The following is a 123963-nucleotide window of genomic DNA, read 5'->3' on the forward strand; positions in this document are numbered from 1 at the left end:
CTGACGGACCCTCTTATAAGGTAATGGGGTCCATTGGGTTTCGGCATGATTGTTCTAGATTACCTGATTTTTTTTTTTTCTTTTTTTTTTTCTTCTTCTTTCTGGTACTGAATTGAATTCAATATAAAAAAAGAGGAGCCACAAAAGAGCCTGAATGGCTCAGTGACTAAGTGATGGCTCCAGTGCTAATAAAAATGGCTGCTACAAATGCTATGATGCTTGTAAGTGTGAATGGGCCGTGTGTGGTGCATAAGAGCACTTGGGCCCCTTTCTGGTGAATACACGTGCACTCGGGCCCCTGCGTTGTGCATATAAGAGCACTCGGGCCCCTCTGATATAATAGTGTCCATTATTCCTCTGCTCTTCAGTCTCTACACAAGCCCCTTCCCATGTCGGTCTGGTCCCTGTGGCGCCGTCTGGATATGTGGTGTGCCGCCAGACCACATCTATAAATAATACCGTGTAGTATTGATCCCTACTGTTTCCAGCATCGACTCCACCACCACTGTTATCAGTGTAGACAGAGGCAGCTGTTCAGCTCATCCACAGCCTCGTCGTGTCTCCTGCATGGAAGATATTACACAGATTGATGGCTTGTCGGACATAGGGGGTGAGATAACTTTTATCTGATGAGAAATGTCACTTTTCTTCTGCTCGGACAAAACTGAGGAAGCTGCACCTTATTAGCAGCCACTGATTGGCTGCAGCAGTCACGTGACTTTGCTTCTGTCCAGAGGCCGGCGGGGGACACTGGAGAGTGGCGAGGAGCGGCGCTGGATTGGAAGGTAAGTATGGAGGTTTTTTTTTGTTATTTTATCCACCACTTCAGGGCCATTGATAAGGAGTTGTCAAAAATGGGCAACCTCTTTAATGTAGGCTGCTGACGGACGGGCTGGTCACACGCACAGCACTCACCGGTGATGGGCCGGACTGCCCGCCGCACGGCACTTTTAAAATGATGTCGTAGATCAGTCACTGGATTAAATAGGCGTTTCTTGGTCATTTTTGCTGAGGGACCCCTGGAGAGAGGAGGCCCAGTCCTGGATGACCCTGTCCCTTTTCCTATGAGAACACGTGAGATCCTCCTCCCCAAAACTAAAGGGATTAACGGTGGTGTAAAGGGTATGGAGGGGGGAGACAAACAAAAGCAAAAACTAAGACTTGGTTTAAGCTTTGCAAAATGGAATTTAAAACTAAAAAGGACTAACAAAAAAAAATTACTGTGTGGTGTAGAAATTTGTTTTCTCCCCATCCCGAGCCTTGTACCCTTGGCGCACGCTGGCTCGATATGGCACGGCCCCTAGATTTAGCACCAGGTAGGATATCGCGGCTCCTCCTGGCGCTTCTCCCATTAGGTTTGATGTGGACCGTTGAGCGATCTTGTGGTGCGTTCTCCGGACATCCTGACGCACATTATCGCCCCGCTGCACGTGGTAACGCACTCCCAGCTCTGTCACCGCCGCTCAGCGCAGCCCCGGCCAATGAAGACATGAGCGCGATCTGACAGGTCCCCTCTCTCCTGTGATCGGGATAAATGATAGCACCAAGCTGGGGGGGATGAAGGGACGCGGCTGCTTGAGTCTGACACAACCAATCCATCCAGCCAGAGGAAAGGGGCGAGAGAAAGCAGGAGAGAGAGGGGCGAAGGGAGCGCGAGAGGAGAAAGCAAGACCTCCTCCTAAGTGTGCCCATCACACAATAGGGATTATTATAGGGATCGGCCCTCATTATAATCGTCCTGATCAATCTTCCCAGCTTGGAAAATGTAGACGTAAAAGTTCTGGAACGTTATAAATTTAGGACAAGGTAAAAGTGACAGGAGGAGTTACTGCTTATCCTCCATTTATTCGGATGAAATTGTGACTTTTTGCTGTTAGGTTTTTTTTTTTTTTGTGGGCTAAAAATTGTTATATCCTTGGGCCAAATTTCATTTCTTTTACGTCACATGGGGGATTTTTTTTTTAAGGCCAAGTGTGCGCGGTCCTAGCACTACACAGACGGGTTTATTGACTGCAAACTTTAAAGAAGTCAGGTATTTTAGTTGGGGTTTAATAGCTTAAAAAGCAGACGAAAAAATTCTAAAAAAAAAAAGTAAAAATGCACCAAATTTTTATTATTATTTTTTAAACGCGGGGCCTTGTTAATTTGGCACAAAACCCGATGACTTGTTGATCCAAAAAATGATGTTAAAATGCTTGACCCACATCGACTGTCGAACCTCATCTATATATTTTGTCTATAAGTCTCTTCATATATCATCTATCAATTTCTTGTTTTCAATCTGTTTATCTATCTCATCGAAGACAACCCCCTTAAAATGAGAGCTACAGTTCGTTCAGATTCTCCATATTCCTGGGAAACATTTTGATTTTGCAAAATGAAGTTATAATTGGCTGCTCATTTTTCCTACAGCTCCTCCGCAGGTGAAGTGTGGTATTACATGTGGTCATTCAAAAACGAATGCAATATATGGATAATCCAGGCCCGTATGATCGAGTATTACCACCTGCCATGATGTCAATATCCCTATCAAGACATTCCCTTAAAGAACCTGTTGGCTTTATTTTACTGGGACAGAGCTGAAGGCGGTGGTGTGTGCCGCGGCAGCTGGTGCAGCAACAATCGTATGGCATAAAAGATAATGGTTGTTTCAAGTTGTCTTCTTGCACAATATCCTGCGTTCTCAGATCCAGCTGCTGTGGACCTTTTGGCATGAGAGGGGTTAAGAGTGTAGGACCTGCTGTAAATGAGTGCTGGTAGCCATGCTCTCGTGTTTAAGGGTAACCCTCAGTCTGAGCCAATTACATGAGCCCGGAGCTGTGTTTAATGGGGCAGCAGTGAGGTCCAGTGACAGTGACGCTGATCTGCGGTGACAGTGTCCTATGGCTGTCCCCAGGGTTATGTGAACTCTGCCGGCTTACTTATTTACTCATCTGCATGGGCTGGCAGCGGTGCCCGCTGGTGTGAGGCTCTGCCTCGGCGCGCACTGTAAGCACACATCCTACTGGGAGGCAGGATCTCTCTCTAGATGGTGGTCCGGAGGGGGGTGATCAGAACAGACGATAAGAGGGTGTTTTGACTTCGCACAATATTATCGATTTTAGAAATGCCAGGGCTTATTTGCTTCTAATGATCGGACCCCTTTAAAAAACAATTTTTAAAAACAGCGCCACAATTGTTTTCAGGTTGTGTCTGGTATTGCAGCTCATTGTTACATCAATTAAAGATGAGCTGCAATACCAGACATCAATCCATGGAGGCTCTGTTTTTAGATTTTTCTAATTAATATAACCCCTTTAAATATATGTTGGAACAGGAGACCCCCCCCCCCCAAAAAAAAAAAAAAAATTGGCGTAGAAAGTCATTATGAGATGCAAAACATCATGTAGCGTTATTTCACCGGATATAAAGGCATAGCCGACTGCCGGACGTTTCTTCTTTAATTAGAAAAACTTGTTTGGACTCTTTCAAAAACAGCGCCACCCCTGTCCACAGTTTGCAAGTGGTATTGCAGATTGACTTTAATGAAGCTGAGCTGCCATACCAGTTACAACCATTGGATAGGGGTGGCGCTGTTTCTGGAAGAAGCAGCAAAGTTTTTGTAATTTTGTGCAAACCCTCTAGGAGATGGTCAGACCTACCGTAAGGACTTTACTACAACAAATAACTGAAAAAGTTAATTTTCAGCAACTTTTTTTTATGTGTATTGACCAGTTAGCTCTAGGGTCTTGGGTCAACCGCGACTGTAGCATTTATGAATTTGTAAATGGGGGAGGGCGACTTAGCTCCCAACTAAAATAATTGATGGGAACCGATGGCAGCTGGGGGGGGTGATTGGGGACCCCTATACCCTGCCATGTTTGCACACCTATCATATGACTCCGTGGTCTATAGGGCTTACATAAACCGGACGCCCACCTTAGTATCTGCCAATATTTATTGGTTTAGACAACTTGTCGACATTAGGAAACTCTGCCATATCTCAGCCGTACGCTTCGCCAGCACCACCTAGGATAGTCTATCAATATCCGTTCTCTATCCTGACCAGCGCCGTACATTTGGTAGTGGCCGTGCCTGGTATTGCAGCTAAGACCCACTCACATGAATAGAACGAAGTTGCAGTACCAGATACAGCCACTATCAAATGTATGGTGCTGTGCTCTTTAAACAATGATGGGTAACACCCCTTTAAATGATTTTTTTTTTTTAAATCTTTTTCCATTTTTCCCGTCTGTAATAAATAACACATCTTCACAGTCACTGCTTTAATAGATCAGATCACTAACAAATATTAAATATAAGTATTAAAGTATTTTTAGTTGTGAGCAACATATAAATATTTTTTTTTCACAGCTGTGACTTTAAAGTGGACTGGTCACCAGGTGAAAGTGAACAGTTTATGGTGTTATTTTATTCCCGCTGCTCCCCTGTGTATTTTAGTTTTTTATTTCTTTAAAATACACCAAACGGTTCCAGAGGTATGGGCCTTTATGTTTAGTGATAAGTTTTATGAAGAAGGCGTGGCTCACAGCCTAGTGACACGCCCACAGAGACTCCTGTGAGCCACGCCCCATTTGTTAAAACCATATAAAGTAGCACTAAATAAAAAGGCCGATATCTCTGGAACAGTATGGCGGATTTTAAACATAAATAAATAAAAACAAAGGAGGAGGTGGAATAAAATAAGATAAAAAACTGCCTTTATTTGACCTGATGACAGGTCCCCTTTAAGACCTCGATAATATCATGTCACATATCTCACCTTTGTCTATGGAGCTGTTCATGGACCTGTGTTTTTTGAGGAAGTTTCTGGTATAAAAATTTACATAAATATCTGAGGAGGCCTCAAAAAGATTGTAAAGATCTCGAAATAGGGTTGTACTCTGAGAAAAGGACCCCCCCCATAGATAAAAATATAAATAGGGCCCCTTCCTGAAACCGTGTCTTGCCCCCCACATCTCCCAGAAGAACCCTTGTAAGAAAGTATGGCAGCTTAACCGTTGGACAAGTGGGAAATCCTTGCATAAGTTCACTTTGCCCATGGGAATAGCAGGACATTGCTAACCTGAGCTTGAACTTTCATCTCAGCAGGCCCATAGAAGCCACAAGGGCTACCACTGGTGTGACGTGCACTCTTGCCTCTGGTACTATCACTAAAATACTGTCTGGATCTCTTGCCAAATAATCTGACACAGTGTTCTGCAAATCTGTCACAGTGAGGTGGCTGAATGTTTTATTCATGCAGACCTGGTAGCCCGGCTCTTGCATTTAATGTCTTTCGAGCCTACAGGTGGAAAGCTTCATGGGGTTTGTGTGTGAAAATGACCATGGAATAGTTGTGGACTTCAGATATTCTCAATTTGCAGTCGGCTTCTTCCAAATCCAACACTTCCCACCTCTTCCTGGTGAGCTGTGTGTGTCTGGGCAATCCCAGTGCTCCCCACTCTTCCATCGGGGCAGAGTAACACGCTTGAGTCCGCTTCACACTTGGTGGGACGGGCATAGCAAGTCACCAATTCTGGAGATAATAGTTCCACTTTCACCACCTGTTTGGGTGGGCATTCGAGGGGTGGAGGTGTTTGGGAATCTTCGCTCATTGGAAACTTTTCTGGATATTCTTTATCCATATCATCTGCCCTCTTTAGAGAGAGGTCTAATGGCCCATCAGGTGAGCACGAAGCCTTCTCTAGAGCCTGGTGGATATGAAGGAGTTCCATTCGTATCTTACCAAGTTGCTCTCCAAGAGTTTTCTGACGACCACTGTCATCGGACGTCAGGTTTGCCAACTTCTTCTCCACTTTTCCATATTCCTCCAAAGTTCTTGAAAGGTCCCCAATGAGCAGAGATGCATTGACGACCACCGGCTCTGACTTTTCATTGAAGGTTTCAGATGATCGTCTTCTCTTGCAAGTAGTCACCTCTGAAATGGGGCTCTTCTCATTCCAGAGATCAGGAGAAGTAATGGGAGAACGAGTGCTTTGGGAACAAAAAAAAATAAAATTATAATGAGAAAAATAAAATTGAGAGGACCTGTCACTTGTCATAAATCTATATTTTCTTTTTAACATGGTGTAAATGTTGCTGTTTTCCTGAATTCGGCATGTTTTTTTGTTTTGTTCCTGTTCTCCCAGGTATATAAATCTAGTCTTTACATCCATCTGGGAGTGGCTGTCAAGCTGATGCCCATAGGAAAGAGTTGATAACCATACCCACTCTGTAAAAAGACTAGATTTATATACCAGGAAGAAGGAGCAATATTTCATGAATGGAGATCCTCAGGAACAAGAGGTGGCTACTTGACCTTGTACTGATTCTAAAGATGTTTGTATTATTATATGTAAAAAAGTCTTACCTGTTATGGAAACCCCGTTCGCCTTCCACCAAAGATGTCTGTTCACTCGCTACATTGGTTCCATCTCTGTCCAACCAAGACTTTCTCTTCACACATCCTAAAGGACTCGTTTTTTCCCAGGGAGACACCTCGACATTACATTTCAGCATAGGAACTTCATTACTTCTGGAGGTTTGCACTCCGTAAGTACCTAAAATCTCCTTCTGATGTTGAATGATGTCTCTTACCATCTGGGGAGCCCATTTTCCTTCAACTTCTGGTTTATTATGAGCTGGGGTTTGACTCTGTATCTTATCTCCAGGCACCCAAGAGATGGTGGTGTTCCCTTCTTCTGATTTGAGCGAGCAGGTCTTTAGAGGGTCCACAGGCATCTTTGGCTTTGAAATACCAATAAACGTGTTTGTTGGTTGACTTTGGTTCATTGGCTTCACTTTGGCATCCGTGTTAAAAGCATGCTCAAACAGCAAAGGATAGTAGAAACGAGGAAGAAATGATCTTTCTGTGTTTTGTAAAGTCTGGAAGTGAGAGGAATGTGGGGTGTGCATCAGTTGAGCTGTGGAAGTAAGAAAAGGGAGCTGGGCTGTACCGCTTGTCATGGTGGGGTTCAAATAGGAGAACAGGTTGGTGTTCAGTGGATAATTAAGACCTAAAAGTGAAAGACCTTGATGTTCTTGGTAATCAGAGTATGTTGGTGGTGGGTAACAAGGAATGATGTTGGTTCCATTGCACCCAACTGACGTATCTGCTCCAGCTTTCTTAAGCGTGCTGGTCAATAGTTTCCACTGATCCACCCGAGATCCTCCAAGATTGCTTGAAGTTTTCCGAGAAGCCTTGACAAATCTTTGTTCCTCTCTTTCCTTCTCACATTGTCCATCTAACGAGAACACATCAGTAATGATGAACTCAGGTTCTCCATCTTTGTTAACTGTCTCCCTTTTGCCCTTCAGCCCAGTATCATTCTTGCTGGAGCTTGTATGTGAAGATGGGATGTTCTTGCTTTTCTCCTTCCGACTTTGGCCAACCACTTCCTCTTCTTCTTCGTCTTCTGGTCTTTCATCATCCTCTTCTAGGAATCTCTGAATTTCAGAAGAGGTCTTCTCACTAACCTGCCGAGCCTTGGTGGATACTCCAGTGGAATCGCAAGCCTCTTGTTTTTCTAAGTTTCCTTCTGCATGTGTTTTGTGAAGATTTGTCTCTGAGACAAGGAAACTGTTCTTTTTGTACGGCCAGTCGGACTCTATGAGAAGTGACAATGAGTTCTTGCAAAGACTGTATTTCATGTGGTTGTACAGGTGTGACTTCTCCATACAAGTAAAGGGGCACTGAAAACACTTGTAGTTATATGGCTTCCCCCATGGCCTGGGGATATAATGTGGTTTTTTGGGCTTCCGTTCTTTATGTTTACACGTAGAGTTCAACTTGCATCCAGCTTCTTCGTCTTTTGACATTTTCTTCAGATGGGATAACCTACCTTTTAAGAATTACAAGATCCTTTCCCAAAATTGCTAGATTCCTTTTTCTATTGTTTCTGGAAGAACCAACCTGCAGTGAGAAAGTAAATTCATTTAGAAAATATTTCTGAAAACTGTGCGCACATTTTGGTCAATGTATCTGCTGGAAGGAAAATGTGACTTTGGCCATGTAGAAGCCAAAGAAGTGACCATTTTTGTTAGATGGAGACATATTGTAGATCTGAAAAAAAGGCAAAATGAGGAAGATGGAGATACGAGAGTTAAAGATTAAAAAAAAAAATTGGGATAAAAAGTAAAAATGAAGCAAGGAAAGAGATCACAGAAGAAAAATAACACGTTAAAGCATTTTACTCCCTACCTATTAGAAAGCTAAGTGCTCCCTCTCTCTGATGTGACTTCCAAAGATTAGCTGTAATCTGAGGAGACTTGGCAGTAGGTGTTCAGTTTTCCTATAGCACCACTACAGGAGAAAATAAGCATTACACTGAGTCCTCCAAACCCAGAGTTACTCTTTGTAATTGCTCTCTACTTTGGCCAAGAGATGACCACTCTGAATAGAGGACTCCTATATGTGGGGTATATGAAAAAACTCATAGTTGAGCCATAGAACATGTCTCCTCCATAGTTTTTCTACAACAGAAGTTAATTTCATGGAACTACTCAATCACTTAAGCAAGAATTTAGGTCATGAATGTCACCGATGGCACAATGTATCTACAGTCTTACAACAACTCCGGAGTTCTTCAAGACCCCCAAACTTCTTTTTGACTCCACTGCTCTGAATTTGGAGTGAAACGAAAAATGACGAAGGGGGAAGAGACAGGTGTTTGGGCTGCGGTTTCTGAAAACACTTCTTAACATATCTTCTTGGTCTGTTGGGTTCCTCTACCTGCCACAAGACATTACTTCCACTGGTCTGTCAGGCAAGGCACGGGGGGACGTGCCTCAGGGTAACACAGCATCAGGGACCCTGCACCTGTGCATGGGAATTACTGTATCACTGCACAGTCTCACACTGAGGGCAGCCTCTAACCAGCCGGGGGGAGAGACAGGCGGGAGGAGAAATGGACTGATGAGAAAGAGGGAGAGACCGAAAAGACTAGAACATGCGGTAGAAGATGGAGAAGCAAAAAGTTGCAAAGATGGAAAGAGGTAAAACGATGTGTAACGCAATCGTAGCGGAAATGTTAAGGTGGCCTACATATCAACGGCAATTTCTCCGGCCACCTTATACACATGCATGATCGACTTGTCTGAGTGTGCATGCATCCTGAATGGGCAGAAGGGGAAAAAAAGGTTTGGCATATCGAAAACCCAACATAACATGCTCGATCCTTCTTTTTCCTGACATCTACTGTTGGGTAAGAGTCAGGACAGTCTCAAACACATGAAATAGTCTGTGGATCCTGGTGAAATTAGTAAGGTCAGGCAATGTCCCTTAACCCCTTCCAGTCATGGCTATTTTTGTGCATTCATCCCCCCTTAACCCCCAGAAAATATGCTGAAAAACATGAAAAAAAAAATCCAAGTCTGTGGAACTGGGGGGAAAAAAACCGCAATTTCGCAATTGTTTCCTGGGTTTCTTTTCATCATGCGGTGAAATTTACCTGATCACTTTATTCTTCAGGTCAGTATGATTACGGCATTGCCAAACGTGTAGAGTTTGTTTTGTTTTACTAAAAACAGAAAATTCAGTTTGTCGCCATTTTCTGAGGCATGCAAGTTTTTTCCGTCGACTAAAAAATGTTAATAGCTTGTGTATTGCGTGACGGGCTGTAGATTTTATTGCCACCATTTTGTGGTACATATCATATTTTCATGGCTTTTTGTTGCATTTTTTGGAGGGGCAAACACTGAAAAATCATCATTTTGTCATTTAGATTTTTTTTTTTCTGTTTTACAGCATTTTCCATATGGGTCTATTTTTCATTCAAAATTTTACAGACGCAATAGGTACCAAATATATTTATAGAAAAATGATTGGGGTGATTGAGATATTATACATTTTTTATTTAAAAATGTACTTTAACATTTTAGTTCACGTAAGACACTTGACTCTGCAATCGATTGGTTGATTGTTCTATATACCGCAATACCATTATCTATCTATCTAGTTATCTATGTATCTATTTATCTATCTGACTATTATCTCTCCGTAGATCCCGCCATCATCTATCTATCCCTCATTACTATTTATCTGAAAAGATTTCAACTTCTTTCTAGCTATCCCTCGTTGTAGATAAAGTAATAAACCCCACATGGACCTCCTGCCCTCAGATGTCTTCTGCACCCACCCCATTAGTAGCGCTCTACTCCCTCAGTCTTGTAGACAGTGAATGACGCAGTATTGCACATGCTTGACAGCTGCACTATTCAGTTGAGGACCACCTCCGGTGGGGGTCTCAGCGATCATGCATTTATCACCTATCCTGTATTCAGTGGTCACCCATATGAGCCGACCATAGACAGCAGATATTTATCAGGAGACCACTGGCAGATCCGGCCTCACATGATGAGATCTGCTGACAATCTGATCGTTATGGTGGTCATACACTTTAGATGTAAGGGGCGTGTCGGGTGTCCGCTCAGCTCCGTGGGATTATCCTTGTCAGCATATGGGTTAATTATAAATTATAAGGACAAACCAACAGCAAGATGACTATAAGCTCAGAGGATTGGGCTGAGAGTGCTGGGAGTCTCGGAGCAGCCGGGTTGGAGGGTTGTGTTGGTGCACACAGATTGCACCCCAGGGGATGGCACGGATGTTGGTGGGGGAGGACATGCCCATTTCCCGCAGCAGCTGCTGGTGAGAGAGCCTGGTACAGACCCATTTTTCATATTCCACAGTTTAATGCTACAGGCTGCTCCCAACCACAACCAAATGGTGCAGCCTCCTGTGTATGGGACCCCCGAGGGCCAGATGAAGACCCCGGGGGAGCACAGACTGCTGGTTACATCTTGAGCACCAACAGAGAACATTGCTAACCCTCTCCCTGCCGGTAATTACTAATCATCGTATCCAGGGCGCAGGAACCTTCTGTGCGGGGATCTATCCAGTATACTGCACCCCCCAATGAGCCCTGGAAACTATCGATTGCACACAACCCCATGGTAGATAAATCTCACACAGAATAACTATAAGGCTATGTACCCACGTATGCAGAAAAAAACGGACTTCTTCCCATGAAAAACGCGTGTTTTTTTGTGCAGTTTTTTACAGGAGCATCCTTCTACTCATAGAATATAATTAGAAATGCAGATTTTTTTCAGCGAAATTAATGAGCATGCTGCGTTTTTTACCGCGATGCGTTTTTTTCGCGAAAAAAAACGCATCAATATGCACAAAGTGCGGAATTCATTAAAATGAATGAGATGCTTCTTGTAAGCGTTTTTTTAAGCGTTTTTGCCGGTAAAAACACAAAAAAAAGCTTACGTGGGTACACAGCCTAAATATAGGAATCAGAAATCGCCACATACAAGGTGGAGCCTCCGATAATCTACAGATCCAGGCTCAACCATAAAATTCGTCCACCGGCCCCACAGACACTTCTATGAGAGATAAATGAACTTCCGGCACTCTAATTTATCTATTATCTATGTACATATCTATGAATTATTATATATCTGTCTATTATCTATTATCTATCCATCTTCTATCTATCTAATAGCTATCTATATACAGTGGGTGCGGAAAGTAATCAGACCCCTTTAAATTTTTCACTCTTTCATTGCATCCGTTTGGTAAATTAAAAAAAAAAAGTTCACTTTTTCCTCATTACTCTGCACCCCATCTTGACTGAAAAAAAAACAGAAATGTAGACATTTTTGCAAATTTATTAAAAAAAGAAAAACTGAAATCTCACATGGTCATAAGTATTCAGACCCTTTGCTTAGTATTGAGTAGACGCACCTTTTGAGCTAGTACAGCCATGAATCTTCGTGGGAATGATGGAGCAAGTTTTCCCCCCCCTGGATTTTGGGATCCTCTGCCATTCTTCCTTGCAGATCCTCTTCAGTTCCGTCAGGTTGGATGGTGAACGTTGGTGGACAGCCATTTTCAGGTCTCTCCAGAGATGCTCAATTTGGTTTAGGTCAGGGCTCGGGCTGGGCCAGTCAAGAATGGTCACAGAGTTGTTCTGAAGCCACTCCTTTGTTATTTTAGCTATGTGCTTAGGGTCACTGTCTTGTTGGAAGGTGAACCTTCGGCCAAGTCTGAGGTCCACAGCACTCTGGAAGAGGTTTTCATCCAGGACGTCTCTGTACTTGGCCGCATTCATGTTTCCTTCAATGGCAACCAGTCGTCCTGTCCCTGAAGCTGAAAAACACCCCCATAACATGATGCTGCCACCACCATGTTTCACTGTTGGGATTGTATTGGGCAGGTGATGAGCAGTGCCTGGTTTTCTCCACATATATCGCTTAGAATTATCACCAAAAAGTTCTATCTTCGTCTCATGAGACCAGCAAATCTTATTTCTCATAGTCTGGGAGTCCTTCATGTGTTTTTTTTAGCAAACTCTATGTGGGCTTTCATATGTCTGGCACTGAGGAGAGGCTTCCGTCGGGCCACGCTGCCATAAAGGCCCGACAGGTGGAGGGCTGCAGTGATAGTTGACTTTGTGGAACTTTCTCCCATCTCTCTACTGCATCTGTGGAGCTCAGCCACAGTGATCTTGGGGTTCCTCTTTACCTCTCTCACCAAGGCTCTTCTCCCACGATTGCTCAGTTTGGCTGGACGGCCAGGTCTAGGAAGACTTCTGGTGGTGCCAAACTTCTTCCATGTAAGGATTATGGAGGCCACTGTGCTCTTAGGAACCTTGATTACTGCATAAATTCTTTTGTAACCTTGGCCAGATCTGTGCCTTGCCACAATTCTGTCTCTGAGCTCCTTGGCCAGTTCCTTTGACCTCATGATTCTCATTTGGTCTGACATGCACTGTGAGCTGTGAGCTCTTATATAGACAGGTGTGCGCCTTTACAAATCAAGTCCTATCAGTTTAGTTAAACACAGCTGGACTCCAATTAAGGAGTAGAGCCATCTCAAGGAGGATCATAAGGAAATGGACAGCGTGCGACTTAAATATGAGTGTCTGAGCAAAGGGTCTGAATACTTATGACCATGTGATATTTCAGTTTTTCTTTTTTAATAAATTTGCAAAAATTTCTACATTTCTGTTTTTTTTCCGTCAAGATAGGATGCAGAGTGTACATTGAGAAAAAATGAACTTTTTTCAATTTACCAAATGGCTGCAATGAAACAGAGTGAAAAATTTAAAGGGGTCTGAATACTTTCCTTACCCACTGAATTATCTATCTATCACAAATAATAACAGCACTCCAGATATGAGATGGTGGGGAAAAAACTTATTCACCCGTGTTTGCACATACATGGGTGAATCCAGACCACAGTTTTTTCACTATGTCACGTCTGGGGGCTGCCATTTTTTGCTGTATATATATGGAGGATACTGGATCGGCCCCCTGAGTCTTGCACCCGTTTTCTATATCCGTTTTGTATAATGCTTCTTTTTTTTTTTTTCTTTCTCTCTATTATATCAAAACACTTTCTTACAAAGAAAAATTAAATTATGTGGATTACAATCTCGGCCACGGTCTGGTTTGTCGGGATTGTCCTGATCTTTGGAGTGGGGGACTTTGAAGGTGAAAACAGTGAATGAAGAATTCATTCAGTCAAATTGGGGGGATTTGACTAAATCCCATCAGAGGTCTCACATTTGGCCAGAATAATGCCATCTCCATGTACAGATCCATCCTCGTCTGTCTATGACCCATTCACCACCAACAGTAGACGAGGTTGGGTCTTCCTCACCCTGCGTACCACCGGCACGGCAGATGCTCTGGGGCCGTGCAGCTTAGTCTTTGAGGTCTGCTGACAGATATTTCCACCAACATCTGACGATGGGAGAGGCAAGCTGTAAGAACTTGTACCCTCATCCTACAAAATAAGTCTCTTTGCAACGCAGTTGTAATAAGACCCCAATTACCGACCTCCTCATGTGTATGGCGTCTGCCTGACTGTCCCCCACATCTGATACAGAGGGGAAAAAAAGATTGTGTTGGGTATCACCACACCGGACCCTCATGTGTTGTCTGCGGGGTCTGGCAGACTCATATGCCTCTATCGTTAATATATATGGCCGGTCAGGGGCCCAGTTACACTGGGAAAAAATCAGAACAACCGTAATGATGATTACCCTGTGTGAACAAGCAGCAAAACCTGTGCAGTCACAGAAATATCTATGGACAGAACAATGTTATCATCAGGTCTTTATTGTGCAAAACCATCCAACCGAGGAAAAAATAACTAGAAATTTTCCAGAATTGTTATTGCGTCATACCTAGGATAGAAGAATAACCATATTATACGGATAGAAGATGCCTGGTATCACAGGGAATAATTATTACCATATAATATCGGATTGCGTGATAATAGTGCACCCAGATATGAGAGCATTATAATCTATCAGCTATCTACTATATATCTATTATCTATCTATCATCGATTGTCTATTATCTATCTATCATCTATCATCTATTAGTTATCTATTCTCTATCCATCTATCATCTATTATTTATCCATCTATCTAGGTCCTAAATTGATTAATTGTTTATGCAATAAAATATCTCCTATCAGAACTGGCTACATTTTTAATTATTTTATTGTTCTCCGCTATATTCCTCATTTCAGTATTTCCATGAATCCCTTCCTTGAATGTTGGGACATATGCAGATTGTGACAATGTCTAATAAATGTACTGTTTGTCCTACATTAGACAATACCTTGTCCCATAGAAGCCTAATACCCCTCCCGTCTGCACATCCTCCATGTACAATGAGGTTGTCCAATCTGATTTTGATGTGTGTGGCCCATAAGTGCCAATGAATACAAAACAACAGAAATTTTACGAGCAATAAATGATCCATCAGCTTCAGAAATGATAATCACTCGTCTACATGTAACACCTTTGAATGCTAAATCGCTCCCTCGTGTCATAATCTGATGACAATCTTACTGCTCTTCTATCCAAACCGGCATCCAGCACAGACCACCGACACTTCCACTGTACCCCATACATTCATGTGACAAAAAGAGCCTGACACATTCAACTAATTTATTATGTTTTATACTTTGCAGTAAGAGATAGATTGACGGAAATATTTGTTTGATCTTTCATAAATATAAATTAATAAAAAAGGTTCCACCTTCTATCTACTGTACCTTAGTTATTTAGCTTTTTTCTGTAATTTTTTTTTCTTTACGCTATCTTATCTATCTATCTATGTATTATCTATATATCTATTATCTATCTGTCTATTATCGATCTATTCATCTATCTATTATCTAACTATTATCTATCTATGTATTATCTATATATCTATTATCTATCTGTCTATTATCTGTTATCTATCTATGTATTATCTATATATCTGTTATCTATCTATTATCTAACTATTATCTATCTTCTATCTATCTATTATCTATCTACCGTATTATCTATCATTTATCTCTCTATATCTATATATACTTGGCTTCCTTACCTTGTTCTTTCTTTCTTGTTTTAGATCTCATTGTTTTACATTATCTATTAAACTATCTACATCTATATAATATTTCTTCTTTATTTAATTTCTTTCTTGTTCAACATTTCTTTATTTTAGCTATCGATTCATCTATGTACATACCGTAAGAATCTATTTTTTAAGTTTTCTTTCTTATCTCTGCTTTATCTGATTTCTTTAATTCATTCTTCATTTTCTCTTTTTTTCTTGTGTTTTAGATTATTTATCTCTTTTCTTTATATCTGTTTGTAGATTTAGATTTTCTCTGTTTTATATTATTTATCTTTTGGTCTGTCTATTTTCTTAGTTTTATTCTTTCACGCTTCATATAACTTTATCTATCACCTATCTATTATCCGCTGTCACGGATGATAATACATTTATACAGATCATTTTGAGAACTGTAATAAGATGTATCCGTTTTTATTTTAGTTTCTGGTATGAGCGTACAGAACCTATGCTATACATATATGTTATCCATGATACTTCCGGAATAATGCAGACTTTATTGTTACATATTCTATTAATATTCCAGACTTTTTCTCAGAATAACATTTTAGAGATTGAAAAGTGATATTCTAAGTACTTACAGTGCTGGAAGAGTCCACAGTCCTTCCCTGGCTCCTCTCCCTGTGCTCTTTTTTTCAGTATAGAAAGATGCTGCGGAGAAGTGCGGACCTCCCTCTGTGCTGCTGGTTGGCCGAATCCAATCCCACTCACTACCTATAAGAGGAGACTCCTGTTTCCCCCTATATACTACAGCACTGACAATAGGAACTAGAAATCTATCTAATTTCCACGATATGTGCTGTAGGATACAATGCATTGTTCTCTGTTATCTGCCATTTCAAGAAAGTCTGACTGCAATGTTGTTTATGAAATATCCCTCCCTCATTGACCACCACTTTACCACCTAAAGTTTTAGGCAGGTGTGGAAAAAGTTCTGCACAGTAAGAATGCCTTAATAAAATAGAAATGTTAATATCTTATTTTTATCAATTAGCAAAAATGGAGAAAATCTAAATCCCATCAATAGTCAGTGACCTTCCTTTGCCATCATCATTTCTTCTAGGTACTTTTCAGTCCAGTGCACCTGTTGCCATTTTTCTGAACTCCAGCTTCTATGTTTCCTTGCATAGTTGTGTTGTTTGCTCTTGTTTCCATTTGGACGAAATGGGTTTGAGATACAATTCTTCCATGAAGATCACTTCTGGCTAAACTTCTCAGTAGATGGATGTAGCTTGGTCCCACTGGTTGCTCGCCGTTCTGAGTTGATGGCACTGCTGGACATCTTCTGAATTTGAAGGACTGTAATCCTGATATGTTTGTCATCTGCTGCACTAAGTTTCCTTGGCCAACTACTGCATCTGTCGTCCTCAACACTGAGAAATACAAGCAGATACTTATCCATCATTTAATAGGAGGCTCCAAATTTTTTTCTGCAGCACAAAAACAAACCCTAAACATCCAGGCAATGTCATTAAGTATTATCTTCAGCACAAAGTAGATCAAGAAGTCCTGGAAGTGATGACATGGGCCCCACTTATCCCTGATCTCACATCATCCTGTCTGTCTGGGATCACATGAAGAGACAGAAGGATCTGCACACGTCTCATACTCAGATGATCTGGGGTCAGGTCTCCAAGATGTTGAACATCCTCCTGCCGAGATCCTCCAAAGATTGTGCGTAAGTGACGAGAAGAACTGATGATGGCAAAAGTGGTCACCAAATATCAATGGAATTTAGATTTCTGGTTTGTTCATTCATTTTACATTGTTAATTGATAAAAGCATTAACAGTTTATGTATGAAAACATTCTTATTGTAAAGCCAAAGAAATGAGCTGGAGCATAAGTGAGTTTGGCTGACACAAGGTAAGGGTTAAGGTTAACCCTAACCCTTTTAGTATTATAGACAGAATAGAACCATCATGAGTAGGGGCACCTTGTCGTGGTGGGATGGCTTTTACTCCTTTTTTTTAATCAAAATAGTGATAACTAAGTCCCCTATGTTATCTACATGTACTATTACTATTCACTTACTACAGGGTATATGCTCATTTTGTTGGGTTTTGAACATTCTTACTGTGCAGCAATCTTTCCACACCTGCCTGAAACATTTGCTCATTACTGTGTCTTTAGTACCGAGATTACGTCGTATGTAAGAGATAACGCCTAATCTGAAAAAAAAAAATATATATATTACACATGGTAAATTCCTAACCATAATTTAGCCCAGTGAATCCAGACCTACCCAAATGGGCAGCTATGGCCCCGATGCTTCTCCGGGACCTTATTCAGTCCCCCAACACTTATAAGTATATCTGCATATTCTATAAAAATACTAAGATGACATTGATGTAAATGAAGCCGAGAGGAACGAGATAATGAAGAGGTTCCAAGTCTGGAATAGTTTACGTTCCATCTGCGACATGAAAAACAAGTCCCTTTTCCCATCCTATTTGCCACCTACCTGCTGACGCTCCTCCGGCAGACTTGCTGACCTATTTTTCTCTAGGTATTGTTCTGTAGGGCCAGTCACCTAAAATTATGTGTTTTTACAGCATTCCACTTCTCTATAACCGGCTGCTGGAGCGGAACGGAAAAGAAAATCCCTGTTTATAAAATATTATATCTGAGTTGTAATCATTTACTCGGCTGATATGTATATAACTCTTTAACTTTTGCTTAAGGGCTTTTCAAAGAAAATAACTTCGTCCTTGCGCTTATCTGACTGTACAGTAGGGGGCAGCCCAGAGGGGGGCATCTCTGTAAATTGGACGACAGATTTTGTACAAGTTAGCCAAAGGAGGATTGAGAACTATGGATTATTCCGCAGGTTACTTCTTAAGGGTGTGGGGGCATAATTTCCTTTTTAGTAAGGAATGATCAAAATCAATAAGGGAGTGAATGTTCTTTAATTCTTTTAGTTTGTAAACATTTGTCACCCACTGTTTTATTGCTGGATTGTATATAGTGTCAATAAAAAATGCAATTTTGCATTAAAACCTCCCGTTTGATGTATACAGGTCCTATGCAAATCTATGGATACAGATTACAAAAAAAAACAAAAAACATAACTCTGTGTAATTTTATCCTTCAGACAGGGCTTATTCCCTTGCCTACTTTTCTATTGTTTTTAGGTTTGGAAGAAAAAGAGGTAAAGGGAATGGAGCAATAGGTAACTGCAGGATCAGACTACACAGAGTTTGTTTGTAGTCTGTATCCATGGAGACACTTATGTCTGGAGAAGAGTTCTATAAACAAAAGGGCGGGAGATTTTAGGAATTGATCCTGCAGTCAGGAGTTATTCCCTCATCTAATTTTTTTATTGCTTTTAGGTTAGCAAGAAGAGGAAGCAGAGAAAATGGAGCAACAGTTAACAGCAGGATCAGACTACAGAGAGATTTTGTAGTCTGTAACCATGGAGACACACAGGTTGGTTTAAGAGATGTATACACAATGTTGGGTGATTTTAAAAAATTGACAAGTAGTCAAGATTTACTCTTTTTTTTTTTTTTTTTCCCAGTTTTCTATTGTCTGTATGTTGGCAAAAAGAAGAGGCAGAGGGAATAGAGAATCAGACTGAATACACCACACGGTAACACATAGGTTTGCAGAAGTACTGTATACACTTAACTGGAGATTTTATGAATTAATCGTGCAGTCAGAATGTATTCTCTTGTCTATTCTTCTGTTGCCTATAGATTACCAAGAACAAATAGAGGAAATGGAGCAATAGTTAACTGCAGGATCAGACTACAGGTTTGTTTGTAGTCTGTAACCATGGAGACACAGGTTTGAATGACAGCTGAATACATGTAACAATGATGACTTTATTAATTAATCCTGCAGTCTGGGTTTCTTCTCCTGTCCGCTCTTCTATTGTCTGTAGGGTAGTAAGAAGTAGAGGGAATGGAGCAGGATCAGACTACAGGTTTGTTTGTAGTCTGTAACCATGGAGACACCCAGGTCTACAGATGAGCTGTATATACAAAACGGTAAGCAATTTGAATAATTTTTCTGCTCTGCTGTATATGTGTTATATCTATAGAGTATTTGGATAAACACGTCAGAAATTTTATTTCTGACAAATAATGGGACCAGTAGTAATTGAGTCGATATTGTCAAATTTCTGATCACACCTGATAGCAGCATTGCGTCCCCCAAGCTCCTGTTCATTGGATTGATGGCTATCCCATCTTTATTTGGCAGTTGAAGGTCTGACTCCTGGGATCTCTAGAGATCAGCAGCACCACGTCCTCTTCATGGTATACACAGGAACGGCGCCGTATATATGATTGTGGCAGAGTCTGGTACTGCAGCATAGTCTCATCCGAAAGACAGCTACACTGCAGTACTTGACATAGCCACAACTGTGTGTATGGTGCTGTAATATCAGGACACTTTACTTGGAACTTAGATAATGGGGATGATGTTCTGTAGATATGGAAGACTGAGAATAACCAGTTCTGCACAGTTCTCAGCAGTCCAGGTCATAAACCTTCATGCTCCAGGCTCCTGGGGGTCCGCGCTCCCTCCATTTCTTTAATGGTTTTGATAATATGATAAGTGAACCTGTTGTAGGCGGGTTCCCTGACCGGACTGATCGCTCCTGTTGTGCTGCGAGTTGCATGGATCTAACATACCCAATAACCATAGACTGGAAAATCTATACAACGTGCAGTACGCAATGCAGACGGATATGTTAGCTGTATACAAGGCAGATGCCCAGGGTGGCGCCCAAAAATCATAGAGTAAAAAAGCAAAAGCTTATAATATATATATAAAAAGGTAAAACTACACCAAAGACTGGATCGATTCATTTAAAGAGTAACTGTAGTTTCAATTTTTGCAATTTATTTTATCAGTAAAATCAGCTTCTTTCTCCTCGACTGATCGTTCACTCTCAATTCATGGGTAAAAACTGTAAAATCTGCAATTACTGATCTAGGAGATGACAGTTGGTGCATATAAGGTTCTATGTAGAGGGGAGGAGCTAGCGGAATACGCAGAGAAATCTACTGCAAGCTCTACTGAGACAACAGTTAGTTCCCTATAGCACCAACTGTCATCTCTTATGTCAGTCATTGGAAAATCTGTATTCACTAAAGACACATTTTATCTGTAAATTGTGAATTCAAGTAGATTTCTCTACTAAGGTATCGTATAGGTTTTTTTAAATTTTCATGTGTACCATTGATTTAGGTAAAAAAAAAATAAAAAGATGGTTACTCTTTTAGGTGAATTCCCATTTTAACAGATTATCTAACACAAGACTCCAAATCCTTCCACTTTCCAACGCTGGTAGCATAAACTGTTACATTGTGAATTCCTGCAGCCACCTCTAGGGGGAGCACTTTCTATACAGATATATACAACTCCCATTAAACTTACTAGGAGCTGTACAACTCTGTACGTAGTGTGATCCCCCTAGTGGTGGTTGCAGGTAAATACATCTTTAGAACTTATAGGGGTTATTTCCATTAATCATTTTAATATATATATATATATATATATATATATATATATATATATATATATATATATATATATATATATATTAGAAAGTCATTTAGAGTGTTTCTTTTTCACAATTGTTAGCTTTCGCGGTGTTGTGACACCTGCTCAAAGCCCCTCATCTGGATAAGCAGTTTTGAGGAACACAGCCAGGGGTGGAGAAACGGGCTGTAGAGGAGATGCCAAACTTGTCCAATAGAGCTAGAACGGCAATGACAGATTTAGTAAACTTTGGGAAGAGAAGATTGATGTAGCAGAGCTAGAACAGTGATGACTGATGTACAGGTGCTAGAACAGAAATAACATGTATCAGAGATGAAACAGAAATGGCAGCTGTAGCAGAGCTGGAACAGCGATGAGTGATGTAGAAGAGCTGGAACAGCATAGACTGATATAGCAGAGCTGGTACAGTGATGACTGATGTAGAAAAGCTGGAGCAGGGATCACAGATGTAGCAGAGCTGGGACAGCGATGACTGATGTATAAGAGCTAGAACAGAAATAACATGTAGCAAAGATGAAACAGAAATGACAGCTGGAGCAGAGCTGGAACAATGATGAGTGATGAAGAAGAGCTGGAACAGCATAGACTGATATAGCAGAGCTGGTACAGTGATGACTGATGTAGAAAAGCTGGAACAGGGATCACAGATGTAGCAGAGCTGGGACAGCGATGACTGATGTACAAGAGCTAGAACAGAAATAACATGTAGCAGAGATGAAACAGAAATGACAGCTGTAGCAGAGCTGGAACAATGATGAGTGATGTGGAAGAGCTGGAACAGCATAAACTAATGTAGCAGAGCTGGTACAGTGGATACTGATGTAGCAGAGTTATAGCAGCAAGCCCAGAACCTTTTTTTACACCTACGTGAAGTCAATGGGTGAAAAACACACCGAGAATTAACGTTGCAGATTATTTTCTGCACCAAATCTGCAAGTAAAATAAAAATGCAACGTGTGCATGACACTTCAGTTTTCTCATTCACTTTGCTGGCATCAGCTTTTGTTAACAAATCCAGGAGGCAAAAAAACGCAACGGGTGCACATGGCCCAAACGTCATAACTCTTAACTAGATGATTTTATTAACAGCAAGTAAATGGCAATCTTTATTCATTTCTTATGCTCTGTACAATAACTGTGATATTTAATGGTGGGACGACCCCTTGTACTCTAAAGCGAGCGTTCCCGTGCTCCGCTGGTGACTGTGTATGGCAAAACAGCGCAAAACAATCCAGCAAGGGAAAATAAAATAAAAATTAATGATCCGAGACGACAAGGTCAAGTGATTAACAAATGTCTTAAGAGTCTGACATCAACCCAAATAGTGATACTGACAGTAATGTCCAACGTGACTATTTACCCTGAACTGATTGTGCGGAGATCAGGGGCGGGGAGGGGGGGGGGGGGCATAATAATAAATGCCGTATTATAAACATAAATATAATGAAGGTCACTCAAAAAAGCGCTATCATATCCTAAAGTATTCCCTGTAAGGAATATATATATATAATGTACATTAAAAAAAATAAAATAAACACAGCAAGAAATGCTAGCACAAAACGTTACACTATATGGCGCTACTATTAGAATCTGATGTCCTTAGACCACTTTATAGCAGAGTCTCAGGGGCACTGTCCGGGCGTTGTTAGCGAGCTGTTAGGACTAGAGATGAGCGACTTTGCCTTTTTTCGGGTCGAGTCGGGTTTCATGAAACCCGACTTTCGCAAAAGTCGGGTCGAACGCAATCGGCAGATTATCGTGAAAAGTCGAAGGCCGACTGAAGCACGAAACCCAATTTAAGTCAGTGGGGAACCAAGGTCGGCAGTGAGTGGAGGACAGGAAACACACCTACAGTGCCCATTTTAATGGCAAAAACATCAATTCTTATTGCTTAAGCTTGTCAACCTTAATTTACTTTATAATACTAGTTAGGGATTGAAAACTGGGGGTTATTTGGCTAAAGTTGTGGGGGGGTAGGGCTGGCTCCGGGTTTTCGTGGGCCCTGGGCCAAAGAGTGCCAATGGGCTCCTTTAACACATGCCACAATTCATGATCCTCCGATACGGCAGAGAAATAGCGGTATAGTACAATGAAAAATACTTCACTTCTTACATCTCATGACTGATATCCATTTTAAATTCTCCAATACCTCCAAAAACGGACAGTATATAACTCCATACAGTATTATGGTCAGCGCTTAGTGTGCTATACAGAGTAATGAGGTCTATATATTTCTCCACACAGAATCATTGATCCCATATAATGTTTGAAACAGTATATGATGAGCTCCACATAAGGCTATGTGCACACACTGCGGAATCACCTGCTGGTTTTTCCGTGCGGAACTGCAGGTAAAGTGACCTGCGGTTTTCCCCTGCGGTTTTGCCCCTCTACTATGTTAAAGGTGTGAAACCGCAGCGGAATCCGCAGAAACAATTGACATTCTGCGGTTTATAAACCGCAGCAAAACCGCGCGAAAAAAACCGCAGCGTGAGCACAGCGGTTTTTAAAACCCATAGGGTTACATGGTACTGTACCATGTCTGTGGAACTGCTGCAGTTCCGCAGGGCCAAAAGCGCTGCGGAACAGCAGCAGAATCCGCAGCGTGTGTACATAGCCTAATGCTACAGTATATGTTGGTTCCCATGGATGAAGCTCCACTGTCTTATGGGCCCAAATAATGCTCCATATATAATGGGCCCCATTTCTAATGCTCCGGTGTATAATGGGCCCTGTAAATGCTGCTCCAGTGTCTGATGTCCACCTTTGGAATGCTCCAGTGTATGGTGGGCCTCATATATCATTCTCCAGAGTATAGTGCTCCCCAAAAATTGCTCCCAACCTTTAAAACAATTAAATAAGTCTCCTCGCTAGGGAATCCCTGTACTAGTCTGGACTCCTCGTCGTCCCCATCTTCCATCTCTCTGCACTTGGACTGTTTAGGCAGAGGGCATACAGAAGTGATGTCATTGCGCTCTCTGACCAGAATGTCACTGTCAGGAAACGCGGAAGACGTCACGGCGGTGGAGCAGGGAGAGGTAAGTATTTCAACTTTGCAAGTGCTGTGATCCTGAGCAAGCGGGGGGGCCCACTCGCTGGCGACGGCACTGGCACAGGGCCCCTCATAGTACGGCGGTGTGTCTGACGGCGGGTGGGCTCTGCCCCCCCACCGGCAGAGACACTTTTGCGTACTATGAGGGGCCCTGTGCCAGTGCCGTCGCCCACGAGTATGCCCCCCCACCTGCTCTAGGAACCTGCACTTTCATCTGCACCTTCCTCTTTCTCACCATGTAAGGTGGTATAGTATGCGGGAAGGGGAACCTGAGTTTCATCAGGGTCAGATTCTGGCTGTGTAGCGTGCGAGGGGTATGTAGTGGTCTGGGTCAATGTACCAGCAGAATCATCTAGCAGTGGCTGGGCCTCAGTGCACTTGTGGCGCCCCCAGGAGTACGGTCGCCACAGTGGCATTTCCTTCCTCCTAGGGAGTGTGATGTCATGCTTGGGAGCAACGAAGGATCTCTCTAGCAGTTAAACCAACACACAACACATTTCCCACTCCAGGCCAGCAGGGAGAGCTCTGAACCTGACTGCTGAGGAGCGGCTGTCTGTGGTCGGGAGGAGGTAAGTTAGGACAGTCTGTGAAGGGAAGGGGAAGTGTGTGGACGTGAGAAGGGGAGCTGGAGAATGAGCATAGTTAAGGCTCACTCCTAGCTGGAGCGCATGGTCCGGATTCCGGTCTCCGAGTTTGTAGGAACACAGACGGTCCTGCAGCAGAAACCGGAGGAAGTAGCAGCTGTAAAGGCTCTGTTCCCAACTAAGGCTCGGCGGCCCCAGCAGCGACGTGTGTGAGCCAGAAGGAAAAGGCTACGGCTGCCTGTCATACGAGAAAGTTTCAAAAGAGAGACAACAGGGGGAACTTCAGTGAACTCAGAACTGCGAGTACCTCTGATAAGCGCTAGAATGGAGGCCACACTACCTATCTGCAGAGAGAGAATTCCTAATTTGCTTCCAGGCTGACCAACTCCTTCTCCATCTGTACTCTGGGTCCTGGACGGCACTTACCAAGTACAGGTAAAGGAACTGCACGACTGTGTCTGTCATCTTTCTCCTGCGCCTGGTGTACGGCTCTGCTCCATCCTACACTGCACACCATCTACCAACTCTTTCATCTGCCCTGCGACTACGGCCCTACCTGTGCAGGGCTTCTACATCTTAGCTGCACCACAACATCTGTCCCAGAGAAGCGACACTGCAGCGTGCGTCAATCTGATCAGAAACCACAGGTGTCGTCACGTATCATTCACCTATAAACGTTATTCACTCCTTTGCATGGACGCCCAGGCCCACGGACCGGGTCACCACCACCGTGACACATCCCTGTGAGACACCGGCCCGGTACCGATTAACCCCTCTGCCCTGGCTGGCCACCCACACTCCATGTCAGATTCATCTTGGACTGGGGAATTCACGACTTGACTTGATAACCCAGGCATGGTATGTGGGAAAGAGCTACATGGACTAATGTGAAGTGTGGCCTGCTGCATCATTCACTTTTGGTGGGGGTGAAGGACACAAGGAAAGGGGTTCTTCCTGACCAGGAGCCAGCACTTGACGACTCAGTGCTTGCATTTTTTGAAACTTCAGAAGAGGAGGGCATATTTGCTGGAGTCTGTTTCGGCAATGTAAGCCAAAACCAGTTCCTGATGCTCCGGCTTTAAAAGCGGTTAACCTACTCCCAGAAAAGGTAGCCTTCCAGGCGATCCGGAGCCAGACCATGACGCAGGCTCAACACCTCCTGCCTTAGCTGCTATTGTGCTTTTGCCACTACCAGCAGATGCACCACCATCAGTACCAGCTGGCAACCCCCGCCCACTTCCACGGCCTCTTCCACCATACTTCCTCATTTTTGGAAAAATGTACCCAAAATACCACCAGCTATATGGTACTGTAAAACAAGGTACAAGGTGTATATAGTATTGGGGAGAATTTGAATCTCCCTAGAGATTTTGGGAGGCTGACAATGATGCTCTCAGTCCAAGTATGGATGCAGGCAGCCTAATAAGCAGGACTGCTGCACACACAAAAGGGTGAAAAAATGCACGTTTGATAACTGTGCAGAAAAGAGGAAGAAAAGTATTTTTGCATTTATAAAAGCAGTTTGCACAGCAGTGTGAAAACAGCAATGCAGCTATCAGGGAGCCTTATAAGGCCGCCTAATAACCAACAGAGCTGATGCACCAAAATATAGCCTCCCCTGTCACTGCACACAAACTGTTGTGTTGTAAGTGGAAATCGCTAACAGCAGAAGCAGATTTTTTTGTTTTTCTTTCCTGCCTAACGCTCTCCCTTATTCAGAATCAGCAGCAGCAACCTCTCCCTAATGCTAAGATCGGCAGAAGTAAGATGGCGGTCGGCGTGCACGCCCTTTTATAGCCCCTGTGACGCCACACAAAGCCAGCCAATCACTTGCATGCCCTTCTCAAAGATGGTGGTGACCGATGCCCATGTCATCGCGTTGCCCACAGTGTGCTTCCTCCATCATTGGCTGAAAAAGGGCGCTGGAAGCATCATTTGAAACGCGACTTTGGCGCTCTGGTCGCCGACCTCGTGGCCGAGCTCACGCTATAGTCGGGTTTCGTTTCATGAAACCCGACTTCAGCGAAAGTCGGCGACTTACGAATTTGACCGACCCGTTTCGCTCAACTCTAGTTAGGACTACTTCGATGCTACACAGTACTGAAGTTTGTGCACTATAGATCAGTTTTTGGATGTCATTGTGAAATTATACACTCGATGGCGCTACAATGAGAAATTTAGCAGAATTTTCAGAGCAGTTATGAGGTCACTGTATCATTGTGTTGCAATTTGGCGGCATTATTTAAATAGTACAAAATACTCATGTGCAGCAACTTTCTGCTGTCCACGTTAAATTGTACACCGTGTGGTGCTGCTATTAGGAACCTCGCAAGATTTGGAGGCTGTTTGACAGTTACTTTGGCACTGTATGGTGGTATTATTTTGATAGTACACAGTACTGATGTTTGCGCAGTATGTAGCACTACATGGCGGCAATATTTTCAGTTCAGTGTACTATCAAGCATTTTTTTTGGTCACCGTTCAATTGTACACCATACAGCAGCATCAGAACAGTTATTAGGGCACTGTATGGCAATATTTTCAGTACGCAGTACTGATGTTTGTGCAGTATATAGCAGGTTTTTTGTTGTTACCGTTACATTGTACACTGTGTGGTGTCCTGCAGCATTAGAACAGTTATTAGGGCACTGAATGGCGGTATTATTTTGATAGTACACAGTACTGATGTTTGTGCACTATATAGCATGTTTGTTGTCACCGTTACATTGTACACTGTGTGTTGTCCTGCAGCATTAGAACAGTTATTAGGACACTGTATGGCGGCATTATTTTCAGTACTGTGTACTGTCTAGCTTTTTTTTGTTGTTGTCACTGTTAAATTGTACACCATACAGCAGCATCAGAACAGTTATTAGGACACTATATGGCGGCATTATTCTCAGTACACAGTACTGATGTTTGTTCTTTATAAAGTAGTTGTTTTTCTTTTATTTCGCTGCATTTAGGGGTCCGTTTATGGCACAGTTATTAGGGCACACAGTATGGCAGTATTTTGATTTTACATTTTACAGGTTTTTTTTTTTATCATCAGTGTGAAATTAAGCACAATTTTTGGGGATTGTTATTATTTGGGGTTATTAAAAAGGTTGTTAACATTACCTTTTTTGCGGTATTTTTTTATGATATTTGTGCACTGTAGAGTGATTATTTTTTGCCTGTAATAAACTATATATTTAGATGATCTCCCACTAAAAAGTAAAGCTCAAAAAATATCTGCAATATGGAAAGCCTCACCCTTGATCATATGGGAGCGTCTGCGGCCGTCTATTAAGTATCTGTGCTCCAGACATCTTGAGATCTGTAGTGCGCTGCGCATTTCTCAATGAAAGTTGTAAGAAGTATTTCACGCTCGCAGCCAATTGGAGGAGGCGCAGACATCAAGGTGAGCAGGGAAGCAAAATCTTGTTTCTTCGTTTTTCAGGGAGGGAATCTGCAATGTACAGGCCTATGTTAAAATCCCAAATCCCCCGGATCGATATTGGAGCGGACCAACGCTTTAGGGAGCATGGAAGATAAAGAGGAGCGTGTTGTAAAGGTTTCTGTCTCTCATAAATAATGCACTGGGGTCTGAGATAGGGGAAAAAAAAGGGTCTAGGATCCCCCCTTGCAGTACAAAATAAACCCCAGACCCCCCTCCTCCTTTCATGTTTTAGGATTTCGGCAAAAGGAAAAAAAGGAGGGGGCGCGCGCAATCCTCCTGGTGACCAAACATTAACCCGTTGTGCCCACAAGACTAATAGATTGTTTTCAAAAGTTTCTCTTTCCTTCTTTCTCCAGATAGAAATACAAAAGAAAGAGAGAGAAGAGAGAGATGAAGAGCTATGAAATGGGTTAAAAAAGGAATAGATAGCTATATAAAAGAGAGATATAAATATTATAAATATACACACTACCGTTCAAAAGTTTCGGGTCACTTAGAAATGTCCTTATTTTTGAAAGAAAAGCACAGTTTTTTCCAATGAAGCTAACATTAAATGATTCAGAAATACACTCTATACATTGGTAATGTGGTAAATGACTATTCTAGCTGCAAACGTCTGGTTTGTATTGCAATATCTTCATAGGTGTATAGAGGCTCATTTCCAACAACCATCACTCCAGTGTTCTTATGGTACTTTGTGTTTGCTAACTGTGTAAGAAGGCTAATGGATGGTTAGAAGACCCTTGAAAACCCTTCTGCAAGTATGTTAGCACAGCTGAAAACAGTTTGGCTGATTAGAGAAGCTATAAACCTGACCTTCCTTTGAGCTAGTTGAGAATCTGGAGCATTACATGTGTTGGTTCCATTAAACTGTCAGAATGGCCAGAAAAAAAGAACTTTCATGTGAAACTCGACAGTCTATTCTTGTTCTTAGAAATGAAGGCTATTCCATGCAAGAAGTTGCTAAGAAACTGAAGATTTCCTACAACGGTGTGTACTACTCCCTTCAGAGGAGAGCACAAACAGGCTCTAACCAGAGTAGAAAGAGAAGTGTGAGGCCCCGCTGCACAACTGAGCAACAAGACAAGTACATTAGAGTCTGTAGTTTGAGAAATCGACGCCTCACAGGTCCTCAACTTGCAGCTTCATTAAATAGTACACGCAAAACGCCACTGTCAATGTCTACAGTGAAGAGGCGACTCTGGGATGCTGGCCTTCAGGGCAGAGTGGCAAAGAAAAAGCCATATCTGAGACTGGCTAATAAAAGGAAAAGATTAATATGGACAAAAGAACACAGACATTGGACAGAGGAAGATTGGAAAAAGTGTTATGGACAGACGAATCCAAGTTTGAGGTGTTTGGATCACACAGAAGAACATTTTTGAGATGCAGAACAACTGAAAAGATGCTGGAAGAGTGCCTGACGCCATCTGTCAAGCATGGTGGAGGTAATGTGATGGTCTGGGGTTGCTTTGGTGCTGGTAAAGTGGGAGATTTCTACAAGGTAAAAGGGATTTTGAATAAGGAAGGCTATCACTCCATTTTGCAACGCCATGCCATACCCTGTGGACAGCGCTTGATTGGAGCCAATTTCATCCTACAACAGGACAATGACCCAAAGCACACCTCCAAATTATGCAGGAACTATTTAGGGAAGAAGCAGGCACCTGGTATTCTATCTGTAATGGAGTGGCCTGCGCAGTCACCAGATCTCAACCCCATTGAGCTGTTGTGGGAGCAGCTTGACCATATGGCACGCAAAAAGTGCCCATCAAGCCAAACCAACTTGTGGGAGGGGCTTCTGGAAGCATGGGGGGAAATTTCTCCAGATTACCTCAGGAAATTAACTGCTAGAATGCCAAAGGTCTGCAATGCTGGAATTGCTGCAAAGGGAGCATTCTTTGACAAAAGCAAAGTTTGAAGGAGAAAATTATTATTTCAAATAAAAAAAATTTTTCCGAACCTTGTCAATGGCTGGACTAGATTTTAAATTCATTTGGCAACTCATTAGATTGATAAAAAGTATGAGTTTACATGGAAAACACAAAATTGTCTGGGTGACCCCAAACTTTTGAACGGTAGTGTATGAGATAGATAGATAATAGATACATACAGTGGGGAAATAAGTATTTGATCCTCTGCCGATTTTGAAAGTTTTCCCACCTACAAAGAATGGAGAGGTCTGTAATTTCTATCGTAGGTACACGTCACCTGTAAGAGAGACAGAATCTAAAAATAAAATCCAGAACATAACATTGTATGATTTTTAAATAATTAATTTGCATTTTATTGCATGAAATAAGTATTTTATCACTGACCAAGCAGCAAGAATTCTAGGTCTCACAGAGCTGTTAGTTTTTCTGTAAGAAGCCTCCTACTCTGCACTCATTACCTGTATTAATTGCACCTGTTTGAACTTGTTACCTGTATAAAAGACACCTGTTCACACACTCAATCACACTCCAACCTCTCCACCATGGCCAAGACCAAAGAGATGTCTGAGGACATCGGGGACAAAATTGTAGACCTGCACAAGGCTGGGATGGGCTACAGGACAATAGACAAGCAGCTTGGTGAGAAGACAACAACTGTTGATACTTATTAGAAAATGGAAGAAACACAAGATGACTGTCAATCTTCCTCCGCCTGGGTCTCCATTCAAGATCTCGCCTCGTGGGCAAAGGATGATTCTGAGAAAGGTCAAGAATCAGCCCAGAACTACACGGGAGGACCTGGTAAAGAAGAGAGCTGGGACCACGGTCTCAAACATTACTTGTTAGTAACACTACGCCGTCATGGATTAAAATCCTGCCGACACGCAAGGTCCCCTTGATCACACAGCACATGTCCAGGCTCGTTTGAAGTTCGCTAAAGACCATCTGTATGATCCAGAGGAGGCAAAGGAGAAGGTCATATGGTCAGTTGAGACCAAAATAGAACTTTTTGGTATCAACTCCACTCATCGTTAAGCAAGGTGGGGGAAACATACTTTGGGGGTGCTTTTCCACAAAGGGGACAGGACAACTTCACCATATTGAAGGGGGGATGGATGGGGTCATGTATCGTAAGATTTTGGCCAACAACCTCCTTTCCTCAGTAAGAGCATTGAAGATGGGCTGTAGCTGGGTCGTCCAGCATGAGAATGACCCAAAACACACAGCCGGAGTAACTTAGGAGTGGCTCCATAATAAATATCTCAAGGTCCTATAGTGACCTAGCTAGTCTCCAGACCTGAACCCAACAGAAAACCTTTGGAGGAAGCTAAAACTCAATGTTGCCCAGCGACAGCCCCAAAACCTGAAAGATCTGGAGAAGATCTGTATGGAGGAGTGGACCATACTAAGTGGTTTTATGTTTTTTTTAATTTTTTTTTTAATTTTTGTTTTTTTTTAGATTCTGTCTCTCACAGGTGAAGTGTACCTACGATCAAAATTACAAACCTCAATTCTTTGTAGGTGGGAAAGCTTGCAAAATTGGCAGTGTATCAAATACTTATTTTCCCCACTGTAGATAGATAGGAGGTAGATAAGGAACATATGAATATATAATTGATAGATATGGGAGAGAGATATTAATAGATACAGTTGCAAGAATAATTTTACACTTAGGTTGGAATAAAAGATTATTTTTTCTGCATTTCTGCAAATAAACATGGAAGCTTCTCATGTCCTAATAGAATGTAAACTGTACAGACAAGAAAAGTTTCTGAAAGTTCTTCTGTCTCAGAGCTGGATTAAGTTCAGTGAATTATAGCAAATACAAAGGGATGTGTGCAACTCCCTCACCTTTAAATATGTAGGTGGCCATCTGGTGTGTCTGAGTCAGGATTGTTTTAGAAAACAAAGCAATTAATACAATCTAACATCCCACAACCTTGTAAAGAGGAGGGTTCATTCATCTAGTCCCGCCCTAAAGGAGTCGGTAATTGGAATTTACATTGTTTAGTTTCCTGTAAATGTGAGTTTCCATCTTTGAACACAAAATCATCTTTTCCTTTTATCTAAAAAGGTCCCTAATTCTGTGTTCAAACAAATCTGGATTTTAATAAGTAAAGGACCCTTTTAACATATATATTTATTTTTTAATCCTGGAAATACATCAAATAAAATGTAATCAGAGGTGAGCCTTCATTTAACATTGTACATACAGAAATGTCTTAAAGACATGTTTCTATTTTTTATGTAAATACGTTTTATTGATATTATAATTAATACTTCTACAATATTTCTATTCCTCACCATTTTCAAAATATCTGCTTGTTCTCAGTGAAACATTCATCTATCTATTATACCCCCACACATGCACAGTATAATCCCTCAATTCCCCCAACACAGTATGATACCCCCACAGTGACCCCAACCATGGGCGTACCCAGGATCAAAACTAGGGGGGGGGGGCAAGCCATGTTTGGGCTCGCGGCAAATTTTAGGCCATGCCCCAACCACACACATTTCACAACTAGTCACACCCATATCCACACCCCAACCACAACCATTTAGCACTGCTGGTCACACTGACTGGTACTGAGGAAAAAGAAAGAACAGAGAGAGAAAGAAAAGAGAACAGGTAGAGAGAAAGAAAGGAGAGAGGAAAAAAAAAGAGAGAATAGAGAGAGAGAGAAAGCATAGAGAGAAAGAAAGAACAGAGAGAGAAAGAAAGAACAGAGAAAGAGAGGGGAACGAAAGAACAGAGAGAAAGAAAGCATAGAGAGAGAAAGAAAGAGGAGAAAGAAAGAACAGAAAGAAAGAGGGGACTGAAAGAACAGGGAGAGAGAACAGAAGTAAAGAAAGAGAACAGGGAGAGAAAGCAGAACAGAGAGAAAGAAGAGGGGAAAGAAAGAACAGAGAGATAGAAAGGAAGAAAGAACAGAGAAATAAAGAACAGAGAGAGAAAGGAAAAAAGAAAGATTAGAGAGAGAAAGAAAGAACAGAGAGAAAGATTCTATAATGATACTATAGCAGCCCGACTCCCATTGTAGTGCCGACCTGAGCCTCCGGTGCAGGACATATCATGATCCGCTCACATGGCCGGCATCCCCGATTCCAAGGCCATCCCACTGTCCGCGATGTCGGAGGACACGGTGATGGATCTGAAGCATTCCCTGAAGTGCCTCCATGGTTCCGTCACAATCTCCTCCTCAAATTACCTCCTTTCCGGTCAGTTTCCAGCACGTCACTTCTGGTGGATTGTGCTGTGCGAGTTTTAAAGTGTTACTCGGGACTCCGCCGTGTACTCCTGCGTCCGCCAGAAAAGTAAGCTCCCGGCTGGCACAGCGGTGCAGAATTTCAATTGGGACTGTCCCACTGGATCCGGGACAGTTGGGAGGTATGAATGCTCCCCACCATACATCTTGTATACGCACGGCTCCGCAAACCTCATACACACACTGTTCCGCATTGTATGCCTCTTACACACACGGCTCCACACCCGTACATCTCGCACACACACGGCTCTGCTCCATACACCTCGTTCACACACGGCCACACTCTGTACACCTTGCACACACAGATGGCTCTGCTCCGTATACCTTGTACTCATGCGGCTCCACTCCTTACGCCTCGTACACATGCGGCTCCGCTCCGTACGCCTCGTACACATGCGGCTCCGTACACCGTACACACACAGATCCACATCGTACACACAGATCCGCTCTGTACACCTCATACACACGCGGCTGTGCTCCGTACACCTCATACACACGGCTCTGCTCCGTACACCTCGTACACACGTGTCTCTGCTACATTCACCCTGTAAACCCCTCCTGACTCCACACATAAACTTCCCCTCATACAGCACCATGACAACCAGCACAGCAGAGTCCTGCATACAGGAGGCCCCTGATCATGTGACCCCTGACTACTCCCCTCCTGTGACCTCATCACAGGTCCTGTGCAGCCCAGCGACGTCATTGCTGGGATATAGCAGTGAGCGGCTGTGGGGGGGCGTGGCGGCGTGAAAAGTAAACGCGCTCTCTACCACGGCCAGGAGGTGTTGTTTCATTGTGCACCCCTGCTTCTAGAGGGGGCAGCTGCCCCCCCACCCCATGGTGGGTACGCCCATGATCCCAACAAAGTATAATACCCCCACAGTGATCCCAACACAGTATGAAGCTCGCACAGTGACCCCAACACAGTGTGATGCCATCCAGCCTTCTACGAACAGTTTTATACTGCCACAGTGCTTCCTACACAGCCCCAACTGTGCCTCCAACACAGTGCGATGCTCCGACTGTGACCCTAATGTAGGAGTGGTGGAGCTGATGGTCTCTTCCCCAACACTCTAAGGGGTTAAATGTATTTTATATGATGCATGTTGTCAAGAGTAACACCCACTGGGGCTGCAGTCTAGCCTAGGCAGGGTTAACTGTAATGGCCGACCCAGTTTGGGGAGGAGGAACTGAGAGGAAGTGACAGTTCAGTGGAGGTCAGGAGTGTGAAGTGACAGCAGCAATCTCACACATTGGGCTGCTAAGGACAAAGTGGGTCTAATATTTGGGGCAGAGGGTTGGTAAAAGTACCCCTCCCGTATTCCAGTCTGGGGAACCTCGAGATGGACATTGGGGCCCTTGGATGCACTCAGCCTATGAAGCTACAAGGAAAGTTGGACTCTGACTCTATGAGGCAGGAGGTGTTGCAATCCGGGTGCACTGCTAGTGGTGGAGAAGACTTCCTACTGCTAGTGAAGATAGCAAGAGGGACACTTTCCCTACACCGAGAAACAAGGGCTAAAGTTGCGTCCAGTACCTATGGAAAAGATGACAACCTGTTGGGCCTTATCCTATACGCCTGTGTGTAAAGACTGCCAACTGTCTAGTAAAAGTTTGATTGTTTTTATAAAACCTGTATCCCCTGGATTGATTGCTGTCAAGTTCCAGAAGAGGAAAACCTGGAGCCAATGGAGGCCTGTGGGCCAGAAGTAAGTGTGATGCATCCCATACACAGCAGCACACAGGGAAGGGGACACATGTTGCCTGTTGAGTGCCAGAGCGAGTGTGCGAGCAGCAGCTCACCCATGACTACTTTGCTAAGGCACTTTACACCACCGGGATTGAAATGTGATGTGGTGGACACGTCAGAGGTTCATCCCAGGAAGAGTTGAAGCTGAACCCGCAGGAAGTGTGTCACCGGAAGGCGACCACCGCCATTTTCCTTTCTGCACACGAGGAGTGAGGAGTGCAGCGATGAGCTTGTTATGGTGCAAAGTAGATGGAGTACCAGTGGATCTCCTGATTGTCCGATGGACATAAGTGAGGAGGAAGAGATTCTAGAAATTGTCACCTCCAGGGCCGCAGCAGGAATTCACCAGATGACGGGCTCTGCTTAGGGATTGGCACCCCCGCCACCAATTCTGATTCAGTGGATGTCCGCACCACAGCAGGACATGGATCTTCTGGTTCACAAGCTCAAGGTACTGTACTAGAGTCGAATGCCGGAAGGTGAGACTCCTCATCTCCGGCAGAAAATACCTCAGAGGGGGCTGGGGCGGGAACAACATTCCCAGAAGCGGAGTACAAGCACACTCCAATGGAGCTGGTTCCGGTCCCAGCCTGGGTGATCCCTGAAAAGTAGATGGTGAGGATGACTGGGAAGAAGGCCCCCTATGTTAACTGGCAGAAAATCGAATGGGACACTTAACCCACCAACCGATAGCCCCCCGACTACTGTCTGCGGTGAATTACTTAATTTTAAGCAACAGGCCAGATAGAATAACAGAAGTACGAGTCGATGGGCACCTAGGGAACAGTGACCACAATGTAATACAATTCCACTTGTACTTCAGTAAGGTGCCCTGGAAGGGGGTTACGAAAACGCTGAATTTCAGGAAAGCAAAGTTTGATCAGCTTAGATAGGACCTTCGCCGAATTGATTGGGACAATGTCCTCAAAAATAGGAGCACAGAAAATAAATGGGAAATATTTAAATCAGTTTTACACACCCACTGCGAGCTAGCCATACCGTACAGAAATAAAAGGGCTAGGAACAGGAGAACACCAATGTGGCTAAATAAGGATGTAAAAAGGGCAATAAATAACAAGAACAAGGCATTTAGGAAGCTAAAACAAGAAGGCAAAGAAGAAGCATTAAAAAGTTATAGAGAAAAAAATAAAATGTGTAAAAAAACAAATACATTTAGCAAAAGTGGAAACTGAGAGATTCATTGCTAAGGAAAGTAAAACAAACCCCAAACTATTCTTTAATTATATAAACAGTAAAAAGATTAAAATTGATGGTGTCGGCCCTTTAAAGAACAATGAGGGTGAAATCATAGAGAGCGATGTGGGAAAAGCAAATGTTCTAAATACTTTTTTCTCAACAGTGTTCACACAGGAAAAGGATTTGCCAGGGGAAATGCAGAGTGATAGTGTAAACTCCCCATTAAGTATTACCTGCCCAACCCAGGAAGAAGTGCAGCACCGCCTTAGTAAGATTAAAATTGACAAATCACCAGGCCCTGATGGCATTCACCCTCGGGTATTAAGGGAGTTAAGTAATGTGATAGACAGGCCTCTATTCCTTATATTTAAAGACTCTATAGAAACAGGGTCTGTTCCTTTTGATTGGCGGCAAGCAAATGTGCTAACAATATTCAAAAAGGTGTGTAAAAGGGAACCTGGAAACTATAGGCCGGTAAGCTTAACATCTGTTGTGGGTAAAATTTTTGAAGGGTTTCTAAGGGATACCATTATGGAATATCTCAATGTTAATAAATGTTTAACTCCACATCAACATGGATTTATGAAGGATCGCTCCTGTCAAACTAACCTGATCAGCTTCTATGAGGATGTAAGCTCTCAGATGGACCAAGGAGAATCATTGGATGTCATTTATCTCAACTTCTCTAAAGCATTTGACACTGTCCCACATAAAAGATTGGTAAGTAAGATGAGAAAGCTTGGGCTAGGGGAAAATGTGTGTAGATGGGTAGGTAGCTGGCTTAGCGATAGAAAAGTACAGACAGATTTGAGTAAATTGGAGAATTGGGCTGAAAGATGGCAATGAGGTTTAACAGATAAGTGTAAGGTTATGCACATGGGAAGGAGAAACAGATGCTACAATTACTTACTAAATAGGAAACTGCTGGGGAAATCAGACATGGAAAAAGACTTAGGCATCTTAGTCAATAAGAAGCTAAATTGGAGTGCCCAGTGTCAGGCAGCTGCCACCAAAGCAAATAGGGTCATGGGATGCATTAGAAGAGGTCTGGGGACACGAGATGAAAACATAATTCTCCCTCTGTACAAATCACTCGTCAGACCACACTTGGAGTATTGTGTGCAATTTTTGAAGCCGGTGCTCAAGAAAGACATTACTGAACTTGAAAGGGTTCAAAGGCGGGCTACTAAAATGATAAATGGAGTTGGTTCACTACAATACCCAGAAAGGTTATCAAAATTAGGTCTATTTACTCTAGAAAAGAGAAGACTTAGGGGAGACTTAATATATATGTACAAGTATATCAGAGGGCAATACAGCGATCTCTCCAATGAACTGTTTGTACCAAGTACTGTGACAAGAACAAGGGGGCATTCTCTTCATTTGGAGGAAAGACAATTTCTGCACCAGCATAGAAGAGGGTTCTTCACGGTAAGAGCAGTGAGGCTCTGGAATTCTCTTCCTGAGGAAGTGGTGATGGCCAACTCACTGAATGTAAGAAAGGAATGGATGCTTTTCTTGTGAGTAACCGTATAGAAGGTTACGAATAACAGAATATTATAGGTAGATGGTTGACCCAGCTTAGGGGAAGGAATTTTTTTCCCTTTGGAGAAAATTGGCTACTACTCTGTGGGTTTTTTGCCTTCCCCAGGATCAACAATGCAGAACACCTGCACTAAAAATAGGCTGAACTAGATGGACATAAGGTCTTCCTTCCGCCTTCAAAACTATGTTACTATGTTACTGAGCGTCCACCCAAGATGGAACTGCTGGCTCGCAGAAAATAGACCAACCAGTATGTGAGAGGTTGGCTAGAGAGCTGCAATAGCACCCGGCGGGAGGCTATAGAGAATGCCCAGACCTGGGGATGGGTCGTTGATTTTGATATTGAGAAAGGATATGGATTCCTAGAGTAAGAGTGGATCGAGGACGAGGTCTACATGATATATATCTGCCCTCCCGACTCCACAGCCTTCGTCTGTGCGAGATTGTGGCATTTGTGAAATGCGAGTGCTGAGGGGACTGGTATGCAGCGGCTCTGGTGTGTTCTTATATGTGGGAGGACATATTAGAAAGAGACAGGAGGTCTTCAAGCGGAGAGCTCAGTGAGAATTTAGTTAGAAGTGGGATGAAGAGGCCTCCAAAGGATTCTTGCAGATGCCAAGGACACAAGCTGACCCTTGAAGAGTCCCGGCAGAGTCTGGAGAAGTCTGCTGAAATTCCTCCAGAGAGCCGTGGACTGGCTAGATCTCCAAGAGAGGCGCAGACATCCAGCTGACCGGAACTGCAGGCTGGAGAGCCAAGTCTCACAAAGTCAGGGCCCAGTGAGGATAACCGGGCCACAGCAGGCCAGGTTGTTCAAAAGTTTAGGGTCACCAGTTATGGCCCTACTCATGTGGGCTGTGGTAGCGTCACATCGGGGGAGGAGGATCCCTGCCCGACTTAGTTCCCAAATCAACCCTTGAAGTGGAGGAGACAGCCATCCTCCAATGCTTGGACCACCTTCATGGAAGAGAGAAGGAAGGCTTGGAAGAAGTTTTGAGAGAAGAGGTGACCTGGCACTCAGTGTGATCTGTTGCCAAATTGAGGGTTTCACAGGGAGCTGTCTCAAACCAGTGAGGTGAAACACCTGCAGCAAAATCCCTGTTGAGGGCAGACTGCCTCGTTATAACAGAAGGACTGTTTCCTGGAGTTTTTGAAAGTTTTGTTTAGTTAACCAAAAAAAGTTTTAGAGACTGTTTCTTGTTACCCTTGGGGCCGCGAAGGCCTGAAGCAGTTGAGTTTGTTTACAACCAGTGTTTATTTTTCTTTTGTTGCAGCTGTTGCACCTTTTTCTGCTGGAATTTCAGGCGCTGCTGCAACTCTGAGGGTCTGATACCTTCAACAACAGAGACTGTGCATTTCATGGCCTTTGTTTTTGAACAAGGGAAGAACTACTGCTGTGTTGGCCTGTGGGCCCTGGTTGATAATATTGACATGATACTTTGCTTCCAGGGTCCTTACGGAGAATGACTGATGCTGCTGAAAGTTTTGAAAAAGAAAAAAATATATAATATGGGATGGACTGTCTCACTTGCTGTTCCAGGGCCCTTAACTGAGATGAGCCGGGTGTCGCCTGAGGAGGAAGAAGAAATTAAGTTTTCAGCTTAATGTTTTAATATTTGCACTAACTCTTCTTTTAAGGTCTTGTATGGTCGAGGACGACCATACTTAAAGTGTGGGAATGTAGGAGTGGAGGAGCTTATGGTCTGCTCCATGACACTTTAACGGGTGAAGCTACACTGAAACGTGAACTCTGAGGCGGGTGGTGTTGGAATTTGGGTGCACTGCTAGCGCTGGAGAAGACTTTCTAGTGCTAGTGAAGATAGCAAGAGGGATCACTACCTATGCCGAGAACCAGGGCTGAAGTTGTGTCTGGTACCTGTGGGAAAGATGACAACCCGTTGGGCCGTATCCTATATGCCTGCTTGTAAAGACTGCCAACTGTGATTGTCCCGTGGATTGATTGCTGCCAAGGTTCAAGAAGAGGAAACCCTAGAGCCAATGGAGGACTGTAGGCCATAAGTAAATGTGATGCACCCCACACACAGCAGCACACCGGGATGGGGACACGTGATGACTATAGAGTGCCACAACTACCTCGTTTGGGCACTTTACACTAACACAGTGTGAGCCCCCACAGCCCCGCCCAAACAGTATGAAGCCTGCACAGTGCTCCCAATGGTGTGATGCCTCCAAAGCCTCTTCCAAGCAGTATGATGCCCGAACAGTGACTCCAAATAGTATGATGTCACTACAGCCACCCACACACAGTATGATGCTCCTACAGCTCTCGACAAACAGTAAGATGCCCTCACAGTTCCTTCAACACAGAGATACCCCCAAAGCTCCCCCTGTCCAAATAAAAAAAAATACTAACACTCGCTTCACTCCAATCCCCTGACGCCTTGCGGACTGTGGTTCCACCCAGCAGGCACGATCTAGCAATTTCGTAGCTGAGACTCAGACGCACAGGCTGAATGGTGGAGCAGAGAGCTGGTGGCTCCTTGTTTCACCATCGAATACAACTGGGTCGCCCTCCCAGGGCTGTGGGGTACTCGGTACCGGGCCGGTGTCAGGGGAGTGCGTCACAGCAGCAGTGACCCGGACCGTGGCCCTGGGTGCCCAAGTCAATGGCGGAATGTATATGTAGTTTAATGGAATTGTTCGTGACGCCACCTGTGGTGCTTGTCAAGGGAGGTGCCAAGCCGACGCTTCAGACAGATCCTCTGGGACAGATGGTATGATGCAGCAGCGATGGTATAGCCCTCCACAGGCAGGGCTGATGTCCCAGGGCAGTGTAGTTGTAATGGTTGTGGAAAGGCGCAGGCAGTGTAAAGGATAATACCCAGATGTAGCAGTGCTGAATGGGTTGGCGCAAGAATGAATGGAGGACACCGATGCTTGCAGTTCCAAAGCTTTACTCACAGTCTGCGGTACACAAGGGTGCCTGCCTCCAGGCCGTGTCCTCCGGGTCAGAGACTCAGCCAACCTCCAGGCCAGATGGAAAGCTCCTCTCCAACACTCCGCCAACATGTACCTTTCCTGAACGACTCCTATGTTGCGCCTTAAAGTGTGAAGAGCTCCAGTACCGTGGTACTCTGGAGTTCCTCCTGTCAGATGTTCCTAACAATTCTATTCGTATGGGAGACAGCTGTAGCCTCTCTCGGGGACTCCTTTCTCCGTCGTCCTGGCTCTCTATTCAGTTGCTGTTGTGCCCCAAGTCTTAGTTGGGAGTAGTGCATTTACAGCCAACTACTCCACTGGTGTCTGCTGCAGAACCATAAGTGTCCATACAACCTTGGGGACCGGGCCCCGGCCTTGCGCTGAGAACCTATAGGCAGGGTTCCTCTTCCAACCCACGTCTCCTCTCTGTTCTCCTACTCCTTCGTTCCGCACTGATCCTTCTCTCTCTTATGGAAGCTTAGGTTACAGTTCTACGTCTTTCTCCTTCTGTTCCTTTCCCGTGCCAGCTGGCTCAGGGCTTCCCCAGCTGGCTTCTTCCAGGGATCCCCACTCCTCCTGAGTGGCTGCCTTCCTCACTGACCTTCTACCAGACTGAACCTCTAATCCTACACTTTCCCACTCTTTTATATATCTAAACTCCACCCACCTCCCAGCACATCCAGTGTTCCATGCAGGGAACCACCAGAGGTGCTCTGCTACTCTCTAAGCACTGAGCCGCAGTGTGGTTGTGCAGAACTACCCTGTTGTGTGGGGTGCGAGTGTTGGAGTGTGGAAAGGAGTTCCCACCTTACCTGGATGATGGTGGGGCACTACACCTTTAAAGAGAGAGAGGAAGGTGCAGTACCTCTGTGGCGACTGAGCCTCAGGGGCGCCACACAACTCTATGTGCATCCTGAGAATGCAGATACCATTGATATTGAGTTCCTGGCAGCCCCCCAGCTAGTGGGCCCCATAGCAGCCACATGGTCTGCTGTTGTTAGTAGTATTCCTCTGTGCTGCACCCACTATAGTTACACCCCTCATTATTAGGGCATATGGATATTATAGAGGGGGGTCTTCTATTATCTATGCCAGTTCTTGGTGTGATGGAGCTAGTACACACATGTAACAAACAACATATGCCGCCATTTATTTGATTAGCTAGCGTGTAATTTTTAACATTTCTTGAGGTTTTTTATTTTTTTTTAACCTGGATAAATCTGAACCTTTCTGTGTAAGAGGTGCATCGTGGCTGCTGGGGAATCTCAATGCATTGTATGCCCTGTGTCTTGCAATGTTACAGTGACTCGCTCTGACATCGAACATCTGTTCAATGGAAATGATCTCTCCTGCGGGTGCAGAGTGTGGCGGCGGAGGGGGCCCCCCGAGTGTTGGGAAGCCTGTCCAATGATGCTGTCTATTCGAGCCACCTCTCTCCTTCCAGACAAATTGCCGTCACTCTCTATCAGCTCTGTGGGGAGAAGAAGATTCAGGGCAGAAGTGGGCATCCAGCGGTGGAGGGCGGGAAATAATAGCATAATAATAACCTCAAATTTGTTCGATTTACTTTAGACTTTTTTTTGTAGAAAAAAAAAAAAGGATCAGATTTTTTTTCGGATTTGGCTACATTTTCTATATATATTAATAGTAAGGATTACTAAAGAGCATTTTTGATTTTTGCGTAAAATTCATGACGCACTTTGGCTATTTTGAAGAATTTGTCTCAAAGACCATCAATAAATACCACAAAAACAAAAATTGAGTTAAGAAAAACGCAAATGATGAATAGGGCCCTTTATTTTTGTCTTTAACCTTTGTTTGCGATCATTCTAGTGGGAAAGTGGAGTACATCTGTGCCAAAAAATTTGCAACTTTTGAATCGGCTAATAACATTTGGAAATCCCCAAATCTCGTCCACAAAGTTGAACGTAAAAAATAAAATAATAAAAAAATCAGAAAAATATAAATAAAATAGACTATCGAAAAGGCGCAAATGAAAAACGGGCAAAAAAAAAAATAGGTACAAATGTTATAATAAATTAGGCGCAAAAACTCTCCAGGGATTATTTTTGTTTGCATGGTAATCTGACTGTCCCACCATGTCCATCCTTGGCTTCAGAAGATAGCGGCTTCATCCTCTTCTGCGCAGGCGCAATTCAGTGCATGCGCAAATACCACGGATTCTGCCAATTGTATACTCTCCGGACCGGGATGTTACTGTTTTAGCCTGACGGTAGAAGCACAATAGGGAACTGCAAGAATTCCATGTTACTAATAGACTAACGTGATTCTCCAGATGGTTAGTCGGAAACATGGCTTCCTCAGGATGCATTCCCAGAAGTTGTAGGGTAGATACTTGTTCTGTGCCTTCCCTGCAATTCCCTTTGCAAAAAGGCATCTATTGGGGAAAGCATAAAAATAGAAATCTCAGGGCAGGATAATTGCAAAGTGCAGCAAAAAATTATATTTTGGATATCGTAGTTTGGAACGGACCTGTAACCCTTTAAGGGAGCCTGTCACTGCACATTTACACTTCAAGCAAGCCACATAGACTTGTAAGAGTTGGAGTAACAATTATTTCTGTTTTTAAGTCTGTTCCTCTTTTGGACACAAAAAACAACTTAAATGTGAAAGGCAAGTCAAAGTGCATAGTGCACCCGCCGTGGCTCAATGCCTTGCTGCACCATTCACCCACTTATTTATATTGATGATACTCCTTATATGTTGATTCACAGCACAGGATAGTCTAGAATGAGTACTAGCCTGAAGATAAAACCATTATATAGACAGGAGAGTGCACACAAATCACTCTCTCCTCGCTTCTGACATTGCTCATGTTCTCTGCTATGACTTCAGTGCAAGAGAGAGAACACACATTCGTCTCTCCTCGCTGTTGACATGGCTCAGATATTGCTGTGTAGCGATATCAGCTGCATAGAGGGAGTGATTTTTATGCTCTGAAGTACTAGCGGAGGAGTCGAGCAATGTCAGAAGCGAGGAGAGAGTGATTTGTGCGCGCTTTCCTGCACCAAAGTAATAGCAGAGAAAACAAGCAATGTCATAAGGGAGGAGAGAGGGGTTTGTGTGCTCTCTACTGCAATGAAGTAATAGCAGAGGAGAGGAACAATATCTGAAGTGAGAAGAGAGTGATTTGCGCGCTTTCTCCTGTGTAAAGTACCAGAGGGTGGTAGTCATGAGCGAGCTGCTGCTCCATGTCGCCCTGGCACTCTACATGGTCTCCATTTTCAAGGGTCGCCGCAAATAATTCAAAGGACACCCAGTTTGTTTCATCACAAAGGACTTTACTCACCAATCCGTGTATATCATAATACAGCACAGTAATATAGGTCACAACACTCTCCGTTTTTTTGCTTCCACAGCATGGTACACTTCCAGATTTTCCCTCGGTTCTACTTGGACTATCCCTGCTGCCACTGCTTCTGTCAGTCCCAGGGATCCCCAGCCCATTCCGCAGTACGTCCGAGGTTTCATACTTCTCAAACACAAATCTCCACGTCAATCTTCCTCTGTACAGAAGGGATGAAAGTGCACGCCATAGCATCAGAATAGAGCCTTAAAGGAGTTTTCTCATGAACATAGTTAATTTTAAAGGAGATTTTAATCAATAGATCTTGGAATAATAATAATTTCCACAATTGGATGTGTTTAAAAAAAAATGTTCCTGTGCTGAGATAATCTTAGAAATGTGCCCCTGCTGTTTACTGTGTAATGGATGTGTCTGATTGTGCAGGGACATAGTGTGATCATACCACATCTCCTGGGCAGGGGAGGAGGAAAAATGTATGCAGACATTATAGCAGGGGATCACAGCTTTAAGCTCCAGACATTAAAGGAGTATAAACTCCCAGGGAATTTTAGTAAGGTCTCTTACCTCCCAGAACAATGTGCACTCTCCCTTGCTGTTCAGCCCACACTTTCTAAACAAACTTAACCTTGGCCCTATCTGACTATCTACAGGAAGCAGCCACTTGCCCTAACACTATCCCCTCCCACTATGGGCTAGTCCTAAACATTATCACTTACGTTAATGTCACTATGTATCCACAGTCACTACCTTATCCTTCCTATCTATGTCCTAAATCCTAAACCCCACCTACACACCCCTTTACACCTGCACCAAAGTAATAGCAGAGAAAAAGATCAATGTCAGAAGAGAGGAGAGAGAGAGAGGTGTGTACTCGGTCCTGTAGCGAAATTATAGCAGAAAAAAACAAGCAACGTCAGAGTGAGGAGAGAGTGTTTTGTGTGTTATCTGCTGCAATGAAGTCATAGCAGAGGAGATCAACAATGAATTAAGTCATAAAAGAGTGATTAGTGTGCTCTCTCCTCTGCCAAATTAATAGCAAAGAAAATGATCAATGTCAACAGCGAGGAGAGAGTGATTTGTGTGCTTTCTTTTTCACAGGGACAGTGATCACATAATGGAAGTCTATTTTCAGATAGTGCTGGATTCCTAAAGGAATGGGGGTAATCTGAATAATTGGGTAGAACAGTGCACCGAGGCATTTAGCCACGCCGAGGGTGCACTGCACACCCTCATTTGCATATTTAAAAAAAATTGTTTTGGGGCAAGGGAGGAACTGTTTTAAAAACAAAAAGAACAATTTATATTGATGTCCTGTCCCCTACAAGGCTATGTAATTACCGTAGTTTCAAGTGTAAATGCAGATTTCCACATTATGCTGTAACATTAGAAAACATGATGTTATTCCGCATACATATATTTCTGTCACTATAGGTTAACCCTGCGCCTCTCGCCCCCTCCCCGCATGCTCTTGCTCTGAGCACACTATGGCAGTGCGTGTGTCTGAGCTTGGCGCACCCCTCTACAGCTTGGTGGTTAGCAGTAATTATTGGGCTGGGGGCAGCAGAGCGGTGCCATATGTTCTAAGTGAGGTCTGCGGCCTGCGGAGGATTCAGGGGGCCCGCCCTTGTCAGGCTGTCAGTGCTCATTCCCTGCCTGGCTGGTAGCATTGCATGAAATCACAACAGGATCTCGCCCTGGTAGCCAAAACCAGTTAGATGTATTTATTAGGAGCACCAGCCCTCTTGGCAATAAGTGCCGCTGTTGGGGCAACACTTTATTGCTTGAATTGTACAGAGGTCAAAGTCACAAAGGTGAGAAAATCTGACAATCAAAATGGCTACTATTACATCTCCCACAGATGTCACCCTGTTTCTGGGGCTCTCAATCTAAATTCCCTATTAATATGTCTTTAGAGTGTGGGAGGAAACCGGAGAACCCGGAGGAAACCCACCCAAACACGGGGAGAATATAAAAAGGCATTGAAGATATTGTCCTCAGTGGGATTTTAAACCAGAACCCCAGTGTGGCAAAGAAACCATGCTAACCACTGAGCCACCGTATATTCCCTGATCGTATATTGTATCTCAATCTAACTAGCCAGTTTGCTTTTCTAGGACTCCTCAAAACTTAGGTAACCTAAACATACAAACACCTTCTCTGCATTTTGTACATACATTACATTACTTATTATGTACTGATCCCGAGTTACCTCCTGTATTATACCCCAGAGCTGCACTCACTATTCTGCTGGTGCAGTCCCTGTGTACATACATTACATTACTGATCCTGAGTTACACCCTGTATTATACTCCAGAGCTGCACTCACTATTCTGCTGATGCAGTCACTGTGTACACACATTACATTACTGATCCTGAGTTACATCCTGTATTATACTCCAGAGCTGCGCTCACTATTCTGCTGGTGCAGTCACTGTGTACATACATTACATTACTGATCCTGAGTTACATCCTGTATTATACTCCAGAGCTGCACTCGCTATTCTGCTGGTGCAGTCATTGTGTACATACATTACATTACTGATCCTGAGTTACATCCTGTATTATACTCCAGAGCTGCACTCACTATTCTGCTGATGCAGTCACTGTGTACACACATTACATTACTGATCCTGAGTTACATCCTGTATTATACTCCAGAGCTGCGCTCACTATTCTGCTGGTGCAATCACTGTGTACATACATTACATGACTGATCCTGAGTTACATCCTGTATTATACTCCAGAGCTGCACTCACTACTTTACATACATTACATTACTGAGCCTGAGTTACATCCTGTATTATACCCCAGAGCTGCACTCACTAGTCTGCTGATGCAGTCACTGTGTACATACATTACATTACTGATCATGAGTTACATCCTGTATTATACTCCAGAGCTGCAGTCACTGTGTACATACATTACATTACTGATCCTGAGTTACAACCTGTATTATACCCCAGAGCTGCACTCACTATTCTGCTGGTGCAGTCACTGTGTACATACATTACATTACTGATCGAGTACTGATCCTGAGTTACCTCCTGTATTATACTCCAGAGCTGCACTCACTATTCTGCTGATGCATTCACTGTGTACATACATTACATTACTGATCCTGAGTTACATCCTGTATTATACCCCAGAGCTGCACTCACTAGTCTGCTGGCGCAGTCACTGTGTACATACATTACATTACTGATCCTGAGTTACATCCTGTATTCTACTCCAGAGCTGCACTCACTATTCTGCTGGTGCAGTCACTGTGTACATACATTACATGACTGATCCTGAGTTACATCCTGTATTATACTCCAGAGCTGCACTCACTATTCTGCTGGTGCAGTCACTGTGTACATACATTACATTACTGATCCTGATTTACATCCTGTATTATACTCCAGAGCTGCACTCACTATTCTGCTGGTGCAGTCACTGTGTACATACATTACATTACTGATCCTGAGTTACATCCTGTATTATACTCCAGAGCTGCTCTCACTATTCTGCTGGTGCAGTCACTCTGTACATACATTACATTACTGATCCTGAGTTACATCCTGTATTATACGCCAGAGCTGCATTCACTATTCTGCTGGTGCAATCACTGTGTACATACATTACTGATCCTGAGTTACATCCTGCATTATACTCCAGAGCTGCTCTCACTATTCTGCTGGTGCAGTCACTGTGTACATACATTACATTACTGATACTGAGATACATCCTGTATTATACTTCAGAGCTGCACTCACTATTCTGCTGGTGCAGTCACTGTGTACATACATTACATTACTGATCCTGATTTACATTCTGTATTATACCCCAGAGCTCCACTCACTATTCTGCTGGTGCAGTCACTGTGTACATACATTACATTACTGATCCTGAGTTACATCCTGTATTATACTCCAGAGCTGCTCTCACTATTCTGCTGGTGCAGTCACTGTGTACATACATTACATTACTGATCCTGAGTTACATCCTGTATTATACTCCAGAGCTGCACTCACTATTCTGCTGGTGCAGTCACTGTGTACATACATTACATTACTGATCCTGAGTTACATCCTCTATTATACTCCAGAGCTGCTCTCACTATTCTGCTGGTGCAGTCACTGTGTACATACATTACATTACTGATCCTGAGTTACATCCTGTATTATACTCCAGAGCTGCACTCACTATTCTGCTGGTGCAGTCATTGTGTACATACATTACATTACTGATCCTGAGTTACATCCTGTATTATACTCCAGAGCTGCTCTCACTATTCTGCTGGTGCAGTCACTGTGTACATACATTACATTACTGATCCTGAGATACATACTGTATTATACTTCAGAGCTGCACTCACTATTCTGCTGGTGCAGTCATTGTGTACATACATTACATTACTGATCCTGAGTTACATCCTGTATTATACTCCAGAGCTGCTCTCACTATTCTGCTGGTGCAGTCACTGTGTACACACATTACATTACTGATCCTGAGTTACATCCTGTATTATACTCCAGAGCTGCTCTCACTATTCTGCTGGTGCAGTCACTGTGTACATACATTACATTACTGATCCTGAGTTACATCCTGTATTATACCCCAGAGCTGCACTCACTATTCTGCTGGTACAGTCACTGTGTACATACATTACATTACTGATCCTGAATTACATTCTTTTTTATACCCCAGAGCTGCACTCACTACTCTGCTGGTGCAGTCACTGTGTACATACATTACATTACTGATCCTGAGATACATCCTGTATTATACCCCAGAGCTGCACTCACTATTCTGCTGGTGCAGTCACTGTGTACATACATTACATTACTGATCCTGAGTTACATCCTGTATTATACCCCAGAGCTGCACTCACTATTCTGCTGGTGCAGTCACTGTGTACATACATTACATTACTGATCCTGAGTTACATCCTGTATTATACCCCAGAGCTGCACTCACTACTCTGCTGGTGCAGTCACTGTGTTCATACATTACTGATCCTGAGTTACATCCTGTATTATACTCCAGAGCTGCACTCACTATTCTACTGGTGGAGTCTGTGTTTATACATTACTTTACTGATCCTGTACTGATCCTGAGTTACATCTTGTATTATACTGCAGAGCTGCACTCACTATTCTGCTGATGCATTCATTGTGTACATACATTACTGATCCTGAGTTATATCCTGTATTATACTCCAGAGCTGCACTCACTATTCTGCTGGTGGAGTCTGTGTTTATACATTAAATTACTGATCCTGTACTGATCCCAAGTTACATCCTGTATTATACTCCAGAGCTGCACTCACTATTCTGCTGGTGCAGTCACTGTGTACATACATTACATTACTGATCCTGAGTTACATCCTGTATTATACTCCAGAGCTGCACTCACTATTCTGCTGGTGCAGTCACTGTGTACATACATTACATTACTGATCCTGAGTTACATCCTGTATTATACCCCAGAGCTGCACTCACTACTCTGCTGGTGCAGTCACTGTGTTCATACATTACTGATCCTGAGTTACATCCTGTATTATACTCCAGAGCTGCACTCACTATTCTACTGGTGGAGTCTGTGTTTATACATTACATTACTGATCCTGTACTGATCCTGAGTTACATCTTGTATTATACTGCAGAGCTGCACTCACTATTCTGCTGATGCATTCACTGTGTACATACATTACTGATCCTGAGTTATATCCTGTATTATACTCCAGAGCTGCACTCACTATTCTGCTGGTGGAGTCTGTGTTTATACATTAAATTACTGATCCTGTACTGATCCCGAGTTACATCCTGTATTATACTCCAGAGCTGCACTCACTATTCTGCTGGTGGAGTCTGTGTTTATACATTAAATTACTGATCCTGTACTGATCCTGAGTTACATCTTGTATTATACTGCAGAGCTGCACTCACTATTCTGCTGATGCATTCACTGTGTACATACATTACATTACTGATCCTGAGTTACATCCTGTATTATACTCCAGAGCTGCACTCACTATTCTGCTGGTGCAGTCAATGTGTATATACATTACATTACTGATCCTGAGTTACATCCTGTATTATACCCCAGAGCTGCACTCACTATTCTGCTGGTGCAGTCACTGTGTACATACATTACATTACTGATCCTGAGTTACATCCTGTATTATACTCCAGAGCTGCGCTCACTATTCTGCTGGTGCAGTCACTGTGTACATACATTATATTACTGATCCTGAGTTACATTCTGTATTATACTCCAGAGCTGCGCTCACTATTCTGCTGGCGCAGTCACTGTGTACATACATTACATTACTGATCCTGAGTTACATTCTGTATTATACTCCAGAGCTGCGCTCACTATTCTGCTGGTGCAGTCACTGTGTACATACATTACATTACTGATCCTGAGTTACATCCTGTATTATACCCCAGAGCTGCACTCACTATTCTGCTGGTGCAGTCACTGTGTACATACATTATATTACTGATCCTGAGTTACCTTCTGTATTATACCCCAGAGCTGCACTCACTATTCTGCTGGTGGAGTCACTGTGCACATACATTACATTACTGATCCTGAGTTACATCCTGTATTATACTCCAGAGCTGCGCTCACTATTCTGCTGGTGCAGTCACTGTGTACATACATTACATTACTGATCCTGAGTTACATCCTGTATTATACCCCAGAGCTGCACTCACTATTCTGCTGGTGCAGTCACTGTATACATACATTACATTCCTGATCCTGAGTTACATCCTGTATTATACTCCAGAGCTGCACTCACTATTCTGCTGGCGCAGTCACTGTGTACATACATTACATTCCTGATCCTGAGTTACATCCTGTATTATACTCCAGAGCTGCACTCACTATTCTGCTGGCGCAGTCACTGTGTACATACATTACATTCCTGATCCTGAGTTACATCCTGTATTATACTCCAGAGCTGCACTCACTATTCTGCTGGGGCAGTCACTGTGTACATACATTACATTACTGATCCTGAGTTACATCCTGTATTATACTCCAGAGCTGCGCTCACTATTCTGCTGGTGCAGTCACTGTGTACATACATTACATTACTGATCCTGAGTTACATCCTGTATTATACCCCAGAGCTGCACTCACTATTCTGCTGGGGCAGTCACTGTGTACATACATTATATTACTGATCCTGAGTTACCTTCTGTATTATACCCCAGAGCTGCACTCACTATTCTGCTGGTGGAGTCACTGTGCACATACATTACATTACTGATCCTGAGTTACATCCTGTATTATACTCCAGAGCTGCGCTCACTATTCTGCTGGTGCAGTCACTGTGTACATACATTACATTACTGATCCTGAGTTACATCCTGTATTATACCCCAGAGCTGCACTCACTATTCTGCTGGTGCAGTCACTGTATACATACATTACATTCCTGATCCTGAGTTACATCCTGTATTATACTCCAGAGCTGCACTCACTATTCTGCTGGCGCAGTCACTGTGTACATACATTACATTACTGATCCTGAGTTACATCCTGTATTATACCCCAGAGCTGCACTCACTATTCTGCTGGTGCAGTCACTGTATACATACATTACATTCCTGATCCTGAGTTACATCCTGTATTATACTCCAGAGCTGCACTCACTATTCTGCTGGCGCAGTCACTGTGTACATACATTACATTCCTGATCCTGAGTTACATCCTGTATTATACTCCAGAGCTGCACTCACTATTCTGCTGGCGCAGTCACTGTGTACATACATTACATTCCTGATCCTGAGTTACATCCTGTATTATACTCCAGAGCTGCACTCACTATTCTGCTGGTGCAGTCACTGTGTACATACATTACATTCCTGATCCTGAGTTACATCCTGTATTATACTCCAGAGCTGCACTCACTATTCTGCTGGGGCAGTCACTGTGTACATACATTACATTACTGATCCTGAGTTACATCCTGTATTATACTCCAGAGCTGCACTCACTATTCTGCTGGTGCAGTCACTGTGTGTACATACATTACTGATCAGTTACATCCTGAATTAGAATATATTTACATGTTGTGCTTTTGCTGAGATAAAATGTACAGAAAAGTAAATGAGATTTCTGAACTCTCCTGCGCGTGCTGCTTTTTATTTTTGCAGATTGGCAGCAGTTCTATGTCAATTCTTTCTGCGTTTTTGCAGCATTTTCCCCCACTCAAATGAATATGGGAAAAATGCATCTGGAATGCAATAAACACCTGCTTGTTTTTCTCTGCATTTTTCCTGCCAACACTCCAGTATTTGCTGTGGTTTGCCCTCCTGCAAAGACTGAATGTGAGCTTTATACCCTTATACGTCAGAGCTGCGCTCACAATTCAGTGACGTTCCGAGCTGAATTCTGCCAGTATTTCCTGCTGGTTCTATCTCTGGTGATTTACATCCTGAGATGTGCAATCATTTTATGAATTAAATGTACATAGGTAAATAGAAACACTGTTCACATTGCACTTGATCTGTGTAGGAATGGCTCCCCCCTCCTCCTCCTAACAAGAATACTAAATATATAAAAGTAAGATCTAATATATATACACAGTATGCTGCTCCTTGCCAATTTGCTTGTTGGTAATTCCTTTTTGTCAGTGTTACTAAAAGCCCCCCATCATCATATGTCATTTATAGTACTGCTGTCCACATCAGTAGCTGGGGGCCTTCGGGCCCCCTTAGGCTTCAGGACCCTGATGTGACTGTAAGGTCAGGACCCCCTATAGCAAGACCACCAGCTAGAGGACCTCCTGTGTCTGCTCTATGATCAGCACAGAACAGACATTAACAAAAAGTTTGCAAGTATGTGTGTACAAATACAGTGGGGAAAATAAGTATTTGATACACGGCCCATTTTGCACATTTTCCCAGATAGAAGTCTGTAATTTTTATAGTAGGTACACTTCAAGTGTGACAGACAGAATCTAAAAATAACAAAATAAATAAAAAACAGAAAATCACATTGCATGATTTTTACATAATTAAATTGCATTTTTATTGCATGAAATAAGTATTTGATCACCGACCAACCAGCAAGAATTCTGACTCTCGCAGACCTTTTAGTTTTTCTGTAAGAAGCCCTTCTACTCTGCACTCATTACCTGTATTAATTTCACCTGTTTGAACTCGTTACTTGTATAAAAAACACCTGTCCATATACTCAATCACACTCCAACCTCTCCACCATGGCCAAGACCAAAGAGCTGTCTAAGGACACCGGGGATAAAATTGTAGACTTTCACAAGGCTGGGATGGGCATCAGGACAATAGGCAAGCAGCTTGGTGAGAAGGCAACAACTGTTGGCACAATTATTAGAAAATGGAAGCAACACAAGATAACCGTCAATCTTCCTTGGTCTTGGTCTCCATGCAGGATCTCGCCTCATGGGCTAAGGATGATTCTAAGGAAGGTCAGGAATCAGCCCAGAACTAAATGGGAGGACCTGGTCAATGACCTGAAGAGAGCTGGGACCACAGTCTCAAACATTACTGTTAGTAACACACTACGCCGTCATGGATTAAAATCCTGCAGGGTAAGCAAGGTCCCCCTGCTCATGCCAGCACATGTCCAGACCCATTTGAAGTTTGCCAGTGACCATCTGGATGATCCAGAGGAGGCATGGGAGAAGGTAATGTGGTCAGAGGAGACCAAAAGAGAACTTTTTGGTATTCACTCCACTCACCGTGTTTGGAGGAAGAATGATGAGTACATCCCCAAGAACACCTTCCCAACTGTGAAGCATGGTGAGGGAAACATCATGCTTTGAGGGTGCTTTTTTGCACATGGGACAGGACGACTGTACACCGTCTTGAAGGGAAGATGGACGGGGCAATGTAGCGCAAGATTTTGGCCAACAACCTCCTTCCCTCAGTAAGAGCATTGAAGATGGGTCGTGTCTGGGTCTTCCAGCATGACAATGACCCGAAACACACAGCCGTGGCATCTATGGAGTGGCTCCGTAAGAAGCATTTCAAGGTCCTGGAGTGGCCTAGCCAGTCTCTAGAAAATCTTTGGAGGAGCTGAAACTCAATGTTGCCCAGCGACAGCACCCAAAACCTGAAAGATCTGGAGAAGATCTGTATGTAGGAGTGGGCCAAAATCCATGCTGTAGTGTGTGCAAATGTCTGACCTCTGTAACTACAAACAAGGGTTTCTGTGCCAAATATAAAGTTCTGGTTTTCTATTGCATCAAATACTTATTTCATGTAATAACATGGAAATTAATTACGTAAAAACCATACAATGTGATTTTTCTGGATTTTATTTTTAGATTTTGTGTCTCACAGGTGAAGTGTACCTACGATTAAAATGACTGCCCTCTCCATTCTTTTTAGGTGGGAAACGTGCAAAATCGGCAGTGTATCAAATACTTATTTTCCCCACTGTTTGTATTTTGATTTCTGTAGGTTTATGTACTGGATAGTGTGAGTTGTGGATATGTATGTATACTTTTGAGTATGTATATGATGTGTGTATGTATGTTATAGATTCGAATATGGATGTATGTATACTCGTATATTGATGAGTATGTGTTTGCATGTATGTATATGATACAGACCTGTCTATATAAGACCTCATAGTGCATGTCAGACCAAATGGGAATCATGAGGTCAAAGGAACTGGCCAAGGAGCTCAGAGACAGAATTGTGGCAAGGCACCGATCTGGTCAAGGTTACAAAATAATTTCTGCAGTAATCAAGGTTCCTAAGAGCAGAGTGGCCTCCATAATCCTTAAATGGAAGAAGTTTGGGACCACCAGAAGTCTTCCTAGACCTGGTCGTCCAGCCAAACCGAGCAATCGTGGGAGAAGAGCCTTGGTGAGAGAGGTAAAGAAGAACCCCAAGATCACTGTGGCTGAGCTCCACAGATGCAGTAGGGAGATGGGAGAAAGTTCCACAAAGTCATCACTGCAGCCCTCTACCAGTCGGGTGTTTTTTTGGCAGAGTGGCCTGACGGAAGCCTCTCCTCAGTGCCAGACATAGGAAAGCCCGCATAGCGTTTGCTAAAAAAACACATGAAGGACTCCCAGACTATGAGAAATAAAATTCTCTGATCTGATGAGACAAAGATAGAACTTTTTGGTGATAATTCTAAGTGGTATGTGTGGAGAAAACCAGGCACTGCTCATCAGCTGCCCAATACAATCCCAACAGTGAAACATGGTGGAGGCAGCATCATGCTATGGGGTGTTTTTCAGCTGCAGGGACAGGACAACTGGTTACAATTGAAGGAAACATGAATGTGGCCAAGTACAGAGATATCCTAGATGAAAACCTCTTCCAGAGCGCTCTGGACCTCAGACTTGGCCGAAGGTTCACCTTCCAACAAGACAGTGACCCTAAGCACACAGCTAAAATAAGAAAGGAGTGGCTTCAGAACAACTCTGTGACCATTCTTGACTGGCCCAGCCAGAGCCCTGACCTAAACCCAATTGAGCATCTCTGGAGACACCTGACAATGGCTGTCCACCAACGTTCACCATCCAACCTGACGGAACTGGAGAGGATCTGCAGGGAAGAATGGCAGAGGATGCCCAATCCAGGGGGGGAAAACTTGTTGCATCATTCCCAAGAAGACTCATGGCTGTACTAGCTCAAAAGGAGCTTCTACTTAATACTGAGCAAAGGGGCTGAATACTTATGACCATGGGAGATTTCTGTTTTACTTTTTTTAATAAATTTAGAAAAAAAATCTACATTTCTGTTTTTTTTTTCAGTCAAGATGGGGTGCAGAGTGCACATTAATGAGGAAAAATTAACTTTTTTTAATTTACTAAATGACTGCAATGAAAGAGTGAAAAATGTAAAGGGGTCTGAATACTTTCCGTACCCACTGTATGTGTGTATGTGTGTGGGATAGGGTATATCTGTGTATATATGAGTGTGTATGTGGGGGGTGTATGTCTGTTTGTATGAATGATACCAATGTGTATTTGATAGTCCCACAGCTCAGTGTTGACCATTGCCTACGTTTCGCCATGGGGTACGGAGATTACTTGATACCACAGAATTTTTATATCTATATAAATCTGCGTTTTGTCTCCTGTTTTATAGTGATTTGCTCACGTTAGACATTTCTGCGCACATACACCTCTCCTGCATCCTCGCTGACACCTCTCGCTCTCCCTCGGGGCTCCATGTTGTTGAGGCCGCTGCCCCTGACCTCTCGTTTACAAGTGCTGACAAGAGCAGGGGTGGCGTTAACGAGCGCACAGCGCGGCCTGCTCTGGTAATGTGGAGCCTAACGTCAAGTGACAGGGACATTTCACAAGTGAAGAGCCACCAAGTGCGCCTGGAGAAAGAGTTTAACAGTCAGTGCGCCTGAACTTCTGCTTAACCCTCAGCCTGCCAGAGAAATCTCACGCTCGCTGCTCTGGAATTAGTTTTTTTTTTTTTTTTTGCGTGTTTGTTTTTGTTTTGTTTTTGTTTTTTTACAGCAAAATTACAGTTGGGTTACAGTAAAAATGTTGCACCGTTTTGCTTTTACAGGCCTTTGTTTCCCCCGGACATTTAACTTTGATGTGGTCTGTGGTCATAAATCAGCTGAGAGGAGCCCAGAAAAAGACAGATAAGAGAGTTACAAACAGTCTCAGTAGACCATCAGAATGAGCTCACTGACTGATCCTCAGTAAACACATTCCAAAGGGCCATACTGCGCCTCTAGGATGGTGTTTATCAAGGGTTTTTCAACAGTTTTTCGTTGTTGGTAACCAAAATTTTTGCAAGAGAGTTTTGCTTAAACCTTTGCTACTTTTTGTTCTTTTACGCTGCTCTCGCCTCTTTGAACAACTTGGTGTAATTTGGGATTTGGTAGGTGTGAGCCAAATGTATCAATTGCCATTAAAAAAAGAAAAAAGTTACCCCAAAAATACTTTTTTATGATGAATTTCTCCTCCATAGTGTCCATGGGTTAGTAAAATTTGACTTTTAGGGATTCTGTATACCATAGTATAGGGTTATTTGACAACTCCCATTAAAACATCAATTTTAATAGATATTGGCTAAAAATAACACAAGCAAAAAAACACAATAACCTGTCCAAAATCCCTACAATAGCCTGCTGTCCCTTCCTGACAGTGGAGGTTGGCACCCTAAAAAGATGCGATTTTTGGCGCCCCCACTCCGCGGCGGCTATCCCAGGCTAACCCTATTTGCCCCTCATGATCTATAGGTTGGAACACAATGGGCAAAAGTGCACCTAATATAAATAGCACAAGAACTTACCCCAGTTCTTGTGCTATTTATATTAGGTGCACTTTTGTCTCATGGTTGATATATGATTACAAGGCATTGTCTTTGACTGTTTTATGTATATAATCTGTCTACTCTTGTTTAAGATCTATCCTTCATCCCGTTACTATGCCCATTGTTTTCCAACCTATAGATCATTAGGGGCAAATAGGGTTAGCCTGGGATAGCCGCCGCGGAGTGGGGGCACCAAATATCGTATCTTTTTAGGGTGCCAACCTCCACTGTCAGGAAAGGACAGCAGGCTATTGTAGGGATTTTGGACAGGTTATTGTGTTTTTTTTGCTTGTGTTATTTATTACACTGGGTTGGTGACTTTTTATCCAATATCTATGAAAATAGATGTTTTAATGGGAATATATGTTTGCACTTAATGGTTTTTCCCAGTCCTTGGGGACATTTTTTTGATTTTATTTGGCAACTCCATGTATAAGAATCCCAGTCCGGCCGGAGCGTTCATTCAGGGCCCCATCGCCCCCACTTGTCGCCATCCGGGTCCTCCAAACTAGCTATATATACTACAAGCGATTGCAGGGCCTGCCAGGGACTAAAAGTTAAAGTGGAGTATATATATATATATATATATATGTGTGTGTGTTTTTAAAACAATTTTCCCCAGTTAAAAATAAAGAAATAAAAAAGGCAAAGTGGATAAGACCATAAAAGGCCGATTTAAATAAAGTATAACAATATTTAGCCAAGACAGTAAAGAAGAAAAATACCTAAACATAAAAATTACTGCTCTTTGATCCCCCAAAAATTCAACAAAAAGTGATCAACACCTCATGTGAACCAAAGTTATCAATAAAAGCTACAACTTGACGTAAAAAAAAAACAAAAACAAAGAAGCCCTGACCCAGCTCTAAAGGCAGAAAAATTAAGAAAAGTTATTTTTCCTGATTTTTTTTTTTTTTTACCCCCCCCCAAAAAAAAATGGTGGTGGTATTAGAAATTATAACTCATTCCACCCTAAAAAAATAAACAATGTATAGAAAAAAACAAAACATAGAGCCGGGGAGAAAAAAAAATTAAAGCGCAAATAAACGGAAAAGGGGTTAAGCAGAATTCTGATGGGTGGCGATTGAGGTTAGCTTTGTTCCAAAAAGTGCCATTTCGATAATTTGGGGCAATTTTGCACAATTTTTACTGACCCCTAAATCCGTGTGTGCTACATCAGTATTGTTAATTGACGCTGCGGATCCAAATCTCTTCAGGAGCCTATAGGATGATAATGGGACAATATATTTAGGGGCGTTTTTGGTACGGCCGTATATCGCCCGGTGTATTAGTATGAGGGCCATCGGCCTGAATATTCTCAGACCATCGGTTGGGGAACCGAGTGTCCGACATAAGAGGTTCCTAAAATAGTGCTTGTTCTGTAAGGGGGTCCCGCAGCGCTGGGATGTACACTTAGGTGCCTAGCAGCAAAATAGTTAAAATTAAAGGCAGCATTAAAAGGAAAGGAGGGGGGGAGCGGTGCCGAATGTATGAGCCCACATTTCGGCATTGTCTAGGTCTAGCGAACCTCTAGGACTTTACGAGATGCAGTTTGGCCTCTGAGGGGAGTGTTTAGGACAGAGAAATGAAGCACCTTATCGGTCCTGGCAGTTCCCCCCAGCGCCTGGAGCCAGCCTGCAGCCACCACAACACGGCCCTTTTAATTGCTTTCACATCCAATCCTCAGCCCCGCGCCTCATCCTGGCTGTGCTTCGCCCCACAGCACTGCACCCCTACCTGAGCGAGGCAGGAGGGAGAGGGGGGTGCATCACACAACACCGTGACCCCAACATACCCAACTCAAACCAGCGAGAGACGCTCGCCCCCCATAGAGGAGGAATGGGCCGGAGTAATGAGCGCAGCCGACACAAATAGACTTAGGTGTGACAGTCGGATGCGGCTTCTAGACGGATGGACGCCGGACTGAGCGGTGACTCAAGTGCAGTCGTGTCTGAATATTAGGGGGATGACGGCGAGACGATCCGTAGGTGTGCGGTATATGACAGCAGCCAGGAAACATGAGAAATCGAGCTATGGATGTAGCAGAGCTGAATTTGTCAATCAACTCATTAGCTCTGCATCATTTATGCACTGAGGCGGCAAGCTGCAATGTTATACAACGGTGGAGTCATCGACATATGCATTGTCCATAGCACAATCTATACTAATACAGTTCATAGATATTGCAGTTATCACACTGGCCACTAGGCTCAATACTAGACTCGTACTGTACATCCTGTTCTGTACAGATGACAATTCAGCAGTCTCATTATCAACACAGACATGATTACAATAAATGGTAACACATTTACAGTGCCTTGCAAAAGTATTCGGCCCCCTGGAACTTTTCAACCTTTTCCCACATATCGTGCTTCAAACATAAAGATATCAAATGTAAATTTTTGGTGAAGAATCAACAACAAGTGGGACACAATTGTGAAGCTGAACAAAATTTATTGGTTATTTTAAATTTTTGTGGAAAGTCAAAAACTGAAAAGTGGGGCGTGCAATATTATTCGGCCCCTTTACTTTCAGTGCAGCAAACTCACTCCGGAAGTTCATTGTGGATCTCTGAATGATCCAATATTGCCCTAAATGACTAATGATGGTAAATATAATCCACCTGTGTGTAATCAAGTCTCCGTATAAATGCACCTGCTCTGTGATAGTCTCAGGGTTCTGTTTGATGCACAGAGAGCATCATGAAGACCAAGGAACACAACAGGCAGGTCCGTGATACTGTTGTGGAGAAGTTTAAAGCCGGATTTGGATACAAAATGATTTCCAAAACTTTAAAAATACCAAGGAGCACTGTGCAAGCGATCATATTGAAATGGAAGGAGTATCATACCACTGCAAATCTACCAAGACCCGGCCGTCCCTCTAAACGTTCATCTCAAACAAGGAGAAGACTGATCAGAGATGCAGCCAAGAGGCCCATGATCACTCTGGATGAACTGCAGAGATCTACAGCTGAGGTGGGACAGTCTGTCCATAGGACAACAATCAGTCATACACTGCACAAATCTGACCTTTATGAAAGAGTGGCAAGAAGAAAGCCATTTCTCAAAGATATCCATAAAAAGTGCCGTTAAAAGTTTGCAACAAGCCACCTGGGAGACACACCAAACATGTGGAAGAAGGTGCTCTGGTCAGATGAAACCAAAATCAAACATTTTGGCAACAATGCCAAACAATATGTTCGGCGTAAAGGCAACACAGCTCATCACCCTGAACACACCATACCCACTGTCAAACATGGTGGTGGCAGCATCATAGTTTGGGCCTGCTTTTCTTCAGCAGGGACAGGAAAGATGGTTAAAATTGATGGGAAGACAGATGGTGCCAAATACAGGACCATTCCTGAAGAAAACCTGTTGGAGTCTGCAAAAGACCTGAGACTGGGACGGAGATTTGTCTTCCAACAAGACAATGATCCCAAACATAAAGCAAAATCTACAATTGAATGGTTCACAAATAAACGTATCCAGGTGTTGGAATGGCCAAGTCAAAGTCCACACCTGAATCCAATCGAGAATCTGTGGAAAGAGCTGAAAACTGCAGTTCACAAACGATCTCCATCAAACCTCACTGAGCTCGAGCTGTTTGCCAAGGAAGAATGGGCAAGAATTTCAGTCTCTCTATGTACAAAACTGATAGACATACCCCAAGCGACTTGCAGCTGTAATCGCAGCAAAAGGTGGCGCAACAAAGTATTAAGTTACAGGGGACGAATAATATTGCACGCCCCACTTTTCAGTTTTTGAATTTCCACAAAAATTTAAAATAACCCATAAATTTCGTTCAACTTCACAATTGTTTCCCACTTGTTGTTGATTCTTCACCAAAAATTTACATTTGGTATCTTTATGTTTGAAGCATGATGTGGGAAAGGGTTGAAAAGTTCCAGGGGACCAAATACTTTCGCAAGGCACTGTATATACAATGGATAACACAGGATCCAACAATCACAATAGGTGATGTCACAGCTCGCCTATTCCTCCTGTACAATGACTGATAACACCTCTATATACAGTAGATAACACAGGATCCACCATTCACAATAGGTGATGTCACAGCTCACCTCCTCCTCCTCCTCCTCCTGTACAATGACTGTTATATACAGTAGATAACACAGGATCCATCATTCACATTGCAAAAGCATACATTTGCTTGCTGATACATATTCTTTCCAGCTGTTGTGATGCTACAACCCCCAACATGCTATTTATGATCCCATCTATTATCCAGGGCAGCTCCAAAGAGTATAACATGAACAGCCTAATAGGCAATGTGTAATGCTCTAGTTTCCCTGTGGTGGCGCTGTTGGGAAATAGAACACTTACCTGCCTGAGATCAGCTGATCATTATGGATCCTTCTGATAAAGCGATATTCTTCCATGCAGAGGACCACTTTATAGTGAAGTGACTGCCACCAGATAGGAATAAAGCACAGTGTATTCCAGATATGATGGTTTTCCATGAAATCATACATTTATGTATATGACACCTAAGGCTAGGGCTCCATATCTAATAACCACAGCCGATCATCTCCCCTCTTATCCTGCAGTAAAAATCACTTTCCAGGGATTATTCAACATTTCCATCTACTGTTATGAATGGGAAACCGAGGAGGAAAAGCAAGACAACAAGCTAAGTCTCAGAAATCCAGAGAAGTTGGTAACTATGCAGATTGCAGATCCCTGATCTTAGCAGTACAACTAGCAGCAGTCGTGGAGCGTTCCTATGTTGGTCCTAGACGCCTCGTCACAACCGGAGAACTACATAAGCCTAAAGTAGGAAAAGAGGAAAACTAACTGCCCCAGAGCAGACCCCAAAGGAAAGACAGCCCCCCACATGTATTGACGGTGAAACAAGATGAAAATACAAAAAAAAGGCAGGAAAATAGGCTGAGCAAACGATGGGGCCCGGCTAACTAAAAAGGACAGAAAAGGAAAGACACTGTCTGCAATCTGCCAAAGACAACCTACAAAAATATTGTCCAACACTTCTGATAGCAAAATTGACCCTGAAGTCACTAGACTTCTAAACCTATATCAGCACTCTGAAATATTCTGAGACAGAGCAAAAAAGAGGCCAATCTAATAAGGGACAAAAATCAGATTGGCAAATACTGATTAATAGGAGTGGAATTTCAGCATAGCCCCAGCAGGGGCAGGCTGATTACACAACAAACTGAATTGACCAACAAGCGCAAGTGTGAACATTAGCAAAAGACAAACTTAACTTGAGAAGACTGGAAGAGAGCTGAAGTCCAGGACCTGAAAAGCAGACTGAATCACCAGCACCCGGATAGGGCGTCGGCTGTCTTTTATCCAGTCTGATACTCCAGAGATCCAATCGTTATCTTCCTCATCAGGTGGCAGATCACTACCACTTAAACCAACCGCACTACCTCCTGTCACCACCAGAGGGAGAACGGAAGGGGAACTCTCAACTGGTGGAGCAGAAAATGAGTTCATGACAATCTACTATACAAATGAATCGGCAGACAGGAGCACGCAGCTCGGCAAACAGGAGCGCACAGCTCTCCTTGTATATTGTACTAATGTCACCCATCCTGGGCCTCTTCCTGGCATAATGTCCATCTTCGGTCCCTTCCAGTAATAATGTCCCTCATCCTGGTGTAATTTCCCCATCCTTACCCATTCCAGTAATAATGTCCCCCATCCTGAGCCCGTTCCTGGTATAATGTCCACCATCATGGGGCACTTCCAGTCACTGCCCGTAATAATGTCCCCCCCTTTATGGGATCTTCCTGGTATATTTTCCCCTTTTCTGGGCCCATCCTGTAATAATGTTCCCTGTTCTGCCGCTGTTCTCTAATACATTTGAAAAAAAATGAATCTTCCCTTCCTCCACCCCCACAGCATGCGGCACCATCTTCTATAGCCAGAAGCTGACTACTGAATGCCAGCTATGGGCGACGTATGACGTAATTGCAATGCACAGTCTGTGACTGGCACGTTGATGTCAGCTACCGGCTTCTGATTGGCCAGCGGCATGTATTACAGTGCAGGGAGCCAGCGGGTCTCTTCCCCCACAATGCATTTCAGCTCTGAGTATACTTCCTCGGATGCACATCCAATTGAAATAGTCATTTGCGGCAGCGGGCCCCTCTCCCGCACAGGCACGACCTCTGCAGCCACAATTGGTACACCCCTGAGTGTTATGCCACCTGTCAACTCTAGGCCGATCTCTGCTCCCCTCCTCTATGGCTGCTCTTTGCCATGCTTCATGTTGGGTTTCACATGTTGTCCGGTGTATAATCACCCAAGGCCCTCTAAGGTCGACTGTGTGTTCAGTTGCCATTTATTTTGCAGTTTGTCCAGTTCCTCCAGCTGCAATCATCGCTTGTGGTTTCTATAGCCTGCATATGCTACTCTTCAGACCTGCTGGTTAACCCTTCATCTGCTGTAAGAGTAACAAACTGTTACCTGGACTTGTTCACATTAGGCTGTGGCAATTTATGGTTTACTTTACATCTTCAGCTCCTGTGTTGGTCTACACATAGGCTTCCGGTGTGTCTTCCTCTGGTTATTTGCCAGTCGTCCAGCATAGCCTCTTGTGCAGGGCCTCGCTGTTTCATGTGTGATTTTGCAAGTGCAGCTTGCTGTGCCATGGACCTCTGTCTGTATTTTCACCCTGATCTGTGGCTTAGTGAATTCACCCTACCAGTAGACAGCAGTACAATCTGTACTTATACTATCCCAGCCTGTATCATTTACAGGGCAATGACATAGAGGCAGTACTCTCTGTGCCTATACTAACTGTTCTGTGCCTATCTTAACTGAAGTACTGTGTGTCCATTATTTAAATGCTAAAGACATGCAGGCAGTACTATCTGTACCTATATTATTTTCAGTGAAAGACAAGGATGCAGTACTATCTCTTCCTACATTATATAAGGGTAGCACAATATTTAACTATGTAATTTACAGGGAAAGTTATAAAGGCAGTACTATATGTGCCTATATCATTTGCAGGGAAATATACGGGACTAATACTTTCTGTACTTACATCATTTACAAGGAAAGACAGGGAGACAGTACCATCTGTGCCTATATTGTTAAGTGAGATACAATTGGAGGTAATACTCTCTGTAGCTACATAGTAGGCAGAACTTTCTGTACCTACAGTCATGGCCAAAAGTTTTGAGAATTACACAAATATTAATTTTTACAAAGTCTACTGCTTCATTTTTTCTAATGGCAATTTGCATATACTCCAGAATGTTATAAAGAGTGATCAGCTTAACAGCAATTACTTGCAAAGTCAATATTTGCCTAGAAAATTAACTTTATCCCCCAAAACACATTTCAACATCATTGCAGCCCTGCCTTAAAAGGACCAGCTAACATTGTTTCAGTGATTGCTCCATTAACACAGGTGTGGGTGTTGATGAGGACAGGGCTGGAGATCAATCTATCATGATTAAGTAAGAATGACACCACTGGACACTTTAAAAGGAGGCTGGTGCTTGGCATCATTGTTTATCTTCTGTTAACCATGGTTATCTCTAAAGAAACACGTGCAGTCATCATTGCACTGCACAAAAATGGCCTAACAGGGAAGAGTATCGCAGCTAGAAAGATTGCACCTCAGTCAACAATCTATCGCATCATCAAGAACTTCAAGGAGAGAGGTTCCCTTGTTGCGAAAAAGGCTCCAGGGCGCCCAAGAAAGACCAGCAAGCGCCAGGACCGTCTCTTAAAAGTGTTTCAGCTGCGGATCGGGCTACCAGCAGTGCAGAGCTTGCTCAGGAATGGCAGCAGGCAGGTGTGAGTGCATCTGCACGCACTGTGAGGCGGAGACTCTTGGAGCAAGGCCTGGTCTCAAGGAGGGCAGCAAAGAAGCCACTTCTCTCCAGAAAAAACATCATGGACAGACTGATATTCTGCAAGAGGTACAGGGAGTGGACTGCTGAGGACTGGGGTAAAGTCATTTTCTCTGATGAATCCCCTTTTCGATTGTTTGGGACATCTGGAAAACGGCTTATTCGGAGAAGACCAGGTGAGCGCTACCACCAGTCTTGTCTCATGCCAACTGTCAAGCATCCTGAAACCATTCATGTGTGGGGTTGCTTCTCAGCCAAGGGAATGGGCTCTCTCTCAGTCTTGCCTAAAAACACAGCCATGAATAAAGAATGGTACCAGAATGTCCTCCAAGAGCAACTTCTCCCAACCGTCCAAGAGCAGTTTGGCGATCAACAATGCCTTTTTCAACATGATGGAGCACCTTGCCATAAAGCAAAGGTGATAACTAAATGGCTCAGGGAACAAAACATAGAGATTTTGGGACCATGGCCTGGAAACTCCCCAGATCTTAATCCCATTGAGAACTTGTGGTCAATCATCAAGAGACGGGTGGACAAACAAAAACCTTAAAATTCAGACAAAATAAAAGCATTGATTTTGCAAGAATGGACTGCTATCAGTCAGGATTTGATCCAGAAGTTGATTGAGAGCATGCCAGGGAGAATTGCTGAGGTCCTGAAGAAGAAGGGTCAACACTGCAAATATTGACTTGCTGCATTAACTCATTCTAACTGTCAATATAACCTTTTGTTACTCATAATATGATTGCAATTATATTTCTGTATGTGATAAAAACAACAGACAAACACATAAAAACCAGAGGGCAGCAGATCATGTGAAAATATAATATTTGTGTCATTCTCAAAACTTTTGGCCATGACTGTACAGTTCTATGTAAACGTTTTAGGCAAGTGTGTAAAAATGCTGCAAAGTAAGAATGCTGTAAAAAATAGCAGTTAATTGTTCATTTTTATCAAAATGCAAAACCTAAATCCAATTAGTATTTCCTGTGACTGCCCTTTCAATACAGAATCAATTCTTCTAGGTACATGTGCAGAAAGTCTGGGATTTTGTACGGTTATGAAAAACCAATGTTACCAAACAGGTGATTAAGATCACCATATTCATATGTAGGCAGAAACACAGTCATTAACTGCAACAGAAACAGATGTGTAGGAGGCTTAAAACTGGGTGAAGAGCAGCCTAACTCTGCTGCAAAGGTGAGGATGTGGAACAAAGTTTCATGTCACAGGTCATACACTATGTCAAGACTGAGCATAGCAGCAAGACACAAGGTAGTTATACGGCATCAGAAAGGCGTCTCCCAGGCAAAAGAGTTCACAGTATACTGGGATTCCAAGATGTGCTGTTCAGGCCCTTTTGAACAAGCACCAAGAAATGATCATAGTTAAGGATAGCGCATAGCACTCAGCCGTGTTTTACGCCAGTATGAGCTAGCCTTAAAGAAGAGCGAGAAGTCCTGAATGATGATATGGCTTTAAAAAAAAACAACAAAAACCCTGATCTCAACATCATTGTGTATGTCTGGGATCACATAGCGAGACAGAAGGATCCTCACAAGCCTCATACACAGAAGATCTGGGATCAGTTCTCCAAGTTGATTGGTACAACCTCCTGCCGAGTTCCTTCAAAAACTGTGTACAAAGGACAAGTACCAAGAAGAACTGATAAAGGTAAAGGGTAGTCACCAAATACTGATGGAATTTAGATTTTTGACTCTTGTGAACTGGAAAAAAAATAAACTATTGACACTTCGTCTTGAGAAAGCTTTCTTACTGTGCAGCATTTTTCCCCCACATCTGCCTAAAACTTTTGCACGGCACCGTAAACGTTCACCGTTGCACCTCGGCCATCCTCTGTATTCTACTAACGCCGGCTCCTCCGTAGGTTGATTGGTAACCCGCACCACAAGTTAACAAACGCATCGTTTTTCACATGTACTGGGGGGCATCTGCTCATTTCATTTCTTCTTCATTCTGTCTGATGCTGCAATGTCGAAAATATAGAGCGAGAGCGAAAAACAGAAAGCAAAAACTAACATGCCATTTTTATTTATTTTTTTTATTTTTGATTAAAATGTCTTTTCTAGAAAAATATATCTCCCCATGTGACAAATACTAATGATGGGATTGTTATAGGTCCCTGGGACAAGAAGTTGCATGTGAGATCTCCTATATGTTGTCCTGTGAAGTGATAAATCCCACGCAGCACAAGTGAAGATTATGAAGACCCCTGCAGGAACACAGGTGTATACACGGGGGGCTTCATTTGTAGGAGCGTCGGTCATGATTTACTGCATGTAACTAGCATAATAATGATATTAATGTACGGCTGTACTGTGCGCGCACACTTCCCATGTCCTAGCCTGGCCGACTCCAGCTGGACGTCTTTCGCACTAATCATAATTGAAGATGACAGAGGCTTCTGACGAGAAATCTGTTTTCTCAGGAAGACAACATGGGAAGAAGTTGCTTTAAGACAGACAGGACATAGCTCCGTCTGCTGAACCCCGCAAGCATTCCCAGGACGGACCCCATCTTCATCCCAGCATCTTCTCTCTCTTTCACTAAGACATTCTCCACTATCATTTTCCCTCTTTTTTCTGCATTTTTTCCTTTAATTAAATATACTATTTACTTCTACGTGTCCCTTAAATTTTCTGATCCTCTACTACATATAATCCTTTTGTAAAAAAAAAAAAATCCACCAGCAAAAAGATGATCACTTTATATTTTAATGTTAGCTGATATTTATGAAGATAGCAGTAAGGGTTTAATTCATCTGTAGCGCCTCCAATGGGAAAAGCGAGGTATTACATGCCGTTGATTGACAATGTAATGCACAGAAACATTGGGTCCTTCAGGATAAATGACACTCTTTGCAACCTTAAATTTTACTAAACCAGGCAACCCCTTTATGGAGGAGCACTATTGAGAACTGTTGCAACCTACATAACATATTCTTGAACTGTGGATCACCGGTGACATAAATAGTGGCTGCTTAATACAATTTTAGGAACTGTTACTGTGCCTATCATTCATTGTTTGTAGAGGACTAGCAACCTACGATTCAACAGTGAACCTCCTCCCCTGACTACTGGAGAGTATTCTGTGAATATAGATGGCCTTGGATATTGCAGACTTCCAGTCTATAGCCTGTAACTTGTGCAGGGAAAATAAAAATGACCTGACATGGTAACTGCGCCAGCCTGTTCCTGTTGTGAATTACTTTGTACACTAGAACAAAAGATTTTTCCTGTTGCGTGCTAATGGCCAAGTTCAATGTCGCAAGTCTGAAGTATAACCTTCAAGCTGGATGTGTCAACTCTACGGGTAACCTAACCACCAAGCTCTGTGCCTCAATGCTGTGTGCAACAACTACATTTTAACTGATGTGCAATGTCCTATCTCTTTGTCTTAACTGTGATGTGTAACTGCCAAGCTCTATGCTTTAACGCTGATGTGCAACTGCCAAGTATTGTAGACTTATTCTGTTACTCTGCTCCTCAATACTTGGGAGGAGTGTACCCGTCAAGCTCTGTGCCTTAACTCTGATGTGTAACTGCCAAATATTTTTTCTTTATCTGTTCTGTAACTGCCAGGCTCTGTGCCTCAATGCGGTAACAGTCAAGCTTTGTGCCTTTCAGAGAACTTGTCCGCTTGATTTTGTAATGTAACATAAAGACATGTCTGTAGTGACATTGTAATATTCAGTGCATTGATTCTTTTCGTGAATAATTCTGCTTTATTGTGTTTCTGTATAATCATCATTTAACATTTTCTACTATATAGATCTCCTCCTTGCCTGCGATTCCCCTGGTCCCTCTGCCTGCCTCCGTTCTTTCAATAACTGGTCACTGCTGAGATTTCAGAGAAGGCAGGAGTAGAAGATCCAATGCACTGCACACCAAAATCAAAATCTAAATATCATAAAACATAAAATGGTGATTAAAGAAGAACCAGAAAGTGGATTTCTTCACCAAATGTATGAATTTAATCTGTAACACAGCACCATTACAGTTATATCTTTACTTTACATTATCATGCAGACCGGGTTCTCTTCTACCAAGCTCTGTATCAGCGTTGATGTGTAACTACAAAGTTCTGTGCCTTAACTGATATGTAACTGCCACTGTTGTGAATTCTCTTGATCTGACTTATGAGTCGGGGCTCTCTCTGGTGGTTACTGCAGGTAGTGGAGCTGGCCGGGTGGATAGAAGTCTGCCACCTGATGACGATATTTGGAAATCAGGGGTTATTGACTGGGAGGATATAAGTGAGCAGGCTTCCCTCAGTTGCTGCTGGTGATTGTTTCTTCCTGTGCATTTTGAGGTCTGCTGTCTCCTGCCTGATCCTGCATTTTTCAGTTAAGTTGTTCATTTGCTAATCCTTTGCATCTGATCTGGTTTTGTCTCTTTCTGCTTTGCTGTGAGGGTTCAGTGTGCTCCCTGCTGGGGCTGTGCTGGACCCCGCTCCTTATGTTACAGCTTGTGTCAGTTTGGTCAGTCCCCTGTTTTATTAGTCTTTTTTTCTTTGCTGCCAGTTCACACTAGAATGCTGATCTAGTGGGGGAGAGTTCGTGAGGCCTCAGTGTTTTTTGTACATCAGTCGTGTTGGATGTTTTAGGGTTTTTGCATGATTGCAGACAGTGTCTTTCCTTTCCTAGCCTATATAGACACTTTGGGCCCCGTCATTTGCTCAGTCTATTTTCTGCCTGCGCCTCACCGACAATATATGTTTGGGGGTTATTTCTTTGAGGTTCTACTCCGGGGCAGTTTAGATTTCACCTATCTTACTTTAAGCTTAGTTAGTTCTCCGGCTGTGCCGAGGCATCTAGGGCAACGTAGGTACGCCCCACGGCTACTGCTAGTTGTGTTGTTAGGATCAGGGGTCTGCAATCCGCTGAGTTACCAACCCCTCTGGTTTCCTGGTGTCCTAGCCTATTCCTGCTTTCCTCCTCGGTGACCTATTCATAACATGCCACGTTCTATTCCTTAACTGATGTGTAACTACTAAGCTGTGTGTCCACTCTGATGTGTAACTACCAAGTTCTGTGCCTTAACTCTGATGCATAATTGGCAAGTAATGTGTCATTCTGTTATGCAACCTCCAAAGCTCTGTACTTCAATAATTGGGAGGGGTATAACAGCCAAGCTCTGTGCCTTAACTTTGATATGTAACTATGAAGTACGGTGTCTTTATTCTGTTATGCAACTGCCAAACTCTGCTTCGCAATACTTAGGAAGATGAACTGCTAAACCCTTTGCCTTAAAGGGTTATTCCCATCTCAAAGAACCAGTCCCAATATGTAGTAGATGTAATAATAATATTAGCAAATGTCTCCAATTAGAAGTGTAGTATAGTTTTTCTGAATCTCTATGTCTCTTTTTCATGTGCAGGCCCTTAGGTGTTCATGGTTATGACCACTGATGTAGGGACAGTTAGTTAGCTAGCTGCTAGTGGTCGAAATCATGGATACCTACAGGTCCTGCAATGCCTGCACATGAGAAAAGAGACACAGAGAATCAGAAAAACTATACTACATGTCTAATTGGAGTTATTTGCTAATATTATTATTACAGCTACTACATATTGGGACAGGATCTTTGAGATGGAATACCCCTTTAACTATTATGTGCAGCTGCCAAGTACATTGTCTTTAATCTGATTTCTAACTGCCAAGCTCTGCGCCTCAAGATTTGGGAGGAGTGTAACAGCCAAGCTCTGCGCCTTTATTCTGTGATGTAACAGCCAAGATCTGCACCTCAATACTTATGTGAAGCGAAAAAAGAAGAAATATGCAGCACTCACCGATATGGCTGAAAAACTGCGTCTTTATTTCACATAAATTCCATCAAATGTGTGGACATGCGGGACGTTAGAGGAATGCTAGGGGAGGGAGGTGCCGGACAACGGCCGTTTCGCGATTAATCGCTTCTACGGGACCCGTAGAAGCGAGTAATCGCGAAACGGCCGTTGTCCGGACGCACAGTTTTTCAGCCATATCGGTGAGTGCTGCATATTTCTTCTTTTTTCGCTTCACATTGAAATATTCATGTTTTTTCATGCAAGCACCTACATTTTTTGACTGAATTATATGCCGCAATACTTCAGCTAAATAGCTCCGTCTGGTAATGTGGTGATTTGTGTGCCCTAGTATGCCGTTCATCTGTTTGCTCTTTGCTGGGACCTCAATACTTATGTACCTGTCAAGATTGTGCCCTTGTGCTGTAACCGCTAGGATAGTTGGCTCAACAATTTGAATCTTGCTGACCTTATGAGTCACTTCACCATCCACGGGATAAAGAGTTAAAGGAGTAGTCTAGTGAAAACAAGTTCTGTGGGACCTTTCAATTGGCAGAACTGGGAATGCCCCCCCTCCACACCCCACAGAAGTGCACATGCTTGACCGCAGTACCATTCACTGCCCATAGAGAATGAGTGGCGATTCAATGCCTTACCTACCGAGCCATCGTGAAACATGGATAAAAATTCCCAGTTCTGCGAATTGTTGCAGCTCCCAGCGAAGGGACACGTGCCAATCAGCAAGTGATAAAGGGGTCATCCAGTGAAAAACAAGTTACGTATCATAGACCATACACTCCGAGCAGACCTGGGGAGAATAAGGGAAGGTTTAGCTGATATTCAGGGTGTGCTAGAAGTGGAAGTAACGCAACAGTTGAAGGGCTACAAGGTTTCCTCAATCATGGTCAATATCAACTCCAAGGACGAGTGCAGCGCCACTTTTATACCCAGGTTGTGTCTGGTATTGCAGCCTAGTCCAAAGTAGTTGACGCCAGACACAACCAATGGGCTTTAAAAAAAAAAAAAAAAAAAAAAAAAAAAAAACTTTACCGAAAGTTACAATTTCGTTTAGGAAACCGAACAAAGAAAAGTTGACTTCTAAAGTTTAAAGTTCTGCTTTTGTTTGATCTTATTTATACAGTGTCTTAAGACCTGTACAATCGTACGGCGCTGTATAAATAATTCCTAAGGCCTGACTAAAGCATAGATTTAGATCTGTCGGCCAAATTCCTTACACAATGTTTGTTTGTCAGCAAGTTCTAGTTAACCCCCCCGTATATAGCACAGTGATTTAAAGGGGAAGCCAATTAAATTAAAAAAACATTCCTTTTGCTTCCAAAAAAAAAATCACAACACCTATGTTCAGGCTGTGCGCAGTATTGCAGCTTAGTCACATTTACTTGCAATACCACACACAACCTGTAGTCAAAAGTGGCGCTGTTCCTAAAATAAACCAGCCATGTTATTTTTTTTTTTTTAATACCTTATATCTATTTTTTTTTACTAACCATGTCCAGTTAAAGTAATGCTGCCCATAGCATTTCACTGGGTGCCGTGGGCAAAAGAGCACATTTTCAGGACACAGTAAGAAAATAGTTTATCCGTTTTTTTTATTTTATACAAGTGTCAGAAACAACTCGACCCAAGTGAATCGCACCCATTAAGTTGAACCAGTTCATTCCTTTGGGTACTCGGCACACTCATTGCAATTATAATCACCGCATGAACCTGCCGGCATGCCAGGCTGGCAGTCAGTCCCATGGGCGAACAAATCCTTAAAAAAAACAAAAAACAATATTTTTGGCCTCTGAACAAATTTGGAACACTGTTGATGGCACGAAATGGATGCAAAGCCATCTAGACAACATGTCCTCCCTACAGGACATTAAACCTGACTACAGCATCATTAGGTCATAATATTATATGCCAGCCCTATCAGTGCAGGCTAGGGTGAGAAAACAGTCTGCGGTGCAAGTTCACCCCCTGCTGGTGAGATGTGGATTAACAAGATGCTGAAAAGCTAAAAGTAATGCAACTCCGACACTGTTTTTTGGGTTTAGATTTTACTGCATTTATTGTACGGTAAAAATGACCTGGAAACAATTATGGTGATACCAAAATTATAGTTTAACTATTTTAGCGGCTTAAAAGAAAGTTGGAAATGTGTTAAAGGCCATAGGGACTTTATTTTTTTTTCCTTATGGGGCTCAGCTACCTGCCAGTCCTGTACAGATCTCTGCCAGCATAGAGCAATCATAGAAGTGCCGGCGATTCTGCAACTTCCAGTGATGTCACATTGACTGAGCAGTGTGTTCTCATTCCACTCTACTCTGTCGAAGGGGGTGTTACGGTCGATGCCTTGCTGATTGACTGCGGGCTCCCCGCAGTTAGGCAGTGGGGAACCGGCTGTCAGTCAGCATGACATTTGCAGTGATGGTCCAAGGACAGATCAGCCTGGAAGAGACTTATTGATGCAAGGTCAAATGAAGCAGCAATAATTGCTGGCAGGCACGGCCCGTGACTACTCTGAGCGCCGGGAAGAACAGGCAGACCATATGGGGCAGGTTAAGCCCCATAAGAGAAAAAAAAGATAGAATAACACCTTCAAAAATATATATTTTTAAACCTTTATTTTTACCATTTGCTTTATTTTTCTATTTGCATTCTTTCATGGTACTCCTTCCATTGTGGGGGGGAAGCGAATGGCGCTAATAAGGGCGTCCCACTTAAAGGGAATCTGTCACCCCATTTTCGGCCTATAAGCTGTGGCCACCGCCATCAGGGGCTTGTCTACAGCATTCTGTAATGCTGTAGATAAGTCCCCTATGTAACCTGAAAGAGAAGAGAAACAAGTTAGATTATACTCACTGGGGGGGGCGTGGTCGGGTGCGGTGGGTGTCACGGTCCGGCACTTCCCATCTTCTAGAGAGGACGTCCTCCTTCTTACTTCAGCTGCGGCTCCTGCGCAGGCGTACTTTATCCGCCCTCAATAGGGCAGATAAAGTACGCCTGCGCAGGACCTGCGGCAGAAGAAGGAGGACGTCAATCATCTCTAGAAGATGGGAAGCGCCGGACCGGACCGCGACACCCATTGGACCGGACGCCGGGGTGAGTATAATAACTTATTTTTCTTATCTTTCAGGTTACATCGGGGGCTTATCTACAGCATTACAGAATACTGCAGACAAGCCCCTGATGGCGGTGGCAGCTTCTTATAGACCAATAATGGGGTGACAGATTCCCTTTAATGGTGCTGTCGGAGATGGACAGAGGCATTTCAGTGATTAAACAGAGGCGATCAAAGATCGGCGCCATCTGTAATACAACTCCATCATCATCCTCACCTTCCCCAGGAAATATTACATCCTGTGGAGAGGAGTTAAAAAATATAAATACTCTGTAGCAAACCCTAAAACTGTGAGACGCATTCTGTTTGTATAGGTTTTTATTCACTTGTGGCCTGACAACCGCTGTATTGTATAGACGATATAGTCTAAGTTTAGTATTCCTTTGACTGGGAGTGGCGCTCCACATTCGCGGTCCAGAGAGTACTAAAAGGTATTTTGTTGTTTTGGAGATCGTACCTGACTGGGATCATTTTAATAATATTTATGATCCCATTATCTGATATATTTATAGCCGTTAACAAATCCAGATTGAGCTGGATGAACCAGTTTTACAAGATCTGATTAAAACCACTAAGAATTTTCAGACGGCCATGAAAGAATTTATTTTTTTAGTTTAAAGAAAAGAAAAATCACCCAAAGTTAAAAAAAAAAAAAAACCTGTCATTTAGATAAAAAAAAAATCTTTGAATATCTTGTAAAAAAAAAATTCCTGCACTCCCCTGATTCTGACACTCTTTCGTTTTGCGCTGCGTCGCTCCTTTGCAGAGATACTCACATTTGTTGTTCTTTGAGGGCAGTATGTGACATCTCTGCTTGTAGTGCAACTGCATTTCTCCAGTCTTCTCTGGGGGAGTTTGCTTTCACCCTTCCCAGACTCCTCCAATCATATCTATCAATCTCAGATGCTGCGATTGGCTGTGTATGGGAGGGAGGGGTGAAAGCGCATGCCCCCTCTAGAGAAGACTCAAGAAACGCCCAGTTGCACTACAAGCAGAGATTTCTCATACTGTGCTTCAAAATTTGAATACTCGGCAATGGAGCAGCACAGCAGAAAACAACAGGATAATCAGGAAAGCTCAGGGATTGTTACAAAGTATTTAATCCAATTTTATTTTTTGAGTGACAGGTCCTCTTTAATATATGAGGTGGCAGATGGGTGCCATAAAGGAACCTCATCTACTGGCCAGAGTGGAGAACTGCTATACTGAAGGTCCGAACGCTCTGGAGGACCCAATGCATCTCTACATTACATTGATTTCAATGGGAACTGCATCACTGTGGGAAAATCAGCGTAATCTGTAAGCCATTGGGGAGGGTGGTATATTTGGTCTTTCTTGCATTAGTTTGGTCTGTACTGCCCCACTGTACACTAGAGAAGCAGCTAGGCACACAAGTTTGGTTTGTTTGTTTTTTTTTTAAAAGAGCCTTTGCACAGTTTATGTCCTTAAAACTAGGCCTGCTTTATGCACATTCATATAAATACCCCTTAAGTTGTGAGATATGGATAAATAAAAAAAAAAATAAAAAAAACAGCCGTTGGGGGTCATGTTTTGTCCTTAAATGCATGCATTTTGGGCTACAATAATCCTTTGCAAGTAGATTTCATTAAAAAATGTTGCAGCTTTTGCGTTCTATAGCCTCGGTGTTCCACGTTATTGCTGGCTGCAGAATGAGTTAACTGAGAAACCATCAGTGAGCTTCTAACTTAGCTGAATTTTCCATAGGTAAAAGACAGTTCTTTTGATGTGGTTTGTGGGTCATAAATCAGCTGATATTAGCTCAGTAAAAGGCAGATAAGAGTTGCAAGTTCTTACAAACAAACTTTGATGAAGTCAATCCGATGAAAGGAATGCTCCTTTAAGGGTCTACTTTTTTTTACAAGTAATTTCATAGACACAACACGAGACATCTTTAAAAAACAAAATCTTTATTTGGTCCGAAAGAACCTGAGATGGGAGCGTAGGCCACCCAAAATGTAGCTATCTATACAATCTGAGTATATAAGTTGATAAAATAGCATTCTGATTTATTACAGCTGAACAATATATACACGTTTCAAATATTTCCCAGTTGTGGCAGACGGAGGGAGACCAGGGACCCTATCTGGGGGGAGAAGAAAGGCCTAGTAGGAAAGTAGTGATGAGGCGTGGACCACTGGATTCCCTAACCCTTAGCTGTGCCACAACACGACACTGGGCCCTATGTACCATGATGGCATCTGTTGGGCTTACCCTTGCAACCAATCAGATTGCAGCTTCCGTTTTCTAAACTGCACTGGAAAGATAAAAGCTAGTATCTGATTGGCTGCTGTGGGCAACCGCCATTTTTTTTCCCCCCTTTCTACATCGTTCTAACATTGGACCCTTTTATGTTAGTTGAGTAAAAAAAAAAATCTAAATGGCTGAAAATGTGGCCATTAGTGTCAAACTGAAAACATTTTTTAGCCTCTTAAAGGGAGTTTTGACTCTACATTAAAGTAAGGCTAAAAATATATATAAAATAAGCTCAATGCTGGTTCATTATAATTACAAGCAGGGGACATTTTGGCATCATGTTAAACTGCAATTTGAAGTGTAAAAAATACTATTGGTTGAAGTATGAAATAAATTTTTTTTTTCTATTAAAAAAAAAAAAGAAAAGGTTCCATGGCCCAAAATGGTTCAGCAGCTTTGGTAGAAATAAACATTTTTTAATCTGGGCGAATTATACAGATAATAAAAGAAATTTCTTCTCAGGGCTCTCAGGAAACACTAGGCCTCATTTACCTCAGAGAAATGACTCACAGCAACCAATCAGAGCGCAGCTCTCATTTTCAATACAGCACTAGAGAAATGAACAATGAATTCTGATTGGTTGCTATGGACATCATGAGATTTCATACATGACAATTTGTCATCTACACACAAAACAGGCAGCCATTTTGTGGACAGTAGTTCATGACTGAAAAAAAAGCAAAAACTCTACTCAGTCACTGCCCTATGCACAAAATAGTTGACATTGACAAGTTCAGTAAACATAAATTCAATATATTCATAAATGCCCTCCATTATACCATACACTGAATCGTATGAAGGGGTGTGTTGGTACGTTGACATGACCATCTTAAAAATTGAGAAAATAAAATATGAAAAAAAAAAGCATTTGGTCTTTTTTTTTTTTTACAGATAGGCAGCATATGTGATGAAGGTTGGAAAGATAATGTCGTTTGTCTTAAGGTGCAGGCGCAGTAGGTGTATTATGGCCGAGAAGTGCTATAGCTGCCAAAAATGTAATTCATCCATTTCTGATGTACCGTATATCCCAACAGGTGGTAGCCACAATATCCACCATTACAGCTCCCATTAGCTCACTTATATGGCCATAGTGTCAATATTACACCTGAATGGCCACGGTAGCACAGGTCAATGGACATCACAAAAAACGCAGCCTTGATAACTATGTGAGCTGACCTAGCGGATGTGTTGCTTGCACCCATATTACCTAGAAAGAGACCTTTAGGCGGCATTCACACATTGTGCATGGCGGTTTGTGCTCGGACCGTGACACTCAGGACTGTCCATATCAATGGGGCTGTCAAGTTCGGAACAGGAGTCCCGCAGCCGATCTGTTAATCACGGTCCATGCTTAGACCGCGATACACAGATGTGCAAATACACCATTAAAAATGGATGACAACACGTGGACTCGTTACTCATTGGCGATATTATTACTAAATTTAAGGGCCAATGCTTTGAGGGCGAACAATTTTGAGAGTCATTTAATGCATAAAAGATACCTTCCCGTACAAACACAAGAAAGCGGTGGTGGTCCAGACATTTTGCATAGTCCTTAATGGCTAATGACAAAAAGTGAGAATATGGAATTCATACAATTTGTAAAATTAAAAAAAAAACAAAAAATATGGTGGTCCCTCACCAGCGGAATCACAGCAATGGTTGCACCGATCTAGTGCCCACAGTTGGCAGTCGTCATCATGTCACATAATATACAGCACGTTAGGTACAATTCTCTCCAGCATAAACCATATACATGAACACAACATGGTATATAACAAACAAAACGACAACCCCTGTGTAGTAAGGTGGACCGAGGGGGAAATCCTAGATGGGATGGGAATGAGTGAGCAGCCCTTCTTTCCCTGAGACGTAAACGTGTGAAGCAGCGGACCCCCCATCCCTATAACAAATAGTGGGTTTGTACGTCTTGTCGGCAAGCAATTTATCAGCCCTCGCACCACCATGTCTCTCATTACTGCCTGTAATTTTTGGTTAAAATGTGCATATGTAACATTAAAAAGGGTATTCCCATCTTTTAAAGTGTGTTTTTGCTAGGGGATGCCAAAACTGACCCATAAAATTTAAATGGCCCTCTATGCCAATTCTGCGACCACACACGTGCTTAAGGCTGTGTGCCCACGTTGCTTTTTTGATGCAGAGTATTCCTGAGCGGAAACGCGCACCCTCTTCCCGGGAAAACGCATGCCTTTTATGACACGCTTTTGTTAAGCGTTTTAGCATGCGTTTTCCTATGCGTTTTTGCAATACAATTGTATGTATGCGAAAACGCACGCGTTTCCACAAAATTAGTGAATATGCTACGTTTTTTTCCGCTAAGCGTTTCCGCAGCGGAAAAAAAACGCACCATTGGCACAACATGTGGGATTCAATTAGGATAACATGGGCGTTTCCGCAGCAGAAACGAGCGTCTAAAAGCACAGCGGAAACGCTTAAAAAACGGAACGTGGGCACACAGCCTAAGGGGGTTCTCTGATACTATAAGGCTGTGTGCCCACGATGCAATTTTTAAGCGTTTTTGCCGCGATTTTCGAAGCGAAAATGGTTAAAAATCGTGTACAGAATGCCCCCCATGCATTCCTATGGCATTCCGCACATGCAGTGCTAATGCTGCGCTTTTTCCGCGGCGGAATTGCATCGCAGAAAAAATTGCAGCATGATCATTCTTTTGTGCAGAATCGCAAAGAATTGCCGCGATTCCGCACCCATAGGAATGCATGAGAATCGCTTACTTCCCGCATGTGGCTATGCCCACCATGCGGGAAGTTAAGCGTCTCATGTGCGGTTGGTACCCATGGTGTGGAGGAGAGGAGACTGTCCTCCAGGCCCTGGGTACCATACCCCTGTAAAAAAAAAGAATAAAAAAATCGGGGTATATTTACCTTCCGATGTCCCGCGCTGCATTCCCAGTAATGCCTTGTGGCAAGGTCCTGTGATGACGTGGTCTCGCGAGATCGCTATAGTAACGCGAGACCAACGTCATCACAGGTCTCACAAGGCATCGCTGGGAACGCTGAGGACCAGGATGGCAGCGCGGGACGTCGGAAGGTAAATATACCCCGATTTTTAATCATTTTTAACATTTTATCTTTTACTATTGATGCCGCATAGGCGGCCTCAATAGTAAAAAGCTGCTCACACTTGTCAAACACTATGTTTGACGAGTGTGACCAACCTGTCAATCACTTTCCAAACGATGCTTCAAATCGCTTGGAAAGTGCTTGAGAAGATCGCGGTAAAATCACGCGGAAAAAAACGCACGATTTCTGGGAAGGAGTCCGGTTTTCATTGTGCGTTTTAAAACGCTACGTGGGCCCATAGCCTAAAAGTGAATCTTAATGGACACAGGATTGTGGCTGCCATTCAGTTAAAACCTTCACATTTCGACAGAACAAGAAAACAGATTGTACTTTTGGTTCAGCTAATGGTAGCCGCTAATATTCTGCAGTGACTACGCCGCCGAATATTGACGTAAGCAGGCTGGCGGTGGACACAGAGGAGCGGCGGCAGTCTGAAGGGCTGTATAGTTTTCTTTTATTACCTTGGGCCTTTTAACTTTTATACTAGTGAAGAATTCCCTTTAAGTACCTGTGTGCATGGAATAACAAAACAAAAAACAAAGGTCTCAACTTGTGGAGGTCATACCCCTACCAGTCAATGTTTTGGCAAATCCTAGTTCTAAGACGATCATTGGTAGATAGCCAATATAATGATCTGATGGGGGATAGTAGTCTTCGTTGGTGGGGAAGGGGCTTGTAGGGGATATTTCTGCAATACAGCCAACGGAGTTTCAATGGTGGGATGATAAATGGTGGGAAAAGTAACATTCATATATAGAAATTGCATTTAAAAGACTATCATCTCCGACGCTGATCAGTTTTTATACTTACCCTGTTTTGCAAATGTGCAGGATTTCTTTATCTCTGGTAAAATGGCTGCATTTTCCTTAGCAGACTATAAAAAATATGAGATTTGTGATTTATTGCATGATGGGTAGGTGACATCGCCCTTATTCTGATGTGTGATCGTTAAGCTCTGTGTGATCATTAAGACTCGGGGGGTAAGGCGGCAGGATGCAAGTAAAAAGGAATGTGGCAGATTGATGCACTGCATGTTTCAGGTAGGCAACGGGTGCGGCGGTCTTGTTACGCCGTTTCTCCTCCGCTGGATTTGTTAAAGCTCGCATCCATGCATATAGCAGGGTGTCATAGGGTCACTAGCAGCCATAGTATCCTGTCGCAGAGATCCAAAAAGGATTAAAATGAATGTTAAAAAAAAATTTGACTGATTGATATATATATCAAAGTAAGAAACAGAACCAACCCCCCCACCCCAAAATAACAGTGGCCTCTATATTGTGCGCTATAAGACAACAAAGGGCACATCGCGACTATTTTGGGGTGCAGGACGATCCCAGTTTCATGTCTACAGTGTGGTACATTAAAATGAAAAAAAAAAAAAAAAAAAAATAGGGGGCCGGATGGGATAGGGTCCCTGTTTACACAGGATAAAAGTCCTGAGTAGATTTCAAGTGTTACTTTCCGGGAATTGTTTATTAGTCTGTAAAGTGCTCCCACTCAACTTAGGCAATCAAGCTCCTCGCACCAGGGAATCTCTCCTGGATCCGTCAGAGAGGTCGGGGACCATGCAAGCCGGACACGTCTGGAGACAATGGAGGGCTGTGAGTGCCTTTGCTGGACATCCAGTCATTCAGAGAAGCTTGGTTAGCTTTTCGGTGTGCCAGTCGATGAGTAATAGAAAAGCCAGCATTCCCCTCCAGCTGAGACAAAATGACCAGCACCTGCCTGTGATGGAAAAGAGGGGGCAGATAAATACAGCAATAGCATACCCACATGGTGCGCACAACTGTCTGTACATGAGCTTGAACACAATAAAGAAGGATACCTTTTATGTAGAGATCCGATGTGCCAGTCGTGAGAAAACTAACACAGGAGCCATATGCAAATCAGGCTGGAAGTGCACTAGGGGCGTGTCAATGCATTTTGGTCTGTTTCCTTCAAGTGCACTAACACCCCTGACGCACTTATAACCTGATTTGCATATCGGATTTCTAAAAAAAAACAAAAAAAAACCCGCTGATATACACAACAGTCTAATGTGTATGGGGGGCTTCCTGACTATCCCCAGATATCATCTGTTGGAAGGATACAGTTAGTTTGAATTTCAAGGTGCAATCCTTATGTTCTCCCTGGAGATGAGCTGCTGCTGCTGGAGGAGTGTGGAAACAGGACAAGTCTTTAACCCCTTCAAGACCCTGCCCTTTTTCGCTTTTGCTTTTCTGTTTTTGCTCCCATTCTTCCCAGAGCCATAACTTTTTTATTTTTCTGTCATTAGGGCCATGTGAGGGCTTGTTTTTTTGTGGGAAAACTTGTACTTTTGAACAACACCATTAGTTTTACCATATTGTGTACTCAAAAATGGGAACAAAATTCCAAGTGCGTTGAAATTGCAAAAAAAAGTACAATTTAACATTTTTTTTTTAACACGTTCACAAAATGCTAAAACTGACCAGCCATTATGATTCTCCAGGTCATTACGAGTTCATAGACACCAAACATGTCTAGGTTCTTTTTTAATTGAAGTGGTGAAAAAAAAATTAAAACACATGCCATTTCCGATACCCGTAGTGTCTCCATTTTTCGTGACCTGTGGCTTGGTGAGGGCTTACTTTTTTGCATGCCGAGCTGACGTTTTTAATTATACTATTTTGGTGTAGATACGATCTTCTGATCGCCCATTATTGAATTTTAATGTAATGTCGCGGCGACCAAAAAAAATTCTGGCGTTTTGACTTTTTTTTTCTCACTACTCCGTTTAGTAATCAGGTTAGTCTTTTTTTTTTTTTTAATGATAGATCAGGCGATTCTGAACAGCGGCGATACCAAATGTGTACATTTGATTTTATTTTGTTTTATTTTGAATGGGATGAAAGGGGGGTGATTTCAACTTTTATATTTATGTAATTTTGTGTTATATTTTTAAAAACACTTTTCTTTAACTTTTGGCATGCTTCAATAATGGGAGACTAGAAGCTGCTACAACCCAATCGGCTCTAATACATAGAGGCAATGATCAGATCGCCTCTATATAGCAGAATACCTCACTTAGTATGAGCACCAACCACTGGGTGGCGCTCACAGCAATCTGGCACTGATGTCATGCCAACACACCGGTGACCTGTGAACACGTGATGCATGTCACCGGTGTGCATATTTCTGGCCCGATAGCCGGAAGTGTACGTTAATTAATAGCAGCGGGTGGATCACGATTCCACCCGCGGCTATTGCGGGCACATGTCAGCTGTTCAAAACAGTCGACATGTCCTGGGAAAGATGAACGTTCAGCGCCGGAACCCACATAGAAGGGAGGTAAGCAACCTCCGCCGTACTAGTACGGCGGAGGTCGTAACCCCTTTACGACCTTGCGATTTTCTGTTTGTTTTTTTTTGCTCCCCTACCTTCTAGAGCCGTAATTTTTTTTTTTTTCCGTCAATATGGCCACGTGAGGGTCTGTTTTTTGCAAGACGAATTGTACTTTTGAACGACACCATTGATTTTACCATATGCTGGAAAACGGGGAAAAAAAATTCACGTGCCGTGAAATAGCAAAAATATGTGCAATTCCACAAGCTAGGAGGGATAGCTAATACTAGAGAAGAGAGAGGATTCAAAAAGATATAAATACACTGGAGAAGTGGGCAGCAACTAACAGAATGGTTTTTAACAGGGAAAAATGCAAAGTACTACATCTGGGCAATAAAAATGAAAAAAGCATATACAGAATGAGAGGAATAGGGCTAAGCAACAGCACATGTGAAAAAGACTTGGGTATACTAATAGATCACAGACTGAATATGAGTCAACAGTGTGATGCAGCAGCAAAAAAGGCAAATGCAATTCTAGGATGTATTAACAGAAGCATACAGTCTAGATCACGTGAAGTCATTATTTCCCTCTACTCCTCTTTGGTCAGACCTCATCTGGAATATTGTGTCCAGTTTTGGGCACCACATTTTAAAAAAAAGACATCAACAAACTGGAGCAAGTTCAGAAAAGAGCGACCAGAATAGTGACTGGTCTGCAAACCCTGTTTTATGAGGAAAGGTTGCAGGATTTGGGAATGTTTAGTTTGCAAAAGAGAAGACTGAGAGGAGACTTAATAGCTGTCTACAAATATCTAAAGGGCTGTCACATTGTAGAAGGATCAACTTTATTCTCATTTGCACAAGGAAAGACTAGAAGCAATGGGATGAAACTGAATGGGAGGAGACACAGATTAGATATTAGAAAAAACTTTTTGACAGTTAGAGTGATCAATGAGTGGAACAAGCTGCCACGAGAAGTGGTGAGTTCTCCTTCAATGGAAGTCTTCAAACAGAGGCTGGACAGACATCTGACTGGGATGATTTAGCGAATCCTGCTTTGAGCAGGGGGTTGGACCAGATGGCTCAGGAGGTCCCTTCCAACTCTACGATTCTAATTTTTTTTTTTTTTTTTTTAAACCATGTTCACTAAATGCTAAAAATTAACCTGCCATTATGATTCTCCAGGTCCAGGTCCATAACTACCAAACATGTATAGGTTCTATTTTTTTTTATTTAAGTGGTGAAAAAAAATATCCAAAGTTTGTAAGGAAAAAAAAAAAAAATGTCATATCCATTTTTCAGGACCTGGAGCTAGGCAAGGGCTTAATTTTTTGCGCGCCGAGCTGACCTTTTTATTTATACTATCTTGAGGTAGGATACAATGTTTTTATCTCCTGTTATTGCAAAGTTGCGGCGACAAAAAAACCCTAATTCTGCCATTTCTATTTTTTTCTCATTACGCCGTTCAACGATCGGATTAATTTATTTTGCATTTTGATCGCATTGATACCAAAACAGGATTTTTTGGGTTGCTTACCGTAAAATCTGTTTCTCGGAGCCTTCATTGGGGGACACAGAGACCATGGGTGTATGCTGCTGCCACTAGGAGGCTGACACTATGCACAAAAAAAGGTTAGCCCCTCCTCCGCCGTATACACCCCACCGACCGGCAGGAAGTTCCTCAGTTAGTCAGAAAGCAGTAGGAGAAGTACCAGAATAGATTGAGAACAGAACAAACAACTCAACTGTAACAAACCGACAAACATAAGAACAGGAGTTGTAGAACATGGGAGGGTGCTGTGTCCCCCAATGAAGGCTCCGAGAAACAGATTTTACGGTAAGCAACCCAAAAAATCCTGTTTTCTCGTTCGCCTTATTGGGGGACACAGAGACCATGGGACGTCCCAAAGCAGTCCCTGGGGTGGGAAACAAACTTCCATCAGGCCAGTGGACTCGCCACCGCAGCCTGCAGAATCCTTCTACCTAGGCTGGCGTCCGCCGAAGCGTAGGTGTGGACCCTGTAGAATTTCACAAAGGTGTGAACCGATGACCACGTTGCAGCCTTGCAAAGCTGCAGCGCGGAAGCTCTGTGGCGCACCGCCCAGGAGGCACCCACCGCCCGGGTAGAGTGCGCTCTGACCCCTGGAGGGGCCACTCGATGCTTGACCCGGTATGCCTCCAAAATTGCCGATCTGATCCAGCGCGCAATAGTGGCCTTTGAGGCTGGGTGACCTTTCCTCGCCCCGTCAGGAATGATGAACAGAGAGTCTGACTTCCGCAAGGAAGTCGTCCGGGCTAGATAGACTCTCAATGCCCTGACTAGGTCCAGCTTGTTCAAGGACCGCTCCCGAGGGTGAGCTGGGCTCGGGCAGAAGGATGGCAGAACAATGTCCTCATTGAGGTGAAACGAAGATACCACCTTCGGAAGAAAAGAGGGCGGAGGCCGCAGAACTACCTTGTCCTGATGAAGGACCAAAAAAGGAGAGCGGCAAGAAAGTGCTGCCAATTCCGACACGCGCCGGATGGAGGTAATGGCCACCAGAAAGGCCACTTTCCAAGAAAGGAGGGAAAGGGAAACGTCCCTGAGAGGTTCAAAAGGAGGACCCTGCAGAACCTGAAGAACCAAATTAAGATCCCAAGGATCCAAGGGAGCTCGGTACGGAGGAACCGTGTGAGCCACACCCTGGAGGAAGGTTTTGACCTGGGGCCGGGAGGCCAGCGTTTTCTGAAATAAAATGGACAGTGCCGAAACTTGACCCTTCAAGGAACTGAGAGCAAGCCCCGCATCCAGCCCTGCCTGAAGAAACGCCAGAATAGAAGGGAGCGAAAAAACCAAGGGCGCGATGTCATTGGCCTCACACCAGGAGAAATAGGCTTTCCAAGTACGGTAATAGATCTTCGAAGAAGGTGGTTTTCTGGCGCGGATCATGGTATGAATCACCCGATCAGAGAATCCTGCCCGTCTCAAAACCTCGGTCTTAACAGCCACGCCGTTAAATTGAGCGACCGAGAATTGGGGTGGCAAATCGGGCCTTGAGACAACAGATCTGCCCTGTCGGGAAGCTTCCAGGGAGCGTCCGCGAGAAGGTTGACAATGTCCGCGAACCAAGACCTTCTGGGCCAATTCGGGGCGATGAGGATGACTGGAATCCCCTCTGCTTTGATTTTCTTCAACAACTTGGGAAGAAGAGGCAGAGGAGGGAACAGGTAGGGGAGCTCGAACTGTGACCAAGGGACGGCCAGAGCGTCGGCGCCCACTGCCAGAGGGTCCCGAGACCTGGACACGAATTGTGGGACTTTCCTGTTGAGGCGAGATGCCATGAGGTCTACATCCGGAGTTCCCCACCGACGGCAGAGCAGATGAAACACCTCCGGATGTAGGGACCATTCCCCTGCCGCGAGACCCTCGCGGCTGAGGAAATCGGCGGCCCAGTTGTCCACGCCGGGAATGTGAACCGCGGAAATCATTGGAACAAAGGTCTCTGCCCATTGAAGAATTCTGGACACTTCCGCCAGAGCTGAGACACTCCGTGTCCCCCCTTGGCGGTTGATATACGCCACCGCTGTGGCATTGTCTGTCTGAATCCTGACAGGCAGGCCCTTGAGGCGCCTTTCCCAGTGGACGAGAGCTAGATGGATCGCTCGTATCTCTAGGACATTGGATCTGCAGAGCTGATTCCTGAGTCGACCATCGACCCTGAACAGTGTGATTGCGGAACACTGCACCCCAGCCGATGAGGCTGGCGTCCGTAGTGACAATCTGCCAGTGAACGGGAAGAAAAGACCGCCCCAAGAGAATGAGGGGAGACGTCAACCACCAGTTGAGAGACCGCTTGATCCGGCATGAAAGACGAACCGGACGATCCAGAGACAGAGCCGACCTGTTCCACCTGGACAAAATGGCCTGCTGGAGTGGCCTGGCGTGAAATTGGGCAAAGGGAACTGCCTCTATCGCCGCCACCATCTTCCCCAGGACCCTCATGGCTGTCCTGAGGGATGGAAATCGTGTGATCTGTAATGATCGCACGCCCTGCTGCAGGGAAAGGATCTTGTCTTGTGGGAGAAATACCCTTGACCGACGAGTGTCGAACAGAAGGCCCAGAAACACAAGGCGTTGAGTAGGGACCAGACAGGACTTTTTCCGGTTGACGATCCACCCAAAACTGGACAGGGTGTCTAGAACGATCGCCACACTTAGGCGGACCTGTTGAAAGGAGGGAGCCTTGATCAGGATATCGTCGAGGTACGGAAAAAGAACGAGACCTCTGATCCTCAACAAGGCCATCAACGCCGCCATAATCTTCGTGAAGACTCTGGGAGCGGTGGCGAGCCCGAAAGGAAGCGCGACGAACTGGTAATGTTCGTGGTGAATCGCAAACCGCAGGAACTTCTGATGTCCGGGAAATATGGGCACATGCAGATAGGCATCTTGGATGTCTATGGAACCCATGAATTCCTGCTCCTCCATGGAAGCAATTACCGAGCGTACAGACTCCATCCGGAAGTGGCGAAGGCGAACTCTCTTGTTGAGTAACTTGAGATCCAAAATGGGCCGAACTGCCCCGTCCTTTTTCGGCACCACAAACAGGTTTGAATAAAACCCTGTGAAGCGTTCCGATTCGGGAACGGGCACAATCACCCCGGAACTGAGAAGAGAGGCGATGGCCGAACAGAACCCCGGGACCAAGGCCGGATCCCTCGGCGGACGGGATTGGAAGAAGCGATCCCGTGGAAGAGAAATGAACTCTATTTTGTATCCTGTTGATACAACCTCTCTGACCCAAGCGTCCTCTACTGAGGCGAGCCAGACGTCGCTGAAGAAAAGAAGTCGACCTCCCAATTGGAAGGGACCCCCGAGAGACCGATGGCAGTCATGTGGATGTAGACCGTCCAGATCTAGATCTGGGCGGTCTTCCCTGGGAAGAGTGGGACCGCCAGGACGGAGTGGGCCTGAAGGAAACCTTCTTTCTTTCCTGACGTGCCTGTGGCCTTTGCTGGTTGGAAGGGTTTTCCGCCGTATTGAAACGGCGGAAAGTCCGAAAGGAACGAAACTGACACCTTGGAGGAGGTCTGCGAGGCTTGGAGGGGAGAAGAGAACTCGTACCTCCGGTAGCGTCCTTAATAATCTGATCCAATTGTGATCCGAAGAGACGCACTCCCTGAAAAGGTAGATTGGTCAGAGACTTTTTAGAGGACAAGTCTGCCTGCCAGGCCTTGAGCCAAATTGTACGTCGGATTGCCACGATGTTACTTGACGCCTGAACTGCGCAAGATGCGGCATCCAGGGAGGCAGAAAGCAGATAATCCCCCGCATGGGAAATCTGATTGGCGAGATCGGCCAAATGCTCTGGTCGTGCCTTATCCAGAATGCCCTGCCGAAGGGCGTCTGCCCAAGTGGATATGGCCTTTGCTGCCCAAGAAGAAGCAAAGACTGGACATACCGCTGACGATGCCGCTTCGAAGGCAGATTTTGCTAGAGATTCTATGATCCTATCATTAGAATCTTTTAGAGACGCCACACCTGACAGCGGAAGGACCGTATTATTAGAAAGTCTGGTCCACCGAGGGAGAAGCGGCCCAGTTGTCCGTGAGCTCTTTAGCAAACGGGTACAGTACGCCGAGACGCTTTCCTCTTTGAAAGCGTCTGGTCGGATCTACTCTCTCCCTTGTAAAAATCTTTCCAAACTCAGAATGGAAGGGAAACACCCTGGATGGTGTTTCCGCCCGTCTGAACGAAACCTCCTGATCTGAGGATTTCGCAGGGGCGTCAGCGATGTCAAAGGTATGGTGAATCGCAGCAATGAGGTTTTGCACCGTAACCTTCATGTTCGCATCCTGGTCCGAATCCAGCTCTAAGACCCCTTCCGATTCCGAAAGCGCTTCGCCTGACTCGGGAGAGGAGGCCCGAGAGGGAGACTGCTGGGGACTATGGGGTGAGGTAGGACGAGGGGAGGACTCCGCCTGGAGGTCCTGCCTGGGCCTCTTGCGACTGCCGCTGGCTGGCTCAGATGGGACGTCCTGAGACGTGCTGGGTCCCGCCGAAGCTCCCAAGGGCAACTTGTCCAGAACGGCTACTAGGGACTGAGACACCTTGGTGAGGTCTGCCACTGACTGTGATAGAGAGGAGGCCCAACCCGGCATGGGGGGCTCACTCACCACTGGGGCTATGGATGGCTCCTGAGCGGCGTCGGGCTGGATTGGATTGCTACAGTCCAGGCAGAGGGGAGTGGACTGACCTGAGGGAAGTTTGCGATTGCAAGAAGAGCACGCAAAGTACTTGACTAAGGTGCCAGAGGAGGCAGGGGGACGAGCGCGGTCAGACTTAGAATTAGACATACTGACGGACAGTCACTGAAGCCTTGCCGGAAGGTTGGGGGACAGGAGGCAGAGGAGGGTGTCAGTCTGCAGTATGCAGAGCTACTCACGGTCCGGTGTCCTATCGCAGCTTCCAATAAATGGAGATGCACGGTTCGTCCGGCTTGCAGGGGCACGGCTGAGGGAACAGCGTCCGGCTGACAGGCTGTGAAAATGGCGGCAGCCAGAGAGGAGCCGAGCAGGAAGCGCGCGCTTTCCTGCAGATGCAGAGGAGGGAGGTAGGCAGGGCTAGGCGCCGATGATAAAAATGGTGCCGCCCGCTAAGATGGTAGGTGGGAGGGACGGCGCCGCCTCCGGGACGCTCAACCTGAGGGGAGAAGGCCGTGGGCAGGCTTAGAGCGGGCGGGAGGGAAGCCCGCCCGAGGATGGAGGCGGGGGGCGTGGCCGTGACGCCGGACAAGGCCCCAGATGAAGCCGGGGCCTGGATTAGAAGAGGCGGCCGCCTGTCAGCACAGGGCGGCGCGGAGGCGTCGCAGAACCGCCGCGGTGGCCGCTACTGAGGACAGCTAGGGCCCGGCAGAGGGGGGGGAAAGAGCTGTCCGATAACCAGCCAGGGCCCAAATAGCTGCAGCGGCCGCCTGGAGACGACGCGGAGGCGTCGCAGCACTGTCACAGCGACCGCTGCCGAAAAATCCATGGAATGGCCTGGCGTGGAATCCGCAGGGGAGAATGGGACTCAGGTCTCATACTTACCCTCCTGATCCGTTTCATCCAGCGTACTGTTTCAAGGAGAGTATCCTGCGCCTCAACCGACCGACCGGCTCTGGTAGGCGAGTGGGTGGGAGACGGGGAGCGAGGACCATCTGGAACGCCACATCCATGTTAGGGGTCTTGGTCCTGCTGTAGACTTATGAGGATACGGGGTGGCAGTACACGCCGTACTCATAGTCTCTTTGTGGGACTACAGATGTGACTATTCACACTGTATCCCTCCGGAAAAACCTGAAAAGAAACGACGCACATCGAGGTAGATATGGGTCTAATCAAAGACCCGTGTCCACCTCCTACTGACACTAAGCTAAACTGAGGAACTTCCTGCCGGTCGGTGGGGTGTATACGGCGGAGGAGGGGCTAACCTTTTTTTGTGCATAGTGTCAGCCTCCTAGTGGCAGCAGCATACACCCATGGTCTCTGTGTCCCCCAATAAGGCGAACGAGAAATATGTGTATTTTTGTATTATTTTGAATGAGGCATAAGGGGAGGTGAGTTGAACTTTTAGACTTAAAATATTTTTATTTTGCACTTGCTTCAATAGTCACCTTACGAAACTTGAAGCTGCAATCATCATATCGCTTGTGCTAATACAGTGACTATAAAATCAGCTGTCATGTGCTGGGAAAGATGCGGGCTCAGTGCCGGAGCCCGCATCAAAGGGTGGGACACGACCTATGGCATAACTATACATCATAGGGGTTCATACAGACAACAGGAGCACTGCACTCAGCTTGAGCCAAACACTGCTGTGTATGGCGGGACGGTTGACAACTATCTAATGTGAATTGGAGCCTTAAAGGGTCTGTCTAAAAAGTCTAGTAAATGACCATGGAACGGCTTTTATGTAGCAGATGTGTAACAGCTGAGACCGTCCAGTGTAAAAAGACCCTAAAACGGACCATAGACCGTGGGATAGCTGTTAGTCTCTTATCTCACACCCTGTATATAGCTAACAGACATCACTGGCACCGCTATTCAAGAAAACTAAAAAGGTTGGAGGGTTAAAATACTGTGTGACCAGTCTCAGGGTCAAGGGACAGAAAGCTGCGATACCCCGATCAGTGCGACCAATATATACGTTACATATCTATAATAATAAATGCCCTAAGCAGCTTCCGGTTGTAACAACTTCCGTCCAGTTGTAACCGGTGACGTCACCGCACACCTCTTTCCATGTTAACCCTCAACACACACACTCCTCCTCAACACACACACTCCTCTCACCTTTCACCATCTCCACTCACATCCACTCACTCTTTCACTCCACATACGACCCTTTCTCTCACTCCGTCTCTCATACTCACGCCGTCATCGCTGCTGATCCACGATCCCGACATCTTCTTCCGCCGACGCCATTTTGGATCCCGACGGCATCCACGCCGGCGACATGTTCTTGCGGTGACGCCATTTTGGATCGGCGAAATCCCGTGATAGTCAAGATGGCGTCGCCGCAAGAACATGTCGCCGGCGTGGAGGACGTCGGGATCCAAAATGGCGTCGGCAAAAACTCGCGAGATTTCGCCGAAGCCATTTTGGATCCCGACGTCGTCCACGCCGGCGATATGTTCTTCCGGCGACGCCATCTTGAGTATCGCGGGATTTCACGATACTCAAGATGGCGTCGCCGCAAGAACATGCCGCCGGCGTGGACAACATCTGATCTGGATCCAGGATGGCGCCGGCGGAAGAAGATGTCGGGGATTGTGGAGCAGCGGCGATGACGGCGTGAGTATGAGAGACGGAGTGAGAGAAGGGGTCGTATGTGGAGTGAAAGAGTGAGTGGAGATGGTGAAAGGTGAGAGGAGTGTGTGTTGAGGGTTAACATGGCAAGGTGTGATGCTATCGCATCCTCCCGATGCGATAGCATCGGGCCATAATCTAGTGTATATCTACTTTATAAAGTGGTCTTACACCTGTATGTAGGCGGGATCACTCACCTGTGTAGAGGGGGGACGCTGTCGCTGGTTTTGAGGCTGCCTCGAGTGGACACGACGTTGAAGCTATCTGTGCAGTCGCACTGGATGTGCAGAAAAGACTTTGGATGGCGATTTTCTACCACGACAATGAGCCCGGCCCATCCGTGTGTCAGATAATAGCAGGTCATCCCTTCCCGACCCTACGAGGATAGAAACACCTGAACATAAGATACGATCAGACCCCCCTTACTACCGGCGCACGGAGGAAAGCGACGGCCGGGTACAGCCAAATATGAGAAATAATGAATTATCGATTTCTGCAGAGAGGCAGTAAATTATCAGGCCGAGTGTCTACCTCGTGCCGCTCCCCCTTGTCTTCTGTCAGCAGGATAATGGCGTCTGCAAGTGTGGTCGGTTGTGCTTCTACTTGCTCAACCATGACAAGCCGCGAACTATAAATGGCCAAGATGTACCCCATTTGGTCTGCAGCGGAGCGACGATTATTACCGCCACCTGTGGGACTGGACGCTGCAAAACAAGATGAAAGTTATGGATCAGATCAGGTAAAAGTCCTGCAGATCTATCCCAGCAAGAGTCCGTCCATCAGAGCAGATATGTTCTTACCTTGAACTATGGATGATCCACCTAAATTTAAGGTCTGCCAGTGGTTGAAGGCACAGCACACCACAGCGTATTCTCCCGGTTCCAGCATTACGTCGCATCCTACAAATTTTTTCACCGCCCTTTTGCTGTGTGCCATGAGCCTGCCCAACATAACTTTTCCCGTGCCGCCATGAGATGCCCGGAAAACCATGATGCAGAGGTCCAGGAGGTGACTGTCCACGGCGTCCGACCGTCTACAGAAAGAGCAGAGAGCTAACCGCAAGGAAATTACTCCAGACCATGTGCAACGAGTACACCAAACATTAACCCCTTCACCCCTTCTCAAGGGTGGTTTGCACGTTCATGACCGGGCCAATTTTTACAATTCTGACCACTGTACCTTTATGAGGTCATAACTCTGGAACGCTTCCATTGATCCCGGTGATTCTGACATTGTTTTCTCGTGACATATTGTACTTCATGTTAGTGGTAAAATTTCATTCAAATAACTTGCGTTCATTTGTGAAAAAATTGGAAATTTGGCAAAAATTTTGAAAATTTCGCAATTTTCCAACTTTGAATTTTTATGCCCTTAAATCACAGAGATACGGCACACAAAAAACTTGATAACTAACATTTCCCACATGTTTACTTTACATCAGCACAATTTTGCAACCAAAATTTTTTTTTGTTAGGAAGTTATAAGGGTTAAAAGTTGACCAGCGATTTCTCATTTTTACAACACCATTTTATTTTTAGGACCACATCACATTTGAAGCCACTTTGAGGGGTCTATATGATAGAAAATACCCAAAAGTGACACCATTCTAAAAACTGAACCCCTTAAGGTGCTCAAAACCACATTCAAGAAGTTTATTAACCCATTAGGTGCGTCACAGGAATTTTTTTGAATATTTAAAAAGAAATGAACATCTAACTTTTTTTCACAAAAAAAATACTTCAGGTTCAATTTTTTTTATTTTACCAAGGGTAACAGGAGAAATTGGACTGCAAAAGTTATTGTGCAATTTGTCCTGAGTACGCTGATACCTGATTTGTGGGGGGGGGGGAACGACTGTTTCGGCGCATGGCAGAGCTCAGAATGGAAGGAGCGCCGTTTGACTTTTCAATGCAAAATTGGCTGGAATTCAGATCGGACGCCATGTCACGTTTGGAGAGTCCCTGATGTACCTAAACAGTGGAAACCCCCTACAAGTGACCCCATTTTGGAAACTAGACCCCCCAAGGAACTTATCTAGATATGTGGTGAGAACTTTGAACCCACAAGGGCTTTACAGAAGTTTATAACGTACAGCGGTACAATTAAAAAATCATATTTTTTCCACAAAAATGATCTTTTCACCCCAATTTTTATTTTCCCAAGGGTAACAGGACCCTAAAAGTTATTGTGCAATTTGTCCTGAGTACGCTGATACCCCACATGTGGGGGTAAACCACTATTTGGGCGCATGGCAGAGCTCGGAAGGGAAGCAATGCCATTTGACGTTTTTGGCTGGAATTGAGATCGGACACCATGTCGCGTTTGGAAAACTCCTAATGTACCAAAACAGTGGAAACCCCCCACAAATGACACCATTTTGGAAACTAGACCCCCTAAGGAACTTATCTAGATGTGTGGTGAGAACTTTGAACCCCCATGGGCTTCACAGAAGTTTATAACATACAGCCATACAATTAAAAAATCATATATTTTCCACAAAAATGATCTTTTCACCCTCAATTCTTATTTTTCCAAGGGTAACAGGACCGTAAAAGTTATTGTGCAATTTGTTCTGAGTACGCTGATACCCAACATGTGGGGGTAAACCACTATTTGGGCGCATGGCAGAGCTCGGAAGGGAAGCAGCGCCATTTGACGTTTTTGGCTGGAATTGAGATCGGACACCATGTCGCGTTTGGAAAACTCCTGATGTACCAAAACAGTGGAAACCCCCCCACAAATGACACCATTTTGGAAACTAGACCCCCTAAGGAACTTATCTAGATGTGTGGTGAGCACTTTGACCCCCCCAGTGCTTCACAGAAGTTTATAATGCCCGGGCGTGAAAATAAATAATTCGTATTTTTTCCACAAACATGATCTTTTAGTCACCATTTTTTTATTTTCCAAAGGGTACCAGGAGAAATTGGACCCCAAAAGTTGTTGTCCAATTTGTCCTGAGTATCCTGATACCCCATATGTGGGAGAAAACTACTGTATGGGCACACGTCGGAGCTCGGAAGGGAAGTAATGACGTTTTGGAATGCAGACTTTGATGGAATGGTCTGCGGGTGTCATGTTGCCTTTGGAGAGCCCCTAATGTACCTAAACAGTGGAAACCCCCCACAAATGACACCATTTTGTAAACTAGACCCCCCAAGGAACTTATCTAGATGTGTGGTGAGCACTTTGAACCCCCCAGTGCTTCACAGAAGTTTATAACGCCCGGGCGTGAAAATAAAAAATTCGTATTTTTTCCACAAACATGATCTTTTAGTCACCATTTTTTTATTTTCCCAAGGGTACCAGGAGAAATTGGACCCCAAAAGTTGTTGTCCAATTTGTCCTGAGTATGCTGATTCCCCATATGTGGGTGAAAACTACTGTATGGGCACACGTCGGGGTTCGGAAGGGAAGTAGTGACGTTTTGGTATGCAGACTTTGATGGAATGGTCTGCGAGTGTCATGTTGCCTTTGGAGAGCCCCTAATGTACCTAAACAGTGGAAACCCCCCCACAAATGACCCCATTTTGAAAACTAGACCCACTAAGGAACTTATCTAGATGTGAGGTGAGCACTTTGAACCCCCAAGGGCTTCACAGAAGTTTATAATGCCAGGGCATGAAAATAAAAAAATGGTATTTTTTCCAGAAACATGATCAATTAGTCCCCAATTTTTTCATTTTCCCAAGGGTAACAGGAGAAATTGGACCCCAAAAGTTGTTGTCCAATTTGGCCTGAGTACGCTGACACCCCATATGTGGGAGAAAACTACTGTATGGACACATGTCGGGGCTCGGAAGGGAAGCAGTGACGTTTTGGAATGCAGACTTTGATGGAATGGTCTGCGGGTGTCATGTGCGTTTGGAGAGCCCCTGATGTACCTAAACTATTGAAACTCCCCACAAGTGACCCCATTTTGGACACTAGACCCCCCACCCACGGAACTTATCTAGATGTGTGGTGAGCACTTTGAACCCCCAAGTGCTTCACAGAAGTTTATAACACTCGGACGTGAAAATAAAAAAATCATTTTTTTCCACAAAAATGATATTTTTGCCCCCAATTTTTTATTTTCCTAAGGGTAACAGGAGAAATTGGACCCCAAAAATTGTTTTGCAATTTGTCCTGAGTAGGCTGATACCCTACATGTGGGGGTAAAACACTGTTTGGGCGCATGGCAGAGCTTGGAAGGGAAGGAGCACCATTTGACTTTTTCAACTCAGAATTGGCTGGAATTGAGATCAGACGCCATGTTGCATTTGGAGAGCCCCTGATGTTCCCAAACAGTGGAAACCCCCAATTATAACTCCAACCCTAACCCCAACACACCCCTAACCCTAATCTGAGCCCTAACCCTAGCCCTAACCCTAGCCCTAACCCTAGCTCTAACCCTAGCCCTAACCCTAGCCCTAACCCTAAGGCTGTGTGCACACGCTGCGGATTTTGCTGCAGTTCCGCAGCGGTTTTGGCTGCTGCGGACCCCAGTACCATGATTCCCTATGGGAATCAAAAACCGCAGTGCAGACGGTGCGGAATTTTCCGCGCGGATTATCTGCGGTTTTCAATCCGCAGAAAGAATTGACATGTCAATTCTTTCTGCGGATTCTCCTGCGGTTTGCCATCTCCTCTAATGAGGAGATGAAAAACCGCAGGACAAAACCGCAGAGCAATCTGCAGGTAAAACCGCAGGTCTTTTGACCTGCGGTTTCACCTGCGGATTTTACAAAATCCGCGCGGATGAATCCGCACCTAATCCGCAGCGTGTGCACACAGCCTTACCCTAACGGGAAAATGGAGATACTTTTTTTTTTAGTTTTATTATTTTTCCCTAACTAAGGAGGTGATAACGGGGGGTTTGATTTACTATTTATGGCGGTTTTTATGTTTGGCGGCTGTCACACGCTAAAAGACGCTTTTCATTGTAAAATAGTTTTTGCATCACCACATTTTGAGAGCTATAATTTTTCCGTATTTTGACCCACTGAGTCATGTGAGGTCTTATTTTTTGCGGGACGAGTTGACGTTTTTATTGGTACCATTTTCGGGCACGTGACATTTTTTGATCGCTTTTTATTCCTATTTTTGGGACGCAGAATGAACAAAAACCAGCGTTTCATGAATTTCTTTTGGGGGGGTGCGTTTACACCGTTCCGCGTGCGGTAAAATTGATAAAGCGGTTTTATTCTTCGGGTCAGTACGGTTACAGCGATACCTCATTTAGGTCGTTTTTTTATGTTTTTGTCGGTTTTATGCAATGAAAACTATTTTATATAAAAAATAATTATTTTTGCATCGCTTTATTCTGTGAGCTATAACTTTTTTATTTTTTCGCTGATGATGCTGTGTGGCAGCTCGTTTTTTGCGGGACAAGATGACGTTTTCAGCGGTACCATGGATATTTATATGCGTCTTTTTGATCGCGCTATATTACACTTTTTGTTTGGCGGTATGATAATAAATCATTATTTTTTGCTTCGTTTTTTATTTTTATTTTTTAAGGGGTTCGCTAAAAGGGTTAACTAATGGGACAGTTTTATAGGGCGGGTCATTACGGACGCGGCGATACCTAATATGTGTACTTTTATTGTTTTGTTTTTTTTTATTATTTTCAAAAAATGAATTTATTGGGGAATATTTTTTTTTTTTTTTACTAATTTATTTGGCGATTTTTTTTAATTTATTTTTACATTTTTTTTTTAATTTTTTTTTTACTTTATTACATAGTCCCAGGTGGGACATCACTGTCCTGTGACAGATCGCTGATCTGTCACATCACAGATCACTGTGACAGATCAGCAATCTGTCACAGGCATTGAAGCAGACTTCCTCTTGCCTGCGCTTTGCAGGCACTGAGGAAGCCAGCTTCCTCAGGTCCCCGAAGGCCCCCGTCGCCATCTTGGATTCGGGGGCCTGGAGGATAGGAGCCCCCCGCAGCAGCGCTGCACATTGCGCTGCCGTGGGGGGCTCAGGGAAGCACGGAGGGAGCCCCCTCCCTGCCGATGCTTCCCTTTAACTCCCGGTACACCGCGATCATGTTTGATCGCGGTGTGCAAGGGGTTAACGTGTCGGGGGCGGTCCGTGACCGCCCCTGACACATAGTGCCGGGTGTCAGCTGTGATAATCAGCTGACACCCGGCCGCGATCAGCGGCGCTCACCACGTGGGCGCCGCTGATCGCGGTAGACGTACTATCCCGTCCACGGTCATACAGGCCCGGGTACCGTGGACGGGATAGTACGTCGGATGTCAGGAAGGGGTTAAAGGGATATTCCCAGCTTCAAGATCCTTTCCCAATATGTTGTAGGTGTAATAATAATAGTAGCAAATACCTCCAATTACAAATGTAGCATAGTTCTCCTGGTTCGTGATGTCGCTTACCCACTGTGCAGGGCTTAGGTAACCATGGTTATGACCACTAGCAGCTAACTGTCACTATATGAGTGGTCGTAACCATAGATGCCTAAGCTACTGCAATGCCCTGCACATAGGAGGCATAACTAATCAAAAGAACTATACATTTCTAATTGGAGGCATTTGCTAATATGTATTACACCTACTACATATGATAGGATAGAATCTTGGAGCTGGTAATACTCATTTAAAAACTGAATGAAGAAGCCAATTTTTTTTCTTTTTTTTTTTTTTTACCATTTTGTTTTTCCTTCACTACAGAGTGATCACATTTTTATGTTTCCGTCTACATAGCCATATGAGCTGTCATTTTAAATTACACCATTGAATTCATACAATGTGCTAAAAAATAAATATAAGTACAGCAAAATGATAAAGAAAAACCCTGCAGTTCCGCCATAGTTTTTTTTTTTTTTTTTTTGGGGGGGGGGGGTTCGTTTTCACTTTGCTCGATGAGCTGTAAAAAAATTAACCCGGGTTACTTGATTCTTCAGGTCAGGACGATTCCAGCGATACCAACCTCGCATAGGTTCATTATTTTAGTGGCTTAAAAACTAGGTCTGTATCAATAGTTTTCAAGACTGGAGAAGAGCAAATGTTGTTCCTATCTTCAAAAAGGGGAAGAAGGTGGACCCAGGCAACTATAGGCCGGTGAGTCTGACTTCTATACCAGGAAAGATCTTTGAACAAATTATTGAACAACATGTATGTCAGTACCTGGATAAGAATGAAGTGATTAAACAGAGTCAGCATGGGTTTGTAACTAATAAGTCATGTCAGACTAATTTAATTTCCTTCTATGACGGTATCACTGATTGGGTGGATCAAGGAAATGCTGTAGATATAGTATATCTTGACTTCAGCAAAGCATTTGACAAAGTCTCTCATACAATCCTTATTGAAAAAATGACTAAGTATGGAATGGACAAGGCAACTGTTAGGTGGATTCATAACTGGCTTAGCGATCGGACCCAAAGAGTGGTCGTAAATGGCTGCACATCCAGTTGGAAGAATGTCTCAAGTGGGGTACCACAGGGCTCTGTCCTGGGCCCTGTATTGTTCAACATCTTTATCAACGATTTAGATGAAGGAATTGAGGGTAAACTGATTAAATTTGCTGATGACACAAAGCTAGGAGGGATAGCTAATACTAGAGAAGAGAGAGAGAGGATTCAAAAAGATTTAAATAAACTGGAGAAACTAATAGCACGAAAATGGAAGGATTCGGAACCCCCCACTAGGAGGGAATTTATTGCTCAGACACGTACGGTAATGCATTTAGAGGAAAGCATTTACAGGCGAAGGCATGGTGAAAGCACTTTCGAAAAAATATGGTCCGCCTGGATGGCGGTGATATGATTGCTAAGACTCTCAAGTATACCCGGCATAAGGAGTATGGGGGGAGGGGGGGATGGCTTTGATTGTATTACTACAAGATATGTGAATTGTTACATGTATATTGATATCCACTGTTTATTGTTTAAAATCTTTTGAAACCTAAATAAAAATAACTGGTTTAAAAAAAAAAATAAACTGGAGAAGTGGGCAGCAACTAACAGAATGGTTTTTAACAGGGAGAAATGCAAAGTACTACATCTGGGCAATAAAAATGAAAAAAGCATATATAGAATGGGAGGAATAGGGCTAAGTGACAGCACATGTGAAAAAGACTTGGGTATACTAATAGATCACAGACTGAATATGAGTCAACAGTGTGATGCAGCAGCAAAAAAGGCAAATGCAATTCTAGGATGTATTAACAGAAGCATGCAGTCTAGATCACGTGAAGTCATTATTACCCTCTACTCCTCTTTGGTCAGACCTCATCTGGAATATTGTGTCCAGTTTTGGGCACCACATTTTAAAAAAGACATCAACAAACTGGAGCAAGTTCAGAAAAGAGCGACCAGAATGGTGACTGGTCTGCAAACCCTGTCTTATGAGGAAAGGTTGCAGGATTTGGGAATGTTTAGTTTGCAAAAGAGAAGACTGAGAGGAGACTTAATAGCTGTCTACAAATATCTAAAGGGCTGTCACATTGTAGAAGGATCAACTTTATTCTCATTTGCACAAGGAAAGACTAGAAGCAATGGGATGAAACTGAATGGGAGGAGACACAGATATTAGAAAAAACTTTTTGACAGTTAGAGTGATCAATGAGTGGAACAGGCTGCCACGAGAAGTGGTGAGTTCTCCTTCAATGGAAGTCTTCAAACAGAGGCTGGACAGACATCTGACTGGGATGATTTAGCGAATCCTGCTTTGAGCAGGGGGTTGGACCAGATGGCCCAGGAGGTCCCTTCCAACTCTACGATTCTATGATTCTATGAAGACCATCATTTTTTTTTCCAGTCATGGAGCTGTGCAACAACTTTTTGGCGAGCCGAGGCATAGTTTTTATTGCTACCTTTTTGAGGAACATACAGTGCTTTTATCACTTTTCATTGCATTTTTTTGGGTAGAGGTGTAACAGCAATTTTGAAGCTCTGATTTTATTTTTTAAATAATATGTTATATTTTGACAGGTCGACTTTCAAATGTATACATTTTTATGTTTTTGTTTTTTTTCTGGGAAAGGTTATTCGAATGATTAAGATTTTTTTTTTTAATATTTGTAAACTCAACTTTTAATAGCATCGACTGTGCCTGGGCTGAGTACAAAGATGGCAGCGACAGGGGTCTCCAGCATGCCCCTGGCAGCGTAGACTCCATACACCTCACTCCATAGCATGCCATGGGGTGGTAAAGGGTTAAAAGTCATGGGATTCATTGTTAACCCGGGGGGGGGGATCCTGAGATGAACACACAGCTGCACGGCCTGTAACAAGGCAGATCTTTGATAACCGTACAGCTGTGTGAGCGGCACAAGACCAGGACGAAGAAAACAATGATGCTTCTCATTCATTGACTACAAGCAGAGATCTTGAAAATGAGGACTCGATGCACAAAGTAACATTATTCTAGGCTAGAAATAAACCTATTTGTGTAAATCTATAGGAGATGCAGAAAGAGCTTGGAGACGATTGCTCGGCTCCTTCTGTAACTCCCATAGACTTCAACAGAAATGCAGCTGATCATTGGGGTCTGAACAGTGGGACGCCTTGTGATGAGCTTATCACCCTTTAAAAAAAATTATATATAATAATAATAATAATAATAATAATAATAATAATAATAATAATAAAGAATTCCCCCTTTAAGCTTCAAGCTCATTTACCTGCTGCCTTCCTGAAAAAGCGAGAACTCCAGGGCGGTGCGCTCCACCACTGTGAGCGATGTTACAGTCACGGGGGTTGACGCTTTGTTTGGGAAAGTGCCCTGAACTCTAACTTCATGCCAGTCCGTGTGGATCTTGCAGATATCAACAGAGTCAAAGTACCTGCGGGCATCAAAAGCAAAAAATCAGAGGAGCAGAGAAACAGACCATCATTGGCTGTATGTTTTAGACATATAGGTTAAAACGGAGGATGATGGTGGTGGTAGTTGTACCATAGAAGGATCGTCTGCACTGTTGGAGGGCTCAGGGTGAGGGCAGACGTCTCGCTTTCAATGATGGCGATCCCTCCGGATCGGCTTTATTCTATAGTAGTGCGGATCTAGTGTGGAACACCACCGATCAATAAAACAAAGGAGTAGAAGTGCTCAGCCGAGCTCCTTCGACGAGTCTGTATGCCGCTTGCTCTGCTCTCTAAGGGCGCTAAGTGAAAGCCGTCTGAACCCGCCAAACATCTGACGTCTATGGGGGTCTACATTTTTAGGTAAGAATTCCTATGGGAACCTCCCTTTATGGATTGTATATCTGCTTGTGCTGACATGTTTGGAACAAGCAGGCAATTTGTGATTGTAAGAGCCAGATGGACTGACCGAGAGATTGACTGGATATACTGTGCGGACAATATATCCACGTGAGAAGATACACGACGAGCATCGCTTGCTTACCGGATAAAGTCGCTGTATTCCATCCAGAAGACGCCTTCGCTGCTACCGTGGGGCATCAGCTCGTGTTTTAGTGAACCCGTCCACAAGGGCGAATCGTCCGACCAGCTTCCGTTCCAAGAGAAGCGACCCCAGGGGTTGCGGAGACGGAGAAGGCTGCCGAGGAATGACGGCCCAGATTAAGAAGAGAAAATGGCTCATGCTACACTGTTCCTAAGGGGTATTCCCATATCATTAGAGTATGCCATGAATGCTGGGGGGGGGGGTCCGACCTCTGGAGAATAAAGGGCTTCTTCACATTGCCACACTACTGCGGGTGGTTAGGAACGCAGATGAAAAAAACACAAAAGAACCATAGAGCTGAAAGCAGTCCAATGGTCTCCTCCTTTACAGGATTCATGAATGTCCCAGTGATTGGCCATCACTTATGGTAATACCTCTTTAAAGGGGCTTGTTTAAAGACCCTTCTTCAGAACAGCACTACTCCCCCCGCTTCCCTGGAGGCGTTGCACTCCTTACTAATTGATAGCTCAGATGGTGGCATGTCTGGACGCTCTTGCATGGTCCAGCAATTGGCTCACTTCAAAGAAGCGTTTGCAAGCTCTATAGCAAAGAACTTTGTGTGCTGCGATTCTTTGCTAGGAGACTGGCCTCCTCTGATAGCCACCGCTGCAGTCTGGTAACCTGGACAATAAGCAGTAAAAGCATAAAATCTCTCTACTTGGAGAAGAGAGAGGAATTTTAATAAAAGTTAAATTGCAAAGTCGCTTGTTTTTGCAATTTTTCCCTATGTATGATGCTGAGAAAACCTTCTAAAGCGTAGAGTTTAAAAAAAAAAAAAAAAAAAAAAAACAACGTGTAATTGCAACCTGAATCTGACACCGATCTCTTATCCTTACCGGTGAGTGAGGACATCCCGCACGTCCAGTATGGAGTAAGCATGTCGAGGTCGTAGTCCGACACTTTCGTAAGCCGCGTCGTCCACCTTCATGTTGCCACCTCCACAGGACGCTCCCATTAGAAACCTACAGTAACACGGGACAAGTGAGCCCCACGTACCACAAACACAAGGCTCCATATTACACATCTCACTGGAGCGACTGAAGGGGTTTCCAAATACAGTCAGTGAACAGGAAGACGACCATTCTTCTCACCCGGCTTCTTTGGAGCTTAGCATTTTGGCCCAGATGAGATCCGTGTCCACCGTCTCTTCTCGGGGGTTAGTAGAGCTGACCTGAAGCATTAGACTTTCGCAGGGCGCTCCCGTCAGAGTGGCCAGACCTTCGATAGCCCGACCCGCCTGGAGGGCAAAATAGGAGCCGTGAAGCTTTGCCAGCGCCTTTTCGATCAGAGCCACCCAGAGCTGCTTCCTTTGGGCCTGTATGGAAGACAAACCGCACGCCGCTCAGCAAGAACAGAGGGCAAAATCTGCGGGCACAGTTTTTTTTTTTTTTTTAACGCACCTGAGAAAAGAGTAAATACCCAGCTTCATCACAAGGCAACATGTCATCCACCAGGACGGTGCTCCAGGTGCCATCTTTGCATAGTCGCACCTGATAAGCTCCTTCTGGAGATATCGTCCTTGTGATCATCACCCTCTCCACCAGTTCTGGTCTTTCTGCCAACACTGCCAGCGCACTAAGAAACCTAAGAGGATGAGAAGACCTCATTGGTATAAGGGTCTGTTCACACGGTGGGGTCAAACTGAGGTGTATTCTGTAATATGGAGAACTTTTCCTAGAATTTTTTTGGGGAAAAAAGGCATTCTGCCAATAATAGTGGTCCCGTGTTCCTCGAGTGAACACGCATGCATACGGTCTATGATGGCGGTGGTCACACTTGAACACTACTACTCTCACATATCCACTGAGGTGAAGGGAGTTGTAGTCGCGTATGAGCACCACAGAATATCCATACTGTGATGCCAGGGGCCCCGATACAGATCCAGCCATGTACGATGCAGTCCTTACCAGCAGTTCCCCAGCAGCCCTTGCAGAATGTCAGAGGGTCTCGGTGTGCGAAAGACGGACCACTTAACCCCGCGGTCTTTGAAGATGCTACAGTTGATCTCTTGCGGTCGCAGCCACTGTTTCACCCTTTGCTGGACGCTATCGGACTCTGGAAAGCCGACGGAACGAGGTCCCGGGGGAAAGCTGTCGTCCACGAAATTCACTCTGTTCTGGGGATTAGCCAAGAAGACAAGTGTCAGGGAGGGTATTGGCATAGATTATGTCAGGAGGAGGGAAAGAGATGTGGTTAGTAGTGATGAGCGAGCGTGCTCGGATTAGGGGTTATCTGAGCATGCTCGTGTGCTAATCGAGTGTCTTCGGCGTGCTCGAATAATATGTTTGAGTCCCTGCGGCTCCATGTCTCGTGGTTGTTTAAAAGTCACAACACATGAATGTGTTGCGACTGTCGAACAGGTGCGAGGATTCAAACATATTTTTCGAGCACTCTGAAGACACTGTTAGCACCCGAACATTCTCAGATAACATCTTACCAGAGCACCGGTCACTTGTCACTAGTGGTTAGCGGAGGACGACAGACGTATGGCTGCGTGCAACCAACAGGGGATAATGCGGGTTAGGAGCACCTGGGTCCACGATCAATGGAAGGAGGCTGAAAACTAATGCAAAAAAGTAAGTAATGCAGCCAGAGAAAACAGTGGGTACGGAAAGTATTCAGACCCCTTTAAATGTTTCACTATGTTTCATTGCAACCATTTGGTAAATTCAAAAAAGTTCATTTTTTTTCTCATTAATGTACACTCTGCACCCCATCTTGATTGAAAAAAAAAAAAAAAAACAAATGTGGAAATTTTTGCAAATTTATGAGAAAAGAAAAACTAAAACATCACATGGTCATAAGTATTCATACCCTTTGCTCAGACACTCATACTTAAGTCACATGCTGTCCATTTCCTTATGATCCTCCTTGAGATGGTTCTACTCCTTCATTGGAGTCCAGCTGTGTTTAATTAAACTGATAAGACTTGATTTGTAAAGGCGCACACCTGTCTATATAAGAGCTCACAGCTCACAGTGCATGTCAGACCAAATGAGAATCATGAGGTCAAAGGAACTGTCCAAGGAGCTCAGAGACAGAATTGTGGCAAGGCACAGATCTGGCCAAGGTTACAGCAAGGTTCCTAAGAGCACAGTGGCCTCCATAATCCTTAAATGGAAGAAGTTTGGGACCACCAGAAGTCTTCCTAGACCTGGCCGTCTAGCCAAACTGAGCAATCGTGGGAGAAGAGCCTTGGTGAGAGAGGTAAAGAAGAACCCCAAGATCACTGTGGCTGAGCTCAACAGATGCAGTAGGGGAGATGGGAGAAAGTCCACAAAGTCAACTATCACTGCAGCCCTCCACCAGTCGGGCCTTTATGGCAGAGTGGCCCGACGGAAGCCTCTCCTCAGTGCCAGACATATGAAAGCCTGCATAGAGTTTGCTAAAAAATACATGAAGGACTCCCAGACTATGAGAAATAAGATTCTCTGGTCTGATGAGACGAAAATAGAACTTTTTGGTGATAATTCTAAGCGGTATGTCTGGAGAAAACCAGGCACTGCTCATCACCTGCCCAATACAATCCCAACAGTCAAGATGGGGTGCAGAGTGTACATTAATGAGGAAAAAAAATTACTTTTTTAAATTTTCCAAATGGCTGCAATGAAACAAAGAGTGAAAAATTTAAAGGGGTCTGAATACTTTCTGTGCCACTGAATGTGCAATATTATCTCCCTTAAAGGGGAACTCTATTTTCAGATAATATTCTGCAACTATGGAGCATGCACAGTGTCACTTTTTCCTCAGCCGATCCACTGTTTTTTGTGCTCCAAGACACCTTAGGTTAAAGTCAGCCGAATCCTGTGAGGCCGTACGATTCTGTGTGAGCGCTTATAGGTTTACCCCCCTCGCTCCTCTCAACACCTGACAGGTGCACTTTAAATAGAAACCATTGTGTTGTAGTGTCACCTTGTAGGATACCGCCAGTGTCAGGTTCGCGTTTTGGTGTCAAGTTCACGGTGTAACATCTATTTGTTGACGATCGCTCTCTCCGGCGCCGGTGATGAGGCTTTTACTGGAATGTGTCCGCATTCACAATGGTTACCAGGATCGCTGCTCGCAAAAACGAACAAAGACGGACTGAGCCAGTGACGGGCGCGCTGCAGATGTCACACAACAGGCGCTGCTGTGTGGGCAGAGATGATGGAAGAACAGATGTGGGGTCACCCACAAAGACCCGATGGCCGCCAGCCGTAATCACGGCACCAGGCGGCGATATGTGGTACATCACTGCAGAAGGACCCCATCCAGTTAGTATGGACCTTTAGGTGGGCTGTACATATTACAACAGGGATGATCGGGGACGGCAACTTCCAGACATTGTAAAACGACAACCTGACGGCCATCTGATGGTGTGTAGCAGTCAGGGCAGGCTGGGCGTAGTAGTTCCACAACAGCCAGAGTGCTGAAGCTTGTAGACCCCTGTGTCAGGTGAATTTTGAGACCAGTTGGCCATCTAATACTGACTGCAGGAGAAGGACCAGGCATATTGGATTTCGATATGTCCGATTCTGTCCTCACAGGAGATAAGCCGCCTCCAAAAGTGACCTATTCCTCTCTCCCCAGTGAGCGTGCATGTGTAAAGGGGATTGGGAGGAATAGACATCAGCCAAAAAGAGCGAGCATGCTCAGCTTTACATAGTAAAAACATGGCGGCTTTCTTTTGTCCGGTATTGCAACGTTTATCTAAATGGGATTAAGCTGCAATACCAGAACTAGCCTATGGACAGGAGTGGTGCTGTTTGTGCAAGAGGACAACAGGTGTATTACATAGGAAGTATATCCAAGCCACGGCATCTAAAAATGGCTTCTTGGTTAAAATATAATTAAAAAAAAAAAAAAGAAGAAGGGTAAATTCAATATTGTAGATATTAGAGCTCACCTCTCGGCAAAAGCTGACGATGTTCTCCCACAGCTCCTTGGCTTCGCCTTCATCCGACTGCCTCCTGGTTTCAGCCCGGACGCTCTCCCTGCGACGTAGCATCCGTGCCCCTATATTACGTTGTTGGGCCACGTAGCCCTGCGGCGTGTGACATGCCACACAGTGCGAGCAACGGGTCTCGTTTATAAGGGTACAGGCCGGGCAGGGCCACTCTGTCCTACGGGAAATGGGCATGGGGAGGACTACTGTGCTGGACGGCGACGGCAAGCACTCGAGTCCGGTTGTACTACTGTCGCTCTCGCTTGCCCGCGTTGTTCCACAGACACAACATCGACTGGCACCGCCAAGGTTACGAAAAGTGCATTTTCCGCATGACCAACTGGTATCCGGGTTTTGTGGCTCGGTGGAGGATGGAGTGGTTTCAGCCGTCGTTACTTCTTCTTCCAAGATGCTCAGGCGTTTAGGAAGACGACTAGAGGCAGCGGGAGGAGGAGAGAGTGGATTATCTGGCGCCACTTCTCTCCGGCTTCTGGGAACAGGAATATTATGGGGTCCCGGTGAAAGTGGAAGTGCAGGTAAAGGTTTGGGAGAGTCTGGTTCACGGTGAGAAGAGGCGGCTTGTTCATCCGGGCCTTGAAACGCAGCAGGAGGTGGAAGAATTTCAGGAACGACCAATGCCTCGGGGGGGATTTTGGGCAAGGACAGTTTACGTGGCCCACCACACGCCGAACAGGAGGACGACACGGGAGTGTTGTGTAGGGTACAACGAGGGCAACTCCAACCTAAACTCAATGTAGGCTGGACAGTAGGGCTAGTTATATCCTCGGGGTCGGATTCTTGGACGGGGGATCTTGGGTCTTCGTGTGGCCCACGGATGACACCATTGGGAACCGCAGGAGGTGGCAGGAACCCGCAAATCTGGCAGCCGGTTGGCGGAGGTGAAGGGTTGGTCGGAGTAAGATTGGAGAAGGTGCAGCGGCTGCAAGACCAACGTTGTTCAGCTGAGCTCAGGCGGAGGATGTGGTTGAGATCCGGCAGGTTGCGAGGAGCTTCACATATTGAGCAATGTCGCTGCCCGTAAGGGTTTAGGAATGTACATCGGCAGCATGACCACTCCCCACCCGGGGAGGGGGCAGCCATGGGGTCTGGAAGCCTGTGGGCGAGAAAGACGGCAGATTAGAGTAGCGGTAAGGTCCATTGGTTAAACCAAAGATAGCATCGATTTATCAGGACAGTCCCATAGGAAATATCGCATTTCCCAATGGCACCTTGCACAAAGAGCAGCCATAAAGATAAGCGGTGCAATAAATAGCTGACCATATCGGCAGGAGCTTTATTGTAGTGGTGCAATGAGCTCAACACCAAAGCCCTGAGACCGGCATCAGAAAGCAGTTATCCACCTCCCGTATATGCCGGCCAACGTGTGTATTCTCACCCCGAACCGCTGCCAGTCACCTCTGCTGGTGGCTTATCTCCAGGAAGAAGAGGATCAGGCATGTTCATATCCAATATGTCCAATGTCCACCCCTCCTCCAACCACTGGGGACATATTAGATGGTGATACAGTCTACAGGTTTGGTTGACATTCACCTAATATATGCAGCCACCTTTATTGTGGCTGGAATCCCTAGTACTCCGAGTGCACAAGGGTGTATTGCAAATTCATTCCAATGAAATGAAAAAACAGATGTCAGCAAATGGCGGCACTACAGCTGTTGTGAAACTGCTACTGCAGCCCTTCCTGACAGCCGCAGGCAGAGGGAGGTGAGGTTTCAAAACAGCCATAGTTCCGCAGGTAGCCGACTCCCGACCTAACAGCACCATGGGAGTTTACGTGTCGATGAGCCAACATGTCATTGGTATTGCATTTAAAGGCCTTATCTAAAAAGGAAAAAAAATAGAATCATTTTTTCAAGTAACAGCGCCTCTTCTGCTCTTGGGCCGTGTCTGGTACTGAAGCTAAACTTCATTTGCTTTGGCTGAAATGCAACATGAAAACACGGGGAGAAAAGGCACCTAAGACGGGTATGGACCGATGGGCAAAAGAGAAAAGCTAAGGGGCCCTGTAGACAGAAGTCGGCCGACCGCCATCTCTCCTGACGTCTCCATCTTGTTACGAACAAAAAGGATCGGCGGTCTGAACTCAGACATGTCAGATCTCATCACTCCCCCTGACATTATCGGTCAGGTGAGAGTCGGGACCCCCTAAGAAATGAATATGAGATAGAAACTGCAAAGTGTTCTGCTTCCAAGAGGTCTCCGGAAGGAACGCAGTACATGTGGGAAACAAAAGACGATTGACCACAAAGCAGAACTGTGTACGTCCTCGGCCTTGTAGATAGTAACAATCCCGCTGACTGCGCGCAATAAGTAATGACACCCAGTGATAAAGAGTCTCCACAAGAGCAGAGAGTCAGAAATACTCCATCAGCGAGAGCGGAGTTGAATCTTCGGTGTCAAGTTCGTATGCACGTCCTCTTAAGAATACGCTTTTAAGGGATTTTTAATTCTATTGTGTACAGCTCATTGCCTAGGTTACCGGCCACCTCTTCAGTCTCAGAGGTGGCCTGTCTCCTAGGCAAGGTCTGCTCGGAGCTTTCCAGCCTGCGATCACGGCTCTGAAGCACTGGGTTTTCTCGGTCCACTACAGCTTGCTAACCTACTGAACAAATGTAATGTTCGTTAGTTAGGGGATGGATCAGACTACACAAAGGTTTGTTTGTAGTCTGTAACCATGGAGACACATAGATATGCATAAGAGCTGTAGATAAAAAATGGTCGGAGATATTTTTGCTCCAGGCTCTATGCATAGAGGTCCGTCACATTAACACGTTCAGTACAGTTAGCGGAAACAGACCCCGCCGACTTAAAGGGGGTTTGGGCAATGTCATCAGCCCTTATCACCTCCTGATTCAGGAGTGAAAGGTGCTGGAGGACCCCTTTAAGGCCCCTGAATTCAGCAGAACTTGCAACACTCGTTGGGACGCAGAAGTCGCGTGCGCTCGGCTGGACCGGAACCTTCGAGTACAGGAGGGAAAGCTGTCGCAGATGTACTGCCACCTCTCACCAGTCCGCTTGGCATTGTGGCACACACAAAGTCTATTTATCTAATTGTACCTAATCTACAAGTTAATAGCCGTCCCATAAAATAAACCTGGGTGTGGACGCTGCAGGATTAAGCAAACGCTACCCGAACAAACAGGATGTGGCACACGGAGAGAGGAAATTTATTCTTCCCATCAGTCAGCCGATATTATCCAGAAACTTGCGGCCCACCTTTCATTTGTACAGCCACGTGTCATACCACCTGTCCCCTGTAGTGGCCGCTGCAGAGAAAATCAGCAGCTGCTAGCAACTACCTTAGCAGCTCTCAAATCAAAGGGTTCATCTATGACAAGTCAACCCCTTTAACTGCCGCTACTGCCTTCTTTTCTAGCTGGTAAAGGGGTTTTTATGGGATTTTAATAAAGAAGGCTCTATTCAGGGGTCCGACCAACCCCCTCCCCCCATCAGATTGGCAACTGAAATGTCACGGCTCCATATACCATAAAGTGGCCATGAATGGTACAGCACGCTACCTCATTCACTTGTATGGGGGAGACGCTGCACTACCATTCATGGCCACTGCAAATGTGTGGAGCTGTGCTACTCCTTCAATCAGCTGATCGATTGAGTGGATGGAGCCAGATGCCCACCGATAGACTCCCTTTAAGTTCTGGTGACCTGTCACTAGGTTTCTGCCACCTAATCTGAAAGCTACATGACATAGGGGCAGAGATCCCGCTTCCAGTGACGTGTCACTTACTGGACTGCCTGCTGTAGTTTTGATAAAATCAGTTTTATCTGCCACCAGTTCTCTGAATGCTGAGCTCTGTAACTCCACCCTCTCCACTGATTGGCCGCTTACTGCCTATGCACAGTGTACAGCTGCCAATCAGTGGTGTGGGCGGGGCTCTACAGAGCTCAGTATTCAGAGACTTGATAAAACTGTGATTTTATCAAAACTACACCAAGCAGCCCAGTAAGTGACATCGCTGCAGTCAGGGTCTCTACCCCTACATCATGCTGCTCTGAGTTTAGACCCCCCTTTAGGTCCCTCGAGAAATTTTGGGTAATTTTAGTGCCCCCTTTTAAGAGGAATTATCTTGCTACTATCTGGGGACACAAAACAAGTGATAATCTATGAAAAGTAAACTTCTCTCCTGGCTGGAATGGTTTTCAGATTCCAGGAGCGCTGACGCGATTCCTGGCAGAACCTTCCTGACACATAATGGAAATCTATGACTCCGATGTTCTATGTAACAGCAGATTAGCCCCGGAGACCCGGAGAGATCGGTCCCACCAGCTGCACCACCTCATGGAAAAGAAAAATGACCACTTAAAGGGGTCACGTCACCACTTCTGTCATATCCATAGGAAACAATTCTGGAATATTTTAAGAAAAAAATCTATTGTACCTCTGTCATCTCTCCTGGAAATGTATGACTAAATTGGGGTTGTGTCCATGTGCACTCTGATGTTGTCCGATCAGTGCCGAATATGTAGGGATACGACGCTTTGGCTAGGTAGCACCTAGTTGTCAATGTATTCAGGAATTTCCAGGAGGAATAACAGAGGGATGTGAGGAATAAAAAAATAAAAGAGAATCATGCAAACTTGGTGTGAAATGGACATGTCAATAATCAGGAGAGGTTACAGGGTCTCTGATGGCTTTCATCCCTTTTTGGCATTACAAGGTGAATCACAGACCCGAGAGTTGGACGCGACAGCTGCGAGTCCTCGGGTTTAAAGACACAAACCCTGATGGACGCAGAAAGTGTTCTCCTTCCTTATGACTAGGAATTGGCACTGCTGGGATTTTATGATTTCTTAGGAATCAACAGAAACGAGGATCCGCCATGAGGTCAAACCGGAACGACCGGTGTCTATTTACAACCTCAAGACGTATGAATGGGCGGAAGGCGACCTGGGTGCGATATCAGCGCAAGAGTCAGCGCTTCTGTAGGTGAAGGGCAAACACGATAGGACGGATCCGCCTCCACGACGAGACTGCCGGGCCCTCGAGATGTGAATTCCCGACTCTCTTTTACTACATTCTTCTATTGTCTGCGAAATAACAATTCCGGAGGATCTTTTCTAACAAGATTGCTCTCTGCCGTCCCTCTGCTATTCCGCCTGGAAATGCAGAAAAATATACGCTTAGACGCCACGATCTCCCTTGATGAAAGGCTTTTGTATTCCTATTCAGTCTGGCAGTTGTCGACGCATTCATAGGTTTTCCAGGAGGAACAACAGAGGAAACCTCCTGGAAAAGAGGTTACAGAAGGAGCATGGGGGGGGGGGGGGGTTATCCAAAACACGTGAATACAGGGTGACGATTGGTACGTGCCCCGATGACAAGGGAGATGGTGGCACCAAGATGTCAATTTACTGGTACATTTCCAGGAGGAACAACAGAGGGACGAGCTCCAGAATAATAACCTTATAGCGAATACAAGTAATTATTAAAGAAGGGGCCGCTTATAAGCAATTTCTATTTAATTGTGAGAATCTCGTTGTTGCTATTTAGGCAATAGTCTAGAGCAGAGGGAGCGCCCCTGACGGATGGCGGACGGCTTAGTGTAACTTTCCCCTACCGTAAGCAATTGTACGGCTCTGAATAATCAGATTACATGGGAGCGGATCCACCATAGGCATCGCACATGGGCCAGAGGTTGCCAGCCCGGCTCAGCAGCTGCTGCATGACTACATCTCCCAGCATGCCCAATAACAGGCTGGCACCCACTGCCCTAGGCTAGGACCACATATGGCCGTGCCAGGTGCACCTGATGCCCCTCGCGCTCTATGGGAGCCGTGCAGCAGCTGCTGATCTTGGCCTCTGTGGCCGGCAGATGTCCGTCACACCCATTATACACGGAGCATTCACACACAAGGCTCATTGTATGTCTGCGGTGTAGACCCCCGTCCTGAGCGGCCCACAGAGGTGCCATCGCTGGAGCCCCCAGTACAGGTCAGTGCAGCATGTGAACACTATGGGTGCAGACCATGATGGCCACACACAAAAATCCCACACCCGCCTATCTTATCCCGGGGACAGGTAGGAGACCCCCATATAAATCACCCCGGGCAAATGTGGGACTGAACAATGATGTCTTGAAGATGGACAGATTAAAGGGGCATTCCATCACTGTATGATCCATGGGGGTCCTATCTTGGAGAATACAGGGGCTGCAGAGATGGCACAGCGCTGTGCCCCCTTCTCTGCGCGTCTGTCTATCTGGCACAGCCGGACGCCCGGAGGGGCCGCACTGAAGTCCCCTGCACAGCGCCTACTGGGCAGAGAGGAGGGCTGCCAGGCACCCCCAGAGCTGCTTCGCCTCGACAGACTGGTATATCGGAATGTGCCATGTGCACGGGCATTGCCTGACGGTCCTGCCACAGAATAAGCTGGCACCACATGAATAATGAGAATAATAACCTAATAATGATGCTGCCCCCACCCACGGGCACGTGTCACTTATAAATAGGGCACCTACAGCTGTATGCGCCCGCCATCACTCATTAACCCTCTGCCACCCATGCCAAGCACCCAGGGCACAAACAACCCCGGGTAATGCCACAACTATGGCCAATTCTACATAATGAGAGGAGCCATATGGCACCAGCCCCAGATCCCACACACCGCAGCGGCCGCTTACCTGTGAGTCCGGTACATGGGAAGGACTGTGCCCTGCCACACAGACCCTGGGAGCCCACTCCTATGCCAGCCCAGCGAGCCGAGTCCAGGGTACGCAGTGACCAGGGAGCCATGGTGCGACTTGCCCTCTGCTGCCAGGGAAGACGCCGAACTCCCCATCTGTATCCCGGGCTGGATCCCAGACAGCCAAGCAGAGAATGCCAGGGGGTGACAGAGGGCATCAGAGAGTGGCAGAGAGTGAGCGCTGACACAAGGGGAGGGCACAGCTGTCAGGGAGGGACCGAGGGATGGGAGGGTGGGCGAAGGAGGGCGCCGGGCTGGAGGAATCACCTTAAGCAAGGAGAAGAGAAGTGAGAAGAGAGAACACAAGACTGCAGCGATGAGGATGCCGGCGGCTGCGGCGGCGCTGCCAGGTGACAGCGTGACACCGATTCCAGGCATGCACTCCACATGTTATTGCACAGTGACGGCCAAAAACTCAACTTGTCTTTCAGCATTCACATGTAATTACAGGACCCGACGTCACGAGTGTCAGCAGATAAACACCAAAGATCATTAGTCGCCGACCGATCTATAAAAAGGGTCATTAGGCAACAGCCAAATCTGTCAGCACACACCCGGGACCTGCAGGGAACGGCTTCCGGAATGGAAGCAACATGGCGGATATTTGTATCCTGCTGCCAAGGCTACCTATAGCCATCAACTTCTAGTATTCATGAACCAGGAAGCCCAGGATGAGCATTCTTTGCATTGATTATACGTCCATGGTGCAAGATCAACATTCCTTGATGCGGGTTTTTTTTTTTTTTTTTGATTTATGAAATCAAGTGACGCTTCCCGATCTACAAGTTTAGGACTACCCCCCCTAACCCCTCTGTCGGTGTGCGCTTTCCACTAGCTATAGCCCAGTAATTCAGAAATCGTGAGAATGCAGAGCGACAAGGAAGTTTCTTTTTCTGAAACCCTCTAAAAGGTGATAATTTTTGGGTGGCATTGATATTACCACCTTCTCCCACAAGATGGAGCTTGTGAGTTTGCTGCATTCTACTTCCACACTGAATATTCTGTATGCAGTGAGCTCCCCCTAGTGGTGGCTGCCAGAACGTAGAAAAATCATTAGGTTTCAGAAAGGAATTTGGAGCTTAAAAGATATCAAATGTTGGATCTAAACATGGAATAGTGAAAAACATTACACATGATATGGTGGATGTAATGAAACAAGATTCACTCGTGATCTTTCCCTTCTTATAAGTTGTGTGTGGATTTTAAATCCCAAAAGCAGACTGTGAGGTTTTCCAGACCTGTTGTACAGGAAAAGGAAAGTCCTTTAATGCATGTAATAAGCAGGTAACACACCCCACAGCTCGTCTAACAAATACCGTGGATTTAGTAGTGGGAAACACCCCCATTAAGCCAGCAGCTGCATCACCCCATATCCAAGAATCATGGTCACCTGTTCCTTAAAGTGCCCCCCCATCCCGTCATGGAAAGTGGGCTCTACAGTTAAAAAAAAAAGTTAAAGGGCTATTCTTATCTTCATAGATGGATATTTTGGGGGATAGAGCTGGTAAATATGAGCAGTTTTGCAATTTACTGCTTATTAAAATTTGCAGCCACTTTTGAGATATGAACACTTTTCTTTTGTTTACAGCTCGTTGCCTAGGAGACCGACCACCGCTGCCAAACAGCAGAACTCGAGCAGTGCTCACAACCACTTATCTATTGAGCAAGTAACTGCTGTTCTGGCCAGAATCGCTAGCCTGCCCCGTTACCTCCTAGCCCCAGGCCAGTCCTTACAAGCTAGACAGCAGCGGTGGTCGGTCTCCAAGGCAACGAGAGGCAAACAAAAGTGCTAATATATCAAGAACAGCTGCAAATTTTATTAAGCAGTAATTGAAGATGTGCTCGCTTTTACAAGCTCTATCCGACAATATCCATCGACAAGAATGGGAAATAACCCCTTTAAGAAAAAAATTTTCTACACCGTTAATATCCATTCGTTCTGCGGATTTGCTTCGGAGGCCGGCAGGGCATGCTGGGAGTTGTAGATTTGCCACAACTGGCGCTTCGAAGGTTCCCGACCGCGGCTGACAACTCATTTAGTGGTGATTATTTTTATAGGGACCGTCCAGGTATTTCTCCAGCATAACTGTCTGGGGCACTAGGTGAAGTGAGAAAGCGATCCCCTACCCCGTGCCCCCGGCTGCTTCTGCCGTTACAGTTACCAGCAACTGCTCTCCAGAAATAGCCGCGCAGCACGCTACACTGGCGCTGCGCCCTTAAATAGCAGATTCCCCCTGAAGATACGGGGACAATAAACGCCACAAGGATCGTTTCATAGCCGTACGATGTCCGGCCTGAGATCGCCCAATGTCTCACACACCAGAAGTCTCCTTAAATACTCAGCGCTGCTGAACTATCCTGTCAGAGATCCAACGATCTGTGGTCACTGCCTCCATCAACACACTCGCCTACTGCTGCCATCATCATTGCTGTGATCTGACCTCATCCTATCCTGGCAAGTCACGACATCAACTAAGAGGTAAGGCCGCCATATACAATAGCTGGCTGTCCCACACGCGGGAGCGCTCGGCCAGCCGAGAACCATCTCGCCCACACGTGGGAGCGCTCGGCCAGCCGACAACCATCTCACCCATACACGGGAGCGCTCGGCCAGCAGAGAACCATCTCGCCCACACGTGGGAGCGCTCGGCCAGCCGACAACCATCTCACCCATACACGGGAGCGCTCGGTCAGCCTACAACCATCTCGCCCACACGCGGGACCGCTCGGCCAGCCGACAACCATCTCGCCCACACTCGGGAGCACTTGGTCAGCCGACAACCATCTCACCCATACACGGGAGCGCTCGGTCAGCCGACAACCATCTCGCCCACACGCGGGAGCGCTCGCTCGGTCAGCCGACAACCATCTCACCCATACACGGGAGCGCTCGGTCAGCCTACAACCATCTCGCCCACACGCGGGAGCGCTCGGCCAGCCGACAACCATCTCGCCCACACGCGGGAGCACTCGGCCAGCCGACAACCATCTCGCCCACACGCGGGAGCGCTCGGCCAGCCGACAACCATCTCACCCATACACGGGAGCGCTCGGCCAGCCACCAACCATCTCACCCACACACGGGAGCGCTCGGTCAGCCGACAACCATCTCACCCATACACGGGAGCGCTCGGTCAGTCGACAACCATCTCGCCCACACGCGGGAGCGCTCGGTCAGCCGACAACCATCTCACCCATACACGGGAGCGCTCGGTCAGCCTACAACCATCTCGCCCACACGCGGGAGCGCTCGGCCAGCCGACAACCATCTCGCCCACATGCGGGAGCGCTCGGCCAGCCGACAACCATCTCGCCCACACGCGGGAGCGCTCGGTCAGCCGACAACCATCTCACCCACACTCGGGAGCGCTCGGTCAGCCGACAACCATCTCACCCATACTCGGGAGCGCTCGGTCAGCCTACAACCATCTCGCCCACACGCGGGAGCGCTCGGCCAGCCGACAACCATCTCGCCCACACGTGGGAGCGCTCGGCCAGCCGACAACCATCTCGCCCACACGCGGGAGATCTCGGTCAGCCGACAACCATCTCACCCATACACGGGAGCGCTTGGTCAGCCAACAGCTGAATGTGATATGGAAAAGAAGCACTCTCACAATTTAAAGGGGTTTTCCACTTACAAAAAAATCTCGAGCAAATGTTTAAAAAAAGTAAAAAAATAAGACGTACTTTACATACTGCCGCCAGATCCACTGCTGAGCCTGCACCGCTGCTCCCAGAGTCTTATCGTCTGCAGCGCTAATGTCACGTCGACAGTGAAGCAGCCAATCAGGCTCTGCCTGGGTAGAAGGAATGCCCTGCTGAGCTCACCGATTGGCTACTCCACTGTTGACGGGACATCAGCGCTGCAGACAATAACAGACACCGGGGGCAGCAGCGGAGATTCTGTGATGGACCTGGGGAGGGTGAGTAAAGACAGTTTGTTATAAAAAAAAAATCCCAGAACTGGGATTTATCTGAAAGGGGAAAACCCCTTCAAATAGCAACTGGTGCTGGCTCCAATCACAGTTTTTAAAGGCAGGTGCTGGCGACCCACCAACAATGTACCATCATTGCGGCGGCATTTAAGTGGTTAAACAGCAGCTGGCTCCAAAAAAGCCGATGTTGGCAGCGGATACGTGACGAGCTTGTACGATCCACATCACGGAAGGGGTTAAAGGGAAATCTCATCAATGTTCCTGCCCCATCTCGGATCTGTCCCTTTTTCGATAGGATTTTCTCTACATCAGTCCAATAATCCAGAATATCTGCTCATCCGGCGCCTACTCGGCAGGGTAAAGGCATTTTTACTGCTCGCACTTTCTTTTACGCAGGTGACGAGACGTGGCCCGAGGACGCACGGATCACATGTCCGCTGACTCAGGATCTCGGAGGATGAGGCATATCCTGTTCATACATTACGTGACGACAGCAGGCTGAGCCCCTCATTAGGGGGCGACCATCTAATGGGGGGCTCCTGACGGAATGCGAGAGGAGGATCGGACAGCTGGAATCTCAACACCTGATCCTTTTGTTTCCAGAGGAGATAAGCCGATGCCCAAGGTGTCCGTTATCGGCTTTCTCCCTTTTGCAAACACATGGCCGAGCTTTCTTGTGTACGACCCTGGGCAGCGCGACCCTGGGCAGCACGGTAATACTACATTTCCCCAGTAGTGGCCGCTGTAGGACACATGAGCAGCCCCTTGCAAATTCAGCTGTTTTATGGGGAAACCTGTGTGATCACATAATAAGCCCCCCATCAGCCAGGATAGATTAACCCTCCGTAGCCTGTAGATGGAGTGTGCAGGGCAGAACGCCGACTGTCCAGAGCACTGGTGACAACACGAGTATGAAGGGAGATAATTCCAGACCCACCATGATAAGACGCCCACGGACGCCGGCGACCTGCTGATAACAGGATATCTGTGCTGCCACTTTCACCAACACGAAATGGGAGGAGGACGAGACGCAACACGGAAATCAGGAGGACGGGGTCTGGAGGGGCTGAAGACCCCACAGACCTCCAGAGAGAAATCATCAATACCACATGTTGTTTCACGATTTAGACTGAAAGGGAGATGTAGGAGATTCTAAGTCTTTTTTTTCCTCTCCTAGAAACAGCGCCACCCTTGTCCACAGGATGTATCTGGTATTGCAATAGGGGGCTGAGCTGCAATACCAGGACACAGCCCCAGGAGAAGGGTGGTGGGAAAAAAGTGGCCCCTGTTTAGTAATCCTGGAATTTGGGAGAGAGGAGTGAGGATCAGGGTCGAGAGTTTGGTGCAGCGGGCGACGCAAAATATCAGCGGGCAACACACAGCAGAGCGCACGGGATTATAACAATTTAGTATATTATTTATAGAGGATATGACGGGGGTCCTGTGCTCAGGTGACAAGAGAACATAGGGGGGATGCCCTTGATTGAGTGGCAGGAGATGACGAGGGTCAAGTGCTCAGGTGGTGGGAGGTGGTGGGAGGTCCTGCCTGCCCTCAGGTGGTGGGAGGTCCTGCCTGCCCTCAGGTGGTGGGAGGTCCTGCCTGCCCTCAGGTGGTGGGAGGTCCTGCCTGCCCTCAGGTGGTGGGAGATGATGGGAGGTCCTGCCTGCCCTCAGGTGGTGGGAGATGATGGGAGGTCCTGCCTGCTCTCAGGTGGTGGGAGATGATGGGAGGTCCTGCCTGCTCTCAGGTGATGGGAGGTCCTGTCTGCTCTCAGGTGATGGGAGCTGGTGGGAGATCCTGCCTGCCCTCAGCTGGTGGGAGATCCTGCCTGCCCTCAGCTGGTGGGAGATCCTGCCTGCCCTCAGCTGGTGGGAGATGATGGGAGGTCCTGGCCTCAGGTGGTGGGAGATGATGAGGGTCCTGCCCGCCCTCAGGTGGTGGGAGATGATGGCGGGCCTGCCCGCCCTCAGCTGGTGGGAGATGATGGGGGTCCTGCCCGCCCTCAGCTGGTGGGAGATGATGGGGGTCCTGCCCGCCCTCAGCTGGTGGGAGATGATGGGGGGCCTGCCCGCCCTCAGCTGGTGGGAGATGATGGGGGGCCTGCCCGCCCTCAGCTGGTGGGAGATGATGGGGGGCCTGCCTGCCCTCAGCTGGTGGGAGATGATGGGGGGCCTGCCTGCCCTCAGCTGGTGGGAGATGATGGGGGTCCTGCTCTCAGGTGGTGGGAGATGAAGAGGGTCCTGCCTGCCCTCAGCTGGTGGGAGATGATGGGGGGCCTGCCTGCCCTCAGCTGGTGGGAGATGATGGGGGGCCTGCCTGCCCTCAGCTGGTGGGAGATGATGAGGGGCCTGCCTGCCCTCAGCTGGTGGGAGATGATGAGGGGCCTGCCTGCCCTCAGCTGGTGGGAGATGATGAGGGGCCTGCCTGCCCTCAGCTGGTGGGAGATGATGAGGGGCCTGCCTGCCCTCAGCTGGTGGGAGATGATGAGGGGCCTGCCTGCCCTCAGCTGGTGGGAGATGATGAGGGGCCTGCCTGCCCTCAGCTGGTGGGAGATGATGAGGGGCCTGCCTGCCCTCAGCTGGTGGGAGATGATGGGGGTCCTGCTCTCAGGTGGTGGGAGATGAAGAGGGTCCTGCCTGCCCTCAGCTGGTGGGAGATGATGGGGGTCCTGCCTGCCCTCAGCTGGTGGGAGATGATGAGGGGCCTGCCTGCCCTCAGCTGGTGGGAGATGATGGGGGTCCTGCTCTCAGGTGGTGGGAGATGAAGAGGGTCCTGCCTGCCCTCAGCTGGTGGGAGATGATGGGGGTCCTGGCCTCAGGTGGTGGGAGATGATGAGGGTCCTGCCTGCTCTCAGCTGGTGGGAGATGATGAGGGTCCTGCCTGCCCTCAGCTGGTGGGAGATAATGGGGGGCCTGCCTGCCCTCAGCTGGTGGGAGATGATGGGGGTCCTGCTCTCAGGTGGTGGGAGATGAAGAGGGTCCTGCCTGCCCTCAGCTGGTGGGAGATGATGGGGGTCCTGCCTGCTCTCAGCTGGTGGGAGATGATGGGGGTCCTGCCTGCCCTCAGCTGGTGGGAGATAATGGGGGGCCTGCCTGCCCTCAGCTGGTGGGAGATGATGGGGGTCCTGCTCTCAGGTGGTGGGAGATGAAGAGGGTCCTGCCTGCCCTCAGCTGGTGGGAGATGATGGGGGTCCTGGCCTCAGGTGGTGGGAGATGATGAGGGTCCTGCCTGCTCTCAGCTGGTGGGAGATGATGAGGGTCCTGCCTGCCCTCAGCTGGTGGGAGATAATGGGGGGCCTGCCTGCCCTCAGCTGGTGGGAGATGATGGGGGTCCTGCTCTCAGGTGGTGGGAGATGAAGAGGGTCCTGCCTGCCCTCAGCTGGTGGGAGATGATGGGGGTCCTGCCTGCTCTCAGCTGGTGGGAGATGATGGGGGTCCTGCCTGCCCTCAGCTGGTGGGAGATAATGGGGGGCCTGCCTGCCCTCAGCTGGTGGGAGATGATGGGGGTCCTGCTCTCAGGTGGTGGGAGATGAAGAGGGTCCTGCCTGCCCTCAGCTGGTGGGAGATGATGGGGGTCCTGCCTGCTCTCAGCTGGTGGGAGATGATGGGGGTCCTGCCTGCCCTCAGCTGGTGGGAGATGATGGGGGTCCTGGCCTCAGGTGGTGGGAGATGATGAGGGTCCTGCCTGCTCTCAGGTGGTGGGAGATGATGGGGGTTTTCCTTCCCTGAGCTCACAGAGAAGGTGAAGTCAGAGTCACCATCGCCGCTGTGGATCCGCTGTAGTAATCAGCGATCTGTCAGTTATCTAACATCCTATCATTACATGTCTCATACCTTGAGGACTCCCAGGACCGCACTGATCGCTGCCGGTTCCTGCTCACCCGGTTTCCTTCCTCGCCTCTATTTCCGGGTCTCCGCAACAGCTCAGCAGCTCCACCCGCCGGCAGAATGACGCAAGCGCCGCCCTGTGAGCAGTAGGAACTACAACTCCCGACAGCCACCGCGCTCCCAGGTTACAACTGGGGCCCCGGGAGCGGCGCCGTGGAGACGCGTTATCGCCTGTGTGCGCGGCTACTTCAGCTTTCTCCAGCAACACCATTTCCATGTCCTAAGCAGTCACAACATCTGTTCCTGGGAAAGCTGGGTGGTTACCAAAGTGGTAAAATTACTTTTTTTTTTTATTACAACCTAAAATATCAGCCTCATCCTTTTTTTAATTTTTCGGTCTGTACCTTCTTTTTTTCTGTACCGTTTTGGGCTCATTACAACTTTCTGACCTTTTCATTCAATTTTTTGAGCGCAGACAATAAAAGAGAAAAAAAAATCAGCGATTCTGCCGTTACTATTTTTTTTTTCCATTTCGCCGTTCACCCTATAGGATAAATCTTATAATATTTGATTCGTTTGGATAGTTCTGTACGTAGCGATGCCGAATATGCTCTATTTTTACATTACGCTAAAAGGGGGAGAAGAAAATGTTTATATTTAAATAGATCTTAATTTAAATTCTTTTATTTTAACTTTTTAAATAAGATATATTTAAAAATATATAAATAAAAATAAATACATTAATATAATTAAGAAATATTTAAAAAATAAATTCAATAAATTAAAATAAAATTATAATCCATTTTTAAATATATCTTATTTTATTTAAAATTGATTTGTATTAATTTTTATTTATATATTTTTAAATATATCTTAATTGCATTTCATTTATTTTCATATTTTTATTGGCACCACTAGGAGATTTGAACCTGTGATCGCTCGTACAATTCTGTCACATTGTATTGGGAACGTCCCCCTCTTATGAAGGCCACCGCTGGCTGCCATGACAACGCTACCTGCATGTTGATGGCGGGAGCATATGGAAGTCGGGAAGTGACACTTTCTCACATTTCCAGCTTCTTAAAACGCCACGGATGTAGAAAATGATAACCCTGCCAACGTGTGCGGCTCTGGCCCCGCAGAGGTAAAATATGCCATCGAATGTATAGGAATACGCCAAAAAAATGGCTGCCACAGCAACCAATCGAATCACAGCTTATACCTTTCTAAATCCATTTAAAAAATTAGATGTGAAATCTAATTGGCTGCCTCTGCTTTTGCTTTAATATTGTCCCATGGATACCACTGGGAAACCCATAGCAACCAATGAAATCACAGCTTCTATTTTTTCAAAAGCATTTAAAAAATGAGGGGATAAATCTGATTGGTTGCCTCCACTTTTCCTTTCTTTTCGTTTTACCAATAAAAAAAAAGTGATTTTTTTGTCAGATCTGACAATCTGCCATTGGGGGATTTTGATGGAGCCTCCAAAGTAGAAGTGATCAGCACCTCATATTATAGATCCCTATGGTCAATCCTTATACAAAATGGTCGTACAAGTAGTTTTGTCCTCTGGCTTAGAAACGCTTCACCACCTATTAGGAAAGCAAGATAGTACATTTCTGACCCTCACATGTACAGTTTGGTCTGATTTTCGATATGGTCACATGATGGGGCGGAGCAGGACGAACACTGTCAGGCCCCGCCCCCTCACGGGTGATGTCCACCTTTTTTGTGGGATTCTGCAGCTCTTCTCTCTTCGAGGAGGGGTGTCGATGATGTTGCGCCTCTGCCAGATCTCGTGCCCGTGTTCTGGTGTGAACAAGTGCCTGTCACCTGGCGGCAGGGAGCAACGGAAGAGGATCCCTTTAAGACAAACTATAAGAATATAGAAGCGGGCAGACTTTCATGGCTCTGTTCAAACTTACAGAAACCGTCATATGTGCCAGGTAGAATAAGTATGTATTAGTATTTCTTTAAAACGCACTTTAGCTGCTGCAGAACCTCTTTCTTGACAAGTCAGGGTGAACTTTCTGTCGACCATTGATTGATCTAAAACGCCCTCATCATTTTCACATGCCAGGTCTGCAGCTTTATATTTATGATCCGCAGCAGCTGAGGCACAACACTTCAGCTGCTGAAGAACCTCTTGTGTAAAAATGTTCATTTACTAAGAAAACTGCTGTATCATTTCTAGATTAAAAATATGATCATTGAGGACTCTAGGATCCCCCCCCCTCAATCAGCCTGACACCAGAGAACAATAGACTTTGTAAATCAAAGGGTTATGCATTACTGTCGGGTAGAGCTGGTAAATACAACCAATTTTGCAATTTACTGCTTGTTAAAATTTGCAGCCGTTTTTAAGATATTAAGTTTTGTTTTCTAAAGTTTGCTGCCTGGGAGACCGACCACCGCTGCGGTCTAGCTTGTAAGCGCTGCAACGAAGCCGGCCAGGATTAGGAGGCAACAACACGCTCCGGCGATCCCGGCCAGCTTAAAAACAAGCGCTAAACAATGTCACAGAAATGAGCTTATAAGCACTGCACATGTTCTGCTGTCTATTTGAGCAGGAAATTTTGCAGGTTTC

At 45.0% G+C, this 123963-nt stretch overlaps 2 protein-coding genes and 1 long non-coding RNA gene across 7 annotated transcripts; 1 reads left to right on the forward strand and 2 right to left on the reverse strand.

The window, feature by feature from the left end:
- Positions 1–4250: 4250 nt before the first annotated feature.
- Positions 4251–7888, reverse strand: PRR35 (proline rich 35). The gene is made up of 2 exons (XM_073560369.1): positions 6353–7888; positions 4251–5976 (listed from the first exon to the last, which is right to left on the reverse strand). The coding sequence occupies exons 1-2, from the start codon at positions 7798–7800 to the stop codon at positions 5346–5348; spliced, it is 2079 nt and encodes a 692-aa protein (XP_073416470.1). The 5' UTR covers positions 7801–7888; the 3' UTR covers positions 4251–5345.
- Positions 7889–18570: 10682 nt separating this feature from the next.
- Positions 18571–68671, forward strand: LOC141073027 (uncharacterized). The gene is made up of 5 exons (XR_012226935.1): positions 18571–18842; positions 18934–19005; positions 19112–19202; positions 19300–19405; positions 67249–68671. It is a non-coding gene; the product is annotated as an uncharacterized lncRNA (long non-coding RNA).
- A 7279-nt stretch (positions 68672–75950) lies between these two features.
- CAPN15 (calpain 15) lies at positions 75951–121580 on the reverse strand. Of its 5 annotated transcripts, none has more exons than XM_073560314.1 (13): positions 118483–119684; positions 113546–113874; positions 106848–108000; positions 103870–104078; positions 103363–103546; positions 103054–103277; positions 102799–102924; positions 101903–102055; positions 101181–101342; positions 92351–92583; positions 92082–92254; positions 91748–91926; positions 75951–81141 (listed from the first exon to the last, which is right to left on the reverse strand). In XM_073560314.1, the coding sequence occupies exons 1-13, from the start codon at positions 118483–118485 to the stop codon at positions 80964–80966; spliced, it is 3306 nt and encodes a 1101-aa protein (XP_073416415.1). In that variant the 5' UTR covers positions 118486–119684; the 3' UTR covers positions 75951–80963. The 5 variants fall into 5 exon arrangements, with proteins under 5 accessions (XP_073416415.1, XP_073416413.1, XP_073416417.1 ...); XM_073560312.1 differs by lacking the exon at positions 118483–119684 and adding an exon at positions 117676–118346; XM_073560316.1 differs by lacking the exons at positions 113546–113874; positions 118483–119684 and adding an exon at positions 121380–121580.
- Between the last annotated feature and the right edge of the window lie 2383 nt (positions 121581–123963).

Source organism: Dendrobates tinctorius, unplaced genomic scaffold, assembly GCF_039654945.1.
Source record: "Dendrobates tinctorius isolate UK_male_01 unplaced genomic scaffold, ASM3965494v1 ptg000295l, whole genome shotgun sequence".
Classification (NCBI taxonomy): Eukaryota; Metazoa; Chordata; class Amphibia; order Anura; family Dendrobatidae; genus Dendrobates; species Dendrobates tinctorius.

Bases quoted from the DNA above. Each gene is read 5' to 3' on its own strand.
- CAPN15 (XM_073560312.1), bottom strand. From the start codon at position 117,798: ATGAGATTTCCCTTTAACCCCTTCCGTGATGTGGATCGTACAAGCTCG. The intron at 108,001-113,545 runs GTAAGCGGCCGC...TCTCGCCCACAG, and splicing joins CCCATGTACCGGACTCACAG to GCTTCCAGACCCCATGGCTG. The intron at 81,142-91,747 runs GTGAGTGATCCC...TTTCCATCACAG, and splicing joins AGCGTCCCCCCTCTACACAG to GCAGGTGCTGGTCATTTTGT.
- PRR35 (XM_073560369.1), bottom strand. From the start codon at position 7,800: ATGTCAAAAGACGAAGAAGCTGGATGCAAGTTGAACTCTACGTGTAAA. The intron at 5,977-6,352 runs GTAAGACTTTTT...TTGTTCCCAAAG, and splicing joins GAACGGGGTTTCCATAACAG to CACTCGTTCTCCCATTACTT.